Source organism: Erythrolamprus reginae, chromosome 1 (genome assembly GCF_031021105.1).
Source record: "Erythrolamprus reginae isolate rEryReg1 chromosome 1, rEryReg1.hap1, whole genome shotgun sequence".
NCBI lineage: Eukaryota > Metazoa > Chordata > Lepidosauria > Squamata > Dipsadidae > Erythrolamprus > Erythrolamprus reginae.
Window position 1 is genome coordinate 227,667,632 of NC_091950.1, and position 144,179 is coordinate 227,811,810.

The 144,179-nt window shown below is 41.4% G+C and overlaps 1 protein-coding gene and 1 long non-coding RNA gene across 4 annotated transcripts; one reads left to right on the forward strand and one right to left on the reverse strand.

The window, feature by feature from the left end:
• Positions 1-253: 253 nt before the first annotated feature.
• Positions 254-5,909, reverse strand: LOC139160270 (uncharacterized). Its single transcript, XR_011557910.1, has 2 exons — positions 5,864-5,909; positions 254-2,757 (listed from the first exon to the last, which is right to left on the reverse strand). It is a non-coding gene; the product is annotated as an uncharacterized lncRNA (long non-coding RNA).
• A 113-nt stretch (positions 5,910-6,022) lies between these two features.
• On the forward strand, positions 6,023-62,859 carry TNFRSF21 (TNF receptor superfamily member 21). Of its 3 annotated transcripts, none has more exons than XM_070732407.1 (6): positions 6,025-6,550; positions 21,239-21,881; positions 23,260-23,757; positions 33,859-34,124; positions 58,078-58,297; positions 60,993-61,127. In XM_070732407.1, exons 1-6 carry the CDS (start codon positions 6,482-6,484, stop codon positions 61,031-61,033), a joined length of 1,737 nt encoding a protein of 578 aa, XP_070588508.1. In that variant the 5' UTR covers positions 6,025-6,481; the 3' UTR covers positions 61,034-61,127. The 3 variants fall into 3 exon arrangements, with proteins under 3 accessions (XP_070588509.1, XP_070588508.1, XP_070588507.1); XM_070732406.1 differs by having other exon boundaries at positions 6,026-6,550; positions 60,988-62,859; XM_070732408.1 differs by lacking the exons at positions 58,078-58,297; positions 60,993-61,127 and adding an exon at positions 44,603-44,791 and having other exon boundaries at positions 6,023-6,550.
• The last annotated feature ends 81,320 nt before the right edge of the window (positions 62,860-144,179 follow it).

Genomic DNA, 144,179 nt, shown 5'->3' on the forward strand with positions numbered 1-144,179 from the left:
TCGGGCCATTTTCAGGCTGTGTCTTATGGCACTTTAAAGTTGTTTTTCAGTTAGTTTTCAGGCCGTTTTTGGCCTGAAAACTAAGCCCTAAGGCAGTAGGAAAAGCAAGTAGGATGCTTGGCTGCATAGCTAGAGGTATAATGCGGATGCCACAAAGTCCCTGTGGGGAACAGGGTCTTCAGAGGGACTAAGGGCAACCCAGACGGGTGGGGTCACTCATGAAACCAAATCCTAGAAAGAAAACCTGGACACATTTCTCTCCGGGTGAAATGACACAGTTTTGGGCCGTGCACTTCCTTTTATTGGGGGGAATATGCAAATTGGGTAAGGTTATACGTATATGTCAAGTGGTATACAACATCCAATAACATAACTCTAAGATATGACACAACTTCCAAGTCCTTCCTATCTACATATGGCACGTAACTAGCTTCTACTGAACAAATGTCTCTTATGGCCAATTTCCTGGGCTCTTTGTTGTGAATATGGTTATCTCCTGTTTACCACAAAGCAAGGTCTTTTATTGCTGTTTTTGTCCGGTGTGCCCCAGGAAATGTAAACATGCATCCTTTTATCACAGTTCTCATCCTGCTGGCACATTCTTGTTATTCGAGGAGAGCTGCCTTTAACTGCTTTATGGCCAGTCACTTCCAAGCAGATTTCACCAGAAATGCAGACTCACTTTGTGACCTACGTGCAATCCTGTTCCTGGCTAATGGAATAAAAGTGTATAAGACAGTTATGTTAGAAGTCCAGATATTGAATCCTATCCTAACATGATATGGCAGCCACAGTATAACAAGCAGGAAGAGGGAGATTGTGATCCCACTGTATAGAGCGCTGGTGAGACCACATTTGGGATACTGCGTTCAGTTCTGGAGACCTCATCTACAAAAAGATATTGACAAAATTGAATGGGTCCAAAGACGGGCTACAAGAATGGTGGAAGGTCTTAAGCATAAAATGTATCAGGAAAGACTTAATGAACTCAATCTGTATAGTCTGGAGGACAGAAGGAAAAGGGGGGACCTGATCGAAACATTTAAATATGTTAAAGGGTTAAATAAGGTTCAGGAGGGAAGTGTTTTTAATAGGAAAGTGAACACAAGAACAAGGGGACACAATCTGAAGTTAGTTGGGGGAAAGATCAAAAGCAACATGAGAAAATATTATTTTACTGAAAGATTAGTAGATCCTTGGAACAAACTTCCAGCAGACGTGGTTGGTAAATCCACAGTAACTGAATTTAAACATGCCTGGGATAAACATAGATCCATCCTAAGATAAAATACAAAAAATATTATAAGGGCAGACGAGATGGACCATGAGGTCTTTTTCTGCCACCAGTCTTCTATGTTTCTATGTTTCTAAAAATGGCTTGAAATGGCTTGAAAATGGCTCAAAACAGCCTGAAAACAGCTCCCCAAATGGCTTGAAAATAGCCCCAAAAGAGCCTGGAAATGGCTTGGAAAATGGCCTGCAAGTAGCCAGAAAACAGTTATGTGTGTGGTGGCCAGTTGTCCACTTCCAATACTGTGGTGTGCACAAAGACCAGCTGTCCAGCATGTGGACTGGCCAACTTGTCTTCAGGTTTCTGGCGCCCCGGTGTGCACACATCCACATGCATATACATGCATTCTTGTTTGGGCACACAAATTGAAAAGGTTCACCACCACTGGTCTAGCCAATAATAGCCATATTACAGAGTAGCATGCAAAGTAATTATTTTAGACTAGAGAAAGAGATGAACATTCAGAGTCCTTTCGCTAACTATTGCCATATGTAATGATCCAGTAGTCAGTAGATATATAGTTGGAGAAAACCAACACATCCAACATGAAAGATGTAATGAACAGTTTTGGCTCAATAAGGAGAACTCTTATTTGATTTGTTCCTCCACCCACCTACCCCCTAAAAAAATTGTTCCCAATATTTTAAAAACCATAATACCATGTACACCATATGAAAAATGCTGATTACAGGAATCAGTTCCCTTTTGTGGTAAAGTTATAAGACCAAGCAATGTCCTTGAAGAATTTAGCAGACAGGTCTAGTTGGAAAAAGGAACAGAGTTTGAAAAAAGCAGTAGTCCCTTGCACAATACTCTGTACAGTAGTCAGCAATTTTAGCAGCAACAGAGAATAAAACTGGTATTAAAGTGTAAGGATGACACTTTCCCGACTAAGATTGGGCAAATGCTAAAGAACTCTTCTCCTTTGCATTACTATTTGCTTGCTTGGATCTTCGCAAAACAGGAACAGATTTTGCAAGAAGTTATCTGCATAAGATCATCTAGTTAGGCCATGAATTTTTCCTAGCACATTCCTTCTATTACCCAAAATAATAATATATTCTTTTTTTATTTTTAACTTATTAAAAGTTATTGCCAACAATAGAAAATCAGTATCATAATATATAAAAATGTTTCATGCTAAAACACTGAAGACAGGCATAGTCGAGAGTGTTGAGGGAATTATTTGTTTAGCAGAGTGATGGCATTTGGGAAAATCCTGTTCTTGTGTCTAGTTGTTCTGGTGTGAGTTTAATCCAAGGAATAATATGGGAAGACCATTTTAGAATTGCGATATCATCTTTTAGTTGACTATCTTGTTCAGGAGGAAGAGGAAGCATCCATCTTTCTAAATGCAAAAAATAAAGCCTGTGACAACTTGATGTTTGTTCAAAATGGTGTGAAGATTTTAGCCATTAACTAGACAACCTGTGACCTGGGCCATCTTTTCAGAGATATTTCCATACCTAAATAGAGAAACAGAAAGACCATGGGCTGATGGTTATTGTTTTGATTTTAAAAATAAAGAAAAAAACCTCTATCATTTTATTTAAAAAAGAAAGATATAAATGTAAATGCTTTTTGTTTCACAAAATATGCTTTTGATAAGAATATTATTTCCTTGACTTAGAGTGATAGTTAACCATGCTGGAACACCAGTTTCTCCAGATAAAGCAGCATAATTTCCATGGTTTTCCTTTGCAGTATGAAAGTAAAGCACGGCTATATTAGAAACTGTGTCCACTAAAGAGGGTATTCTTCATCTCCTGATCAATTGATCTTAATTTTTGGAATCATGACAAGGTCATTTTTGAATGAATCAATGTTTATCTTTGTTACAATAACATTCTTGTGGAGTTTTCCCACTATCACCTGCGTTCCATTGCAAGCCTTGGAAGAACCAAGTTACTCATTAAAATAATGGGAGAGCCTATCTTCAATTCAGTTTATGTGCTGATAATCCAGAGACTTCAGTTAAGGAATCGTGTTGGGAAATGAGTAGTGCTAGCTCCTTCACTGACAGCATTGAAGAAACACTATTCTTTCATCACTCCTTGAAGCATCTAAACTACTTGGAACTGAATACTGGTGAGAGAGAGGTTTCCTGAAGATGGGCTCCAGCACAAGTCCAAAAGTTTGGAAGACTTAAACTCTGGATTGGATCCTACAACATTATCTTGGGACACATATATTTGTCTTTATTTGTGAGTACTGGAACAGCCACAACATCTCCAAATTTCATTTCCCCCCCCAAGGAGTGATTAGTTCTGGGTCTTAGATACATTTTGTAAGTTAGCTTATTTAGTTCAAAAAATGTTTTTGTCATGACGAGAGTTTCATAGTATATACAGATGGAAATCAGTTTCACTGCCTAGTATGCAGTTTTGGTTTCTTTTGAGTGGTGGTAGAAGGATGATTAGAGAATAAGCTCTGAATGGTTCCCCAACTGTGGGTAAATATGAAATTATCAGGGGTTTTTTATTTTTATAATTTTTATGATGATGAAAATATTAAAGAGTTAAATTCTGATTTCCTAACCCAGTGTAAAATGAGGACCATTTTCCATTCTGAAAAATGATTGCGAACCCCAAAGCTCTTTGGGTTAGGAAATATGTATTTATTGATATTCACTCTGTTAGAAAAATTGCATAAATATTTTGCATTTTTTAATTTAAAAAAAAATTAAACCCCCCAAAAATTTACCCTTAGACTATCCACTGTTGACCTCTCCCGATTCCTAAGAGGTCGTAAGGGGTGTGCATAAGTGCACCAGTATGCCTTCTATCCTTGTTCTAATGTTTCTCTCTTACTAGTATCACGTATATAAATATTGTTATATCTTTGTATACCACCAATATGCACTTGACAAAACAAATAAGTAAAAATAAAAATAAAATTCTAAAATATTGTAGTTAACACTACTGATCTGCTGAAAGGGTTTTGGAGAGCCCCAGACCACTTTGAGAACCACTACTAAAAGCTCCCTTTTTACAACCCGGCAATTCCTGAATTCAGGGTAAAGTTGGGGTGATTGAATTGATCTGAGTGCTTACTGAACAGATGCCCATCCTGACATCATTCACAGCAGATATTTTTTCTTAGTGCCCTAGGAGATAAACATCTGCTGACACCTGAACTCTCAACTTTCCAAGTGGGAAAAAGTCAGGGGAGGGCTACTGCCTGGATGGGGGGGGAAGGGGGGGAGAATGCAGTGGGGTAGAGAAAATGGAGCTCCACCCCAGAACACCCAATTTGCACTGAAAGATGTTGAAAGAAAATGCAGGGCATCCTGCATAAGCTACGGGCACAGTGTGGTAGTAAAAATTTTAGTAGCCCTTCAGTGAAAAAAGTGTTTTCATGGATTAGGCCACCATACCACTCACAGTTTGAGAACCACTACTTTAACCTTTATTTTGCTGAAAAAGCTACAATTGGCTGAGTCACACAATATTAAAAGCCAAATGCGCTAACACTACAGTTCAATGCAAGATATAGACTAGAGTCTAAACTAACAGATCTTTCATTTGGTTCCTAAAGATGTTTTTTATTAATAATGAGAAGGGGTCCACATGAATTAGGTGAATAGGTCCCTATCTTGACATTCACATTGGGATTGCCCAATGTGGCACAATGGTAGATGAAACATGTTAATATGGTATATGCTTCTATGAGTGGGGGCAGTTCAGCTACAACACCTATATAAGGAAATTTGCACATGCATCTTTCCCTGTATATATATCTTTATTATATGTCATATCTGTGCATTTTCATTGCATGGGAGAGGATGATTATAGACCTTTCTTCCTCAATCATGTGAAATCCCTTTGCACAATTAAGATATATAGGGTAATGCAAAGGAGCAATTTTCATTAGTATTTATTTATTTATTTGCGTTTATTTATTTATTTGTATGCCACCCAACTCCCAAGGGACTCTTTATATATAATTTATTTATATTATTATTATTATTATTATTATTATTATTATTAATTATTATAATCATTATGAGAACAGAATTCAAGGAAACAAAAACTTATTGAAGTAGATAACATATACGGTAATCTGATTTTCTCTCTTTCTTATTGGGGGGAGGGAGGAAAAGAGGAGATAGAGACAGACAGAGGACTGTCCATGGTTCTGGAACAACCCTGGGCTCTATCTAGAATCATTCAGTTGTGATTAACTCCAGCCCGCTCACTCCAAGGAAAATGGAAAGCGTAGTCTAACAAAGGAGCCTCCAACTTTGGCAACTTTAAGCCTGCCGGACTTCAACTCCCAAAATTTCCTAGCCAGCTTTGCTGGGAGTTGAAGCCCGCGAGGCTTAAAATCGCCAAAATTGGGGACCTCTGGTTGGTTTTGCGGCCCAAAATTAAGAGGACGTCCCATTCTCACCATACACAAACTGATTTATAGTCTCCCCCAAATCTAATACACCTGGGAGAGCCCGGGTGCCCGATTCCTGTTTCTTGTCAGAATCGAGCTAAATCGCACCTGACCCAAGGCCCCTTTTGGGGGACGAGTTCGGTCACTAACGAGATTCTTAAGTCTGGAAAAGGAGACGGAGTACATTACCCTCCTTATAGTAGTTCCGACTCCGACGGAAGGTTTTTGAGCTGAGCTGGACGGGGCGGGCCAGTCTTTCTGAAAAGATGAGGTCACAAAAGGAGGCCCCGCCTCTCCTCCTCGGCCCATGTGCGCTGTCGCCGCCTCTCTTCCCGCCCACCGGCTGCTTTGGGCGAAAGGTTTTCCCCGCCCTTCTGGCCAGTCGAGAGAGGCTGGGGGGAGCGAGGTAGGTGGGAGTCGGATCTCCCCATCGCTCCCCATCGCTATGGGAAGCCGGCCGCTTCTCCTGCTGAGCCCAGTCCTCTCCCGGTGGCTTTCGGCTCCTCCCGCCGAGGAGCTGCAAGGCTGGCCCCGGAGCCCCGCGCGGCCAGCGTTCCCTCGTGCCCGGCGGGCTCCCCTTTCCTAAACCCCCGCCAGCCCCCACCTTCCCTTCCCGCCTTGCCCTCCTTCCCCGAGGCGTCCCTTGCCCATCATCCCCTGCCGGGCAATGGGGCAGCGGGGCTGCTAGATGGGCAGCTCTTCCGGCGAGGGTGGGCAAAGCGCGCCCTTCTCAGCTGTCGGCCTCCATGGCTTCGTAACGGCCTTCGCCCGCGCAGAAAGCATCCTTCCTCGCACCCAGCGCCGGCCATGGGGGCTTCCGCCGCCGCCTTCCGCAAGGCCCCCCGAGGAGCCGCGTGGGTCTCCAGCCTTCTCCTGGTGAGTCACCGCGGCAAGGATGCGGGCGAGGGAGAAAGGGGAGAAGCCGGCGCCTCGGGCGCTTCCCTCTTGCGGTAGAGGGGTAGGTGGTTTGTGGGGAGCGGGGGAGGGAAGGAGCCGGCTAGCGAGTCCCTCCGCAATGCTGTGGCTCGGGAAGGTGCGCCCCGGAGCCACCCGACCGTCGTTTGACTCGAGCGTGCCGGGCTCCGGAAAGGAAACGCGCAGGCTCTCCCCTGGTATACGGAGAAGCCAGCCGCCTTGAGCCTTCCGTCCGGACCTGAGGCCACTCAAGTCACAACCTGCCTATATGATCGGGAGTGGTTGGGTGTTTCTTTCTTTTTTCTTTTGGCGGTTAACCTCAAGTGGCCTTCAAAAACTAGCAATAGCAGTAGCATTTAGACTTATATACCGCTTCACAGTGCTTTGCAGCCCTTTGCAGAGTAAGCATATTGCCCCCAACAATCTGGGTCCTCATTTTACCCTCCTTGGAAGGATGGAAGGCTGAGTCAACAAGAGAGCGATCATTTATCCAAGGGGAAAGCCTCACCAAGCCGGCTTGCCCATCCCCACATGTTCGGAAGCTAGGGAAAGGCATTGGGTTGGCCCTGGGCTGGGCTTCCTTCCAAAGTCTGTGGGCGAAAATACCTCCAGGATCTCATTCCTGCCAAAGGACTCCTGCCACCAGACCGGTGGGGAGAGATGTTTCAATTTGCTAAGTCACGGACCAGTGGCACTGCAGCAGGAAACCTATGAATCACCCCATTCCCAACTGGGAACCGCTCACCTCTTCCCTCAGGCTGCCGGGTGGGGGGTGGGGGCACTCTTATTTACCTAGGATAAACAGTGTCTCCTTTTTCTGGCAGATAGAGAGAAGTTTACATAGGCTGCCTTTATACCTTTACGGAAAATATCCCCATCCCTGGGTTAGAGAGAGATGGCTAATGTGAGAACTGGAAGAAGAGAGGAAGATTGTCATAGAAGAGTTCTGAGCTCTTGGATGTCAAATATGGGAGCCTCTTAGGCATCTTTGACCCAAACTGTAGTCCCAAACCAGAGATTACGTAGTGCTTTCCACATATAATGATTATAACAATGGCTTTGCAAATGCTCTCTTCAGGTGTGTCTTGGGGCATACACCCAAAGAGAAAAAGAGTGAAGAGCTGAGGTTATGAAAGGAATGGTTCTGCTACAGCCAGTGTTGCTTTGTTGCCATCAGGAGATGGGGTGTACATGTGCGTTATTGTTCAGTTTTTGGCCTATTATAGGGATGGGGGATTAAGGGACTAAGTTGCTGTTTAATTCCTGTTTGGTTCCAATGTTGCCTTTCATTTAAAAATTTTGCTGTACCAATATACTGCTTTTCTTGATTTTATTTATTACATTTATATTTGCAGTTTTCAAAGAAGGCAAAAATGTAATTTGACTGTTTCCCAGTTTCATTCTTGAGCAATCTCTGAAATTGATTATTGCAAGACATATAATTGACTTTCATGGCTGTAAGAATTTGCTGTCGTGAGGAATATTAAGTGAAAATCCACACTAGTACAAAAACGCCATATAGAAATCACAGATATTTACCTGCAATTTTATATCCATCATCTTTAAGACACTGTGCGGCTATGCTAATGATCTTGTTCAGATCTCTCGGTTTACTCCCTGATGCAAGATACTATGTTGCCTTCAGTTTCTGATCTTGCATTTCATAATAACATTGAGTTAATTTAAATTGAAGTGTGACACTCTTCCAGAGTGTTACAAAACATTTGTTAAAGTCTTATTTAGCCTTTTTTTATCAGCATTGATACTGTTGCAACATCTGGCACATAGGAAATTGTTTTTTTTTATTTACCAGGCTCCTTAGATGCCGTTTAGAACCTGGGCATTTTGTTGTCTGCCAGATGCAGGGATGCTTTCCCAGTACTGGTCTAAAATGTCAACATTTCTTTCAAACATTATGCAAAGCCGTAATGAGTTCTTTAGGAGGAGAGATGCAGTTTAGCAAATTCATTTATTATTTTTTGTAAACGATCAGTTTGCTTTCTTGATAGGATTCTTATAGAACACTTGTGGCTGGAGAGAGACATTTTTTGAATAGCAGGCAGAAAAACCCAGTTCAAAATATGGGAAAGGCCTGGGCAGATTTAAGTATATAGATAAAATATAATTGATCAACAAAGAGTAACAAAGATGATTAGGGAACTGGAGGCTAAAACATAGGAAGAATGGTTGCAGGAACTGGGCATGGCTAATTTAATGAATAGAAGGACCAGGGCAGACATGATAGCAGTGTTCCAATATCTCAGGGGTGGCCACAAAAAAGGAAACAATCTATTCTCCAGAGCACTTGAGGATAGAACAAGAAATAAAGGGTCAAAACTAAACAAGGAGAGAAATAACTTAGAACAAAGGAAAAATTTCCTGACAGAACGATTAACCAGTGGAACAGCTTGCTTCCAGAAGTTGTGAATACTCCAACACTGGAAGTTTTTAAGAAGATGCCGGATAACGATTTGTCTGAAGTAGTGTAGTGTTTCCTGCCTAAACAGGGGATTGGACTAGAAGATCTCCAAGGTCCCTTCCAACTCTGTTGATGTTGTTGTGGTGGTGGTGGTGAGCTGGATAATTTCATTGCTTAGCATGCATTAGTTTCATCTTTATGTCATAGTCAAAATCACAATTTTGTAGAAAATTCAGAAGAGGTTCTGAAACCACAACCAAGGCTTTACAAGTCATAATGAGATTTTGCAACTCGAAGCTGAAACAAAAGTGGACACACCAGATTATAGATTAACAAAATGTTTCAGCCTGGTTCATACACAAGGATTGTTCAGAGTTAATAATGACATAATGGAAGAAAAGAGTAGGATCTTTTGATTCATTTCTCGTATCTGAACAATGGTAAAGTGATTGTCATGTTGCTTGTAGGAGAACTATATTATTAAGGTGATAATGACATGTTTCTCCTCTTCTGTGTTGTCAAAATGGGAATTTTTCTACTGGACCTCAGGAGATTCACAGGGGTTAGTACAGTTCCATAGCTGCTTGGATGCGAACTGTACTGTTGCTATGGTGCTGTACATTCAGCATTTTTTCAAGGACAACACGAAGTTTGTTTTTCATTTGGAAGCCTTGTGAATTTGATTCCCTTTATAACAGCTGAATTTGGCTAGCATTTGGGGTTTGGTGCAGTATTAATCTTTTGAGATTATTTTAATAGGTAAGGGTGCTTCAGCAACATTAATTGAAAGCTTAATTCTTGCTTCTTCAAGGAGTGATTAGTGCTTTGAGAATAATGATTTTTTAAAAATGATAATAATTCAGTTAAATGGAGTCCACCTTCTTTTGTAAACATGATTGCTGTGGGTTCCAGCAAGGCCGCTCAGTTTGGGCTAATTTTGATCCAGGTTAGATTATTAAATTACCAGGAGTAGGGTTAGGATTCACTTACTGCCTTTTATAAATAAGATTTTTTTACATGCTAATACATCCTTCCATAGGCTTTACTCTCTGTAGTCAGAATTACACTTGAATTTTCTGTTACGTCTTGCAGATGTTTTATAATATAAGTAACATTCATTTAGTGACCATAATTAGATCTGGCCACTTGGTTGTTAAGTGAAGTTCTCACTAAATGAAATCATGACTATATATTATTTTACTTTAAGTTTCCTTTGCTGTACAGATCTTAGGATTGTAAATGTGAGAATTGTGTCATAGTTGTTTTTTCATCACTGTCATAATTGCCAACAGTCACAAAATTGGGCAGTTCTAAATAAGGCCTACCTATACTTCACTGTTTCTTTCAATCTGTATCCATTAGAAAGATAACTTTTTAATGCCTGCATCACTTGAAACACAATAACAGAATTGGAAGGGACCTTATAGGTCATCTAGACCAACCTTCTGCCCAAGCAGGAGACCCTACACTATTTCTGACAGTTGGTGGTCCAGCCTCTTCTTGAAAGCCTACAGTGATAAAGCATCCACAACTTCTGAAGACAAGCTGTTCTGTGGGTTGATTGTTCTGACTGTCAAAAAATCTCTTACAAATGAAGGCAAAAATAAAGAAAATATCTCCCTATTTCTAGGTTGAATCTCCCCTTGGTCAGTTTCCATCCATTGTTCTTTATCTGGCCTTCGGGTCCTTGGAATATAGGTTGTCCCCCCTCCTCTCTGTGACAGCCCCTCAAATATTGGGACACTGCTATCATGTTTCCTCTTGTCCTTCTCTTCACTAGACTAGCCATGCCCAGTTCCTATAATCTTTATTCATGTTTTAGCCTCCAGTCCCTTAATCATCCTGGTTGTTCTCTATATTCTTTCTAGAGTCCCAACATCTTTTTTATAGTGCGGTGATGAAAACTGGATGCATTATTCTAGGTGTGGTATTACTAAGGCTTTATACAGTGGTATTAGTACCTCACTTACTCTTGATTGAATCCCTCTATTAATGCAGTTTATGATTGCGATGATTTTTGGCTGCCACTGCACACCACTGGCTCATATTTAATTGATTGTCCACTAGGATTCCAAGATCCCACTCACAATTACTGCTATTAAGCCAGATCTCACCTAATCTATAAATGTACTTTTTGGTACACGGGTCTGTGTACTCATGTACAATTGATGAAAGAGTGTCAATTGAACATTCTACTTAGACTTTGAAGATAAAACTTCTAATCAGACACATGGAAAAGCAACTGATTATTAGCCTGAAAACTGTAGCTTATAACCAGAATGAACAACCTAGAAATCTGATCTGCAAGGAGAGGGGCCCTGATATCTGCTATTTCTCTAGTTATGGTTCATTTTTTATAAAATTTGGATGACAGCCATTTCACACCATAATACATACACCCCAAGGGAGTAATTAAATTACAGAAAATAACTTTCAAGAAAAATTGTGCTGCAATTATACATTTATATGCATGCATAACAGCATCAACCATTGATTTTTCAATAGAAGGTAAGTGGATGAACTAGTTAAGACAGTGTTAAATATTCAAAGAGACAGACCTGGTACTCAGTACTCATCAACTGGTCCCTGTGAATTGAAGTGCCCTGCAAGAATGCTAAACTAAACAATCACCTCTGAATATAACACACCATATACCATACTTTTCGGAGTATAAGAGGCACTGGAATATAAGACACACCTTAGTTTTTGGGGAGGGAAATAGGGAAAAGAATCTGCTTACCAGATATTCATCTGGCTAGTATCCTTAATCTGGTCAGCTTCAGCACATTATTTTATCCCCTGGTTAAGGACTTAAAAAAAATATTCTGAGAGTGTAACAGTGAAAGAGCTTGCAAGCCAGAAAGAGCTGGGAACATCATTAGCACTTGGAAAGAAATAGTCTGAGCAAGTAAACCAATGGAAAACCCCCCGCAAAGGCTTAGGGCTTGGAAAACATTCTTCTTTGCAGAGAGTAACAATGAAAGAGCTTGCAAGCTGTAAGAGCTGGGAACATCGTTAGCACCTGGTTAGGGCTGGAAATAAACTTATAAGAGCAAGTTAGAGTAATGAAAAAAAACCCTGCAAAGACCTAGGGCTTGGAAAACATTCTTCACAGATAGTAACAATGAAAGCGCTTAGGTACATTATTAGCATCTGGTTAGATCTGGAAAGAAATATCTGGAGCAAGTAAAGCAATGAAAAAAAAACCCTACAAAGACAGGGTTTGGAATACATTCTTGGCAGAGAGTAACAATGAAAGAACTTGCAAACCGATAAAAGCTGGGAACATTATTAGCACCTGGTTAGGGCTGGAAAGAAACATTTGGAGCAAATAGAGAATGAAAAAAAAAGCAAAGACAGGGTTTGGAAAACATTCTTTGCAGAAAGTAACAATGAAAGAGCTGGCAAGCTGGGAAGAGCTGGGAACATTGTTAGCATCTGGTTAGGGCTGGAAAGAAACTTACTCAGAGCAATTTAGAGTAATGAAATGCAAAGACTTAGGGCTTGGAAAACATTCTTCGCAGAGAGAAACAATGAAAGAGCCTGTAAGGTAAGAGCTGGGAAGATCGTTAGCAGCTAGTTAGGGCTGGGGGGTGGAGAAGCTACATTCAAAGTATAAGATGCACCCAAATTATCAGCCTCCTTTAGGGAGGAAAAGGGTGCGTCTTATACACTGAAAAATATGGTATATTTTTAATACTAACACAAGGCTAATAGTTTCATTCAGATTTGAACTTCTGAGACTCCCATTGAATTAATCTATTGCCCCAGTAGTAAAGGGGCCAGCTGCCCTTAATTTTCATTCATATGCATTGACTGTTGACCTAGTTATTAGTTAGCAATTCATCTATCCAACTAGTTTTCACCTCTCTTTTGTCTTTAATGTCTTTACCGTCCTGCTTTAATAACTTACCACTGATACATTGCTTTTTAAAAAACAAAGTAGCTTATTTTGAGCTATTTCAAGGGCTTTCTTAAAAAGGAAAGGAGCAGTTAGTGCTTTGGGTCATATGTAAGCAACCCAAGTAGTATTAGCAAATATTAAGCTTTCTGAAAACTTAAGCAGCATTAATAGATATTCACTGATATTAAAGCTTATTTTTCATGACAGTTTCAAGTGTCAAAAATGTTAAATGTTAAGATATTAATAGTTGGAAAATATTGATATCTTCAGTCTTTTGCATGTTACTAATGCCTGAGAATAATATAAAAAGTATTTCATTAAAATTAATTTATTAACCATTGTTTATTTATTTTGTATGTGTACTGTTTCTATTTTTTATATTGTCAATGATGGGATTTTTTTTAAAGAAATATTGTTACCATGTGATCTAGTCAATCATGGTCTTTGTTCTTATAGTGAGGAGTTGATTTGGACTGGCTTTGTTCATGCTTTAAGTTAATGATTGATTTTAACTTAATGTGCAAATTTATTTCACGAAATAAACTTAATTTCACATTTTGCCAACAAATGTAATGCGAAGGCATGATTTGTTGGTTAAAAATCCTAGCTTGTTATGCCTGAGTCATGACAAACTGATTTGCTCAACAGATATTTGTCAAAGTAGTTTTTGGCACTGCATAGTGTGCAAATACTGCCATTGTATGCTAAGCCATTGTTTTAATTATGCTTTGATGAACATGCCAATCCTACAGATACAAAGATTAATGATTGCCTGGTTGTATAATTCCTACTTTGTTTTTCCTCTGTCTTAACCAATTGTTTGTCTTGAGTTGCTACAGATTGATTAGAAAGTTAAGTAGGATACAGAAGAAACCAGGAATACACCAAAAAATGATAGTTGTTCACACATCATGCTCTTCTTTACTTACAATATATAAGCCAACAACCGGTCATAATTATTAAAAGAAATAAACCATAATGTGTGCATATTTGTATATCATGCTTTCACCATAAGCAAACTATATTGTCCTTAAAACAAGGTGGAGTGTCCTCATTTAGCAACTGCCTCAGACAGTGACCATTTATAATTGCAAAGAAACAGTAACTTTGAGACCAATCCTCCCATTTATGACCTTTGCAGGTCTGCAAAGCAAAGGAAAGTTGAAATAAGATCCTGTTATTGTTTGACTTAGCAACTGGTTTGTTTAATGACTGAATCGAGGATACCAGCAGTGGTTGCTAAATGACATGTATGTATGTACGTATAAATCCAGTAGATTTTTGTTGTTGTTCTTCCTATACCCAGTAAGCAGACATTTATTGTATTGATTGATCAATATTGACTGATATCACCCCAAAGAAAAGGAAAAAGAGAGAGGGAGAGAGAGAAAGAGAGAAACCAACTCCCTACAAGTTGAGTGAAATGCATAGTTTGCAATTTTGAACATATATATTTCTAGCATACCAACCAGTGGGAATATCTCGTTGGGGATAGACCAAACAGCTGCTCTCTAACAAAGTTTGTAACTGAGCCAGAGTTTTTGGGTGGACCTGGTATTTGGGATTAGAAAGGATTCTATAGATGGAAGTATACAATCTCATACAATCAGAAAAACAACAATTTGTTAGCAGATCTTGCTATTGCAAAAATAAGAGGCAGTTGAAACTGGCCTTTTCTCTATAGCAGTGGTTCCCAAACTTGGCAACTTTTAAGAGTTGTGGACTTCAACTCCCAGAATTCTCCATCCAGCAAAGCATAGCATAACATAGCTGGCTGGAGAATTCTGGGAGTTGAAGTCCACAAGTATTAAAGTTGCCAAGTTTGGGAACCACTGCACTATAGGATGAGAAAGAACATTTGAATATTGATCAGGTCAATTTAAAAACAATGCAGAGCTGGCTGGGAGCTATATTAAACCATTTTCATGTCAATCACATAGAAACATAGAAACATAGAAGTCTGACGGCAGAAAAAGACCCCATGGTCCATCTAGTCTGCCCTTATACTATTTTCTGTATTTTATCTTAGGATGGATATATGTTTATCCCAGGCATGTTTAAATTCAGTTACTGTGGATTTATCTACCACGTCTGCTGGAAGTTTGTTCCAAGGATCTACTACTCTTTCAGTAAAATAATATTTTCTCATGTTGCTTTTGATCTTTCCCCCAACTAACCTCAGATTGTGTCCCCTTGTTCTTGTGTTCACTTTCCTATTAAAAACACTTCCCTCCTGGACCTTATTTAACCCTTTAATATATTTAAATGTTTCGATCATGTCCCCCCTTTTCCTTCTGTCCTCCAGACTATACAGATTGAGTTCATTAAGTCTTTCCTGATACGTTTTATACTTAAGACCTTCCACCATTCTTGTAGCCCGTCTTTGGACCCGTTCAATTTTGTCAATATCTTTTTGTAGGTGAGGTCTCCAGAACTGAACACAGTATTCCAAATGTGGTCTCACCAGCATTCTATATAGCGGGATCATAATCTCCCTCTTCCTGCTTGTTATACCTCTAGCTATGCAGCCAAGCATCCTACTTGCTTTCCCTACTGCCTGACTGCACTGTTCACCCATTTTGAGACTGTCAGAAATCACTACGCCTAAATCCTTTTCTTTTGAAGTATTTGCTAACACAGAACTGCCAATACAATAGTCAGATTGAGGATTCCTTTTCCCCAAGTGCATTATTTTACATTTGGAAACATTAAACTGCAGTTTCCATTGCTTTGACCATTTATCTAGTAAAGCTAAATCATTTACCATATTGCCGACACCTCCAGGAATATCAACCCTATTGCACACTTTAGAGTCATCGGCAAATAGGCAAACCTTCCCTACCAGACCTTCCCCTATGTCACTCACAAACATATTAAAAAGAATAGGACCCAGAACAGACCCTTGTGGCACACCGCTTGTAACCTGACTCTGCTCAGAATACTCGCCATTCACAACAACCCTCTGGTGTCTATGCTTCAGCCAGCTGCAAATCCATTGAACTATCCAGGGATTAAGTCCAATCTTCACTAATTTATCTATCAGCTCTTTATGTGGAACCGTATCAAAGGCTTTGCTGAAGTCCAGGTAGGCAATATCCACGGCACCACCTTCATCCAACACCTTTGTGACATAGTCAAAGAAATCAATGAGATTAGTCTGACATGATTTGCCTTCAGTAAAGCCATGCTGATTTGGGTCCAATAATTTATTGTTTTTTAGGTGCTGATTTATCCTCTTTTTCAGTAGAGTCTCCATCATTTTAACGACAACTGATGTCAAGCTAACTGGCCTGTAGTTACCAGCTTCTTCTCTACTGCCCTTCTTGTGGATAGGCACAACACTTGCCATTCTCCAATCCTCAGGAACATCTCCTGTTAACAAGGATTGGTTAAACAAATCAGTCAGGGTGGTAGCAATGACAGATCTGAGTTCTTTAAGAACTCTGGGGTGGATGCCATCTGGACCCATTGCCTTATTTATCTTTAATCGTTCAAGTTCTTCTAAGACATCGGCTTCTAAGATCACTGGAGCTGAATCCGTACAGTTGGAGGCAATGCTATATCCCTCTATAGTATTATTTTGTAAGGTGTCTTTTGAGAACACTGAACAGAAGTAGCTATTGAAATGGTCAGCGATCTCCTTATTCCCATTAATGCATGTATTTTTCCCGGTACTAAGCTTTGTGATGCCGCAGTTTTTCTTCTTCTTATCACTAATATATCTGAAGAAGGTTTTATCCCCCTTCTTTAGAGATTTGGCAATTTCTTCCTCTTTTGAGGCTTTAGCAGCATATATTATCTGTTTCGCCTCCTTCTGTCTCATTTTATACACCTCCCTATCAGCTATACTTCCAGACTCTTTATACCTCCTATAGGCAGCCTTTTTTTCATTGACTATAGTCCTTACATCATTGCTAAACCATAGCGGTTTCTTCTTCCTTTTACCTTTAGTTATTTGTCTTACATACAGTCCAGTGGCTTTTAAGATGGCCTTTTTAAATACAGTCCACTGGGTGCTCGCTCCTGCCATTTTATCCCTCCCCTTTAATTCATTATCTAAATATTCCCCCATTGCATTAAAATTTGTTTTTCTGAAATCCAATACTTTGGTTGCATTATAGGATTGCTCACAATGAGTTTTTACATCAAACCACAAACATAGATGGTCACTGCAACCTAAATTTTCTCCCACCTTGACATCTGAAACCCAATTCCCATTCGTAAAAACTAAATCTAGAATATTCTCCCCTCTAGTTGGTGTCTTAACCAGCTGTGCCAGAGCTGCTCCTGTAAAGGCCTCTACTATATTCTTACTTTTGCATGTAAGGGCACTGGGGATATTCCAGTCAACATCAGGCATGTTGAAATCACCCATAACCACAATACAGTGAACCCTCGATCATCGCGAGGGTTCCGTTCCAGGACCCCACGCGATGATCGATATTTAGCGAAGTAGCGGTGCGGAAGTAAAAACACCATCTGGCGTGCGCAGATGGTGTTTTTGCTTCCACTGCCGCCCGCCCTTCGCCCGCCCACCCCGTTGCTCGCGCCTGGGGTGCGCGCGCGTTTGGGGACTCCCTAGATCCGCTCCCCAGCTGGGGAGCGGATCTAGGGAGTCCCCAAACGCGCGCGCTTTCCCCAGCAACGCGCGCGGGGTGGGGACTCCCTATATCCGCTCCCCAGCTGGGGAGCGGATCTAGGGAGTCCCCACCCCGCGCGCGTTGCTGGGGAAAGCGCGCGCGTTTGGGGACTCCCTATATCCGCTCCCCAGCTGGGGAGCGGATCTAGGGAGTCCCCAAACGCGCGCGCGTTGCTGGGGAAAGCGCGCGCGTTTGGGGACTCCCTATATCCGCTCCCCAGCTGGGGAGCGGATCTAGGGAGTCCCCAAACGCGCGCGCTTTCCCCAGCAACGCGCGCGGGGTGGGGACTCCCTATATCCGCTCCCCAGCTGGGGAGCGGATCTAGGGAGTCCCCACCGCGCGCGCGTTGCTGGGGAAAGCGCGCGCGTTGCTGGGGAAAGCGCGCGCGTTTGGGGACTCCCTAGATCCGCTCCCCAGCTGGGGAGCGGATCTAGGGAGTCCCCACCGCGCGCGCGTTGCTGGGGAAAGCGTGCGCGTTTGGGGACTCCCTAGATCCGCTCCCCAGCTGGGGAGCGGATCTAGGGAGTCCCCACCCCACGCGCGTTGCTGGGGAAAGCGCGCGCGTTTGGGGACTCCCTATATCCGCTCCCCAGCTGGGGAGCGGATCTAGGGAGTCCCCACCGCGCGCGCGTTGCTGGGGAAAGCGTGCGCGTTTGGGGACTCCCTAGATCCGCTCCCCAGCTGGGGAGCGGATCTAGGGAGTCCCCACCCCACGCGCGTTGCTGGGGAAAGCGCGCGCGTTTGGGGACTCCCTATATCCGCTCCCCAGCTGGGGAGCGGATCTAGGGAGTCCCCACCCCGCGCGCGTTGCTGGGGAAAGCGCGCGCGTTTGGGGACTCCCTAGATCCGCTCCCCAGCTGGGGAGCGGATCTAGGGAGTCCCCAAACGCGCGCGCGTTGCTGGGGAAAGCGCGCGCGTTTGGGGACTCCCTAGATCCGCTCCCCAGCTGGGGAGCGGATCTAGGGAGTCCCCAAACGCGCGCGCTTTCCCCAGCTGGCGCCGCCGCTGGGGTCTTACGGGGGCAAGAGGGGGAAGACCCAGGGAAGCCTCTGCCCGGCGGGGAAACTCCACCATCTATGCATGCGTGGAAGGGCACGCATGCGCAGATGGTGGAGTTTACTTCCTGGTTGAAAACTCGCGAAATAGCCCTTTCGCGATACTTGAACACGCGAAACTCGAGGGTTCACTGTATCTCCCTTTACTGCCATTTGGGTAATTTCATCCACCATCTTGTTGTCATATTCCTCAGATTGCCCTGGAGGCCTATAGATCACCCCAATTCTAATGACAGAACCGTCTTTATTTTGCATGCAAATCCAGAGGGTCTCTAGATCTTGACATGTATTTTGAATTAGTATTGTTTTTAGAGTTTCTTTAACATAAATGGCTACTCCACCTCCCCTTCTCTCTATTCTATCCTTCCTATACAGTGTATATCCTGGTATGGATATTTCCCATTCATTAGAATCCTTAAACCATGTCTCAGTTATGGCAACCAGGTCCAAATTATCTCTAGATATTATGGCCATTAATTCACAGAGCTTGTTGCTCAAGCTTCGAGCATTCGTGCACATTACACGAAGAACATTATTTTCATTATTAGTTTGCCCCTTATCATCAACAACTACATCTATTTTATTTGCAGCTCCCTTTTCATAAGCTTCCAAAAACTGCTTTATCCTCATTGGTCGGGGACAGAAATCACCCACATCAGTTACATCTCTGTCCCCTTTACCTAGTTTAAATGCCTGTCCAAAAAAGTTCTGAATTCCTCACCGAGTACCTGGGTACCTCTGTATGATGGATGCAAACCATCCCTCTTAAACAACTCCCTATTAGACCACCTACTGACATCATGACTTACATAGCCAAAACCTTCAGCTTTACACCACTGCTTTAACCACACATTAAACTCTATGATACACGTTGTTTTATCCTCTTGGCCACAAACCGATAACACCTCTGAGAAAGTCACTGAATCTGCTATTTTACCCAGCTCCACACTTAGACATTGAATATCTCTTTTTACTACATTGACATTTCTCTGGGACAAATCATTTGTGCCAAGATGCACCACCACATCAATGTTATTACCTTTACTCACAGCCTTGACAATGTTTGTAATCCTCCTCCTGTCCCTGCTGGCAGTGGCCCCTGGGAGACACCTCAGCACCTTCACCACGTCCTTACTCTGTCCCAAATCAACACCTCTAACAGTCGAATCACCCACAAGAAAATGTGTCCTCTTTATATTTCTACTAACTGCACTTGATGGTTTGGTGACATTTACAACAACTTCCCCTTTGAATATCCCCTCATTCTCTGCCTGAGGGGCCTTGCTAATATCTCCAACATCCTTACTATTTAAATCCGCAAGAACAGTATAGGAATTCGATAAAGAGAGACCAAAATTACTATGTTTTTGCTCAACTGCACGCAATCTTCCTGAACCGACAGTTGTCCACACAGCCCTCCTCCTCGGGTGGCGCTGTGGAAGTGGAGGCTGGACACATGGCTGCATTACAGCACGTGGCTGGGACAATCTTTCCACTTCTGACTGCAAGCTACAAACTAAGGACTGCAATCTAGAGATCTCGCCATCTAACCTAGATGTCCTAATGCAAAGAGGGCAGTACCCCAAGTTCCACAAGGTACTACGGAAGACAACAGCCAAACAAGTGTTACACTGCACCAAGCCAGTCATCTTAACAATGTATTGAAATACAAGTACTTAGCAATAAAATCCACAACCCCTATTGCTACCAAACTTTGCTGATTTTGGTTTATAGTTATATGATTCGCGCGCCGTTAGGCGCGCGGGCCACTACCTTCCTCTCCTTCTCTGTGATCTGAAGTGCAAATTAAAATGGCTTTTTCCTGTTTTTATCCTTCCCTTTGTCTGTTCCAGCCAGTTAAATCTCCCCCTTCACAGTCTGCTATTGCAATTCCTTTCTCAAAAAGTCAAATAGGTGAGTTGAGGACTTAAAAAGAGAAATAAACTGGTCATCCACTCTACATCAAGCTTTCTTGTTTTTACTGAAGTGTACTCGTCTGTTGTCAATAGTGGGTGGTAGTTTTGTAAAGGGGTCAAATGGAGATGAGCTATCTGGGCTGCCAGTTACGTTCTGAATCTGATCTGATCTAAGACTGACCATTTTGAAACCTGACACTTCTTAGACACTTCTAAGAAATGTCCCTTCCTATATCATCTGCTTTGTGAGAAGGGTTGAGGGTTCTGTCATCTCTCTCTCTCTCTCTCTCTCTCTCTCTCTCTCTCTCTCTCTCTCTCTCTCTCTCTCTCTCTCTCTCTGTGTGTGTATGTGTGTATGTGTGTGTGTATGTATGTATGTATGTATGTATGTATGTATGTATGTATGAAACTAATGAATCTGTAAACTATTATAATGCGTTTTATGAAAGTGAATATATGTATCTGATTTCACCACTGAAATTCAACCCACATTTTAATTGAGTTTACCATCACTTGCTGAGATCAAGAGAAAGGCAAAAAGACTTCCAAGAATCCAAGAAATAAGTGTTCATAAGAAGGCAAATAGCTTCTGCAAAGCCACAGATTTGAGTATGTATTTGGATTATACTTACTCAGTAAGTCAGTAAAGCTGAAACCATTTGCTGTAATTTGCCTTGCAAAATGTACTTGACTTCCATTTGTATATGTATTTCAGGGATTTGTGTTCCTGGGCACTGTGGATGCTCAGTTCGAGTTGTCATCTGAACAGAACACCATCAGTACATACACTCATCATGACCGTGCCAGTAATACACGTCTGATTTGCCACAAGTGTCCTGCAGGAACATATGTATCTAAGCACTGTACTGTGACGACCTTAAGAGAATGCAGCTCTTGTGCTAATGGGACCTTCACAATGCATGAAAATGGTAAAGAAGAATGCCACCCATGTAGAAAGCCCTGTGAGCAGCCAATGATTGAGAAGACACCTTGCACTGATCAGACTGATCGTGAATGCTCTTGCCCACCTGGCAAATTTTTACATGGAGACACTTGTATCCCATATAAAGTATGCCCCATTGGATGGGGCTTAAGGAGAAAAGGAACGGAAACCGAAGACATCAGGTGCAAACCATGCCCTCGTGGCACTTTCTCTGCTGTGCCTTCTAGTGTGCTGAAATGCAAATCCTTTACTAACTGTACACAACTAAACATGGAATTGATAAAACCAGGGACAAAAATGACAGACAACATCTGTGGATTTCAATCAATTTCCCAGAATGTAGCTGGGCTTTTGTCTAGTCTAGGAGAAGATGAAAAGCACTACAAAGTTTCTTCTGCTACATTTCTTACCAAAGGTAGGTGTAAAAGCATTGGGAAGCATTCTCTGCTGGAACATGAAAAATAATGTGATGATTAGGAAACTTTATTTTGAAGTAATAAGCTGGTAATGCTCTAATCTGGAGTTCCCTTCTCTTCCTCTAAAAGATGCCTGTTAGGCTTCTACTTTACCTTAGGTTAGATTCCCACAATTTGTTTATTTAGACACTCTGTATGGCTGCCCACTCACTCTCCGTGATCCTGGGTGTCATGTTTTCTTTAGCACCAAAAAGTTGTAATATTGCACACGGCTAACTTAACAATGTCCTTGTTTATCAGTGCAAATTCAATTGTAGTCGTAAGTCGAGGCCTACCTGTAATAAGATACCCCTGGGGGATTGTATCTCTTGAAAAGTGTCTGCTTGGCCAATGGTTTTCCAAATCAACCCACATTTTCTCCCTGATGCCTTTCCGTTCTGTATCCACAATTTCACAAAAAACCCAGCTCTTCAATAGTTACGCCCTAATTCAGCTTCAGCATAATTCCTCTAGTGAGTACAGCACATTATGGCAGCAATTATTTGACCAGGATGTGGGTAATGGGGAGATGGAAGGGTCAACTATGCTGTAGGGAGCGAGAGAGATGTAAAGGCATTTTAAATTGCATCCCTTTATCAACCTGATACAGAATTGTATTTCTTAAATTTGATAGATCTTACGTAGATATGTACAAGAATGCATAGTTAGATACCAAGTGAGATTTTTTTCCAACAATTAAACTGATTAATTTGTATAGTGTTATGTCCTTTTGCTTAATTGTTTAAAATATTGTATGTAATAAATAGTAACACTTGCATCCTAGCCCACTACTTTTACTAAACCTTTCATTGTTAGTATTTTGAAATTATAGCATTAAACTTGGCTTAAAATCAGCATCTATTGCAAAATGTTTTCATGAATTGAGGATTTGCAACCTAAGAACTGTGCTCAGCAACTATATTTTGCATGGCTTTCATACACTCTTTGTGGCTATTTTACACATCGGAGTAAACAATCTGATGCCTTCCAGATGTTTGAGATTTCATCAGCTATCAGCATTTTTCTTCCTTATGGGATTGTGGGATGTGGAGTCCCCACCAAATAGGGAGGATACTTCATTATATACTCTTGGGCCACTTTTACTTCTTTCTAAATTAAGTGCTGCTAGAGGTCATTCTTGGTCAGAGCTGTATTAATAGCTCCTAGCAGACTTTTCCAACAAAGGCTTTCCAGACAGGCTGGATTTTAGCTCTTGAAGTTCTCAGTCTTTTAGGTCACATTGATTTCTAAACCTTATTGGTAGCATCAACCATGAAAAGACTGGCTGATAGGGTCTATGATTGCAGATTCATTTTTAATATTGTATGTGTTTTTTAGGTGTGAATGCTTCCTCTTCCAACTTCACCAACACTCTTCCCCCAAGCACATATGCTGACATGATGGAGCCAACAGACACTTACAATGAAACCTCTAAGAATGAGACTGTGGCAGCTTTGAACTCTTCTTCTAAGTCTGTAAATCACCAGCAGCTATATTACCACAAACACACCCCTTCCAATCTTAACTTACAGCCAGCACTGGAGATGAGTGGCAACGTGAAATCCAGCATTCCATATAAACCCCCTAAAAGAGGGTCCCCGAGACAGGCTATGCACAAGCATTTTGATATCAATGAACATTTGCCATGGATGATTGTCCTGCTACTGCTGCTTGTGCTTGTGGTTATTGTTGTTTGCAGTGTCCGCAAAAGTTCACGAACTCTAAAAAAAGGACCAAGGCAAGATCCCAGTTCAATTGTGGAAAAGTCTGTTTTAAAGAAATCTTCTACCCCAACCCAACATCGGGAGAAATGGATCTACTATTGCAATGGGCATGGTGAGTAGTTGTAGTTCTATAAACAGAAATACATTCACAGCTAAAATAGAGGTTTAAAACTCTCAACCCTCTTAGCTTCTTAAAAATAACTTTATTCTGACAGGCCATCTTTTTCATATTTATTTATTTATTTATTCCATTTATATGCTGCCCATCTCGCAGAGCAACTCTGGGCACCTTACAAAATAGTGAACTGTTTTGTAAGGTAAACTAACATGGAATGGAATGTTTTATATTCATGACAGAGATCATAACAGATACCCAGTATTCTGCACCAAACACAAAGTGCCTCTTCAAAGTTTCCCGAACTATATAACATATATGACTTTGCAAATAGGCAGACTGCAGCAATCATTTATGGAAATAAATGCTGCAAGGAATTATGTTGGTATGTAGCTATTTATCAATTTTCTATGATGTTCAATAACTTAGGTCTACTGTACTGGATGTCCTCACAGTTATGTATTGTGGGCCTGATTATATACTAGTCTCCATAGGTGTTTATCCAGAGGGTGAGTAGCATCATTAGGAAGGGATAGAAGATTTCAGTGGATCTTCCTTCTATCCCAGGCAGCAGATCCTCTTATGCTGCCTTAATGAGAGATCACAGTTTCCCAAGCAACTTACTACAGCACTAAAGCTGTTTCTCTCAATAGGTTTTCCTGTCTATCTGATACATAGAGGTGACATTTAAAGGAAAGTGGTCCCCTTAAAGCAGCACCTCTGTATGTGCCTCCTGCTATGTGTTTTTGTCTATTTTAATTATCATAATTTGCATTCAGGTTGACATTTGTCATCTATCTTCAGAAAATGCAACCGTAGGGATCCTCAACATTGTGATAAAGATAAACTAAAACCTTTTATAGGGGCCAGTTCTTTTTTACTATATGCAATATTTTTTATCTAAAAGCCATTCCCCCTAATTTTGTTTCATTTTCAATAAACAGTTTAGAACAACAGCAGGGAACTTTTTCCAATTAGGGAAATAAAGTTAAGCAGGAGTCCACCTTCCAAAGATGAAGTGCTATTTTTGGTGAAAGTATTTTTGCATAAAAGGTAACAACCAAGCACAACTTGAATTGTTGACAGTGTGATCAAAAGTGCTTTTTGAACTGGTGGACTGTATGCAGCTGATGGATTTTCCATCTGAAAATAAATTACAGTGGAACCCCGACATAAGAGCTGCTCGACTTAAGAGCTACTCGAGATAAGAGCTGGGAGAGGAGAGACATTTTTGTTCGTCTCCCGAGCTCAAATCCGCGAGAAGAGCCGGGCTGGCTTACTTTCCTTCCTTCCCGCGCTGATGCAGAGCCACTCGAACAAAGCGTCGCGCCCCTCTGATGCTTTCGGCGGCTTCCGAAGCAACGCTGGGCTCTTTTGCCGCCAAAAGCGTCAGGGGGGCGTGACGCTTTGTTTGAGTGGCTCTGCATCAGCGCGGGAAGGAAGGAAAGTAAGCCAGCCCGGCTCTTCTCGGCTCGTATCCTGGCACTTGGTGAGTGGAGAGGCGGTCGCCTCCCCTGCCGCCCCACTCTGGGGGTCCTTGGCTTCTGCTGGGTGTGGGGGGATCCGAACGCTGTTTTGAATTTCACATTCCGAGTGGCCCAAACACCAAAGGCGAACTTCCGCGCCTCAGGAGTTAGCTCGCAAACGGCGCGGCTGTTTTAAAACGTCGCTGCCGGCCTGGGGGGGAGAGGGAGAGGGGGGAGAGAAAGAGAGAGGGAGAGAGAGAAAGAGAGAGGGAAAAGGGGGGAGAGGGGGGAGAGAAAGAGAGAGGGATAGAAAGAGAGAGAGAGTGAGAGATGCTCAGTGAGCCTTTCTTTGAAGTTGCCTTTCTTTCTTTCTTTCTTTCTCTCTTTCTTTTTCTCTCTTGCTCTCTTGCTCTTTCATTCTTTTTTCTTTCTCTTTCTTTCTTTCTTTCTTTCTTTCTCTTGCTTTCTTTCTTTCTCTTGCTTTCTCTCCTTCCTTCCCTCCTTCCATTTCTTTCATTCTCCCTCTCTATTTTTATTTCTCTTTCATTTTCTTTCTTTCTCTCTTGCTTGCTTTCTTTCTTGCTCTTTTTCTTTCTCTCTTTTACCTTCCCTTCCTCTATTTCTTGCTTTCCTTTTCCTTCCTCCCTTCTTTCCTCCCTCTACAGGATTGGGTGGCAGTGAAGTTACTCTCCCCTTTCATAAGTTTCCTTGCTTCCTTCCTCTGTTCCTGTCCCTTCACCCTTTCTTTCTTCCTTTCTTTCTTCCTTCCTTTCTTTCTTTCCTTCCTTCCTTTCCTCCCTCCATTTCTTGCTTTCCTTTTCCCTCCTCCCTTCTTTCCTCCCTCTACAGGATTGGGTGGCAGTGAAGTTAAATAAATAACTACAGTTTAATGAATAAAAATAAAAGTTTGCCATGTTGATTGTTTTGGGTAAAAAGAGGAAGGGAAGGAAAGCTCTCAGCTTATCATCTTATTAATAAAGTTACATTTATTCTTGCAATGTCTTTTTGCATAATTTAGACTAACTTTGTGAGTTTTTTGAGGGCTGGAACCAATTAAAATTATTTACATTAATTCCTATGGGGAAAAGTCATTCGAGATAAGAGCTGCTCGACTTAAGAGCGCAGGTCCGGAACGAATTAAACTCGTATCTCGAGGTACCACTGTACCTGAAAGGGAATCTGAGTCATTTCTACAGAGCCTAAGAATTCTTCCCCTCAGCTCAGACTATTGTTATAGTAGTGAAATTCTTGTCAGAAAACAGAATTTGTAAATGTAAGTTCTGTTTTGCAATTTAAATCTATTCTATGATTTTTAAAAAAATATTTTTATTGATTTTTTCAAATATAAACACAGACACAACATAAAACAGGTGCTTTGTGATTAGTGCCCACCACCAGACAAACATCCACACCCCACCATCAAATCGGGGGTGTTTCTTGTATAAACCATTTTAACTCAAGAGCAAAATATCTATTTACATATTATAAAGTGATTCCAGTTTGTTTCTGGTAGCTTGGTCTCGGATTCTACTCACCATATATTGTCTTACCTTGTCCCATCGTCCTATCAGTTGTTGCAAATCAGTCTCATTAACCAAATTCATCCTTTTATCCATAATCTAAAATTGAATGTGATCCACCATGTAAATCTATTCTATGCTGATGCTTTTCATGATCTCATAGAATCTTGGATCAATTACAGCCTAAATCTGTTCTGCCCTCCTGTTGACAATTCATGATCTCAAGGACACTGGCCAAGTACCTCATTTATACTTGGATCAATTTAAGCATCAGCCTGTTCCTCTCTCCTACCATTTCATAGGCTCTTTAAAGCATGTTATTAAGAAACAATAAATCTTTTAGATTCATTTTTTTACACTGCCATTCTGCTTCAGATGATCTTAGGTTCAGCTCAGTTCATAATTCAGTTCAAGCATTTTATTTGCTTGCATTTTTCCCATCTTCTCATCATTTTTAAATTTGTTCTTTCCTTCCAGAGCATCTTTTATGCTACCTATAGCAACATGTTTATTTAAACTGAATCTGTTCTCACAGTTGTTTTTAACAATAACATAAATTTGAGACAGTGGGGACCTAATGTCACAAGACCTTGCTCCTCCTATTTTAAGAAATTTGAATATGTATTTTAAGGAAAATGTATTTCACAAAGATACTCCTGATGTATAGTGAACCTTCGCACAGTGGACTTCCCTTGTGTTTTATGGTTTCTCTAGATTCTGTATATTCTGAGGTTCACATGTTTGGAAACCACAAGTGACCCCAAGTGGTCAATTTTCAATTTAGTCAAATGCTTATTATTCATAAATCTCATACCTTTGAGGTTGAACATTTGCTCTCCTGTTTAGGGAAATGGGGGTTGTATGAAGTGAGAAAATCTGTTATCAGATATCCCTAAGAGTCTGCTACTTTAAATTGCTTTTTAATATAGCCTTCCTGGCATTTATTTCTAGCTATCTCAATCCTGCCTGTAAGCTTCTGGCTCAGGCTGTGTTTGCCAGACGCGGCTCTTGGCATCAGAGCCTTGGTAGATCACAGGGAGCAACTTGCTTCTTGCCTCTATCCTACCATGTAGCTTTCTTGGGATCTGTGGTGACCACACTCCTGATATTGATTGTGTAAATGTACATAGTTTATTAATGTGTAATTGTTATTCTGTCACTTTATTTTAATATGTATTGATAGTGTTCTGAACTACGAGAATGGAAAGAAAACACAACCGGGTTAGCACTTTACACTTGGGAAATTATTGTTGATGAGGAGGTGTGAAGAAAAGAGAAACCTGTTTTTCTTCCTGAGCTGAAGAAAGAAATTCTTTAGCATAATTAGTTTCTGTCCACGACAAGCAGGATTTCATAATGATTATCCTAAACAAGGCGCTTCAGTGAAAGAAAACAGATAAATGTAAAATTTAGGATTAAGGATTATTTGTGTGTCTGAAGATTCTATTCCTTTCATATTCAATTATCAGGAAAAAAGAAAGAAAATGAACTATTCCTATGTGCATACTCTTTTCATGTCCAATTCTCAGAGACTGGACTAGTCCATGCAGTTTTCTTGAAAAGGTCTTTCAAAAATGGTTTGCCATTGTCTCCTCCTGAGGACTAAGAAAAAGTGACTGGCCCATGGTCACCTAGCTGGTTTTATGCCAAAGGGGAAAAGACTAGAACTCCTTGTCTCTCCCAGTTTTTAGCCTGATGACTTAACCACTACACTAAAATGCTGACCTTAAACACATATACTTTAAACAGTAAAATTTATAATCTATCTTTCCTTTTGGCTTAAAGAGGAAGGTAGCTGAGCCGAAGTGGTGCAGTGGTTAGAGTGCAATTCTGCAGGCTATTTCAGCTGACTGTTAGCTGCAGTTCGGCAGTTCAAATCTTACCAGCTCAAGGTTGATTCAGCCTTCCATCCTTCCAAGGTGGGTAAAATGGGAACCCAGATTGTTGGCAATATGCTGACTGTGTAAATAGCTTAGAAAGGGCTGTAAAAGTACTATGAAGCAGTATATAAGTGCTATTGCTAAAGTTAAAACCTTCCTAGGTACTATTTAGGTGACTATTTTTATGGCTTGCAATGTCAGCTGCAAATAATCTTTCAATTTCAAGCTATTTTTAATAAAATATGTGAAGCTTTCTAACATTCTGTAAGTAAATGAGAAAGAACAAAAACCACCAGTCTTTACCAATATGAGTACAGTGATACCTCATTTTACGAACTTAATTGGTTCCGGGAGGAGGTTCGTAAGGTGAAAAGTTCATAAGACAAAACAATGTTTCCCATAGAAAACAATGTCAAACCGATTAATGCGTGCAAGCAAAAAACATATATCGCAAAAACGGCGCTCTGCTGGGTGCCGCCGCCCAGCTGTCAGCTTTTGAAACAGCTGGGCACTTCTCAGCGTTCTCCTGAACGCCGAACCCAAAAAGTTCAGCAAAAGTTCAGGTTCGGGAGGCTGCCAAGAAGCGCTGCCGCCCAGCTGTCACTTTCCAAAACAGCTGTGGGGCTTCTCGGCATTCTCCCGAATGCCAAACCCAGAAGTTCAGCAAAAGTTTGGGTTCGGCGTTTGGGTTCGGGAGAATGCCAAGAAGCGCCGCTGCCCAGCTGTCACTTTCACAGAAGAGCCACAGAGCTGTCGGACGGTCGGGAGGCTCAAACGGAAGTGGGGAATCCCAATAGGGAAATCCATGGGCGGAGCTTTGATGTCATGAAGACGTCCTTCCTGGAGTCCACGTTTCGGCTGGCCAGGAAGGACATCTCTGTGATGTCAAAGCTCCGCTCATGGAATTCCCTATTGGGGTTCCCCACCTTCATTTGAGCCTCCTGACCGTCCGACAGCTCCGCGGCTCTTCTGCGAAGGTGACAGCCAGGCGGTGGTGCTTCTTGGCGTTCGCAGTGGCGGGTTCATAAGGCGAAAAAAGTTCGTAAGAAGAGACAAAAAATTTCTGAACCCCGGGTTCATATCTCGAAAAGTTCGTATGACGAGGGGTTCGTATCACAAGGTACTACTGTATTTTTCTTTGGAGTCAGTTCAAGGTCGCACAAATTGAAAAAAATATATATCCACAACCTTTTAAAAGGTTGATTTCTCACTGTACTGCATGGAATTGGACTAGATGACCTATAACTCTAATTTTAAAAATCCCATTGAATAAGATAATCTGACAGCTTTTTAGGTAGATGTTGGCTACCAAAGTAATCTAGGCTAGTCCAAATAATTGCTGGATGACAATAAAGCTGTGGTTCTCAACCTTTCTAATGTTATGACCCCTTAATATAGTTCCTCATGTTGTGGTAACCCCCAAACATATGTCTAGTGCCAATTCTCCCAACAGAGCCTTAACTGATTGGCAGGAAGGTCAGGACACTCCTCACTGTAAACACCTGATTGGTTGGATTGTAAGAATATGTTCCCGGATACCATAATATAAGGTTTAGTTCCTAATACCCAGGGGAAATTTGTCTTTTCCCGTGGTCTTGGGCAACCCCTGTGAAACAGTCATTTGACCACCAAAGAGGTCTGGACCCCCAGGTTGAGAACCATTGCAATAAAGTGTGAGATTTTTCTGACTCTCTTCACTGCCATGTAGTGATTATCTGGATATCTCTCACCCAGATAAAGTTTCCCTAAGATTGATTCACACAATAATGGTCTTCAACTGAGTACAGGGATTAATGGATTTTATTTTGCTTTATGTTTGCCTTTGAGTCAACTTGGCAACTGCCTGTGTGAGTCTCTGTAGTTTTTCTGGCAAAATTTAGAAGTTGTTTGCCATTGCCTCCTTCCTAGGGCTGAGAGAGAGTGACTGGGCCAAGGTCAGTCTGCTGGATTTGAGTATAACGTGGAGCTAAATATCACAGTTAATCTTTTCTAGATTTGCATCCTAATCACTACAACAAACTGGCTCTTTAATAGGAAAATGAAAAATGGACAGCTTGTTTGTTTTCATAGAAATTTTAGGATACGATTTCAAAATCTTTTCTGTAGAATAGTCATTATGTAACTCTAATGGCAGATGATGAATGTAATTTTAATTTTAATTTTTTTATTATCTTGTCTGGAATTGAGGGTTTATTCAATTCAGTCTTAGAGTTCTATGGACATACAGAAGTTAAGATTCCTTTCTACTAATGAAACTAAAAGAGGTATAAATAGCATATTTTTCAGAGTATAAGATGCACCTTTTTCTTCCTTAAATGAGGCTGAAAATTCAGGTGCATCTTATACTCTGAATGTAACTTTTTTCCAAAGCTTCTCCCCCCCCCCAATGCTAGTTAGGTGCTAATGATCTTCCCAGCTCTTGCAGGTTTTCTAATTGTTACTCTTTGCAAAAAATGTTTTCCAAGCCCTAAGACTTTGCAGGGTTTTTTTCATTGCTCTAACTTGATCCAAATGTTTCTTTCCACCCCTAACCAGTTGCTAATGATGTTCCCTGATCTTACCCACTTGCAAACTCTTTCATTTTTACTTTCTGTCAAGAATGTTTTCCAAAACCTGTCTTTGTAGTTTTTTATCGTTCTACTTCCCCAAATATTTCTTTCCAGCCCTAACCAGGTGCTAATAATGTTCCCAGCTCTTACCTGCTTGCAAGCTCTTTCATTGTTACTCTTTCTGAATAAGTTTTCTTTAAAGCCCTAACCAGGGAATAAAATAATGTGCTGAAGCTGAACAAACTAAGGACTCTAGCCAGATGAATATCTGGTAAGGAGATTCTTTTCCTCCCCAAAAACCAAGGTGTGTCTTATACTCCGGTGCATCTTATACTCTGAAAAATACCATAATAGCAAAGTCTATGTGGAAGTAACAGATAATGCTAAAGAAGTAGAATTTTTATTCATTTCTCCCTAACTTCTTCAGACAACTCTGGTGATCTAAAGGAAAAATTGGTCCAGAGAACAAAACAATGCTATAAAATAGACTCAGAAGAGAAGTAAAAAACAAAACAAAATCCCCGAAGAAGGAAATGGCAAACCTTATCCATATTGCTGCCAATAAAAAATATTTACATGTCCATCAAGTAATTAAGCTTTGAGTTCAACTTGGGTGAGGCTTGACTTTATGTTAAGAAGAAATCTGTTCCACTGAGGCCATTCAACTAGTGGAAAAACTTTGCTTGGGTACAACAACTCTGTTAGTATCCATTGCTTCCACCATTATTTTCTTATTTGTTATCATAAGCAGTTTCTTCTTGGCACAATGAAGCATTACTGGTTGTTTTACATGATAAAATATAACAATGAAGCAGATCATTTTAATCTGCTTTTGATTAAGGAAGATAATGTGCAAAATCCACAAAATTTGTTCAGCAACAGATATGACTTTTTGAAACCAGACTGCTTAAAATTTGACTTTGACATTGCTATAATTTAAAATAAATCTGCATGAATTTTGAAGATTGGTTGCTGAACCACACTGCCATTTTTAAATTTAATACAATTGTATTACAACATTTTAATCTCAGCTTTCTATGTTCTGTGATGTGAATAGCCTCCTTCTAAAAATAAATTTGTTGAATTTGTTACAGTCTAAATAACAGCTCTGTAATTTAGGTTGGGCCCAAGGGAGGATTGATTGAGATTTTTTGTCTAATCATTCAGGAATTTGAATATCTTCATCTTACTCCATCATATTTGTTTTCATTGCTTTCATTTGACTTATTGTTAGATTCTGGGATAGAACTAAATTATTTCACTTTTATATTTATTTATTTATTTTATTCGATTTTTTTTTTAAAAAAATGCCACCATTCTCCTTACACTCAGGGCGGCTTACAACATGTTAGCAATAACAGTTTTTAACAGGGTCAGAAGATTGCCCCCACAATCCGTGCCCTTGGAAGGATGGCCACAATCCACCTTGGAAGGATGGAAGGCTGAGTCAACCTTGAGCTAGTGATGAGATTTGAACTGCTGACCTGCAGATCTACAATCAGCTTTAGTGGCCTGCAGTACTGCATTCTACCAGCTGCACCACCTTGGCTCATGATCAAGCTCCTTGGCTTGTTGAGAGGTGGTTTTTTTTAATGCTAGCATTACCAGACATTTATCCAAAGAACTCAAAACTGTTTCTTGAAAATACTCTGAAATCTTTAAGTAATGTAGAATTCATCGGATAGATTATTGGGCAATTTGATACTTCACTTTTAACTTGCATGAAATAAGCTGCTTTTATGTGCACAGGCATTTTTTTCTTTCAAAAATCTATTCTTTGATATAGTTTATTTGTTCATATTAGTATTTTCCAGGTATTAGAATAAATTAAGTATGTAAATTTATTTACAAATAAATGAAAACATCTTTCTTCTCAACTAGAACCAGTGATGGGCCCTACAGGTGGGATCGGTGATCCATTAGCAGTTTTTTTATGAGTTCCAGAGCCCGGCCCGGCTGTGCGCGCACCCAACATGTACGTGCATGCCTCTACATGATATTTTGCTTCTGTGCATGCGCCAAAAGCGAAATCTCACACGAGGACAGTTATGCGGGTGAGATTTCAACAATATTTGCCCTCTTTTTGCTCCTGCTCATGTGCAGAAGCAAAAAAGGCAAAAGTTGCTGAAATCTCACCCGCGCAAGCATCCTTACGTGAGATATCATTTCAGGGGCATGCACAGAATTGAAATCTCACATGGGAGTGTGCACATATGTGTCTGGTGTGTGCACGACCACGCCAGCCTCAGGATCCCGTACTGGTAGGAAAAAATAAGTGGAATCCTTCACTGACTAGAACGTATTTTATGAATATATGTAATGCAGATGTAACCTTCAAAATCATGATAGTTGAATGAGGATTTCCAGAGAAGTGAAACCATAATTAAAATTGCTTTGGAAATAACTCTCAAGTTCCATTTTTAAAAATTGCCTTGGAAATTTATCGTCTGTATTCATTGTATCAAGACTACCACATTGCATGCATTTTTAGACAAATAACTATACTGGTGTGGAGGAGGGGAGAAACTAAAAGTGTCAGTGAAATTTCAAATTCAAAGCAATATTAATATGTAGTTTGCAAAAAAAAATGAAACAAACAGCCCTATTGTGAGGTAAAGAGAACTTTTTGATAAGCTTGTATTCAATATTTTTGCACCTTACCTGAAATTCTTCTCTTAAACAGGTATTGATATTCTGAAATTGGTAGCCGCCCAACTTGGAAGCCAGTGGAAAGATATCTACCAGTTCCTGTGCAATGCTAGTGAGCGAGAGGTGGCAGCTTTTGCCAATGGGTATTCTGCAGATCACGAAAGGGCTTATGCTGCTTTACAGCACTGGACTATCCGGGGTTCTGAAGCTAGCCTTGCCCAGCTGATCAGTGCTCTACGCCAGCACAGACGCACAGATGTGGTAGAGAAGATCAGGGGATTGATGGAAGATGCAACACAGGTAATATCTATATTACTAGCTACGTGCATTAATATTCAATGCCAATGTAGATGTGGGGGTACAGAACAGTCTTTTGTAGCACAATTGTGGTTCCTCTGCTGGTGTGATCCCTTTTCTCTTATTAAAGAATAAATGTGGGGGGACAGCAACACAGATATTTGCTGGCAATGATTGTTTTTCTTGAAAACAAGCAATCGTCTTCTCCAAACATCTTAGTACTGACTCCAGGTCAGCCAAAGTGGAATAATCTCAAGAAGTGGAAAGGCAACACTGTAGGTTTTTTTTTTAAGGCAACAAGGCTTCCTTCTCTCAGTTTTCCAACTTTTGTGTCAACGTTCTGTATTCAGAATGTGAAATGGGTAGGCCTGAAATAATCCCAGCAGTCATCGGTGGAACCTTAGTGCATTTAAGCAGCAGGTTAAATGCTCTGGAAATCACTGGCAAGGCAAAGGTTAAGTGGGGCTTCCTCGTATTTAGTGCTCTTCCCCAATTTATGAAGGTATGCTTATAGCACATTTTACTTATTTTTCTGCAATTCAGTAGGAGAGTCAGACATTGCCTAACCTGATGCATTCAACAAGTGCTTTCCAATTGCACTACTTGATTTATTATCTTTTTTGTTGATATATAAAGTGAGCTTTTTTGGGTGTTTTAAAACTTACTATATTCAAGAGTTTCTGTTTACTGAAAAATTACTGTTACTAAGGAGTTGGCTATTATGGAACTGTTCGATCATTTGTCCAAATGATGGAGGCATCAACTTTTTTTCAATACTGTGGCAAAGTTTTAATTTCTTTTCCTCTTTCCTTTTTCTTCCTCTTTTCTCTGTATCAGAACAGTTTGATGCTTTCCTTTATCATTGTATGTTATTTGAAATTTGTTTTAGAAGAGCTTAAAAGTGTAGGCTTTTCAGCTGTAACCTTATCACCATCTACACACTAAGAATGGTTTATAATTCCTTGTTTTAAATAATGAAAGGCTTTGCCTCACCATGTTATGCACTGTAAACGTATTTCTAGGCTCATGCAAATGATGCAAAATACTGTAGATTCTGTGCATTAAAAGTAGATAAAAGTGCCTAGGTTTAATTGAGGACTACAGCAGGTCCTATCACAAGCATTCATAAAATAGCCATCACATATACTACCAATACTAGTAATGATTGTATCATATTATATATTCATGTAGACTTTGGCACTCTCCAGAATTTAGCAGGTTATAATCACAACTTGTACATTCATCACCAAAGCATTGCAAATTCCTAATTGTTTTACTTACCTTAAGTATTATCAGTATGTGAGCAATGTGAACTTTGTAGAAGTCAGAGGACTAAAATAAGACAAATGTTCAACTTCTCATGTAACAAGCAAAATCAGGAAAGAAAATCTGCAAAATAAATTACACTCATTGCAGAATTCAAGCCACTTTGATACCAAGCTAAAAGGAGAATGCAAGATTTGACAGATACAGCATTAACTTTTCTAGTGACAATAATAGAGGGAGCACCTTTTTGCCCCATAAAGAAATAATACTGACTATGGATGTGATGTTTTGATAGGAATCTATCTCACTTTACACTAATGGATCTGTGTTGGTGAGAATAAGTATCCCAGAAAACCTGGGTTGCTAGAGAATCATAGCTAACATTTCAATTCTCATAGTTTGATAGTGTTTAAAAACAAATGAGCTTTAAGCTTCTTTTACAGTAGCAATGGATTATGATAATCATTCCCTGACTGAGCTCTCATATTTTGCTTTCAGTAGCTGTACAGTCAGCATGTAGAAGTCACTGATTTCAATGTTACTGAACTTCTGAAAACTCATGCTGAACAAAGGCAACACTAAAGGAAGACATGTGACTGTCTGATATTTTGCAGTTACAGTATTCCCTTCTTGGCAAGCAATAAGATATCAAAGATGAAAACAAGGCACTTTCATCTCTAAAATAAACACTCTTAATCAGGACAGTTTACAAATACTTCAAATACTAAATACTAAAACTGTAACATGAACAATAATTTTGGTGAAAGCACAAACCTTTACATGGAAATGAATGAAAGAACAGTCTGTAAGTATTACAGTGCCAAAAATATTATCAGAATGCTCGTGATATCTTATTGCTTGCCAATTCAACTGTCCAAAATGAGACACATTAATTACATTCTTAACAGCTAAAAAGATGGATAATTAACTATTTGGTACTGAAATACAGATGTATTATGAGATCCTGACAAAATATTTCATTATATTCCATCATGTTGTTGGGCTATTTATTCATGTTACACCTAGGAAGAAAAGGGATCTAGCCATTTTTGAGCACTAGCCCAACACCTCCTTTTGATCATAATCTTGATATCCAAATTCTGCAAACTAATAGGGAATCATGCAACTTTATATATTTATCCATATTAATGGAAACATTCAATATTCTCCATTCAGATGATCTATGATCATAATATGTTTTTGCTTTTGTTTGATTTAAATACTCAACATGTCCTTTCAACTGATTTTTTTTAAAGAAATGTTCATGGTAGAAACAAATGAAATAGAAATTTTAAAAAAAAGAGTAATTCAAGATGATAGATTCAGCACAATTTCTTGGCTTTAAAAAATAGAACTTTATTGAAAGGAGGTATTAGTGAAAATACAGTACAAGTTACTGTTGAAATCATGGTTGAGTCAATTCTACCTTGTATTCTACCATACCCCTTCCTGTTGAACTGCTACAGTTCAATAGTATATCTCTGCCACCACCCTTGCAGCCGTCAAACACCAGAACTAGATGAGAACTTGAATGTTACCAGACTTACAAAAAAAAGGTCTCATATTTTGCTCAAAGAGCCAAGACCTGACAAAGAAACTTTCAGAAAAGCAGTTCTTAGTTGAGATAATTTTGTAATCTCATAGTTTATTTTCAGACCAAATCAGGAACTAGACTAACCACAGAAGTCATTAAAGATCCACATATATCAAATGTAATTTTAATTATATCCACAGAGAGGGAAGAACCAGAGACAACTCAAACCGAGGTAAAGAGCCTGAACTCTTACAGCACTGGTCAGTGGTTATGGCCAGCATTGAGAAGACCACCTTACCACTGTATCCTGAGGCTCAGATATTGACAGTGGCTGACACCAAAGACACTGAACAACAATATATTAGGACTTCTCCCTGAACATTGAAACCTTTTCCCCAGAATTTCACCTTTTAGAACTGGTGCTGTAGTGCTGACCTGATGGACAATTGACTTTAATGATTTCCTATATTTTTAGCACTTTATAACCTTAGCACTTTAAAATTTTACTAAGTTTTTTAATAATAATAATAATTTTATGACCTTAAGAGTAATTCAGTGCAATTTGGTATTCCAATTTTAGACTAATTTGCTGTTTTTTATTAATTATTAATAGTATTTTATACAGAGTTTTTTAGTTATTAATATTTTAGCTAATTATTGGAAGGGGGACTTAATTTATTGGAGTGGCTGTGATAAGATGTATGAAATGAATGATGATTATGGGTGGGCTGGGTGGGATTTTGGTAGGGATGAAACAAATGATAATGGTATGAATGATTTGATTAGCCTACCTGACACTGGAGAGGCAGGAGGGGAGGGGGCACCGATATCTGAGGTGGCAGAGGGTCGGAATATCCCGGTCTTGCTGGGGAGAGGCAGATATGGCGGGGGCCACAGAGCTAGCTATTATTGCTTAATAACGATCCCTTGTTCCGGCTCTGTGATCCCAATCCTGGGCACTGGTGATGAGTGTAATTCTGGCCCTGGGCTCAGGCTGCTGCTACTCAATGCCAGGTCGGTGGTAAATAAAGCTCTCCTCATCCGGGATCTGATCCTGGATGAGGAGGCCGACCTGGCATGTGTTACTGAAACCTGCCTCCCAGCTGCGTGTCACAAGCCCTGCCTGTGCTACTTGAGGAGGTAGCCGGGTTGGCGGTGGGGTTCCCCAGACTTATTGTCTTGGGGGACTTTAACCTGCCATTGCTCGGTGAAACCTCTGGATTGGTACAGGAGTTCATGGCCACCATGACAGCCATGGACCTGACCCAAGTAGTACAGGGTCCGACTCACGAGGGGGGCATGCACACGACATGGTATTCCTCTCTGAGCAACTGAGTAATGGTCTGAGACTAAGGGGCTTAGAAGTGTTGCCTTTGTCATGGTCGGACCATTTTCTACTGCGGCTTGACTTCCTGGCTCCAATCCTTCCCCGCAGGGAGGCGGAACCGATTAAGCTGTTCCGCCCCAGACGCCTGATGGACCCAGATGGCTTTCAGAAGGCGCTTGGGGTTATTCCAGATACACTCGTACACAGTTCGGCAGAGTCTCTTGCTGAGGCCTGGAACAAGGCTGCAGTGGAGGCTCTTGACCGGATTGCGCCGTTGCGACCTGTCCGCGGCACTAGACCCCGTAGAGCTCCATGGTTCAACGAGGAGCTCCGGGAGTTGAAATGCCAGAAGAGACGTCTAGAGAAGCGATGGAGGAAGAGTAAGTCCGAATCCGATCGAACACTTGTAAGAGCACATGTTAAGACTTACAAAGTGGCGCTCAAGGCGGCAAGATGCGCGTATCATGCCGCCTTGATTGCATCAGCGGAATCCCGCCCAGCCGCTCTGTTTAGGGTGACCCGCTCCCTTCTTAATCAGGGGTGAGCTGGGGAGCCCTTGCAGAGTAGTGCCGAGGATTTTAACACGTTTTTCGCTGATAAAATCGCTCGGATCTGAGCGGACCTCGACTCCAATTGGAATACAGAGTCGACTGACAACGAGTCAGTCGAGGTAACTGGGGCACGTACTTGTCCACCTGTCTGGGAAGAGTTTGATCTGGTGACACCTGATGAAGTGGACAAGGCCATTGAACCTGTGAGTTCCACCACCTGTTTACTGGATCCGTGTCCCTCCTGGCTGGTTTCGGCCAGCAGGGAGGTGACACGGAGCTGGGTCCAGGAGATTGTCAACGCTTCTTTGGGGAGGGGGTCCTTCCCGGATCCCTACAAGGAGGCACTTGTGCGCCCCCTCCTCAAGAAGCCTTCCCTGGACTCAGCCATTCTCAACAACTATCGACCAGTCTCCAACCTTCCCTTTATGGGGAAGGTTGTTGAGAAGGTGGTGGCGCTCCAGCTCCAGCGGTCCTTGGAAGAAGCCGATTATCTAGGTCCTCAACAGTCAGGATTCAGGCCCGGCTACAGCACGGAAACTGCTCTGGTTGCGCTGATGGATGATCTCTGGCGGGCCCAGGACAGGGGCTTATCCTCTGTCCTGGTGCTTCTTGACCTCTCAGCGGCTTTCGATACCATCGACCATGGTATCCTTCTGCACCGGCTGGAGGGGTTGGGAGTGGGAGGCACTGTTCTTCAGTGGTTCTCCTCCTACCTCTCTGGTCGGTCACAGTCGGTGTTAGTGGGGGGTCAGAGGTCAACCTCTAGGTTATTCCCTTGTGGGGTGCCTCAGGGGTCCTCTCCCCCCTACTATTTAATATCTACATGAAACCGCTGGGTGAGATCATCCAAGGACATGGGGTGAGGTATCATCAATATGCAGATGATACCCAGCTTTACATCTCCACCCCTTGTCCAGTCAGCGAAGCAGTGGAAGTGATGTGCCGGTGCCTGGAGGCTGTTGGGGTCTGGATGGGTGTCAACAGACTCAAACTCAACCCGGATAAGACGGAGTGGCTGTGGGTTTTGCCTCCCAAGGACAATTCCATCTGTCCGTCCATCACCCTGGGGGGGGGGAATCACTAACCCCCTCAGAGACGGTTCGCAACTTGGGCGTCCTCCTCGATCCACAGCTCACATTAGAGAAACATCTTTCAGCTGTGGTGAGGGGGGCGTTTGCCCAGGTTCGCCTGGTGCACCAGTTGCGGCCCTATTTGGACCGGGAGTCACTGCTCACAGTCACTCATGCCCTCATCACCTCGAGGCTCGACTACTGTAATGCTCTCTACATGGGGCTACCTTTGAAAAGTGTTCGGAAACCTCAGATTGTGCAGAATGCAGCTGCGAGAGCTATCATGGGCTTTCCTAAATATGCCCATGTTACAACAACACTCCGCAGTCTGCATTGGTTGCCGATCAGTTTCCGGTCACAATTCAAAGTGTTGGTTATGACCTATAAAGCCCTTCATGGCACCGGACCAGAATATCTCCGGGACCGCCTTCTGCCGCACGAATCCCAGCGACCAGTTAGGTCCCACAGAGTTGGCCTTCTCCGGGTCCCGTCAACTAAACAATGTCGTTTGGCGGGACCCAGGGGAAGAGCCTTCTCTGTGGCGGCCCCGACCCTTTGGAACCAACTCCCCCCAGATATCAGAGTTGCCCCCACCCTCCTAGCCTTTTGGAAGCTCCTTAAAACCCACCTCTGTCATCAGGCATGGGGGAATTGACATTTTCCCTCCCCCTAGGCTTATAAAATTTATGTATGGTATGCTAGTATGTATGGCTGGTTTCTAAACTGGGGTTTTTTGTTTTTGTTTTTTTAAATTAACTTAAATATTAGATTTGTTTACATTGTATTATTATTGCTGTGAGCCGCCCCGAGTCTGCGGAGAGGGGCGGCATACAAATCTGATTAAATAAATAAATAAATAAATAAAAATAATTATACAATAGCACTAATTAGCCTGAAAAAATATTGTTCCTTTAAAAAAGAGACATTTAAGAATTTAATGAGCAAGCTTTCTCTTACTGCAGTTGCTTAGAAATTCTACTTCCCTGTTTATCCAGGAAGAATGAAATAATGTTTTAAACCTGTCCCCCTGAGGAATATTTGTCCAATAATAGTCCAGCAGTTTCTTATTTGGTTCATCTGGAAGAGAACAGAAATCCTAGCAATTCTTATATTTCCATTACATTGGGGTGGGAATGAAGAAGCAGCATATAGTGTCCACACACACACACACACACACACACCTTGTCAAAGATTCCTATGTGTGGGTTGTTAAGTATAAGACAAAATGTCAATGAAAAATTTGGAAATAATAAAAACAATCTAAAGATTAATTGATTCATGGAAATTGGGAGCAATCTTTGATATGACTGGGCTCTACTGTATTTTTTTTTTTTTTTGCAAATAACAAGTTTACTAAAGTCAAAGACTACAAGGTAGGATTCTCATATATGATGCATTGTTATACAGTAATATTTCTTCCAACAGTATGTGCAGAAAAGGCTGACAAAATTCTGACAAATACTATTTTTGTTTGAATGGTAAAAAGAAATAACATTTGCAGCGGAAGCGGAGTAACAACGCGGACACAGAGCTGGATTTTAAAATTGGGTCATTTTTATTAATTAAATAAACTTATTTAATTCAAAACTAAAATGGGACCCGCAGAAGTCAACTAAGAACATTTGGGATGGAAATGACATCACAACAACTTCCTGGGCAACTTTGGGCGTAGCTCCATGCTGATCCAGGTGAAGGGGACCACGCCTTCACCTGTATCCCAGCCATGCAACGCATGTTGGAGGTCTCGCTGTCCAATCCCTGAAAGGCGATTGAAATGGGTGAGACCCAGAGGCAACCTCTCCCCAATTGCTCAGGCCGGTTTAAAAGCCACCATGAGCCCTTGGAGCGAGGATGCCAATCATCCCCAAAGATGCCCAATGGAGAACACGCAGTTGCTAGCACCTCCCAATTTCCGCCCCTAACCTGCCAACCCAATGACCAATTTGAACTAATCCATAACGAGACACCCTCTAACTAACCATCCAGTACTGCAGTGTGGAATAGGTGAAAAAATGGTCTCAGGTAAAGTGTAGAGACTGCCAAAAATTCCTATTCGGCCCTCTAAGGCCGACCCCAGTAGCCCCCTAAAGATAGGGAGGGCAGGCGGGCGGGTGTTTGCCTGCTCGTTGCCAGGGGCGAAAAGGAAGCCCGGAGCCTGTGCAGCCCTTTATAAAGGGCTGGCAGGCCATGCCCCTGGCGACGTCATCGGCATGTGCCGATGCCGGGTCTGGCCGGGATCTCGCGAAATATCGCGAGAGCCTGGCCAGCAAGATGGCGGCTACACCAGGGGCCGCATTTCCCCAGCACAGCTGCAAATCCCGCCGGTGGTAAGTCGCCGGCTTGGCATTCTTGTACATTGTAAGAAGTATTTTATAGCTTAATCTCCCTTAATCTCCTTTGCAGTTGATTTGATGTCTGGGATAAAAATTGTTAGGTCAGATGATAACAATTGCCATTCTCAAGTATTTGTCTGGGCACTAGAATTGGCTGATTTTTGTCCCTCAGACAATAGCGTTTGTTTTTTGGTCATGCTTAGCATCTAAATAGCAGGCATTTCAGTGTTTCACAATAGAACAATCGTTCCCCAAAGTCTTCTGATGCCTACATAGTCTCTTTGCTAGGTTAAACCAACTGTGGAATAATAAAAAAAGGAAGTGACTCACAAATACTATGATCAGGATTTGCTGAGGCAGCAGCTGGGTCTTGAGGTCTAACCATAGTGAACCAAAACATTTATCTGTGAATCTGCTCTGTGTTACGTACTTCATTGGAGCTGTTCGTATGATATGGTGCCTTATCCTGAAAATGAATTATTAAGAAATTCTTCCAGTAATCCTAGTTATATTAGCTAATATTTGTTCATAGATATATTTGGAATGTCTATTGCTCTCAGTGCAGTGATGTCCTTAAATCTCCCCATTTATATTTCCTGAGAAAAAATGAGTACTAAATATAGTCAGTTTTGGTTGCATTATGTTCTTAATTCCAGTTTTTGTTCATATTCTATCACAACATTCTGGAATACTGTGAACCATACTTTCTATTGTGTAGAAAGAAATTTGGACAATCTACTGCTTGCTTAACAAAGTAGTGTAAAAAAGCCAAAGGAAATATAAATTATTTTGTGGGATAGCATAATTTCATCATTTTATAAGAAGTACTAAAGGATTGGATGGGCCCTTTAACTCACCTCCTTTTGAGAGGTATTTTCATTTATTGGTTAGAAATTTGTAGTTTTTACATAGCTACACTTTCCTCTTTCCAGCAAAGCTACGGTAATTGGGTATTATGCTAGAAAATAAAGGAATTAGGTCACTAATCTCTACAGTAAACTGTCTTTAAAGCCTTACCAATCTCTTTCCACCCCATCATAATAATTTCAGTAGAATACTGATAGTTCTGTTCCATGATTTCATTACCTTCTAGCTGCCCAGGAAAAGTCACCTTTGGTTGGAACCTGCTCCATCTACTCATTGTCTAAGTAAAGATATTCAGAATTTATTGCAAATACAGTATTTCTTTACCAATATTTCTCGAAGATAAGTGATATCCAATGCATGTTTGTCCTCATCATGCAAAATGCTTTTTGGAAATAAGTACAATATAAAGCATTGTCCCTAGCTGTGTCTTTTGAAGTTCTTAAAAGCCATTTATGATCACAGCTGCCAGAATTATCACATAGTTTTCAGACATTTTAAGGGGAAATAAACAAGAACATTGTTTTGGCATAGTTTTAAAACACATTTATAGAATGGAACACACTAGGTAGAACCCTGCCACAAAGCTCTGCCTGTTTTGTATTTTACCCAATGTAGTGTAGTCTTGAAGTCTCCAAAGAAATATTAAGTACAGACCCCTGACCGCAAAAGATCAGCTTATCCCAGCCTTATCATTTGTTCTGAAATATCAATTTGGGGGATTAATTTCAGTAAATTAATTTACTTTTAAATTAATTTAAAAAAATTAAATTAATTGAATTAAAATGGACAAGTTTGTTCTATTGGTTATGGTGCCAGATTAGAAAGCAGGAAAATACACACAGAGAGAGAGACACCCACACATACATACGAATCTTGAAAGGAAGCTGATAAAAATGACTAAAATTCTTTGAAATCTTAGTTGTGCACTCTGCTATGTGAATGCGTGTGAGTCATTCATGTTCACAGAGGAGAGTCTTGTTACAACTTCTGTAAATAAATCTGCTCCGGCTGAGCAAAATGACTATTATGCTTATTCCAAAAGTTCAAGTAATAGCATATTGACCTTATTTTATTTTACATCCAGCAATTTCCCACATCTTGCTCATCAACTGAATATATAACCTTTACAGTCTAAATGGCTGAAATGGGAATCTGACAGGACCACACATTGCCATTTTGCCCTGCTTTGGGCTGAAATATGGATTTGGGGGAATTTTAAGTGATGAAAGTTGATAGTTTGCTCCTTAACCTTTCCAAAGTGGGCATGATTGACTGGTGGGAGAAGGTCTGGGAAATAAAATAGTGCTTTAAGGTTCTGTCAAAAACAGAAAAAAATGTACTACAGTGTTTAATCCGATCTACTCAGGAGTAGCAATGGGGTTCTGAAGGATGTTGGAGTTGAATATGGTGGCAGGTGGCTCCCATTATGCCATCGTTTTTAAAATTTAAGTCAGAATACCAAATTGGCTATTATTATTACTTGCATTTTCCCAATGATGATTCTCTCTCATTTCTCCCCCACTTTTGTTTTAGAACACAGGCAATACACTACAAAATGTGGCATTGGGTCCAAGGTACCTGCAGGAAAGAACATTGTAGAAACTGAATTTCCCTTTTTCCTGCTTTATCTACCACATTCAAGCAAGGGTCCTAAAATGTTTACCCTGTAATCAGGGAATTAATAAATGAGTGGGTTTTAACACAACTGGGGAAAGCAAGAATGTCTAAATATCGGTTTGAGATACTTAATTTTTGCCTTATTTGGAATGTGTCTGAGACTTTGAGGCAATGACAGAAAGGGAAAGAGAATTGGACATCAAAGTCATTTCTTAAGGACTATACCTTCATGTTTCTCTAGATCCAGCTTCAACATCTTCCAATGTCTGCGGCCACAAATGAAGTAAATATATCCTTGTTGATTTGACTCCTGGTGACTAAATCTATGCAGTTTTCTTGGTACAGCTACAGAATGGTTTGCTTCTCTGAAATATAGTTTTGGTTTCTCAGTTTTGCCAACAGTCCTGGAATTGTTCTGACCTAGGCTTCAAGCACAACAACTGTCCCAAAGAACCTCTTTTTTATTTAAACAGCTGTAAATTCCCAGCCATAATGAGTCCCAACTGTTAATTAGTCTGACAGTAGTCTTTCGGAAGAAGGCAAATAAGCATGAACCTGTATCTTTCTTGACACTTTCTTGACACTCACAAAGACCTAATTACCAAGGAGCTTTGCAAGGCCAAACAGAAACATGGAATTGGAACTGAAATTGCTGAGATACAAAGTGAACCAAGTTGCTTCTTGCAATGAGCACATCCATTTGCTCCACTTTTATAGCTTATGGGAGGAGCTAATCTGGGTGGATTGCCATTACTGCCACTACTGGTGCACTGCGTGTATAGCTTCAGTTCTCTTGCGTGTGCTATACATGCACGTCCCAGCATGTTTTTGCTTATTCACATGAGAGAGAAATTTCGGCAATTTTTTTTTTGTTTCCATGCATGCACAGAAGCAAAAATATGGAAAAAATATGGTGGCGCCCATAGGATTGTTACCATAGCAGCAGAATGCGAATTGTGCAATCTGGCAGCCGCTACTGGTATGCCATCCCATCCCACTATTGGGGCTAATCATTTCCAAGCCTTACTCCTGAGTAGTCCTTCTCCTCCGTAACACTTCTTGCCTTCTGGCAGCTCTGAGCATGCACACATTGGGAACAGACTCCCCCTGTTCCTCTGCCTCACTCATGTCAGCCTCTGGAGACCCTGGAGTCAGCTCAGACCTCCCAGATGGCCTTGGCTGGATCTCTGCTTCTGGCATCAAGCCTTCTTCAGATTCAAGGTCTGGCCCAAGTTCTTCCCGAGCCTCTCACTGTCCAACTCTGCTGCCAGCTCCGCAGGCCGCTTGCGAACCACAACACAAATTCCCAGGTAGTTCACCATCCCAAACAAGTAACTTCAGCTTCTGAGTTCAGACAAGGTCAGCTAGCTGAGTTTGGCTGATCCAAATAAAGCAGTATATATGACATAGATATGAAAAAATACAGCTTCTTTTTGGAGCATATACTTTCAGGTTAGGGTTGTACTTTAGTATGACAAATTGTGCTGATTTTCAAATGTACCTCTACTGCAATATAGGTTGAAGCAGAATCAGTTTTCTAAAAAACTATCATCATTGGCAGTAGTCTAAGTGTATGTCAGAAAAAATAAAAAGGCAAATATTATTTAAATCCAATACTTTTTCTTCCAAAATAAATTTGTAAATAAGGATGAGAAACAAAGGGGTGTAATCCAAAACATGACAAACAGCGTGCAGATGGACTTTGCAACCTTATCTGTACTTAGTAGTACAGGTAAGCAGTTCAGTAGAAAGAACTTCAGACAATTCATAAAGACCTGGTCTTAATGATTTTGCAAATAAAGGAAAGCTGACTGTTTGCTTATTTTGCTTGCAAAATTCTGTAACCTCATCTCCATTTTCCCTAGCTTAAACTTGATTAATGAAATTCCAAATTAATATTGCTTCCTCAGTTAATAGTTGCAGCTGACTTTCTTCCCCTTAAAAATGAACTATGTAGGATTAGAAAATATATGTATATACCTAGTTACATTATATTTATTTTAAAAAATAATTTGAGTTTGTAGTAGGTCAGAGTTGAATGGAAATTGATATTTCAGAATTCACATTAGCAATCTTTAAAACCAAAGAGAAGAGAGCTGCAGAATTCTAGAAAAAGACATTTTTGTCTTAAGGACATTCTGAGAGGGTCTCCATGATAATTTCAGTTTAAAATGTTCAAGTAAACGTGCTTATTCTTGACAGTAATTAGAGCTTTGTTATTCAACTGAGTTATTTCAGAATATCCATTTTTTCTTAAATCTGAATAAAACATACTAGATCAGATTCCTTTCAATCGAAGAAACTGCAATATTTACTTCAAAATCCATATCATTGACCCTAGGAGTCCAGAGATTTACAATTTTTTACAATTATTTCATGGGCAAAGGCATTATAGTAACTCCCTGTTATTCTGGAATTACTAGAAGTGGCAGAATAAAAAATTCAAAAATATGTCAAACTGCTCTTTTTATTTTTTTAAAAATATTTATTTATTTATTCAACTTCTATGCCACCCAATCCAGTAGGACTCACGGCCACTTACAACAATACAAATACAATTACAAAATAAAAAGAAGTTAAATATCAGTAATAAACTATAAAACCCCCAATTATAAAACCCATGCTAAAACTATAAACCTCCATTATAAAACACAGAAATTCCATCCATCAGACAACATACATACCAATCAAACATAACTTGGCTGTGCCAGATGTAAATATTTATGGCCCCCAGGCCTGTTGGCAAAGCCAGGTCTTAACTGCCTTTCGAAAGGCCAGTAGAGTGGGAGCAGTACGGACATCAGGGCAGCTACAGAGAAAGCCCTTCCCCACGGTCCCGCCAACCTACATTGCTTAGTCAATGGGATCCAGAGAAGGCCGACTGTGCGATCTTATTGGTCTCTGGAAGGTATGTGGCAGGAGGCTTTTATGAGTATAAGTGTTGGAGTATGAGTGTTCATAAAGTTATGATTGTGTATATTCTGATACACAGAAAGGGATCTTGTTCAGAGCTTCTGGAAATCTTCATTGCTTTCTTTCTGTCTCAGGGCTACTAGATCCTGCTGTTTGTCTTCCTCTTAGCTCACAGTTATTAACCTCATTTTCCTCTGCTACTATTGCTTTATGTACCAAAATATATTGCATATTTCTTAGATGTAATTTTGTAGAATCATCTTTTTGAGGAAAACATATTCAGATGAAGACAAAATTCTAGACTATATTTGTGATTCTCATCCTGTTTATTGTAAATTTAAAGACTAGTCTATTTTTACCCATAATGGAGATATTTTTAAATGTTAGGAACCACTCTTTATATTCTTCAGATTTTAGGATTCATTGGATACTTGAAGATCATGCCATTAAGTCCATTCTGTTTTCCATTGGTCTTTAAAAACAAGCCACAGAGTGGGTTGGACTTGGACGTGGTAGGATTAACAGAATATCAGAATAATGGAGTTGGGAGAAACCTTGGAAGTCTTCTAATACAACCCTCTGCTCAGGCAAGAAACACTATACCCATGACGGCAAACCTCTGGCATGCTTGCCACAGGTGACATATCAGAGGGCATGTGAGACATTGCCCTATATCAGCTCTAGCATGCAGGTGCATGCTGGCTACCAGATGTTTGGCCTTGGGGAAGGCCATTTTGCTCTCTGGACACTGCAGGGAAGCTTACCTAAAACCCTGGAGTGCAAAAAATTGCCCAACGCAAACCGGAAGTTTGGAAAAATGGACTTCTGGTTTGTGCATTGGGCTATTTCTTGCACTACAGAGGGTTCAGGGAAGCTTCGTGAAACCCAGGAGTGCAAAAAACGGATAAACTGGAAGTTTGGAAAACACACTTCCAGTTTTCCTGTTGGGCTGTTTTTCGCACTTCGGGGCTTCAGGACCCTTTCCTGAACCCTCTGGAGTACAAAAAAAGAGCACAATGGGCAAACGAGCAATCTATTTTTCCGAACTGCCAGTTTGACTATTTGTCCTTTTTTTCACCACCCCAGGTTTCATGGAAGCCTGTGCGCATGTGTATGGGAAGTGTGTGTGCATGTGTGTGGGGGAGGGAAGGGTTGTAGACATGTGCATGCATGCTAGCACACCCACACCCACCCTTTTGGCACACGAACAAAAAAAGATTCGCCATCACTGTCCTATACAATTTCAGACAAATGGTTGTCCAATCTCTTCTTTAAAACTTCCAGTGTTGGAGCATTCACAACTTTTGGAAGAAAGTTGCTCAACTAGTTAATTGTTTAACTGCAAAAAATTTGCTTCTCTCCTTGATTGGTTTCAATCTGTTGCTTCTTGTCCTATCTTCAGGTGCTTTGGAGAATAGCTAGGCTCCCTGAGATACTGGAACACTAGTATCATGTGGTCTCCCCCCAGTCTTTCCAAATTCTAGCAACCATTCTTTATATGTTTTAGCCTCCAGTACCCTAACAATCTTCGTTGCTCTTCTCTGCACTCTTTCTGGAGTTTCAGTATCTCTTTTACATCATGGTGATCAAACTGAATGCAGTATTCCAAGTGAGGCCTTACCAAGGCATTATAGTGTGATATTAACACTTAACGTGATCTTGATTCTATTTCTTTTGTCAATGCAGCCTTGAAGTGTGTTGATTTATTTGGCAGCTGCAGCACACTGCTGGCTCTGTCAACTAGGACTCCGAGATCCCTCTCACAGTTACTACTATTGAGCCAGGTACCACCTATGATGGCGAACCTATGGCATGCGTGCCAGAGGTGGCATGCGGAGCTATATCTGCTGGCACCCAAACTGTTGCCCTAACTCAGTTCCAACATGCATGTATGCACTAGCTAGGTGATTTTCGGCTCACACAGAGTCTCTGGGAGAGCATTTTTTGCCTCTAGAGAGCCTCTGGGAGTGCTGGGGATGGCATTTTCACTCTCCCCAGGCTACAAAAAGGCTTTGGAGGCCGGGAAGGATAACAAATGGGCTTACAGCACCCACCTGAAGTCAGGAAACAGGGGAGCGGGGGAGTGTTGTGTATGTATGTGCGGGGTTGTATCTGCAAAGACGGGGCACAGATGGACTTGAATTATAGGTGTGGGCACGCTCATGCACACAATAGCATGTACAATAGCACAAACATACTTTTGTCACCCGAGGAAAAAAGGGTTCGCCATCACTGACCTATACTATACCTGTACATTTGGCTTTTCTTGCCTATAAATGTAGAACCTTACTTTCCCCCCCATTCTGTTAAATCACGCCCAATGTCCAAGTCTGTCAGGTTTTTGCAAAGATGTTAATGTGATTGGTAATTAATTAAATAAAATTTGGAATTAAAGTGAGATTGTGCTTCTGGATTCATTGATTTTTTTTTAAGTAAATGATAATACTTGTTAGTCTTTAGATAAGAAATGTAGTTTTGCATCCTGGACACTAGAAAGTAGTAAACTAGGTTTGTTTGAGATTTAATTAAAATCTTCTCTATTCTTAGTAGAAAATGAAGTAATACAGAAAATTAAGTGAAGGGACCATATCTGTGACCTTTTACTTACAAAATAGGTGCTCTCAAGATAAGCTATATTTTTTGGTTTAAAAACCTGGGGGAATGGGTTGAATTAACATCACATTTTCTTACTGAATCCAGATTTCTGCACAATCCTAAATATTTTGCTATCTATTGTGTCCCACAGTGCAGACATAAATATTAGCAAGCTCTGTTTTATTGCTTTCAAGCAGCAAGTATCATGCTGCAGTGAGATCTATTGCATCTCCATTAGGCTGACATAGTTATCTGTAAACAAAAACTGCCCACTTGTTCAGGTATTCATTCTAAAAATGGATTAAATCATACTTTGATATTCTTTTAATAAGTCACAATTCTGACATTATAAAGAACTGTAAATCTGTTCGAAATTGTAACCCTTTAATCTTCCCCCCTATATGTTGACAGGTAAACAGCCTGTTCCCATGACAATAGCAACAGCAATAGCAATAGCATTTAGACTAATATACCACTTCATAGTGCTTTTACAGCCCTCTCTAAGCAGTTTACATAATCAGTCTATTGTCCCCAACAATCTGGGTCCTCATTTTACCCACCTCGGAAGGATGGAAGGATGAGTCAATCTTGAGTTGGTGGCAAGATTTGAACTGCTGAACTACAGCTAGCAGTTAGCTGAAGTAGCCTGCAGTGCTGCACTCTAACTACTGCGCCACTCCGGACAAATCAGAAGCATAAGAAAACCCCTTGTAGACCAGACTAAAGACCTAACAAATCCATAATGGTCAGCATGAAATGAAATGAGTGCAGCAACGTTTTCCCACTGCAACTGAGAGGCATAATGGTTTGAAAGATCAATTTGATACCAGGATTTCAGCACATATAAGTATCTTCCCAGCTCTGCTTATATTTCCTGAGTTATCACTCTCATGACACACATTTTGAAGATTCAGATACAGTAAAGCTGTTACTGTAATATCATTTCGGGGTGCTGGATAGGCTGCACCTTCTATCTGTCTCCCTCCTCTTCTATTCAGGAGCAGATATTTAGGTTCCATGACCCATATAGAAAAATGTAACCACCAAGACACCAAAATAAATGTTTGTGTTGAAGTATCATGAAAGGTAGAGGTGTGGGCAGGATCCAGTGGTCTCATCAAAAATTGCATCACAGTGCATTATGACACTACTTTTGTCCCCTCTTGATCTGTATCCCACAGGTGCCATCAAATAGTAGTGTTTTTGAGAGCATTATTTTAATTATAATATTTCAGTTTCCCAAGCCATCACTATTGACTGTGTTGTTTTCCTTCTGGTGAGTACTGAACATATATGTTGAATTTTGTACGTTCCAAAAATAATCTCTCTAAATTGGCTAAATGATTAAGTTAGAACTAGTTCTTATTGTATTATTATTTTGAGTTTAATTATAAATTAGTGGTCTTTCCTACAATCACTAAAGGAATTGCGGTCTTTCTTGCAACTGCTAAAGGTTGTGAGGCTCCTCAAGAAGTCTCCCCTGGACCCAGCTCTATTGAACAACTATCATCCTGTCTCCAACCTGTCCTTCAAGGATAAGGTTGTCAAGATAGTGATGGCGTTCCAACTCCTGCGGTCCTTGGAAGAAATACATTATTTAGACCCATTTCAATATGGCTTCAGACCCGGCTACAGCACAGAAACTGCTTTGGCCATGCTGATGGCTCTGGTGTGACCAGGGTAGGGAGCATTCCTCTATCCTGGTGCTTCTTGACCTCTCAGTGGTGTTTGATACCATTGACCATGGTAACCTTCTGCGACGGCTGGAGGGGCTGGGAGTGGGAGGCACAATTTTATGGTGGTTCTCCTCTTATCTCTCTGGCCAGTCACAGTTGGTGTTAGTGGGAGGACAGAGGTTGACCTCTCAGCCCCTCCTCTATGGGGTGCCACAAGGGTCAGTCCTCTCTCCTCTCCTGTTCAATATCTACATGAAACCACTGAGTGAGATCATCCGACAACACGGGGTGAAGTGCCAGCAGTACGCTGATGACACTCTGCTGTACATTTCCACCCTGTGTCTATTCAATGAAGCGGTTGATGTGATATGCTGGTGCCTTGAAGCCATGATGGGAGTCAATAGGCTCAAGCTCAACTCAAACAAGACTGAATGGCTGACTCTACCATCTGTCTGTCTTTGATGATGGCGGGGGAGAAATAACCCCCTCAGATATGGCTTATAACTTGGGCATCCTCCTAGATCCACAGCTGAGGCTAGATCAACATCTCTCAGCTATAGCTAGAGGGCCTTTGCACAAGCTCGACTTGTACACCAGTTGCAACCCTACCTAGACCAGGATGTTCTTCGTACAGTCACTCATGCCCTCATCACCTCATGCCTTGACTATTGCAACATGCTCTATATGGGTCTACCCTTGAAAAGCGTTTGGAAACTCCAGCTGGTTCAAAATGCAGTCGCACAAGCCATAGTGGGTGCACCCATTATTATTCCAACTTTATGCGGACTGCATTGGTTGCCAGTTGACCTCCGAGCGCAATTCAAGGTGTTGGTTATCATCTTTAAAGCCCTACATGGCTTAGGACCAGACTATTTATGGAATTGTTTCTACCTCATACATCTCTAGGACCAATAATGGCCCACAGAGTTGGCCTTCTCCAGGTCCCATCCGCCAAATAATGTCAATTGGTGGAATCTCAGGGTACCCAGGCCTTCTCTGTGTTGGTTCCAATGCTTTGGAACTAACTGCTTCCAGAGAGGTGTATTATCTCCACCCCACCGGTCCTCTGGAAAGCCATCAAAACTGGCTTTTTCGGTGGGCATGAGACCATAAATGAATGAGAGCATGTAAGGCTTTTTAGGGTTATAATGTATTTTATACTGTTTTATTGTATTTATTGTTCCTATCCATTCTATATTGCTGGTATTTATTGTCATTACTGTAAGTCACCCAGAGTCCAATTGGAGTTGGGCGGCAGATGACTCAGATAGATAGATAGATAGATAGATAGATAGATAGATAGATAGATAGATAGATAGATAGATAGGTAGATATGGTGCATTTGATAGAAGAGCTGAAATAACTGTTACGACCCTTACTATTTAAATGTACAGTGATCCCTCGGTTAGCGCGGGGGTTACGTTCCAAGACCTCCCGCGCTAACCGATTTCCGCGTTATACTGGATGCGGAAGTAAAAACACCATCTGCGCATGCGCGCCCTTTGTTCCATGGCCGCACATGCGCAGAAGGTGGAGCGACGCAAGTTCGGAGGCTGGCAATGCAATGGTGATTTTTCCGGGCTCCTCGCCGCTACCCACAGGGCAGCGCTGGCGGCAATGGCAATGGCAACCCTCCCTCCTTCCCTTCTCTCCCTCCCTCCTTCCCTCCTTCCTTCCTCTCACCGGCTTTCTTGGGGCAGCGCTGGCGGCAATGGCAATGGCAACCCTCCCTCCTTCCCTTCTCTCCCTCCCTCCTTCCTTCCCTCCTTCCCTTCTCTCCCTCCCTCCTTCCCTCCTTCCTTCCTCTCACCAATCAGCAATCAGTATGACGTCATCGGGCGGGAAAAACCGTGGTGTAGGAAAAAAAACGCGGACTTATTTTTTAATTAATATTTTTTGAAAAACCGCGTTGCAGCGTTTCGCGCTAATCGAGAACGCGCAAATCGAGGGATCACTGTACTTTCAAAATATTATATTTGATATTATTTCTCCTACATTACTTAATCAACTTTCAACTTTTAGAGATATCAGTAGGGACAATATTGAGGGCCTTCAAAGTTATAATCTAAAGCAGCTAGCAGTTGCTAGATAGCCTATTCCTACGTTAGTGTTTTAGGGAGACAGAAGTTGTCTTATAGAGAAATAGTTAAAATGCAAAATCATTTTTTATTCTTGACAATGTTACTTTGGGAACCTTTGCTTTCTGTTGAAACTAATGTAAAATGATAACCACATCAAATGCATACATGATCACTTGGTTATCTTCTGTTGCAACTTCTTGTGTTTTATTGGAGGCAGCTGTACATTAGCTCTGGTATTCAGAATTAGTTGGGGTTTTTTATAGTTGTTTTCAAGGGAAGAGCCGCCAGTGTGCATCTATGGGTCCTGGGAACTCTTTATACAAAACTGGCAATGATTTAGCATAAATTGCTGTCTAGAAGGGACAACAACAGTTAGCTGGGGTAGTTTGTGTGAGTTCATGGAAAGGTTTTATTAGTACTAATGGGAGTTAATTGCTTCTAAGTAATACTATCTGTTTTCCTTTCTGTCCCTGCCCTTCCTCTTCTGGCCTCCCATGACCTCATCCAGCTTCCCCCTACCTCCACCCTTTGTCCTGCCTCCATCTTCGCCTTCATCTGATACCCATCTTCAGTTTTCCTGTACAGAATGTTTGTTGTTTTCTGGGTGGAAGAAGATGTTGATACTTCAGAATTGCTGCAGCTATATTTCTCTGCCCTGGGAAAAAAGAGCCTGATTTTCAAACCGAATAGCTTTTCTTTCTTTGTTTTTTTCAAAAAAAGATGCAACCCAGCTTGCTTAAGCTAGCAGGAATTGTTTCTCTTTATCAATAAAATTGTTGCTGATTATGAAACCTTTATTACTTTTAAATTTATCTCTGGGTTTTCAGTTTGGGTTTAGAATTTTGATTTATATTGTCATGTGATGATGGATTTATTTTTGCATGCTTATGGTATGCAAAACATCACAGATGATTCTGAGTTTAAATGTCTTTTTTGCCTTCACTTGTCAGGATTGCCACAGCTAAGAATGTTGTATTGATCAAGAGAAGAATCAGAATCAGAATAGAGCTGAAAAAGGGACCTTGGAGGTCTTGTAGTCCAGCCCCCTGCTCAAGCAGTAGAGCTTATACCATTTCAGACAAGTGACTATCCAGTCTCCTCTTTAAAATCTCCATTGATGAAGCACCCACAACTTTTCAAGGCAGGCTGTTCCACTGGCTAATTGTGCTGTTTAGGAAGTTTCTCTTTAATTCCAAGTCGCTTCTCTCCTTGATTAGTTTCCATCCATTGTTTCTTGTCCTGCCCTCTCGTGTTGTGATGGTGAACCTATGGCACGGGTGCCACATGCGGCACATGTAGCCATATCGGAGGGCACTCAAGACTTTTGCCTTGTGTCAGCTCCGGCGCACATGCACACACTGGCTATCTGATTTTCAACCTTGGGAAAGGACGTTTTGCACCCCAAATACTTCAGGGAAGCTTTCTGAAGCCCTGGAGTGCAAAAAAAGCACAATGGGCAAACCGGAAGTGCATTTTCCAAACTTCCAATTTGCCCATTGTGCTGGTTTTGGCACTCCAGAGCTTTAGAAAACTTTCCTGACCCCTCCAGAGTGCACAAAAAACAGGACAACGGCAAACCAGAAATGTGTTTTCCCGAACTTGTGGTTTTCCCGTTTGGACATTTTTTTCACGTACCAGGCTTTAGTAAGGCCTGTGCAAATGCACTGGGGGCAGGGGGGAACACGTGTGTGTGTGCGCATGCGTGGGGGTGAGGGAAGAGGGCACTTGCACGCATGCTAGCACACCCATGTACCCCCTTTTGGCACGGGAACCAAAAAAGGTTTGCCATCACTGCTCTAGTGCTTTGGAAAATAAACTGACCCCCTCCTCTTTGTGGTAGCTTCTCAGATACTGGAATACTGCTATCATGTCACCCCCTAGTCCTTCTCTACTTTGGATTAGCCAAACCCAATTCTTGCAACCGTTCTTTGTATGTTTGGGGAAAGGACACTCCCTATTTAGTACTACCAAAGATCTAAGATCCTTTCCCCAAAGTCCCTCTGAGTACCTGTCTACACATAGATCTCTCTGTAAAATGGGGACGAGAGAAGGCTAGATCTAGTTAGGTCTGTTCTTTAAAGAGTGATACGCACAGGAAAATTACAGTGAGAATAGATGGAACGCTTCAAAACTAACATCAATATATTATACTAGTGAAACAAGGGAGGGGCCTTCCCTTGGCAAGATCTCCCCTGCCGTGACAAGTGAAGGAGGCTATACAATACTGTATCATTGTCACCAGAATGGATGGTAGAAAAGCAGAGTAGTAAATATGCATCAGTTATGAAGAACTGCTCAAAGGGTAAAGAAAACAAGAATAAGTCCCTTTGGCCCAGATCACTCATTGTGGTCATCTGCAGATAGGTAAGAGTTTTAAACAAGACAAATCCTTTCAGTCTAAAGTTCATTCCCTCTCCACATTTTATTATATTTGTAAACCAAGCTACTATTGTCTCATGCAAGAACAAAAGGTGCACAAGCATCCACCCCCAAAAGGACATGATGTGGTTATCAAACATCCCAGTTCAAACAGTTATTGTGTAATAAATCAGTTGTTGTTTCCCTCTTTTTGCATGTGGGAGATGCATGTGCTCGGTTGAGTTCATTTGAGTTTTCAGACATTCTTATATGAATGCTGCTTTGTGCAAATTGTGAATTGAATTAGATGGATGAAAGCTCTGTGTTTGTGTGAGATTTTGCCTGTGTGTGCCTGTGTGCCCTTGCTCTCCTGAACCCTTGTCTCTCTTGCTTTCCCCTCCCATCCTGCTGAAAACAAGGCACAGAGTGAATCAGCATCCTACTCTGAGGATCACAGGGTGATTGTTGGTTTAATAGCACTGAGAAATTTGGCCCATAGGAACAGAAGGTTCCAAAGAGATTGTTGGATCTAAACAACCTTTGAAGCCCCAGGAATAGCAAATCAATCTCAGCTCATATTTGGTTCCTCATTACCCCTGTCTTCTCACTCTACATATATAAAACTTGGCATTCTTTGACAGATAATGCCTTTCAAAACTCTGGTGAACAATTACATTAAATATTTGTTTGAGAGTGGATTTTTGAATGCCAGCGATTGTGCTGCTTCAGAGTGCTCTTTCAATGATGTACTAGAATTCCATTGTCCTTTTGTTATTGTCTTCGGAGAGGGGCGGCATACAAATCTAATAAATTATTATTATTATTATTATTATTATTATTATTATTATTATTGTTGTTGTTGTTGTTGTTGTTGTTATTCCTGTTATTCATGAGTTGGCTTATATTGTGAGGGGTCTATAGGTATTTTCTCTGTCCTTTTTATGACCTGTACAGTATACAAGTCCTCAGTGGAAGTCTGGCTGGCAATTGTTTTTTCTGCAGTCCTATCTATTTATTGAAGTCTGTCCTGTTTAGTTACTGTATTAAACCAGACAGCTATAGAAAAGCAAATATTGGTCCAGATCAAAAGTCTCTTATTTGTCCAGACAAAAGCATTCTGCTTCATTTGTGGTAACATACTTGCTACGGTGATCCCATAAATTGGATATGAAAGCAGTAACTTTTTCAGCAATTGGCAAAGAGAGGCCTATTGCCTCCAGTACTAGATGCCATAACCAGCAGCCTGGTTTATTTGTTAAAGTAATATTCCTCTTCTTCGTTGGAGGTCATGAGAGTTTCCATTTGAAATGGGTTGGGTTGAAAATGACTAGTCAGAATCACCCAGGGGATTTCCATAGCTACAGGAAGATCTCCACAGTCCCAACAACTTAACCACTACATTACACTGTCTTTCCTTATCTAACTATGAATTTATTTACTCTCCCTTCCAAGTTTTCCAAGCAGTGTCTATCACTACATTGTTTAGGAATCAATTTCAAATGTTTATAGCATGATTTTTGAAGCAGTACTTTTCTTCATCTGTCCATAATTTTAATTTCATAATTTTAAACCATTCAGCTTTACTGTTTTCAGACCTGTTTGTTGGAATAGTGAAGAGATAAATTTCTTGGCCTGGCAAAACCATCCTGTTGTTATCTTCATTCTTTTCTGAAGGGACTTCTATGTCCTAATGAAAGTGAATTGGTCCAATTTGTCCCAGAACACTAGTATGTAATTTTTTTTTTCATATTATGTCTCCCTATTGCAGCTTGAAGCTGACAAGTTGATTCTCCCAGTAAATTCTGGACCACTCAGCCCTGCTCCCAGCCCAAATCCAAAATCAGAGACAACTTTAATTCCTGTGGAACCATCTCCCTTGGAAAAGAACAAGTGCTTCTTTGTGGATGAATCTGAACCTCTTCTTCGCTGTGATTCCACCTCCAGCGGTTCTTCTGCTCTTAGCCGAACAGGCTCTTTTATTACCAAAGGTACTAATATCTGCTAGTCTGGAACCTCAGTTGTTCAGAGGGCCATTGTTTAATTTCATTCAGAATCAGATGTAAAATGGGACATATTCAGATGGGACATATTCAGAATGCAGACTTCAGGTTTGTCCTGCAAACATAATTCAAAAATATAGACTGCACATATTTAGAAATTAATTTGGGCTTAAAACTGTATGATGCCCAAGTCTGCTTGGTATCATTTATACAAATAAGATTTTGTATATTTGGTCACAATATAAAAAGACATTGAGACTCTAGAAAAAGTGCAGAGAAGAGCAACAAAGATGACTGGGGACTGAAGGCTAAAACATATGAAGAACAGTTGCAGGAATTGGGTATGGCTAGTCTAGTGAAAATAAGGACTAGGGGAGATGATAGCTGTCTTCCAATATCTAAGGGGCTGTTGCAAAGAAGACTGGTCAGCCTACTCTCCATATGACCTAAAGGCAGGATTATAAACAGTGGATGGAAACTAATCAAGGAGAGAACCAATCTAGAACTAAGAAAAAATTACGGAAATATTCACCACACTCTTAGAAGTAGATGAAGAAGGGCTCAGAAACCATATCGATGAACTGTACTGGGTTCAAACAAAATAGGCCAGACGCCTTAAATTACTGAGAGAGGTGCATATTAGATTTACAAAGAAAACCGTCCGAGATGAAATATACAAAAGCACAAGAGGCGAACCCCTAATATATGAAGGGAAGGAAATAATAATATTAAAGAAAATCCCGAAAAGAATAAGGGATGCGCAAGTGCCCACACCCATAATTCAATGCCTGGGGAGTGTGGAGTCCCTCTAGAGGCCAGAAACTGCCTGTTTCCCAACTTCTGGTGGGCCCAGTAGGCTCGTGTTTCACCTCCCGGAGGCTTTCTGGAAGCCAAAAATGTCCTCCCAGAGCCTCTGTGAGAGCCAAAAATCAGCTGGCCAGCATACACATGCACATTGGAGCTGAGCTAGGGCAATGGCTCATGTGCCAGTAGATATGGCTCTGTGTGCTGCCTGTGGCACCCATGCCATAGGTTCGCCATCCCTGGTATACGGTCTCCTGCTTGAACAAGGAATTGGACCTCAAAGAAGACCTCCAAGATCCCTTGCAACTGTTGTTCTGTATTTCCATGGCTTCTTCAACAATCCCTTATTTAAAATCTTGGTTTAGTATTATACATGGTCCTGATTTAACAATGGTAATTGGGACCAGAAAGTCCATCACTAAGAGATATAGTTGCAAAATGTGACATACATGACCATGTAGTCAGCAACTACAGTTGTCCCAGTTGCTGTCATATATCCCATGTGCCTGCAGCATCTCCCATGTTCATGTCATTGCCTTTTGTAACTTCCTACTGGCTCACCCATTGATTTTGCTTGTCAGATACCAGTAGTGAAGACCACAAAGTTCACCAGTAGTGATCACATAACTGTGTGACATTGCGACTGTCGTAACTGCAAACTGGTTGCTTAGCGTTCGAATTGTGATCATCCAACTAAGAGGACACTACGAGGGCTGCAACTTCAAGGAACAATCATAAAACAGTGCCATTGTAATTTTGAATGATTCTGGATGAGCGGTTATTCAAAAAGGAGTGCCTGCATGCTCTTGCCATTGTGCTCTTATTTTCAAATTATACTGATCACTCTTAGGTCATTTAAGGAAATCAGTTGCATCTGAGACTTCTGAACTCAACTCTTCTATTATAGTACAACTGGTTCTTTCTGTCTTAAACTATACTAGAAGAAGAAATGGGGGCTGTTACTCCTGATTTGGCAACCATACATGCACTGTGTGAACATAATCATCATTCACATTGTGTCATATTGTGCTTGGATCACAGTGGGTATTTCTAAATTGTCTCTGGGCAACAGACTGACAGCCCAAATAGTAAAAGAGTAAACTGCAGTTTATTCTATGACAAAAGTAAGACCGCAGAGTAAAAAAGAACAGCTTTTGAATATTGAGGAAAGGATATTTCAGTGACCCAGATTCTCTCATTTCATTGGCCCATATTTAGGCTTTCTTCTGTTAGACAGTTGGGAAACACAGGAGCTTATGAGTCTTGATGAATTGAGAGCCATTGATCTACTCTCCCTATGATTCTCAAGGCTCAAGGTTGACTTAGCCTTCCATCCTTCTGAGGTGGGTAAAATGAGGACCCAGATTCTTGGGGGAAATATGCTGGCTCTGTAAACTGCTTAGAGAGGGCTATAAAGCACTGTGAAGCAGTATATAAGTCTAAGTGCTATTGCTATTACTATTTTGGGCAGCTTGCAAAAATGTCACAAAAATAATAATCCTACTAAAAGCAATAGAAATAAATATATAAAATGCTATAAAAGACAAGGATAAAGATTTTATGCTGAAGAAGGTGGGTAGGTGGGAGGTGTTGTTCAATCCTGCTGGCAGTTTTTTCCATAATGCAGATCCTGCCATGGAGAAACTTGTGTTAATTATTGATGTTTTGTGGCAGGACCTGTCTCCAAAGTCTCCCATTGATGGTCTTAGACTGTGGCTTGGATTATGGAAACAGGCCAGTCTGAACTCAGCATCTGAGCCAGAAAGCTGCACTGAAATGACTGCCAAGCCTAGTGAATAATGATAACACAGCCTGGGCCAGTTCAATGCTTGCGAGTCTGTGATTAACGGCCACTTTATCTTCTCTTTTGTTAGAAAAGAAAGACACGGTGCTGCGCCAGGTGCGCCTGGACCCTTGTGACCTGCAGCCCATCTTTGATGACATGCTTCACCTTCTAAACCCTGAAGAACTGCATGCTATTGATGAGATTCCACAGGCAGAGGACAAGCTGGATAGGCTTTTTGAAATTGCCGGGGTCAAGAGCCAGGAAGCGAGCCAGACTCTACTGGATTCAGTTTATAGCCACCTGCCTGATCTGCTTTAGACGTGGGCCACCAGAGGTCCTTTGCACCTACACAGTGGCTGCTGCTTGTATGCGCTTGACACATGTTAAAGATAAGACATGGGCAGGATATTTTGTAGAAGTCGTGGCCAGTATTTTCCTCTTTATGTTTTCTTTCTTTTTTCTTTCTTTTTTCCTTTTTGTCTTCTGAGAGTAAGTTTGCTCTCATGTTTATGGTTTGAATTAAAAGATGTTGTTTTCCCTTCTTCTCTTCATAGTTCCCTCTAAGCTGAGCAGTGAGCAATCGCTCACTTAAAAATCATCATCAACTCAGAGTTTTCCAAACCTGCCCAGAAGCCGAGAGGGAAAGAGTGAGAGGGAAGGAGAGAGAGAGGAAGAGAGGAAGAGAGAGAAACAGATAGAAAAAAGAGAGGAAGGAAAAGAGAAAGAAAAAGAATGGGAGTAAGGAAGAGAGAAAGAAAATCAAAATCTAGTGTGAAACTAGCTCAACTATTTAAGTGGCATTTTGATATTGATAGAGTTGCCCTATTATGAGCTCACTGTTATAGACACACAGTACAGTATTTTATTTTGAAATTCTCTGAGGCAAAACAGGGTGGGTTTTTATTTGTTTGTTTGTTTGTTTGTTTGTTTATTATTTCTGTGCCTCCCAGTCCCGAAGGGACTGCCGCTCAGACACTATACTTTTCTGCCCCCCCCCCAAAAAAAATTAGAGGGAACACTGCTTCTCTTACAACATTTTAACTTTTCATTCAAAGCTGTAATTGTAGCCACTTAAAAACTATGGATTATACATTCATAATTTACTTATTGATTTGGACTTGCATTTTAATGCTTTTAACTTTTCAGGAGCCTTTTTTTTAATTTTTCTTTATATTCCAGTTTGATTTTTCTTGCTCTCTCATTATAGATACTTTGAATTCTTCTTCTCTGCTCTTTTCATGGTTAGATAGACCTGCTTTTCCTCAAGATGACTTTAAGAAAAACTACTGCTGAATGATGCACATTCCCCAATATTTTACTAGCACAGCTATTTATTGTATGGTTTTCACGTGGACAAACAGATAACAATAAGTGACTTGTGCTTTTCTGGAACTAGAATGCAGAAACATTTCAACGGTAACTTCTTCAACCTTCCAGACATTGAGACCTTGGTCTGCAGCTGAATGTAATTCTGTTTGCTTGACTTAAGGGAGAGATGTTGCCTTGTCCCTCCTTGTAGGATCTCAGCAGGCTTGATCACTTGGGAGTAGCACCTGGAGCTGGACTCTGGAAAGTAAAGGAGAACCCTGGTGGTGCCACATTTCTCATTCTATAAGATTTATTGATATGTGCTTCAAAATTGTCCTTTTGTGGGTTTTTATACAGATGTGGCCAATAAGTATATTTCAAGGACTTCATGTGGTCTTTGAAATTCTTCCCCATCCCCACTTCACTTTTTATTAAAAATGCTGCATTGTGAAAAATCCTGCCTCTGCTATATTTGCATCTACTGTGCTCCAGGAATAAATTGATCTACAATCATGCTTATTTAGGAGACATATTGCAAGGGACAACATGATGAGAGGCGATGGAAGGAGAATATATTTTTTGAGGGATGGGGGAAGACTGTTGCCTTCTAGTGTACTAATTTATTAATAAATGCTAGGTGTTTGCTATGTGATAATGTTTCTGTTTATCCTCCGTAACTAGTTGGGGACTTTAAAAGCAGCTCTTGCTGTCAGGCAGGGGTTTAAATGAAATCATACTCTGAGCTCAAGTACATGTGGTTCGTGTAAGAAAAGAGCAACTATGAAGATGGGGATGATGATCATGGACTATCAAATCTGATGCACCAGTTTGATGTGGTTAAAGCATCAGGCAAAAACTGTGAGGCCATGAATTTTAGCCTTGCCTTGGGCACAGAGGTGGCTGGGGTGACCTGGCCTGACATTCTTCCATCCCTTGGAAGAAGATAAGGCCAAGCCCACTTCTAGAATCTTGCCAAGAAAACTCCAGGGACTAATCCATGAAGTTGCCAGGAGTCAACACTCACTTAAAAGCACCCTTCCACCACCAGCACAAAAGAAACAACCAAAAACCCACCCACAACCCAAAGAGAAAATAATGGAAGGCCCATACAGCTACTTGCCTTGAGTCACTCCTTTAGACATACTGGCTGCCCTGCAGAGCTTTCCTGGTATGTTATTGCACTTTCAGGATGGATTCTTCATATGAACTTAACACAGACATTCAAGTAGTTCAGGTGTGTTTTTTTTAAACGAACACATTTTAAATGAGCACATGTGGTCTTTTGCATTTGCTTCAATGTGCAGTTTATATGACTTCACAGAGGAGGGGAATTGCAAATTCGTTTACCATGTGTTGTAACCCTCTGTATTTGGCACAAAGGGCAGTCAGTACAGTTGGTAGGCATGCAGTTGAATAGTCTCAGCTCTGTGGCCTGTAGCTAAGTAACAATGATTAAGGGACAATGTTCTTGGCATACTCTGTTGGCATTCAGGGCTTTTGGGTAGAAAACATAACTTTTACTGCTTCTTGTAAAATAATAGCATTCCTTGAGTCATCCAGACATACAACTTACGGTAATCAGGTTTTAAATCTCTTCTGGTAGAGCCGGGCATGCAGCTTAGGGTTGCAAGTTGTTTTATTGCTTGGAGGATTAGAGTCTGTCTTGCACCTTGCGTAATGCTTATTCTGCCCACTTGGCTGAGGCGGTCTTTCAGCAACTTCTCAGACTCAACCCTTTGAATGGGGTTCTCAGAAGTAAGGGAGCTGTAGTTAATCTACCTCTGATGTAGACTCATTAGGGTGAGTCTTAAGTCATCAGAGGAGATTAGTGAGACCTTTACTGCTAAAAGCTGCACAGCACTAAAGTTACAAAGCCAAAATATTTGGAGCTTGTGGGTTGTCTGTGGGTTCTCACATAGCAGCTGTCTGTAACTCCTAAAAGCAACTGCAGAAGGATCCTAGGGAGGAAATGGTAAAATGTCTCTTCTGTATGAAACAACTTTTTGCTTTCAGATCCAAATTGCTGCACTGCTTTGAGACTTTATAATCTCAATCTTTTTTGTTCCTAGGGTTGTCCTGTAACCTGTATGAAATTCAGTCTATTGGCAGGAGGGCCTGTTTGATTGTATTCCTGTTCTATTCACTGAAAAGTTAATCAGGCTTTTTGCAATTTGAATCTTCATCTAATTGATAGGCAGCTAAAAGAAGAAGGTGCCAGTTAGAGTGATCAGAAATTACGACCTAATCTTTAGAAACCATCAAAGGGATGAGCATATTCCTTCTGGGAAATAAATTTTACTAACACTTGAAAACTGTTCACTCTTTTTTATAAATTCATTCATTCTCAAATTCATTTAAGGTAGGCAAGACACTGCCAAGTTAATTTAAAGGCTAAAAACCTAAGAATAGACTCTAGTGCAGTGATGGCAAATCTTTTTTGCTCGAGTGCCAAAAAGGCACACATGTACGTGGTAGCCCACACCCATAATACAATGCCCTCCCCCCACGCATCCATGCACAACCCACTCCCTGCACTGCCCACACCTCTACACATGCACATAGGCCTCACTGAAGCCTCTGGACTTAATAGTAGGCTAATTGGGCCATTTTTTGCCCTCCCCAGGCTCTCTGAAGCCTCCAGAGCCTGTGGATGACAAAAATGGGCCCAACAGGCCTACCAGAAGTTTGGAAATGTTGGGTCCATTTTTTGCCCTCCCCAGGCTCTCCGAAGCCTCCAGAGCCTGTGGATGACAAAAAATGTGCCCAACAGGCCTACCAGAAGTTTGGAAATGTTGGGTCCATTTTTCACCATCCACAGGCTCCAGAGGCTTTACTGAAGCCTGTGGAGGGAGAAAACTCCTTCACCTGCCCTCCAGAAGGCTGAAAATCAGCTGGCCAGTGCGCACATGTGTACTGGAGCTCACAAAGGACAACACCTCATTTGCCCTCAGATATGGCTCCGTGTGCCACCTGTGGCATGCGTGCCATAGGATCATCATCACAGCCCTAGTGTGTTAAGTCAGAAGTTGGGATGGAAAAATGGGAGAATGCTCCTTTAAAACTGCATATCACTTTAAAAACACTATTTACAGTAGTTCCTCTTGCAATGTGAAAATTCATATTAGGTAAGAATGGCTGCTTGACATTTCTGCAAAGATCAAGTAACAGCAATGAGACTAAGCGTCCAAGAATGTTGACCTTTATTCCGGAAATGTTTCCCCATTTGAGTTGGGCACACAATTAGCTGTCCTTGAATTTTACATGGTGATGTCACTGTAGTTACCTTTTACAGATTCCCTCTTGCCCTCATTTCCTCTAGGTGTTCTAGCTGCTTGCCTTTAACAGTAAAGTTCAAGACATTGATAAAAGAAGCAGCAATCAGCTACGAATATTATTATTTATATTATTAGAAAAGCATTGGGGGGAAATGAAAGAGACAGAGAAATGGAAGAGAGAGAGAAAAAAGACTACTAATTCCTGGTTTGCTTGCAGAAATCACATGAATGTTCCTAAAGTGACTACAACAGCTGAGTTTTGTGTGGGTTTTGGTATCTGAACAGAAAGGAAGTTGTGATCATTTTAAAACAATCTACTTGGTTGTATAGAAACTACAACTGCAGAATTCACTGCATTTTGGAAACAGGGCTGAATTCCCCATAGCTTGCAGCCCAGCGATGATGAACCTTTTAGAGACCAAGTGCCCAAACTGCGACCCAAAACACACTAATTTATCACAAAGTGCCAACACAGCAATTTAATCTGAATACTGTACTAAGGTTTTAGTTTAGAAAAAAAACAATTCATACATCAACATCTTTTGTCTTGAAAGAAAACCACAATTACACACTTTTCAATGATTCAAATAACTTTTTATTGAAAGGAGAAACTTTGCATTTGGCATACTTTTGAACTTGGGAAATTCAGGGCTTCTGCGTTATAGGTGAGTTGTATGTAAGATAATGCAGCGAACCCCAGACTTTTAGAAACAAGCTATGAACAGTTTTAATTCAGGCTTTGCAGATAACTTTCAGAACGGGCTTATGAACAGGTGAGGAAAACCAAGTTACTGATCAGGAAGGTATTTCAGCTAACCAATAACTGGGACCCCTCCGCATAACCCTATTGAATAACACAAGAGCCAAGTCAGACCCATGCAGAGTTGGTGGGGGAAGAAGAGTCATTTCACTGCATCACTCTTCCCTCACCCCCCCCCCCAAAAAAAACCCAGAGGGGAAATGGAGCATTCACCTTCTTTCTCTCAAAGCTTTGGGTGCATCCTGGCTGCTCCCAAGGGTTGCAAGCAGTGGCATGGAGGAGGAAAGCCCAGGTATGCTCTTCCCAATTCACTGGCCAAATTGCTCCCACTGGTTTCTGCAGGAAAGCCTCACCACCCAATTGTTTTGAAAGTGAAATGGTAGCCTCAAGGTGACCTTCTACTTGAATCTTTCGGATGCTGCTTCCCTCATTTGCCAAATTCAAACCCTCACCTGGAAAGTAGTTCCCTCCCCCAATGCCCCACCTCTATTGTAAGGTTCCGCTTTTAAGGAGGAAGGGAGGAAGTTTTCCTTGTAACCCTGGCCGAGGAGTCTGGCATCGAGAGCTTGTTTTCTTGGTCTTGAGGGAAGGCAAGGGAAATAGTCTAGGGGCTAACATGCCCACAGAGAGCTCTGTGCTGCCTCTGGCATATGTGCCATAGATTCGCCATCACTGCCCTATATCGTTCTGGAGAAATGGCTGTCTAATCTCTTCTTGAAAACCTCCAGTGCTGGAGAACCCATAATTACTGGAGGCAAGCCGTTCCATTGACCAATTTGTTTTCACTGTCAGGAAATTTCTGTTTAGTTCTAGTTCCTTTATATTGTTAGGCACAAGAATTTGTGACAGGGCATGCCTGAATTTGTTTATGCCAGATAGGAATTAACAAAATGTACATGTAATTTGGACATTTATATATCAGCTGCGAGACAGAATATGATTTCTCATGAGATCTTTTCTCCTACAAAAAGTTATCTTTGTGATGGTCTCAGACTACAGCATTTATTGATGGAGATAAAGATTAAAATATTTCACAGGCTCCATAGCAAATAACTCAAATTATTTGAAGTATGACTATAATTAAAGTAGAGTAAAACTTGCCAGATTAAAGCTATCCTTGGGAGAAACAGAATCTCCTGTGGGGGGAAGTGAATACAGCCCATTAAAGCAGGGGTTTGCAAACTGGGCAATGTAAGACTTATGAACTTCAATTCCCAGAATCCTCTAGCATGGCTGGCTGGGAAATTGAAGTCCACAAGTTTTAAAGTTACTAAGTTTGCAGACGCCTGCTCTAAACTACTGTGTAATTTCAGGTAATTGGAAATTTTGTTTAAGATCCAGATCTCAATGAAAATCCACACTAGGATGCAGCAAAGTTAACGATTTTCAATCAACATCTATGTCTATTTTCTAGATTTCTAAGCAGAGGGCAATGACCTGATCTAAAGCAATATTTTTTTTAAAAAAATAACTTAATTTGTCCAACATATGTTGGATAGCTTATATTTCATGTTAATAGATGTTCATTGGCAATACACTTATAGATTTAAATAAATTACTTTCCAATTGTGGGAGATGAATACCAATATTCTATCTTCCAAACAATGCAATTTCTATTGTGTTGCTCATCTGGCACTAAAGCTATCCATTCTTTTGGGTGCTGCTTAGTTTTCTCAAAGGGTTTGCATTGTTAATTTATGAAAATTCTTTGCCATCTGTGTTTATAGTCTGTGTTCACTGAAACCATTTATGAAAGGAAGTTTGTATATGGTACTTACTGATAAAAAGCTGGTAGAAGTTTAAGGAGTGACACCATAGCTTGAGCCTAATCACTCACTAGCTTTTGAGAATCAAATGGAATGAAGTGATTTCCCTGCTTCTGTGTTTTGCACCATAGAGATTATACTTACAATTTTTCAAGCAGGCTATCAGCATGTGCCTCAATAGAATGTTTTGCATTGTCTCATAAATAGAATGACTTAAAATACTGGTTCTTTGTTCTTAGATATGTTGACTACTCCTGAAAGAGAGTGGCTCTGCAACCTTTGCTCTATATAAGGGGAAAGCCTGGGACACACTTATTCCAGATTTGATTGTCTGCATCTCAAGGGCACCTGCTACACGTATGTCAACACTAAATTGCAGTGTCCCGACAGTCAGCAATATTAGATCTCTGCCTTGTCCTGTAGAGTCTGCCTACACACTGATTTCTCTTGGAGGAGTTGGCAGGTCGAAGTGTTCCAAAAGCATCAGACTGCACTCTGTCTGAAATAGAAAAGGGCAGATTTGCCTTTTGTAGCAGGGACATTAAAACAATTTTAACCATGAGTTTAGTCCTCAATAGCTAGGCACTCTTGTAAAAAACACCCATTCTTCTTAAGAACCTAGCAAAGGCATATTTTTTAAAATAAAAAAAATGGAGATTAATTGGCAACAGTTAACTGTATCTCTTCTTATTCCTAATGTTATCTAGATCAGGACAAGTCAATGCAGTTGACTCAGGCTATTGACAAAATATTTGGAATACTGCAATCGAGCATGAGTCATTTGGCTGCTGCTGTCTCAAAATGATAAATACATTCATGCTTCATACTTAGAGATGGCAAAAATGCATTAGGAATATGTCAGGTTTGTAAAAAGATTTGAGGACATGCCTCAGACCTTGCACAAGGACAGAAGGAATGCTAGAGAGGATTGTTCAACTCTTCAGTAGTAACTTCTCGTTCTGGTAAGTGGTTAAAAAGTTTTTTTTAAAGTTCAAGCACTGAACAGGCCCGTAAATCAAATATTTCCTTTAGAGTAGCCATCTTGTGTTCTGCTAATCAAATGTCAAGGATGTGTTTTACAATCGATAAGTGTAATAAAGTTGACAGATGTTTCTGAATGTGACAATGAAAATAACCAAAGAGTAGCATAGTACTTATCTGAAGAAAATATTTTTAACAAAAAATTATAATAATAAAAAAGACATTAGAAATGAGGAAGGTCCATAAATTTAGGCTATGGCTCAGCTCTGAACTTGATGGAAGACATCTCCTTCCCATCACTCATCTCACTAGCTAATCAGGGAAACCTCTGTTTCCATGATTTGCTCATGAAGACCTACAATCTCGAGAACAGATTATTTGATTTCACATTTCCTCCTTAAGTACCATATTTTTCAGAATATAAGATGCACCGGAGTGTAAGTCGCACCTTAGTTTTGGGGAAGGAAAACAAGGAAAAAAGGCCTCTGCCTCCCAGCAAGCAGCATAGATCAGTGATGGTGAATCTTTTTACCTCAGGTGCCGAAAGCGCATGCACGTGTGCTATCGCGCCTGCACAAGTGCCCATACCCATAGTTCAATGCCTGGGGAAGGCGAAAACAAAGGCCCCCAGGAGGCTGGAAATGGCCCACTTTCCACCTTCCAGCCCATTTTGTACCCTCCCCAGGCTCCAGAAGCTTTCCCAGAGCCTGAGGAGGTAAAAAAAAACCTTCACCATCCCCCCAGAGGCCCCCTGGAAGCCGGAAATGCATTCCCAGAGCCTCTGTGCGAGCCAAAAATCAGCTGGCTGATGCACACTTGCATGCTAGAGCTGATCTAGGGCAACGACTCATGTGCCAGCAGATATGGCTCCATGTGCCACCTGTGGCACATGTGCCATAGGTTTTCCATCACTGGCATAGATGATATACACCAGTGATGGTGAACCTTTTTTTCCTCATGTGCCAAAAGAGCATGGGCATGTGCGATCAGGCATGTGCAAGTACCCACACCCATATTTTAATGCATGGGAAGAGTGAAAACAGCTTCCCCTGCCCACCGGAGGCCCTCTGGAGGTCAGAAAAGGCCTCTTTCCCAACTTCTAGTGGGCCTAGTAGGCTCATGTTTCACTCTCCCCAGGCTCCAAAGGCTTCCCTGGAGCCAGTGGAGGGTAAAAATACCCTCCGACATCCCCCTGGATGCTCTCTGGAAGCCAAAAACACCTTCCTAGAGCTTCTGTGAGATCAAAAAAAGTCAGCTGGTTGGCACACACATGCACGTTGGAGCTGAGCTGGGGCAACAACTTGCGTGCCAGCAGATATGGCTCCACGTGCCACCTGTGGCACCCATGCCATAGGTTCGCCATTACTGATATACACTATTTGTGTATTTCTATGCGTGTATGTCTGACCAATAGAAGTAGCAAAGAATTGGAGAAATGTACATTATAGCAGTATATTAATCCCAGAAAGTTTTCTTAAATGTAACTCCTCCCAATTATTTAAATAGATCTACTCCAAACATGACTAAGTCAGGACTTAGCTGCCTTATCTTTATACTAACAGGACACTGTTACACTTCAGACTATATTTGTACAGAGCTGTTAAAATTGATGAATAAAATGATTATTCTCTGCTTTTTACAAGAAGATACAATAGCAGTGGGTCTCTTCAGATCAAGCATTTATTTTAAAAAGCTTCTTCATTTTGTTAAGTTGTCTAGAAGAATGATAAAGCAATCTTTTTTAAAAAAATTGAACATTCTGCAGACATTTATAGTTATTGACTTATTTCCTAGCATCCAGATTCAGCAAATGATTAGCACAAAAAAATAAAATTCTGCCTCTGCTTCTCCCTCCCAATTTGCCTCCTTGCAGCTTTAGTTTCACTTTCATTTTAGCACTTCGGGTGCCTGCAGCTTTAATCAGCTGGGGATTGGGAAGCTGATAATCAGTAGCTTGGCTTAACAGGCTCTGTGCTGTTTGCTGCAAATAGCTGGGAGGCAGAGGCCAAAGGGTGGGAGTTGCTGGGTGGGTAGGGCTACATTCTGTGTATAAGACACACTCAAGTTTTCGCCTTCTTTTGGGGGATAAAAAGGTGCATTTTATACTCTGAAAAATACGTTAGATAAGAGTAACTGAAGATGAAAGAACCTGTGACACTGTCTCCCTTTGAAGATGATTAAACTGGCACTTTCTCCACTGGAAGAAAACCAAGTCGGAATCAAGCAACCGCACTTTCTCCAGGCTTTAATGCAAACTTGAAATAAACTAATGCTTTCAATAGTTTACTGATTAACATTAATGCAGTTACATTTTTTATCCAGTGTCATAATAAAGGCTGGAAAAAGACAAGCTACTTTAAAGAATAAGAATGCCTTAAAATGATTAAGAAGTCCCTTACATCCCAAACAGCCTAACACCCTTTCACTAATGTATACATTAAAGTGAGTATGTTGTTTTTCTGATTTCTGCATACAATGTGTGTGGGAAATGGTGCACCTGTTTCAGTAAGTGAGATAATTAAGCAATGACTTGTTTCCCGTTCAAGTGGAAGAGCTGTTTGCTTTCAAAAACAAAAGAGAGCTGATGTGCTTGCTGGAGGGGGGGGAAAGCATTTCTTTCAAATCATTTTTTATGGCTGCACAGTTCAATAGTCTAATAGTCATCTATATAAACTGGAACATAAATTGGAACAAAATTTGGCACAGTTAACTGCCAAAAATTAGCAGATAAATGAATCCAAGCACCTAAGGTTTTAGATGTTATGGCAAGTGTTTATGCTCAAATTTTGGAATATCGTTCAGTGAGTTTACAATTCAAGCTTCCCTTTGATTTGTCAATGTATTTATAATTAATGTAAGGTGACAGGGCTTGAGAGAGTACAGGATTCCCAGCCTAAACTTCCTACTAAGGCCTCCATGGAGGGTACTGGACAGCTGGGTTTCTTTCACTTGCTTTCTTTCTTCATTTCCTAACACACAGCTGAATTTCAAAGAAACCCAACCTTGTTTTGCTCCAGTTTTAAACAGCCTTTTGTGAGCTACAGCTTGTTACCTCATTTCCTATTTTCCAACACTAGTGATTAGGTGTTTGTCACAAAACAAGTCTGTTTGTTGTTATAAGTAGCATATCTGATTAAAAGAGTGTTAAACCATGGGTGTCAAACTCGTGGCATCACATTGTCATCATGGGATGTTTCGTGATGTTTTTCTCATTCGTGGACCTTGGGTGGGTGTGGCCTACACGTGATGCATCTGGCCTGTGGGCTGCCACCTTGACACCCCTCAGTTAAATCATAATTCTCTTTTTTAAATAATAAAAATCCCCTCTTCATCACCATTTTTTAAAGACGAAAAGCCTCAAAAATTGAGGAATGTTCCTCAAATGTAGCTAACACATTCCCACATTGGCAACTTGAGATTTCTGGGAGTTGAAGTCCAGATATCTTCAAGTTGCCATGGTTGGGAAACACTGTACTATACTGTGATAGATTTATGGTATTTCAGGCAAGACCAAACCAGAGAATTCATAAATATTTCACATACCAAACTGGACATTTTATTGTGTTCCAATTTATCTTTCTATCTAATAGGACCTCAAGATACTAGTTGGTAGACACATGTTCATAGTAACTGAGGAGAATGGAAGATGGAAGCCAATATCTATCTAGCTATATATACAGTATTTAGTTTAGACTGCATTTTTATCTATTCCAAGAACTTTGGGGAAAATGCCTCTGAAGTTCTTTGCAGAGCATTTGTTTGCATCTAAATAAATTTGTGTCATTTTCAGCCCAACCATTTAATTGGTCTCCATAACTACAGATAAGCTTTCTAGAAGAATGTACTTGATTAATATGCCAGGTTCATAAACTGAAATTCAAGCATGTACACTATGGAATGCCTGGATTAATGGATGAATCATAGTTGGTCCACTAAATCCACAAACATCTGCTTTCTGATGAACTGGCCTTCTGCTTTTCAAACATTAAATGTATAACAAGATTATTTTTTTCTAAAGACAGCTGCAATTTGAATAAAACAGACCAGAAAACTAAGGAATATTACAGCAGTCCAAAATGTTTATGGGCGAGAAATAATCAGTAGTATAATTAGAAACAGCATCAATTCAAAAGAATTGAAAGAAAAACAATTTAAAAAGAAAACATTATATCTTGGAAGAATTATGTATTCCTATTCATCTAATTAGATGAATAGGGATAATTCTTCCAAGATATAAATAAGGTGTATTAAAGGCACTATATTCCACAGTTCCATAATCCGTGACTTACTACAAGTTTCTTGCAAGTAGTTTCATGCATCAAGGATCAGCAGATTGTGATTCCATGCAACAAATAAAAGCAGTAAGATTTTAAAAATTAGACAGATGGACAGACAGATGATAGATAGAGTTGGAGAAATGTACATGACATCATAAACTAGGTCTTGTTTTGACAAAGTTAGTAAGGATCGCCACTAAGCCAAGAAAAAATGCCCTACTTTGAACTCACAAGATACTTTTAAGGCTCATGTAAAATATTTATTGTGGACAAATGTCAATTTTATTTAAGCTGTGGCTTAATATAATTTATGGATCCCTTGACTCTGCAAAACAGCTGCTACATACAGTACCTTGCAACTTGCCATGAGTATTGCTCATCTATCTTCTAGCCTGCTAGAATCCTTCATTAATACCCCACAAGGCCAGCCATGTATACTGCAGAATCTCTAAGAATTATGGTCGGGAGTCATCTAATCCAAACAATGGTCAGAAGTATTTAATCAAGGAATACTGTACTAGCAAATTGAATAGATAGAAACAGTGAAACATTTATTTTACTGGTTTCCTAACTCTTATTTTTGTCCTTATGGTCCAAAGGGCTACCTCTAGGAATGAAGCTGGGCTTTTTCCTCTTTGGCCATTTAGACTGTGTCCTAATTTTGGAGTCTGCCAGTAATGCTAATATTTGTCAAGGCTGTTTTGCATGTGAAGCCTTATAATTACTACTAGCTGCTTGCTAGTAAAAAGCTGTTTGAAGAAATGAGACACACAACTGCCCGATTGAGGAAGAAACTGTTTTGCTTTCCATAAACAAGACAGTACTTGGAAAGTGAAAACTCTCGTTTGTGGAACCTAGCAGGTGCCAAGTAATAAGGTTGCTTTCATCTGCCAACAAGTTTTTTCCAGGGTTGTTGCTCCACAAAATCCTTTTTGTTTGCTTCACCTGGAGACAGCCCAACCAAGTTATCCAAAATAAGTTTGTGCTGACACATCAATGAGAATTTGAAGTAAAGATGGTTGATGGTTCAGTATTCTTTGTTCATGTTCAATTATGGGATGTGAGATTCTGTGGACCAAAACCTGACATTTATTATATAAACATAGAAACATAGAAGATTGACGGCAGAAAAAGACCTCATGGTCCATCTAGTCTGTCCTTATACTATTTCCTGTATTTTATCTTAGGATGAATATATGTTTATCCCAGGCATGTTTAAATTCAGTTACTGTGGATTTTGATCTTTCCCCCAACTAACCTCAGATTGTGTCCCCTTGTTCTTGTGTTCACTTTCCTATTAAAAACACTTCCCTCCTGAGCCTTATTTAACCCTTTAACATATTTAAATGTTTCGATCATGTCCCCCCTTTTCCTTCTGTCCTCCAGACTATACAGATTGAGTTCATTACGTCTTTCCTGATAGGTTTTATGCTTAAGACCTTCCACCATTCTTGTAGCTTGTCTTTGGACCCGTTCAATTTTGTCAATATTTTTTTGTAGGTGAGGTCTCCAGAACTGAACACAGTATTCCAAATGTGGTTTCACTAGTGCTCTATATAGCGGGATCACAATCTCTCTCTTCCTGCTTGTTATACCTCTAACTATGCAGCCAAGCATTCTACTTGCTTTTCCTACCACCTGACCACACTGTTCACCCATTTTGAGACTGTCAGAAATCACTACCCCTAAATCCTTCCCTTCTGAAGATTTTGCTAACACAGAACTGCCAATACAATACTCAGATTGAGGATTCCTTTTCCCCAAGTGCATTATTTTACATTTGGAAACATTAAACTGCAGTTTCTATTGCTTTGACCATTTATCTAGCTAAACCATTTGCCATATTACAGACGCCTCCAGGTATATCAACCCTATTGCACACTCCTTATTCCCATCAATGTATGTATTATTCCCGGTACTAAGCTTCATGATGCTGCAGTTTTTCTTCTTCCTATCACTAATATATCTGAAGAAGGTTTTATCCCTCTTCTTTACAGATTTGGCAATTTCTTCCTCTTTTGAGGCTTTAGCAGCATATATTATTTGTGTTGCCTCTTTCTGTCTCATTTTATACACCTCTCTGTCAGCTATACTTCCAGACTCTTTATACCTCCTATAGGCAGCCTTTTTTTCATTGACTATAGCCCTTACATCATTGCTAAACCATAGCAGTTTCTTCTTTCTTTTATATTTTAAGTATTAGTTATATATACGGATACTAGGGAAGTACAAAGCTGGTACATAGCTGAAGGGATTAGATATTGTAGCCTAGAGGTTAATTCTCTGCCTTAAAGGCAAAGGCTGCAAGTTCAAATCCCAGTGAGGGTATGGCTAGCTGATGAGACCAGAGCAAGGCTGAAATAGATCTATCCTTGTCTCCCTTAATTTTCAAATTCAGCAAAACATGTTACACATACAAAATATAGTGTGTCAGCTATGAATAAATTAATTAACTGCCTTGGAAATGGCCCTGGGTTGGGCTGAGAGGCAAAAGGAAGCATTAAGCTCCGCTCGTAATTGGGTATACCAGGGTGATTTGATAGAAAAAACATATAACACTTCCTTGGTAGAAAGCTGAAGGGATTAGATACTGTAGCCTAGAGGTTAATTCTCTGCCTTACAAGGCAAAGGCTCCAAGTTCAAATCCTAGTGAGGGTATGGCTAACTTATGAGGCCAGAACAAGGCCAAAATAGATCTATCCTAGTCTCCCTTATTTTTCAAATTCAGCAAAACATGTTACACACACACACACACACACACACACATCATGTTATATCATAGAACAGTGATTTTCAACCTTTTTTGAGCCGTGGCACATTTTTTACATTTACAAAATCCTTTGTAATGCCATGTGATGTATTGTATATCACCCTCTGCAGGGACCCCTTATAAAAAGAAAAAGGTCAAATATCTATATAGAATTCTATTCTATTCTTATCATTTTTATTTATAGTCAGAATCAGAAATGAACATCTTCACATTCTGACGTGAGTGCAGGATTTAAACTAGATACTTTGTGCATTTCTTCTGAAATCAATTCCTCTTCAGTTAGGCTTCAACTTATGTTAATTGTATACATTTGACAGGACCTTCGTTATAGTGGATATTAGAAAGAGAAAAACGAGTCCTCGGAGAGGGGCGGCATACAAATCCAATAAATAAATAAATAAACTTTTGAAAGTTCATTTATTTCTTTTCCCCACTCAACATAAGCACATAGGAAATGTTTACCATAAGACATTAAGCTATTATTGGTATTCACAGACAAAAATATTTGTAATATTGACAATACAGTATATATACTTTTACATCTACATTTTTTGTATTTGGTTAGTTAGTTTCTAAAACTACCCACTAACCAAATTCATCTCAGCTTATAGAAGGTTTAAAACAGGTACAAATTAATTAAATAATAATGTGAAAACAACAGCAACGTATCACAATGAATAGGTTCATCAACTCTGTCCTTGCGCAAAAATGTAGGTTTTTAATTCTATCTGAAAGGTCAACAGGATCAAGACTGTGTGACCTCTCAGGGAATGCTTTTCCAAAAAAAACCCAGACAAAAGCAGACATCCTAGGTCCCATGAGATGACATTGCTTTGTAGAAGGGATATGGGGCAGGCAGTCCCATCCAATCTTATATACTGTAGATACTGACACTTTTTAAAGTAGTTGGGGCATGTCATTTCTTGGCACTCAAGGTAAATTTTGTCTGTTGGAATGTGATTGGGTCACACTGATCACTACAGCAACCTGACCATAAAGTACAGGGGGGGAGATATACTGGTATGTGCCAATCATTTGCTGTATTACAAGTCTGGCCTTTACTGTCTGGGTTAATTATTGACCTGGCTATTAATGGCATGAAAAAGGAACTGCCAGAAATGGTTTCCTAAACACCTGGCAAGTCATTCAGATCATTCCCTCAATGATTTTTTTTGATTTGTTTAATCAAGCAGGGCTGGCCTATTTTAAGGTTGCAAACTCATCAAAAGCTACTACAGCTTTAAGACTTCAGACGATTTCTGAGCAGATGTGCAGTTCATCAGGGTTTGGTTTCTTTTCTCTTTAATCAGGCAGGGATTGATTTCAAGAGCTCAGTCTATTTTGTAACCTGAATCCTAGAACAAATTATCCCTCCTCAACATTTTAAACTCCATCAGGAACATCTCATGATAATTTGAGATATTGTCCTGTGCAACACCCCCCTTCCTTTTCTAATCCTGTTGAAAATTTTGTTGGCTTTGCTGTTGAGAAAGGAGACAAGGATGACACTCAGCTCTTTTTAAAGACAGCAAGGCAGCTGCTAATCCACATCAGACTCTTCTCTGTCCATTTCTCTGTGGAGCAGAGTGATGGCATCTGGACCAGATTTTCAGCATAACAAAGCAATCACTAGAGATTTCACTAGCAGGTCATCTACTCTTACTTACTCTCAACTGCTAGTTAAGATGATGCCACCTATTTATCTCGGTCTCTTCTCATTGCACTGAGGCCAAGGGGTATTTGTTTGTTTGTTTGTTTGTTTGTTTGTTTGTTTGTTTGCTTGCTTGCTTGCTTGCTTGCTTGCTTGCTTGCTTGCTTGCTTATTTATTTATTTATTTATTTATTTATTTATTTATTTATTTATTTATTAGATTTCTATGCCGCCCCTCTCCGCAGGCTCGGGGCGGCTCACAACAGAATACAACAATTCATGACAAATCTAAATTATAGTTTAAAATATTTAAAAACCCCATTTACTAAGCAAACATACACACAAACATACCATGCACAAATTGTATATGCCCGGGGGAGATGTCTCAGTTCCCCCATGCCTGATGACAAAGGGTTTTTTTAAGGAGCTTACGAAAGGCAAGGAGAGTAGGGGCAGTTCTAGTATATACAGTAATATGTTTTGCTGCCAGATCCAAAAACACATCACTCTCCCTACCAATAGAAATGGACTAAACTGGTCAATGAATCTATTGTGACTGTCCTGCATCCTTAACCTACTCGAGGCTTACAGAAGAGAGGTGGGCCAAGTTATTTGGAACCAAAAATTTTGGAGGAAGAATGTGTGCTAGTGGTACAACATAAGGTTTATCTGTAAAAGGTCCTATGGTTGAAATTCTCACTATCTTCTTATAAGATTATTGGAAAATTTCTAAAATCCCATAAGATCACTGCCAATTCTAGATAACAATACTGGCCTACAGACAGGGGTGGGCTGCTGCCCGGACTGGGGGGAGGGGGAAACACAGTGGGGTAGCGAAAATGGAGCTCCACCCCAGAACACCCAATTTGTACTGAAAGATGTTGAAAGAAAATGCAGGGTGTCCTGCATTACCGCCGGTGGTCTTTATCCCCCAGCGCATTTTGCAGGAGGCACCGGGGGACACGGAGACCAGCGGCAGCAGCCATGTTTGGTTGTGGCCAAGATCTCGCGAGGCTTCACGAGATCTCGGCCAAATAATCAGACCAGAGTGGTCTGATATGACGTAGTCCGGGCGGAACCTGCCGGCCCTATAAAAGGGCGGGCAGGCTTGGAATCGTCCTTTTCGTCCGGACTACGTGCCGCAGACACTCAGCTGGGTGTCTGCTGCTGCGAGCGGCCATTTTGAGGGTGCCTCGTGGCTGGCCGCCATTTTAGGAGCCTCATCGGAGGCTTTCGGCGTTGGGTCGGGCAAGAAGCCTTCCTTCTCTCCCCCATTAAGTCCTCTTCGGGACCAAAGAGGACCCTCGTCCTTCGCTTTCAGTGGGAGAGGTTGGGGGGGTCTTTGATTGCCCCAGGGGGTGTTGTTTCCCCGATAGCCTCAGTTTTGATGAGGCCTTTTGGGGGGTGTTATATTTGGCCCTAGTTTCTCCTCGGGACCGAGGAGGGCCTTTTCCCCCCTTACTTCCCCTCACTGAAGCAGTCGCAGTCCCAAAGGGGGTATTTGTTGGGCGGGGGAGATGCCCTGTAGGCCCTTGGTTCCTGGGGGCCTGGCAGTTTGGGGCGCTGTTTCTCCTCGGGATCGAGGAGTGGATTTTGCCCGGCTGTTCTTTCCCTTAAGGGGGTTATTGCTGACAGTGGCCCTTTGGGGACCGGGGTGTGTGGTCCAGGGCATAATTTGGTCTTGGCCTTTTGGGCTTTGGACCATTTGGATTTAGTTTTATCACTCCATAACTAAATAAATAAATACATAATAAATAAATACATAAATAAATACAGAATTAAATAAATAAATAAATAAATAAATAATAATAATACTCTTATGAGGCAAAAGGCCTCGGCTCCACTGGCCAAGCCCGTGGCACGGCCACGAAGGGCAGTTAGGCCCTCGGCCCGGGCTCGGGCCAGCATGGGTGACTCTCAGAGTGGAGCCCCGAGGGGGGTAGGAGGTCAGGTTGTTGAAAATAACATGTCCGTTCTTTCTTGGGCCAGGGTCATCGAAAGACTGGACGAACTGGAATGCTGGCGGTCTGGGTCCGGCCCAGGAGGTGCCTCCACATCAGTACCCGCCGCCCTCGGCAGAGCTCCGGATGAAACAGCGGCCCAGGTCGGGCAGATGGCCCAGGCCGGGCAGATGGCGGTGTTCCCGGGCCCCGTAGGAGCGGGGCCTCCGTGGATGGCTTCTACCCCTTTGGGGGCAGGTGAGATCGCACCACACCTAGCATCCTCACCGCTCCTCCCTCTGCCCGGACAGGCCATTGTTCCACCGGGTTTTGGGAGTGGGGTCAACTTTCTAGGTACACCTGTGGGCACCTGTAGCCAGGTATGGACCCCACCAGCTCCGGATGCGATTGCTCAGGCCCCTGTGACGGCTTTTCCGTCGGGGCCCGGGGCATCAGGGGCGGGGGTCACTACAGCTTGGGACCCTTTTGCCAGTATTAGGGCGGGGGCCATCCCATGGGGGCTGCCAGCTACCCCCCTAGGTTTTCTCCCTCCTTAACAGGGAGGTCCCCAAAAAAGATAAGGAAGGGAAGGCACCAGTAGAGAAGCCTAAAAAGACGAAAGTCAGTAAGTGTTATGTATTAGCTGTTAATATAAGAAATTGTTCCTGGTTAAAATATGACAATTGTTGTTAAGCAGAACTCAGTAGAAGTGCTGTAAATGTTACCTGTTGCTGATTGGCTGTTGTATTCTGGCGCCAAGAATAAGGAGCTGTCAGCCGCCGCTGTTGCTGGGCGAGTTCATATAAATAGCGCGGCTCCCGGTCTTACGCGCCTCCTGTCAGTGAAAGTACGGCTGAGAGAAAGTGTTACAGCCGCTTGTTATCACCTGTAGAAAATAAAGAATAATTCACTGGAACCGTGTATTGGCATCTATTACAGTAAGTGCTTCAGCTCTTGGCTGTATGCTTATCTGACTTACGCCACCATAGTGCTTCAGAGGCAGCCTGCTAGGGCTGCCTCGATGCTTAAATATATAGATCTGATAGCCCATGCTCATTTTGAGTACAAGGGCTCAATTTGGGGGCACTATGACAAGGCTTTTAGGATGCTGGTGGCATTCGATCCCACTCTCCCCTGGGACATGTCTGGAAAAGAGGGTTGTGATCGCACAGATAGTGGGCACTTTATGGAAGAGGAGTCTCCAGCGTCCACCCCGGCTAAGGCCACCACGGGGGGTGCGGCAAAGGCAGCCACTCCCCCATGCCATGAATTTTCTGCAAAGGGGGCTTGTTTTCGCCCCTTTTGCAAGTTCAGGCATGTTTGTGGGAACTGCGGGGGTACCCACGCCGTGTCAGTGTGTCCCAGGCACAAAAAGGGGAAGGACAAGAAGGGAGGGGGTCAGGCTAAACAACCTCCACCCGCTGGGGGAAAAGGGGCCCAGCCCAATTAAGCTTCCAGTGCTCAGGGATTGGCTGAAGAATTATCACCCTCGCTTGAGAGCGGCTGCTCTCCTGCAGGGTTTCTCTGAGGGATTTAGGATCCCTTATGTGGGGATAAGGAAACCCTTCAGGTCCAACAACCTCAAGTCGGTTGTAGGACATGAAGACATCGTTAGGGCAAAAATACAAAAGGAGGTGGCCGAGTGCAGGGTTCTGGGTCCTTTTCCAGAGCCGCCCTCCCCAACTCTAAGGGTTTCCCCTTTAGGTGTGGTCCCCAAAAAGGCGAGTGGTGAATTTAGGTTAATTCACCACCTGTCTTTTCCAAAAAAGGAATCAGTGAATGATTTCATTCCTGATGAACTTTGTTCAGTCCGGTACACATCTTTTGATGCGGCCGTGGCCATGGTTAGGAAGTGTGGGGTTGGAGCCCTTATGGGTAAATGCGACATTAAGTCGGCATTCCGGCTCCTCCCCATACACCCAGACGACTTCGAGCTCTTGGGATTCCACTTCGAAGGTGGTTTTTATGTGGACAGAGCATTGCCAATGGGTTGCTCTGTCTCATGCTCTCTTTTTGAGAGCTTTAGCACCTTCTTGGAGTGTGCGCTCAAGAGGCGTAGTGGTCTGGGGTCGGTCGTTCACTACCTTGACAATTTCTTGTTGGCGGGGCCCGCACGTTCAGAGCAATGTTTTGCTTTAATGCGGAACTTCGAAGCCCTTTGTGCTCAATTGGGGGTGCCTTTAGCCCCCGAGATGACCGAGGGCCCTGCTACCAAGATTACCTTTCTCGGTATTGAATTGGACTCTGAGGAGCAATCTTCTAGATTGCCCCTAGACAAATTAGTTAAGATACGGGGTAAGCTTGATTTATTGTTAGGCTGCCGGAAGGTCACCCTTCGGCAGCTACAAGAATTAGCGGGGCTTCTTAATTTTGCCTGCCGGGTCATTGTTCCCGGCCGGGCTTTTTCCCGGAGGTTGTACAACGCGATGAAGGGGCTGCGCTTGCCCCATCATCATACCCGCCTATGCACTGGGGTCAGGGATGACCTACGTGTATGGCGGGAATTTTTAGATCAGTTTAATGGGTTGTCATTTTGGAGGCACGAGCTTCTCTTGGAAGCTGAGTTGCAGTTATGCTCAGATGCTGCGGGGACCTGTGGTTTCGGGGTAATATTAGGCGACCAGTGGTGTCGTTCCACTTGGCCTCCGGAATGGAGGGCCTCTCCCTTGGTCAAGGACTTGACCTTTTAGAGCTCTTTCCCTTGATAGTGGCCTTAGAGCTTTGGGGGGAGCAGTTTAGGGACAAAACCGTGCACTTTTGGTGTGACAACCTGGCTGTAGTCTACGTTGTGAATGCCCTGTCCTCCAAGAGCGACAGGGTCATGCGGCTTGTCCGACATTTTGTGCACAGGTCATTGTGCTTAAACGCCTTATTTTTGGCTCGACATGTCCCCGGGTTAGATAACGGGATTGCTGACGCCTTGTCCTGTAGTCAGTTGTCCAGGTTTCGGACTCTGGCTCCGTGGGCCCGCGCATCACCAGAGGCTTTTCCCAAACACCTTTGGAGCCTGGGTGGGCTCCCGAGCAGTGGAGAGCAGAAGCCTGCAGGGCCATCGCCCGCTCAGTGTCACCAGGCACTCTGAGGGCTTACCAGCATGCAGGTAAGGAGTTTGGGAATTTCAGGCAGGATAGAGGTTACACCCATAGTTGGCCTGCCCCGGTAGAACACCTGATGGAATTTTGTGTCCAGCTTAGGCAGAGTGGCCTTTCAGTTAGGACAATTAGGTCCAAATTGGCCGGTCTCGCCTTTCTGTCCAAGGCGGCGGGGGGGGGGGGGTTATGGACCTTTCTGGTGACTTCCGCAGTCGGAAGATGCTGGAAGGCTGGGTGAGGGAGCGTCAGGGGACCCCGTTGGATAGTCGCCAGGCTCTGACGGTGCAGCAGCTGTCGCTTATTAATCAAGCTTTGGACAGTCTGTGTGCCTTTCTGTACGATGCCCGTCTCTTTAGGGCAGCGACTTGTGTCATGTTTTTTGGGGCCCTGCGGGTCAGCGAGGCTATGGCCTCCTCGCAGGCTGACAAGTCACTCCATGCCTTCCAGTTCACTGATCTAGAGTTCAGGGACGGGGGTGTCTCCCTTTTGGTGAGACAGTCCAAGATGGATCAGTTGCATAGAGGGGTTAGGATAGAGCTTAGTGCGGCCGCCGATCAGTCTGTGTGCCTGGTGGCTGCTCTTCATCACTTCTGTAGCATGAGAGGATCAGGGCAGGGGTACCTTTTTAAACACCAGGACGGTACCCCTCTGACCCACTATCAATTCTGGGTTTTAGTGTCCAGGGCTATGGTCAAGATAGGTATTGATCCCGCCAGCTATGCAACACACTTGTTCCGTATCGGCGCCGCCACTAGCACGGCACTTTCAGGTTTCCCGGCCCAGCGGATTCGGGAGATCGGCCACTGGCGGTCAGCAGCCTATTTGGGTTATGTACGGCCTGCTGAGGGTCTAGGACAGGGTCTTAGGCTAGGTAACCTCTCTGTGTCCTCTTCCAGGTAGCCCCGCCAGTATGAGACTGATGGCGTTGCTTTGTGGCCACAGCATGATATTTTGGGCCGGCCGCTCAGCAGCAAGAACTGCCGTGGGGACCCAGCTGTCTTTGGGCCGATGGGTCAACGTCATCTGGATGGGGAGAAGAGGCATGCGGTGTGAAGGTCTTCTGCCGCTTCTACTGGGAGGGCGGCATCCCATTGCTGCGCCCAGGTGGCTGGTCTTGCACCTCAGTGGCAATGACCTGTGCATGCTTGGAGGTCTGCCCTTGATCTGCCAGGCTCGCGAGGACCTGTGGTGGCTTCACACTGTGTGTCCCACCACGCAAGTGGTGTGGTCTGAGATTCTCCTGAGGATCACTTGGAGGGACGCCATTTCCCATAGGGCCATTCACCGGGTTAGACGGAGAGTTAATAAGGCCCTGGGTAAGGTAGTCAGAGAGTTAGGTGGGGTTGTAGTGGCCCATCCCCACATCACCATAGATCAGCCATGGCTTTACCGGGCTGATGGTGTTCACCTGTCAGAACAAGGGAACACCATCTTTTTACAGGACCTGCAGCGGTCACTGCACGAGCTGGTGCAGTTAGAGGGGGTAGTCGGGGGGCCAAGATAGAGATATGACCCCCACTCCATGGCAGATTAGGGGCGGAAAACTGGGTGGTGGTTTAGCAACTGCGTGTTCTCCGTTGGGCATCTTTGGGGATGATTGAGAGGTTCTCTCCAAAGGCTTGTGGTTTTGATGACCTGAGCAGTTGTGGGGAACCTGTCTTTGGGTCCCGCCCATTTAATTCCCCTTGTCGGGGTTAGCCAGCGGGACCTCCCACATGCAAGTGCATGGCAAGGTCTCAGGTGAGGGAGTGGTCCCTCACCTGGATTAGCATGGAGCTACGTCCATAAGTTGCCCCAGAAGTTTATTCTACGTCATTTTCTGCCCCGAAAGCAATTGTTTGACCCTGCGGGTCCTTGTTAGGGTCATAAGTTAATTATGCTAATTATGCTAATTTATTTAAATAAATTATGCTAATTTATTTTAATAAAAATGACCCAGTTTTAAATCCAGCTCTTGTGTCCGTGTCTTTACTCCGCCTCTCTTGCATAAGCCATGCCTACAGTGTGGTAGTAAATATTTTGGTAGCCCTTCACTGCCTACAATGAATTATGCATCCTGGGATACACAATTACCTTATTTATCGACAAAAAGGTAAGGCTCTGTGTGGGCACACATATATCAACTTCACAATCCAAACAAAAACCATGAGTTGCACAAAAAGCGAAAGAAAGATACATGTTCAGCATTACAAGACAAGATAGAAAAACTTGCACATTGATTAGAGAACAAACGAAAGCATATGATATCATCAAGAGAGTAAAGGAATTGAAATGGAAATTGGCTGATCACATAGCAAGAAGAACTGATGGCAGGTGGACCAAGACAGTCATATCCCATTTGATAAAAAGTGTTCATGGAAAATGGATTGACGTTATCAGTGAGTATTGTGGGCCCAATTGGCAAAGGAAAACCAGGATCTTATTGGTTAGAAATATGCAGAACAGGCCTTCATCCTTTATATATTTTACACAGACTGCAGGGGTTGTTTCAAAACCTATATACCATATTTTTCAGTTTGTAAGATACATCCCCCCCCCCCCCCAAAGTAGGTGGAAATGTCTGTGCATCTTATAGAGTTAATGTTGTTGAAGCCCTGCCTACCTGCTGGCCTCCACCCTTCGGTTTCTTCCTCCCAATAATTTACCTTCTTGCAGCAAATGGTCAGCTTCAGCATAGCCTGATTTAGCATGAGCAGCTGATTGGTGGTTGGATCTCCCTCCTGGAATACCATCTATCAGTTGTTCCAGGCTGTAGGGATCATGCCCATCGCTGCCCATCGCTGCCCATCACTGCCATTGCCACCCATTGCCGCTGCTGCCTATTACTACCTCACCACACCCCTCTTTTAGCCTCTGTACGTCCCATTTTCAACTTCTGCGTACCCTGTTTTCGGCCTCCATGTGCCCCATTTTTGGCCAATTCTATATGGAAGGGATTGCTGCTTCTGCCACCTATCCCTGCCATCTGGAATGGGCACATGGAGGATGAAAATAGGACACATGGAGACGGCAACAGGTGACACAGGCGATCAGTGGCAACAGCAGTGATGGATGGTGGTGATTCCTGCAGCCTGGAGTAACTGATAAGTGGTATTCTAGGAGGCAGGTCCACCCATGTCTCATAGTCCGGAGCATTTTATCATCTGAAAAATAGGGTAAAAGACAAATGTGACATCTGAGTATTTCAAAACACACACAGAGAGAGAGAGAGGTTTTGAAATACTGAAATCTCCTTTTTTGTCTTTTCTGGTTTAATAACAAGCGGTTATTTGGCTAAATGAGCTAAAATCACACCTCAAACACTTTGATGTAGTTTCTGGGTAAACAACCAAATTCTTTTGACTTGTGTCCATCCCCCTCTAGTGTCTGATGCTGAAACAGCAAAAAGAGGAGGAAAGACAACGGGCAAAGGGTTTAGCTGGTTGCATTTTGCAGTTCTAACAACAATGTAAAGTAATTCTACCAACCTTATACATAACCTAATGTTCTAATGTGATTTTTGAAAGTATTTCATTGTAACTGCAATTCATTTCTTGTTATTCTTTGAATTACTTGGAATTCATTTCAACTACGTTTCGCAAAACCAGGGGTGGGCTGCTGCCTGGATGGGGTGGAATGCAGTGGGGTAGCAAAAATGGAGCTCCACCCCAGAGCACTCAATTTGCACTGAAAGATGTTGAAAGAAAATGTAGGGCGTCCTGTATAAGCCATGACCACAGTGTGCTAGTAAAAAATTTGGAAGCCCTTCACTGGGCAGAACTAACGTCAACTGCAAGAATTATCCTAATTCCAAAGAGACTACGAAGAGATATGACCACATGGGGGTTCTGAAAGGCAACCTCTGGACCACATTCAAGAAATGAGGCAGAACTAGGACAACCTAAACCGTACACATTCTTAACCAGAAATTGAATACAAATACAGACATATGAATGTTGTGCCGATACTGCTTTTTCTCTGTCACATTGGCTGATGAAGAAAGTTATCTCCCATCCCATTCCTAGAAAAATGAAATATTTTAGAAAATATTAAAAAAGCAGAATAATATATTTCCCTGGATAAGAAAAGGCGAATCATGCTCTTGGAAAGCAGCCCCCACCTTTGTTAATAGCCCTCAAAAGACTGGGCCATCTTATCTACAAGACAAAAGGCCTTCAGCCCCAGGATGATAGGATTAGTCCTCACTCAAGATCCAAACCAGGACAAAGCCATTAAGCCATAATAGGAATTGTCCAATACACTTTCAGAACACAATCATCTTCATTACATCATCACCCAGCAAGATGCAATCAAGCCTGGGACCCAGACAGCCTACAAGGTTAGCTGGACCCCTGCATATTGTTGAAAGGCGCCCTGAGTCTCAAGGGATTGGGTGGCATAGAAGTCAAATGAATGAATGAATGAATGAATGAATGAATGAATGAATGAATGAATGAGTGAGTGAGTGAGTGAGTGAGTGAGTGAATGAATGAATGGTGTATATATATAAATTATATATATAGTACAGTGGTACCTCTATTTAAGAATGCCTCTACTTAAGAACTTTTCTAGATAAGAACTGGGTGTTCAAGATTTTTTTTGCCTCTTCTCAACCATTTTCCACTTAAGAACCCGAGCCCGGAAAAATTTCCCAGGAAATTTGAGAGCGGCACGAAGGCCTGGCCAGTTTCCTGCCATTCCCCCTTTAATCCGGCCCATCTCGGGCTTTTCTGGGCTACCAGAGGAGTCTTTCGGTGTTGCTTAAGGAGGCTTTGGTAGTCCAGAGCAAACAAAGCATTTTCCTTTCTCTGGGCGCTTGGAGAGGGAATAAATCTCTGGCAGCGCCCAGAGAAAAGAAATGCTCCCTTCGCTCTGGGCAGCCAAGGAGTCACTACAGCAAAGGAAAGGCACTGGCTACAAAGCAAGCAAGCGAGAGGAGAGGCGAGCCCTTCAGCATGGGAAGGAAGAAGCAGCAAGTAGCAGCAGCAGCAGCCAGTGTATGGGAGGCAGTGTATGGGTGGCAGCCTCGCTCCAGGTGTATTGGAGGTGCGTGCTCTAAGCAATGACAGCATTTGAAAAGAGAGGTGGATTTTTCAAAAGTATAAACATAAATAATTAATTAAATCATCCCCTCCCCACCCCGTTCCCCACAACAATCTCTAACTGCACAGTCTTATGCTAACTCCCACCAGCATAAGAATTTATATCTAGACCTATGTACATAAAGGGGTAAGTAACTAGAGTGTATTCACATTCCTTAGTTTTGAAGTTCCTTTGAAAAGAATCTGGTTTAAATGGAGCATAAAAGAAGCAGAGCAACACAGTTTTCAAGGTAAAATAAATGATTAAATGAATAAAAAGCCAACAGGTCTGCTACTTTGCTTCACTCTAAAATTTCTGCTGCCATCTAATGGCTGCCTAGATCTTTCTCATGCCAGATATTGACAAGCAAACCATTTACTAAAATGAATAAACCAACTTGCACCAGTAGGTGGTAGCCATGTAATAGACATAAACTATTATTTGACCTCAAATTGAACAAATTCTGGGTTTAGTAGTTGCTGGTTAGCTAGTAATGGGATAGGATGCTGTCAATTTTGATGAGTAACATAGTGAATGGATTGTGGAAGAGAATCATAATTTCTGCTTTGAACCATTGCCCTGCTTCTTACTATGGCAGTCTTTCATTTCATTTAACTGTTGGGGAACATTTGGTCCCCAATCTTTTTGGCACTAGGGATCAATTTTGTTAAAGACAATTTTTCTAGTAAGGGGAGAGAGAGGGAATGTTTTTGATTCTGTTCACTTGCCTACCACTCGCCTCCAGCTGTAAAGCCCAGGGGTTAGGGTTCTCTGATTTAACCCCTATCCCACCCACTCCATTTGGGGTGCTTTCCAACAAATTAAAGTATTCCTGGTGGTACTGGATCTCTGTTCTATTTGAGAAAAATAAGTGTTGCAAGGCCTGAGATAGGACATGTTTCATACTGCAGTAACTCAGCACATGCTTTGAGCACAAGACATTGGATGCTCCTCATAAATACTGCAGCATTATCAGGGATAGAGATGGAAAAAGATTAGAGCATTCACTGTGCCATCACAGAGATATATGTAGGGCACTCTGCCAGACATTTTTGTCCAAACTCTTGCATTATTTTCAATTCCTGCCTCACATTTTTTATTATATAGATTTCATAGAACTCCAAAATCATGTGACATATATCCCCCAACACTTGCCTGTTGGTGATTACAATTTTTTTTGTTAGTTGCAAAGTCATGTCCCACCCATTGCGATCCCATGGACAACATTCCTCCAGGCCTTCTTGTCTTCTACCATCTTCTGGAGTCCATTTAAGCTCATGCCTATTGCTTCAGTGACTCCAGCCAGCCACCTCATTCTCTGACATCCCCATCTTCTTTTGTCCTCAATTGTTGCCAACTCTTCTCCAGTGAGTCCTTCCTTCTAATTGAGTTTCATCTTCATGATCTGGCCTTCTAAAGAGCATTCATTCATTCATTCATTCATTCATTCATTCATTCATTCATTCATTTAGATTTCTATGCCGCCCAACCCCGAAGGACTCAGGGTGGCTTACAATAACAATATGAATACAAAAACAATAAAAAGAAGTCAAATATACAATCTAAAACTATAAAACCCTGACTAAAATCCCGGAATTAAACAATCAAGACCATACCATTTGGCCATGATAGTTGTTAATTCATGGCCCTCAAGCCATGAAGGGGGAGATGACAGGTCTTCATGGCCTTATGGAAGACCAGTAGGGTGGGAGCAGTATGGACATCGGGGGGGGGAGTTGATTCCATAGAGCCGGGGTGGCAACATAGAAGGACCTCCCCCAGGGCCCCACCAAACTCCATTGCTTAGTTGACGGGATCTGGAGGAGACCAACTCTGTGTACTCTTATTGGTCTCTGGGAGGTATGTAGCAAGAGACAGCCCTGTAAATAGTTTGATCCTGAGCCATATAGGGCTTTATAGTTAATAACCAACATTTTGAATTGTGCCCGGAGACTAAAAGGAAGCAAGTGCAGCTCGCGGAGCTTGTGCGGCTGCATTCTGGATTATTTGCATTCTCCGAACACTCTTCAAAGGTAGCCCCACATAGAGTATGTTGCAATAATGAAGACGGGAGGTGATGAGGGCCCAAGTGATTGTGCATAGAGCCTCCTGGTCCAGATAGGGCCATAACTGGTAAACCAGGTGAACCTGAGCAAAGGTCCCCCTGGCCACAGCCGAGATATGGTTGTTAAGGCTCAACCAAGAGGACACCCAAGTTGCGGACACTATTTGAGGGGGTCAATGTTTCTCCTCTCAGAACAATGGATGGACAGATCAAGTAGTCCTTAGGAAGAAATGCCCACAGCCACTCGGTCTTGTCTGGGTTGAGCTTGAGCCTGTTGGCCCCCATCCAGACCCTTTACAGCTTCCAGGCACATCACACCCACCATTTCACTGAATTGGCATGGGGTGGAGATGTATAACTGGGTATCATCAGTGTAGTGATGATATCTCATCCCATGCCATTGGATGATCTCACCCAGCGGCTTCATATGAATAGTAGGGGGAGATGACAGAATCCTGCAGCACCCCACAAAGGAGAGGCTGAGGGGTGGACCTCTGCCCCCCACTAACACCGACTGGGAGCGACGAGAGAGATAGGAGGAGAACCACCGTAAAATGGTACCTCCCCTCCCAGTCCCTCTAGCCGTTGCAGAAGGATACCATGATCTATGGTATTGAAGGCTGCTGAGAGTTTAAGTTTTAAGTTTAAGTTTAAGTTTAATCAGATTTGTATGCCGCCCCTCTCCGCAGACTCGGGGCGGCTCACAGCAACAGCAATACAAGACAAATCCAATATTAAATTAATTTTAAGAACACCACAAGTTAAAAACCAATCATACACACTAGCATACCATACACAAATTTTATAAGCCTAGGGGGAAGGAACATGTCAATTCCCCCATGCCTGACGACAGAGGTGGGTTTTAAGGAGCTTACGAAAGGCTAGGAGGGTGGGGGCAACTCTGATATCTGGGGGGAGTTGATTCCAAAGGGTCGGGGCCGCCACAGAGAAGGCTCTTCCCCTGGGTCCCGCCAAACGACATTGTTTAGTTGACGGGACCCGGAGAAGGCCAACTCTGTGGGACCTAACTGGTCGCTGGGATTCGTGCGGCAGAAGGCGGTCCCGGAGATATTCTGGTCCGGTGCCATGAAGGGCTTTATAGGTCATAACCAACACTTGTGACCGGAAACTGATCGGCAACCAATGCAGACTGCGGAGTGTTGGTGTGACATGGGCAAATTTAGGAAAGCCCATGATAGCTCTCGCAGCTGCATTCTGCACGATCTGAAGTTTCCGAACACTCTTCAAAGGTAGCCCCATGTAGAGAGCGTTACAGTAGTCGAGCCTTGAGGTGATGAGGGCATGAGTGACTGTGAGCAGTGACTCCCGGTCCAAATAGGGCCGCAACTGGTGCACCAGACGAACCTGGGCAAACGCCCCCCTCGCCACAGCTGAAAGATGTTTCTCTAATGTGAGCTGTGGATCGAGGAGGACGCCCAAGTTGCGGACCCTCTCTGAGGGGGTTAGTGACTCCCCCCCAGGGTGATGGATGGACAGGTGGAGATGTAAAGCTGGGTATCATCTGCATACTGATGATACCTCACCCCATGTCCTTGGATGATCTCACCCAGCGGTTTCATGTAGATATTAAATAGTAGGGGGGAGAGGACCGACCCCTGAGGCACCCCACAAGGGAGTAACCTAGAGGTCGACCTCTGACCCCCCACTAACACCGACTGCGACCGGCCAGAGAGGTAGGAAGAGAACCACTGAAGGACAGTGCCTCCCACTCCCAACCCCTCCAGCCGGTGCAGAAGGATACCATGGTCAATGGTATCGAAAGCCGCTGAGAGGTCAAGAAGCACCAGGACAGAGGATAAACCCCTGTCCCGGGCCCGCCAGAGATCATCCATCAGCGCGACCAAAGCAGTTTCCGTGCTGTAGCCGGGCCTGAATCCTGACTGCTGAGGACCTAGATAATCGGCTTCTTCCAAGGACCGCTGGAGCTGGAGCGCCACCACCTTCTCAACAACCTTCCCCATAAAGGGAAGGTTGGAGACTGGTCGATAGTTGTTGAGAATGGCTGGGTCCAGGGAAGGCTTCTTGAGGAGGGGGCGCACAAGTGCCTCCTTGTAGGGATCCGGGAAGGACCCCCTCCCCAAAGAAGCGTTGACAATCTCCTGGACCCAGCTCCGTGTCACCTCCCTGCTGGCCGAAACCAGCCAGGAGGGACACGGATCCAGTAAACAGGTGGCGGAACTCACAGCTCCAATGGCCTTGTCCACTTCATCAGGTGTCACCAGATCAAACTCTTCCCAGACAGGTGGACAAGTACGTGCCCCAGTCACCTCAACTGACTCGTTGTCAGTCGACTCTGTATTCCAATTGGAGTCGAGGTCCGCTCGGATCCGAGCGATTTTATCAGCGAAAAACGTGTTAAAATCCTCGGCACTACTCTGCAAGGGTTCCCCAACTCCCCCCTGATTAAGAAGGGAGCGGGTCACCCTAAACAGAGCGGCCGGGCGGGATTCCGCTGATGCAATCAAGGCGGAATGATACGCGCATCTTGCCACCTTGAGCGCCACTTTGTAAGTCTTAACATGTGCTCTTACAAGTGTTCGATCGCATTCGGACTTACTCTTCCTCCATCGCTTCTCTAGATGTCTCTTCTGGCGTTTCAACTCCCGGAGCTCCTCGTTGAACCATGGAGCTCTACGGGGTCTAGTGCCGCGGACAGGTCGCAACGGCGCAATTCGATCAAGAGCCTCCGCTGCAGCCTTGTTCCAGGCCTCAGCCAGAGATTCTGCCGAACTGTGTACGAGTGTATCTGGAATAACCCCAAGCGCCTTCTGAAAGCCCTCTGGATCCATCAGGCGTCTGGGGAGGAACAGCTTAATCGGTTCCGCCTCCCTGCAGGGAAGGATTGGAGCCAGGAAGTCAAGCCGCAGTAGAAAATGGTCTGACCATGACACAGGCAACACTTCTAAGCCTCTTAGTCTCAGACCATTACTCAGTTGCTCAGAGAGGAATACCATGTCGGGTGCATGCCCCCCCTCATGAGTCGGACACTGTACTACTTGGGTCAGGTCCATGGCTGTCATGGTGGCCATGAACTCCTGTGCCAGTCCAGAGGTTTCACCGAGCGACGGCAGGTTAAAGTCCCCCAAGACAATAAGTCTGGGGAACCCCACCGCCAACCCGGCTACCTCCTCGAGTAGCACAGGCAGGGCTTGTGACACGCAGCTGGGAGGCAGGTACGTGAGAAACAAGCCCACCTGGACCCCTAAGTCCAACTTCACCAGGAGGGACTCGCAGCCCGCAATCTCTGGAGCAACGAGTCTACGCAAGCCAAGGCTCTCCCTGGCTATAATAGCCACTCCTCCCCCCCCTTCCCTGGGGTCGAGGCTGATGCCATATCTGAAACCCGGCTGGGCAAATTTCAGAGAGAGGGACTCCTCCCTCTGGGCCCAGCCAGGTTTCAGTAACACATGCCAGGTCGGCCTCCTCATCCAGGATCAGATCCCGGATGAGGAGAGCTTTATTTACCACCGACCTGGCATTGAGTAGCAGCAGCTTGAGCCCAGGGCCAGAATTACACTCATCACCAGCACCCAGGATTGGGTTCACAGAGCCGGAACAAAGGATCGTTATTACGCAACGATCTCTTGTTCCCCTGGAACGGCTAGCTCTGTGTCCCCCGCCATATCTGCCTCTCCCCAGCAGGACTGGAATATTCCGACCCTCTACCACCTCAGACATCGGTGCCCCCTCCCCTCCTGCCTCTCCTGTGTCAGGTAGGCTAATCAAATCATTCATACCATTTATTTCATCCATACCAAAGTTCCACCCAGCCCACCCATAACAATCATTCATTTCAGACATGTCATCATACCCACCCCAATAATTCATTAGTTTAAAACCCCTTCTAAAAAATTAGCTAAAATATTAATTATTAAAAATTCAATATAGATTCAATTAAAAAACAATATAAAAATCAATTACACTAAAATAGGATACTAATTAACACTATGTTATTCTCAAGATCTTAATAGAATAACATATAATTATTAAAAATCGTTAAAGTTATAAAGTGCTAAGTTGTAGAGTGCAAAAAATATAGGAAATAATTAAGATGATATTCCATCAGGTCAACAACACAGCACCAGTTCTAAAGAGTGAGTTCTGGAGAGAAAAGTTCAATGACCAAGGAGAAGTCCAAGTATATGGAGGTCAAGGAGCATCAGGATAGAGGAATGCCCCCTATCCCGGGCCCACCAGATATCATCCATCAATGTGACCAAGGTGGTTTCCATGCTGTGACCAGTCCTGAAACCAGACTGAAAGGAGTCCAGATAATCAGCTTCATCCAAGGACTGCTGGAGCTGGAGGGCCACCACCTTCTCAACAACCTTATCCAGAAAGGGCAGGTTGGAGACTGGCCTATATTTCTTCAATTCGCTTGGATCCAGGGATGGTTTCTTGAGGAGGGGTCACACAACCACTTCCTTCAATAGTTGCAGAAACGACCCTCACTCAAGGAAGCATTAATCAATGCCTGGATCCAGCTGTGTGTCACCTCCTGACTGGCTGAAACCAGCCGCGAGGGGCATGGGTCCAATAAACAGGTTGAGGAACTCACAGCTCCCATGGCCTTGTCCACTTCCTCAGGGGTTACCAGATGATGGAACTAAGATCTGACCCTGTCACCTGGGTCTGAATTGCCTAATTGGAGTCCAGGTCATTCTGAATCTGGGCAACTTTATTTGCAAGAAATTGAACAAATTCCTCAGCTCTACCGTGCAAGGGTTCCACCACTTCCACCTTATTCATGAGGGAGTGGGTCACCCTAAACAGGGCGGCTGCGTGAGAATCTGTAGATGCCTTATCTTGCCCTGCTCTTCATTCCAGAGGGCTGTGCATCCCCACCACCAATCCTTCGTACAAACTGCTTGCCCCCTTTCCGCAAAGGCAGAATCCCCCTATAGGGTTATCCAAAGAGGAGATGGGAATGTTAGAAAAGGCAGAATCCCCCTATAGGGTTATCCAAAGAGGAGATGGGAATGTTGGCTATGGGGCTTTGGGCTCCAAAGCAACCCACTGGCTTCCCATATGGCCACTTGCCTCTCTCTTTGACCACCAGCACCACTCTCAGAACTTGGTTTGTGGAGTCTGCGGCCCAGGAGAAGGAGGCTCAGCTGCAGTGCAACTTTCCACTGTCAAAGAAACAGAGTGAGCGGGGCAAAAGCTGCTGTCAGACAGCAGGATGGCAGCCCCCATACAGGGAGAGGGCCAGGCCCAGCTGTGTCACCATGGAGCTTTTCCTTCGGCCTGGGTGGTGGCACTTACCCAAGGCAGGTCAGTATCGGTAGCTCTTCATCTTGGCGAAAATCAGATTGCTCTACTTGTAGTCGCCCAGCTGGCCAGAGTGGGACATAGCACTGGTGGAGAGGCTGATGAAACTCCCACCGAGGCTGTCCTGGCCATGTGATCGCTGTGGCTCCCCAGCAGCAGGTGCACAAGGACTGCTTTGCCCACCTTCACTGCCTCTGTGTGCTGCATGTAGAAGGGACTGCTGCCGCTCATGCCACCCTCCCTTCCCATTTGGTTGCAGGCATCTGCCTGTCTGAAGCAAACTCCTGAAGGAACCCCACCACCATTTCACAAAATGAAAATGAATGGAAGTGGGGTTGTTTCTGGAGGTTCTGATTCTTCCTATTCTATTGTTTTCTTCAATTTGAAATGTCTGTACCTTTGATGGAGCCATATCAGAGGGCATGTGAGGCGTTGCCCTATCTCAGCTCCAGCATGCTAGCCAGCTGATTTTTGGCTTTGGGGAAGGCTGTTCTGCCCTCCAGAGGCTTCAGAGAAGCTTGTCTGAAGCCCTGGAGTGCAAAAAATAGCCCAACAGGCAAACTGGAAGTTCAGAAAACAAAATTCCAGTTTCCTGTTGTGCTCTTTTTTGCATTCTGGAGGCTTCAAGGAAGCTTCCTGGAGCCCTGGAGTGCAAAAAACAGCCAAACAGGAAAACTGAAAGTTTGAAAAACTAACTTCCGGTTTCCCTGTTGTGCCGTTTTTTGCACTCTGGAGGCTTCAGGGAAGCTTTCTGAGGCCCCGGAGTGCAAAAAACAGCCGAACAGGCAAACCAGAAGTTCAGAAAACAGACTTCTGGTTTGCTGTTGTGCTGTTTTTCACACTGCGGGGCTTCAGGAAGCTTCTCTGAAGGCTCCAGAGTGTGAAAAAGAGCACAAGGGGCAAACTAGAAGTCTGTTTTTCTGAACTTCTGGTTTGCCCATTTTGCTGTTTTTTCACTGTCCCGGGTTTCCGTGAGCCCTGTGCGCATGTGCGGGAACAGGGAGGATTGTGTGCATGCACAGGGAGTGTATGAGGGGATGCGCATGCGAGGGGAGGGAATAGGTGTGGGCACATGCACATGTGCTAGCATATGCACACACACTCTCTTGACACACAAACCAAAAAAGGTTCGGAATCACTGTTCTATACTATACTATTTATTTAATAACTTTGCAGGGGCCACCTGTGATTGGTATTGGTATTCATTTACACTGTACTGCCAAGTTCTGCTAATGTGATATAAATGCACACTGAAGTGGTGAGAAGAAAGTTTGAGAGCCAATTTGGTCTAACGATGAAGGCTCCAGGCGAAAAATAAGGAACTGTGTGTGTCTCTCTCCCCCACCCCTTTGGCATGAAAACTGGCTGGGTGACTTTGGGCCACTCACTCTCTCAACTCAAATCACCTCATAGAGTTGCAGGAATAATAAGAAGAGTAATAGTAAGGGGTATTCAATATATCTCAGTTATTTATAAAAGTAATAAAAGAAGGATAAAAGAAGTTCCAGTGTTATCTAAATCTAAGAAGGAAGTAGACTCACCCACCTTTTACAGAAGTAAAACACTCAGAAAAAATTAATTAATTGATCTCAGATTGAGAAGGAATGTGGCTGAAACATGACTAATACAAATAACAAGGGTTCCCCCCCCCCCTGTATTCCAGCTGTGATGATTGCACAAATGACGTGAGAACATCACTGATTTTTTTTTCTTTTAAATATCGATTCCCTTAATTGCAATAGAGATTTTGATAGATTTTTTTCCCCCAGAGGGCAACACAAGACAACTATGACCGGAGAAGGTTTGGATTAACACCTGATTTAGAATGATGTATGGAAGTTTATTAAAGTTTATTAAGTTTATAAATATTGATTAAGATAAATATTCTGAATAGAATAGAATTCTTTATTGACCAAGTGTGATTGGATAAACAAGTAATTTGTCTTTGGTGCATATTCTCTCAGTGTACCTAAAAAGACAAAATACGTTCATCAAGAATCCTAAGGTACAACAGTTAATGATAATCATAGAGTACAAATAAGCAATCAAATCATACTGGGAAACAATATAAATCGTAAGGATAAAAACAATGACATTACAGTCATACAGTCATAAGTGAGAGGAGATGGGTGACAGGGACAATGAGAAGATTAATAGTAATAGTAATGCAGACAGTAAATAGTTGAATTTACTTAATTTAATTTAATTTATTCAAATTTATTTGTCCAATACACAAAGAAAGTTATAGAGGATATATTTGTAGTAAAATATATCAGAGAAAGAATAGAAGAGAAGATAAAAGGAATAAAATATGTCAATGAAAGAATAGAAGAAAAGATAGAAAAAATATAAGAATAGAAAGATATAGGAGATATAGGAGAGCAATAGGACAGGGGACAGAAGGCACGCTAGTGCACATGCACGCCCCTTATAGTCCTCTTAGGAATCTGGAGAGGTCAACCATGTATAGTCTAAGGGTAAAATGTTGGGGGTTAGGGGAAGTTCCACACTTCGACAATTTGATTACTAAAGTCGTATTTTTTACAGTCAAGTTTGCAGCGGTTAATATTAAGTTTGAATCTGTTGTGTGCTCTTGTGATGTTGTGGTTGAAGCTGAAGTAGTAGCCGACAGGCAGGATGTTGCAGCATATAATCTTATGGGCAATACTAACTAAAAAGACGCTTAGACCTGGGTGAAACCAACCTATACAGTGGAACCCCGACATAAGAGCTGCTCTACTTAAGAGCAACTCGAGATAAGAGCTGGGAGGGGAGAGATATTTGTGTTCTACTTACAAGCCCAAATTCGAGATACAAGCGCCAAGGAGCTGTCTCCTGAAGCCAAACGCTAACTTCCGCGTTCGGCTTCAGGAGACAGCTGCGAAGCGGCGCGCGTGTTTTAAAAGGTTGCAGCCGGCCTGGGGGGCTCGGGGGGGGGGGCTTGCAGCTTTCTTTCTTGCTCTTTTTCTTTCTCTCTTTTACCTTCCCTTCCTCTATTTCTTCTTTTCTTTCTCCTTCCCACCTTCTTCCCTCCCTCTCTCCCTTCACTCATTCCTCTCTTACTCTCCCCTTTCATAAGTTTCCTTGCTTCCTTCCTCTGTTCCTGTCCCTTCCCCCTTTCTTTCTTTCTTTCTTTCTTGCTCTTTTTCTTTCTCTCTTTTACCTTCCCTTCCTCTATTTCTTCTTTTCTTTCTCCTTCCCACCTTCTTCCCTCCCTCCCTTCACTCATTCCTCTCTTACTCTCCCCTTTCATAAGTTTCCTTGCTTCCTTCCTCTGTTCCTGTCCCTTCCCCCTTTCTTTCTTTCTTTCTTTCTTTCTTTCTTTCTTTCTTGCTCTTTTTCTTTCTCTCTTTTACCTTCCATTCCTCTATTTCTTCTTTTCTTTCTCCTTCCCACCTTCTTCCCTCCCTCCCTTCACTCATTCCTCTCTTACTCTCCCCTTTCATAAGTTTCCTTGCTTCCTTCCTCTGTTCCTGTCCCTTCCCCCTTTCTTTCTTTCTTTCTTTCTTTCTTTCTTTCTTGCTTGCTTGCTTGCTTGCTTGCTTGCTCTTTTTCTTTCTCTCTTTTACCTTCCCTTCCTCTATTTCTTCTTTTCTTTCTCCTTCCCACCTTCTTCCCTCCCTCCCTCCCTTCACTCATTCCTCTCTTACTCTCCCCTTTCATAAGTTTCCTTGCTTCCTTCCTCTGTTCCTGTCCCTTCCCTCTTTCCTTCCTTCCTTCCCACCCTCCGTCCATTCATTCACCCATTCCTCTCTTGATCGCTTAAAGCCGGTCCCTGGTGCAAAAAGGGTTGGGGACCTCTGTCCTACAGGATTGGGTGGCAGAGAAGTTGAACATATGTAAATTTAAAAGTTTAAGAAAGTTTACAAGTTAAGTGAAAGAAACTTCATTATTCATTTATATGTACGTGTACATTTCTTCATTAAAAACTTGTCTTTCTGCATAATTTAGACTAACTTTGTGAGTTTTTTGAGGGCTGGAACCAATTAAAATTATTTACATTAATTCCTATGGGGAAAAGTCGTTCGAGATAAGAGCTGCTCGACTTAAGAGCCCAGGTCCGGAACGAATTAAACTCGTATCTCGAGGTACCACTGTACATCGACTATTGCACTGAATGCATCAAATCCAGGACCCACAACCCTCCCTTCATCTCTCAACCTAACATCCATCACCAACCACCCTACTTCTTCCAACCGATCACCTCACATCATCAAATTGACTCCAACCAACCAGCACTACAACAACAAAAACAAAATGCCATCCCTAACACCACAAACAAAGACTAGGAAAGCACGCCCCTTACTACCTTTAACCAACCCAAATCCTACTCCCAACACAAAAACAAATGCAAATTATTAAATACTAGAAGTGTAGTCAATAAGATGTCAGAATTCCTCCTCCTTCTTGACTCCTTAGTCTTTGATATCATCTTTGTTTGTGAAACATGGCTCATTATTACAACAAGGAACTATCTTGTCTCTCGCTCTGACTGTGAATCCCGCAGAGGAGGTAGAGTAGCTATATTCTACAAAAAATCTCTCAACCTAAAAATCATCAAAGTTACGCAGGATCTATTACTCCCTGAAACTATTGTCTGTGATCTATCCCTAAATACCACAATTTGCTTCTTACTCTGCTACAGAGCTCCGGACTATGACATCGCACATGCAAACAAATTATCTGAACTACTAACGTGGGCTACCCACTGTCCACACCCCACCATCTTCCTTGGAGACCTCAACCTACCACGCATAAACTGGACATTGAATGAATGTAGCATTGAACCTATCTACTCTACTATATATAACACCGTCACCAATCTGGGACTTGACCAACTGGTAACTAACAATACTAGAGCAGATAACTGTCTGGATCTTATCTTCTGCAACAGCCAAAGCGCAATATATGGCTTACAAACAATAGAACCATTCTCCAACAGTGACCACAACATGATAAACTTCAGTCTCAACCTAAGCCACACTAAGATCCATCCTAATAATGTGACACAGAAATTTAACTTCAAAAAAGCGAACTATGAACTCATTGATGCCCATCTCTCAACATTAAACTGGCAAACTTTATTCTCTAACTGCAACTCTGTGGATGACCTCTACAACACATTCTTGCTCGAGATGAAAATAATCATCAGACTTTATGTACCATTAACAACTACCTCAATCAAAAAAAATATCCTCCCCATTTCAATAAGAAAATTACAAACAAAAAAACCCCACCTCTGGTGCAAAAACAAAAAAGGACAAGTAGCAAACTTCAAAAGCCGTTATAAAATCATATGCAACCACATAAAAGCAGAATGTCTCAACTACCACATTTGAAAATGTCCAAAAATACTTCACCAGGAGAGCCCTTAACTCCTCCACACGAAACAGAATACCCTACGAATCAAGACTTACAATCCTGGATCTTTTAACCTTAGAACTACAATGCCTCAAACACGATCTAAGTATTGCCCACAAGATTATACGATGCAACGCCCTGCCTGTTAATGATTACTTCAGCTTCAACCGTAACAACACAAGAGCACACAACAGATTCAAGCTTAATATTAACCACGCCAAACTTGACTATAAAAAGTATGACTTTAGCAATCGAGTTGTTGAAGCATGGAACTCACTACCGGACTCCGTAGTATCATGCCCTAATCCCCAACACTTTACCCTTAGACTATCTACGGTTGACCTCACCAGGTTCCTAAGAGGTCAGCAAGGGGTGTACATAAGTGCACCAGAGTGTCTATCGTCCCCTGTCCTATAGTCTCTCCTATATCTTCTCTTCTATCTCTTCTATCCGTCATCTATCTATTATATCTCTTTTATCTCTTATATTTTCTGCTATTCTCTCTAGTTATATTTTACTCCTATATTTCTCTTCTATACTCTCTTTGATACATTCTACTCGTATATATCCTCTATAACCTTCATTGTGCATTATTGTGTATTGGACAAAACAAACAAACAAACAAATAAATAAATAAAATACTTCGATCATGTTTAAGGCGTCGTAGTTCTAAGCTTTGTCGACCCAGGATTGAAAGTCTAGTCTCGTAGGGTATTCTGGTTCGAGTGGAGGAGTGAAGGGCTCTTCTGTTGATGTATCTTTGGACATTTTCGAGGGTGTTAATGTCTGAGATGTGGTATGGGTTCCAAACAGATGAGCCTCCCAATCCCTTAGGACTCAGGGCAGCTTACAACAATAGAAACAATTTAGTAGTACAATAATAAAAAAGAAGTCAAACATAACAATAATTATAAAACACCAATTATAGCAGTTTGACAATTTTGAGGGAATTATTTGTTTAGCAGAGTGATAGGGCTTGGGGAAAAATGTTCTTGTGTCTAGTTGTTTTGGTATGCAATGAAGAACACTGCCATTTATGAATTAACAATGGTTTAAACAAATGATGCCTTACTGCAGTTTATAACTCCATTGAAGATCTAGGTTTGTTCTTCCCCTTCTACCAATCTGGTTACTTTTAAAAAAAACACCTAACCCCTAAAGGAAAAAAAACTCCCATCCCTCTGTGCATATGAAATTAAGCATGTAGTTTTATATACAATTAAACTTTTTTAAAAATAATACATTTTATTAGAAAAAGTAAATTCATGTACAATATAGGTAACAAACAAAAATACAAATACACACAGAACTTTAAAACCTAGAGAGATACCTTTCTCTCTCTTATTTTATATATTATCCCTTATATAAGTTTACATAATTTGCAGATTTTCATATCGGTATTTTTCATACTATTCCAGTTTAACTCTATTTCTTTGAATTGTTAGAAATTACACTTGCGTTTTTGTGACAATTCTACTATATCTCTTCAGCCAATGGACATTTTGTTATCATTAGGATGCTACAGATTTCACAGTACCATACTTTATAACAAACTAGAGCAAGTTGTTCTTGGATTTTTTTTTAAATAGACAAAATATTCATTTCTTATTTATTACATTCTGATGGCTGTTCTGGACTGTTTGCAGTACATTTTTGTTGTGAGCCTTTGGGTTAGACTGCCCCCCCCTATCAAGCATTTTTCTTGCAAGTACAGGATCTACTCTTTTTTGTTTTTCAAATCAAACAGAGTGTTGATCAAATGGTTGTGACAGGAATTGACCTACCAGTCTGTCAATAGATAAAGAATACAAACTTATCAGAACAGGGACAACCAAACAAAGAATGCAGAGAAAGCAAATAGATCATGCATTTATGGCTCCATGTGAATGATCTTAGTGATCAAATATTTTTTATTTGTGGTTTTACATGTTGCATCCAAGATTGTAGGTTATGTCAACTTCTCTGGAACATAGTTTGTCCTTTCGTTCCTTGATGGTGTTGGCAAGCTTCAGACATTATAAGACATATATAATCTTCCTTTTACTGATAGCCATAAAAGAAATTATGTCTTTATTTAGAGTTTGATAGTTATAGTATGCCTGAAAAATGTATAAGTGGAAAAAGATCAAGAACATAATGCAGTAAAATTGGAAGGTTTTTGTCATCCTTTTTGTCTCATAAGTATGTGTGGAATTTGTCTCCAACTCACTTTGGGTTTATTAGCCAATATTATAAAATGTTTAAAAAGAAAGAGACAAGACAGGCTGAAATTACATATTGATATATGCCAGACATATGATTACATTTTACTAAATCAAGGCACAATCTTCCAATTTGTCTGTGCCAGAAAATAAAATGTTCGGAAAGACAATTTCAAGAAAAAACTCACTGCCATAGAATGAAAGGAATACAATACTTTAAAAACATCTTTCTTAAGTAGAGCTTTGAGGACACCCCATAACAGTTTCTTTGGGTGTGGGAGGGGTTTCTGCTATGGCATGGTTAAGTCCCATGTTCAATAGAAATTGAAGAAGTAGAAATTCAACAGATATGAACTATGCACTTTCTAGCACTTTCTCTGTATTACAGAAATATCTATTGTCCCGGAAGCAGAGTAAAGACGCTGAGACAGTATATGGATTTTAATATAAGGTCACTTTATTAAATTAGCATAAATTTAAATAACGTCAATTTAAATAACGTCAATTCAACTGTAAACAAAGGACCTGCAGAGGCCAAAAACTAATGGGGCAGAAATTCCTATCAAAACCTCCCTAGGCAACTATTGGGCATAACTCCTTGCTGAACCAGGTGAAGGTAGCCACCTTCACCTGGATTCGAGCCATCCCATAAGCATGTGGGAGGAGCTCACCCTCCAATCCTCGAGGGAAATTGGATCCTGTGAGTCCCATGGGCACCCTCTCTCCAATCCCTGAAGTTGTACCAACCTATAGTTCATGGAGAGAGGCGGTCCATCATCTTTTGAAAAGATGCCCAAAAGGAGAATGTGCAGTTGCTCCTACTGCCCATTTCCACCCCTAATCTGCAAACCCAGTGACCAGAGGGAAGCCAAATTAATCGAATGATATCTACATAGCGCCGCACCCCCTAACCAGTCCATCCTTACCGTCAGTGTGGAATAGGTGAAAAAACGGCCACGCCCGTAGGAGACACCGCAAAAAATTCCTATTCAGCCCAGAAGCGACCCCTTCCAGGCACACTGCATGATAGAGGAGATCGGGTGGGTGTTTGGTTCTTCAGGATGCCCAAGGGAAAGGAGGAGGTCTGCTTCGGACCACCCTTAAATAGGGTGGTCTAGGACCTTCCTCCAAGGCCCAGGAGGCAGTGTACCATAAGCGTATGGGAGGAGCTCACCCTCCAACCCCTGAGGGAAATTGGATCCTGTGAGTCCCATGGGCACCCTCTCTCCAATCCCCGAAGTTGTACCAACCTATAGTTCATGGAGAGAGGCGGTCCATCATCTTTTGAAAAGATGCCCAAAAGGGGAATGCGCAGTTGCTCCTACTGCCCATTTCAGTCCCTAACCTGCCACGGAGCGGGGGTTAGATCTCTATCTAGGCCCCCCGACTCCCCCTTCCTCCTGCACTAATTCCTGGAGGCACCTCTGCAGGTCCCGAATGAAAATGGCATTCCCCTCATCTGAGAGGTGAATGCCATTGGTTCGGTCGAGCCAGGGCTTAGAAAACTTTATAAGGGGATGTTTAACTACATAACCCCCCAGTTCCCTCACCGCCTTGCCTATAGCCTGGTTTACTCGTAACCTGGCTTTGTTAACGGCCCTAGATGAGAGTGCATTACACCAGACAAGTCTGGGCAGGATTTCGGACCACACAATTGCTTGTCTGGACAGGAGGCAGACATGGCCTGGAGGTCATTGCGGGCCTGGCAGATCACTGCCACACCCTTCAGGATTCCATGGTCATTGCCCCCAAGGTGGATCACCAGCCACCTGGGGGCTCGCCTGGAACGGCATTGGCCAAAAACCAGAGGGAGGAGCCCTTCCCAACATAGGCCTCTGTGGCATAGCCAGGTAATGTCAGTCCACAGGCCCAGGGACAGCTGCGATCTGAAAGCCGACCTTGCAGCATATCTTCCAGCCCAGAAGACAAAGCTGTGACCACAGAGCCTCACCGCAGTCCTAGAAGCAGAACTGGCTGGAAAACAAAAGAAAAGTTAAACATGGCCGGTGAGGTGGGCACCCTGGTCGGGAGCCCTTACATAAGACCAAAAAACCCAACAGGTGACCACCAACTGCCGATAGAATGATTCTCTGATCCTCAAAACCAGATGCTGCAGCCGCAGTGGCGGCGCCGATCCGGAAAGAGTGCATACCAAAAACTGATGGGCCCAAACCTATCTCTGCTTATTGTTGGGTGTTGGTGCTAAAGTGATTAGTGATCCCCGGCCATGTTGGTCAGTTTTGGACCAGCGTAAGTGAAGGGAAACACCTGTCTTGCTAAACTGCACATCGTTCCACTGCAATGCGCATACTCTCTGGTAAGCAACCTGGGTACTCGGGGCCAAGGACAGCCCTATGGCCCAGTCTACTCCATATCTCCAAGGCTCAGTAGTGCTGCCAGGCTCCATAACCACTGGGGAATGTCGTCTAGAAGGTGCCGTACCCTGAGTGCCAGTGCCCAGAACCTGGCCAACTGTCCATGGGATAGAGCGTCAGCAGCACCATTTTCTAAGCCAGGAACGTGGCGTGCTGAAAACAGGGCATTAAGAGCCAAGGCCCTGCTCACAAAGAAGCGGACCAGGCACCTCACCCACTCGCTCTTTGATGATGGGAATTAATCACATGGACAATGGCCAGGTTGTCACACCAGAAGTGGACGGTCCGGTTGGCGAACTCCTCCCCCCACAATTCTATGGCTACGACTAGTGGGGAAAATTCCCAAAAACGTAAGGTTCTTGCAGATTCCGGCAACTGCCCAATCTTTAGGCCAGGGGGAGTGACACCATCTGTTGCCAAGTATCACCCTAAATGTTAGGGAACCCATGGCCTCAGAATGTAGTTGCAGGTCAGCCTCAAGAAGAAGCTCCTGCCTCCAAAAAGAGACACCATTAAAATGGTTTAAAAAGGTCTTTTTTAATTCTATTTTTTATAGAATTAAATAGAATAACAAAAAAATTCATATGGCAAGATAAAAAACCTAGAATAAAACAATTTTATATCTTCTAATGCGCATTAGAAGATATAAAAGAGCGAGAAGGTCTTGCCTGTCCAAATTGGAAGTTATATTACCAAGCTGCAACCTTGACTTGGACCAAAGAATGGCTCACTCTACAAAATAGAAGACTATTGAATTTAGAAGGCCATGATTTAATGTTAGGATGGCATGCTTTTATATGGTATGAAAAGTATAAAACGCATTCTTATTTTAAGAGACATATTATTAGAAAGGCACTTATGGATGTTTGGAATGATGTAAAAAAAAGATGATTTTTTAGTTATGTCTGAATGGATATCTCCTATTGAAGCCATAACCTCTCCAAATTTACTACAAGGGGATAAGATTTGGAAATATAAAGATTTAGTAGACAATCAGTGGAATTTAAAAACAAAACAGGACTTTTTGGATCCAGGTCTGGCAATAGACTGGTGGCAATACAGTGGAACCCCGACATAAGAGCTGCTCGACTTAAGAGCTACTCGAGATAAGAGCTGGGAGAGGAGAGACATTTTTTTATTTTATTTTATTTATTACTTGGATTTGTATGCCGCCCCTCTCTGCGATACGAGCCGAGAAGAGCCGGGCTGGCTTACTTTCCTTCCTTCCCGCGCTGATGCAGAGCCACTCGAACAAAGCGTCGCGCCCCTCTGATGCTTTCAGCGGCTTCCGAAGTGACGCTGGGCTCTTTTGCCGCCAAAAGCGTCAGGGGGGTGTGACGCTTTGTTCGAGTGGCTCTGCATCAGCGCGGGAAGGAAGGAAAGTAAGCCAGCCCGGCTCTTCTCGGCTCGTATCCTGGCACTTGGTGAGTGGAGAGGCGGTCGCCTCCCCTGCCGCCCCACTCTGGGGGTCCTTGGCTTCTGCTGGGGGTGGGGGGATCCGAACGCTGTTTTGAATTTCACATTCCGAGTGGCCCAAACGCCAAAGGCGAACTTCCGCACCTCAGGAGTTAGCTCGCAAACGGCGCGGCTGTTTTAAAACATCGCTGCCGGCCTGGGGGGGGAGAGGGAAAGGGGGAGAGGGGGGAGAGAAAGAGAGAGGGAGAGAGAGAAAGAGAGAGGGAAAGGGGGGGAGAGGGGGGAGAGAAAGAGAGAGGGATAGAAAGAGAGAGAGAGTGAGAGATGCTCAGTGAGCCTTTCTTTGAAGTTGCCTTTCTTTCTTTCTTTCTTTCTTTCTCTATCTCTTTCTTTTTCTCTCTTGCTCTCTTGCTCTTTCATTCTTTTTTCTTTCTCTTTCTTTCTTTCTTTCTCTTTCTTTCTTTCTTTCTTTCTCTTTCTTTCTTTCTTTCTCTTGCTTTCTCTCCTTCCTTCCCTCCTTCCATTTCTTTCATTCTCCCTCTCTATTTTTATTTCTTTCATTTTCTTTCTTTCTCTCTTGCTTGCTTTCTTTCTTGCTCTTTTTCTTTCTCTCTTTTACCTTCCCTTCCTCTATTTCTTGCTTTCCTTTTCCTTCCTCCCTTCTTTCCTCCCTCTACAGGATTGGGTGGCAGTGAAGTTACTCTCCCCTTTCATAAGTTTCCTTGCTTCCTCCCTCTGTTCCTGTCCCTTCACCCTTTCTTTCTTCCTTTCTTTCTTCCTTCCTTTCTTTCTTTCCTTCCTTCCTTTCCTCCCTCCATTTCTTGCTTTCCTTTTCCTTCCTCCCTTCTTTCCTCCCTCTACAGGATTGGGTGGCAGTGAAGTTGAATAAATAACTACAGTTTAATGAATAAAAATAAAAGTTTGCCATGTTGATTGTTTTGGGTAAAAAGAGGAAGGGAAGGAAAGCTCTCAGCTTATCATCTTATTAATAAGTAAAGTTACATTTATTCTTGCAATGTCTTTTTGCATAATTTAGACTAACTTTGTGAGTTTTTTGAGGGCTGGAACCAATTAAAATTATTTACATTAATTCCTATGGGGAAAAGTCGTTCGAGATAAGAGCTGCTCGACTTAAGAGCGCAGGTCCGGAACGAATTAAACTCGTATCTCGAGGTACCACTGTATACACAAATCAAGTCAAGATTTCATAAAGACAAAACAATATACAGTGGTACCTCATCATACGAACTTAATTGGTTCCAGGAGGAGGTTTGTAAGGTGAAAAGTTCGTAAGATGAAACAATGTTTCCCATAGGAATCAATGTAAAAGCAAATAATGTGTGCAAATCCTTCAGGAAAATCTCAAACTTTAGAAGGGAGGCGAACAGAGGGCAGGGAGGAGCAGCTAAAGGGGGCGGGGGGAAGAAGCAAGGCTAGGGTAAAGGGTGAGTGGGAAGGAAGAAAGGCAAGGGAGCGCCCCTCCCTTTTCTTTTTTCAAAAGACACAGTTTCAGTGCCTTTGCAAGCATGCAAAATCTTTACTCCTCCAAGCTGCCCCTCCCTTTTCTTTCTTAAAAAGACACCGTTTCAGTGCTTTTGCAAGCATGCAAAAATCTTTACTCCTCCAAGCTGCCCCTCCCTTTTCTTTCTTCAAAAAAAGGGGGGAAAGAAACCCCTTCATCCCAGCAGCAGCTGCTTGGGTTTGTAAGGTGAAAAGAGTTCGGAAGAAGAGGCAAAAATATCTGGTTCGTATCTTGAAAAGTTCGTTAGAAGAGGCGTTCATAAGATGAGGTACCACTTATATACTTAGAAAGGATAATAACATACTAGGTAAATTATTAACAACAGACCAAAGAAAACTGATAGGAAAAACATATAAAATTTTAATTAATTGTAAAAATATAGAATGGATATTAAAGGACAACATGATTAGTTGGTGCAGGAATTTAAATAAAGAGATAGACTTAAATACCTGGGAAAAGGTATGGACGTATAACTGGAAAATAACAAAGTCAACTGCTTTTAAAGAAAATCAGATCAAGATGTTTTATAGATGGCACTTACCACCAAGTAGAATTTCAAAAATGTTTCAAACTAATTCGCCCAATTACTGGAAATGTAAAACAGAAATAGGTACTTATTATCATAGTTGGTGGACGTGCCCAAAAGCAAAAGAATATTGGAATTTAATAGAAAAATGGTTGAGAGAGATAACACAACTAGAAATTAAGAAAACACCAGAATTTTTTTTATTAGGCATATCAAATAACAAATACAAAAAAGCTATATACTATTTAACAGTTCATATATTAGTAGCAGCTAGGATAGCCTACGCACAAAAATGGAAAGACACTGAGATTCCAAAAGAAACAGATATCCTTAAGAAGATTCTAGACTGCTGAGTTAGATATGATGATGAGACGGTTAAATAACCAAGAAGAATCAGAATTTTATGATATTTGGCAGAAAGTATATACTTGGTGGGAAACAAGGAAAAAGAGATAAGTGTGTTGTTATATTATTTGCATATTTGAATTTAGTATTAGAATTGTATAAGATGGTAATTACTAGTATAAATATAAAAAAAATTGTTCCTTTTTCTTCTCTTAAAACTTTTCTCTCTTTTACATATATTTTTACAAACTTTGATATAAATTTAGATTCATTATATTAAAATTGACATTTTTATCTTATATACCTATATGTATGTTATAAACATTTTTTTTTCATTATTATGACAATGACTTCTACTTTGAGCGGAGCAACTGTAGCTCCATTAAATGTTGTATGTTTTGTTTGTTATGTTTGTTATTTTGAAAAATCAATAAAATATTTTTTTAATGGTTTAAAAAGGTCTTTCAGGTGCGCAATTCATCCCTGGTGTCAGCCTTAAGACGCACCCGGTGGTGGGGCAAGTGCAGGCCCTGCATCGAAGTGTAAAGTCTTTGCTAAAAGGCCCTGCCAAGTGCAACCACTCGGCATGCAAAATTGAGAAGCCCTGTAATCTCTTGGAGTTACTGTAAAGTCCTTTCTTGGGAGAGGGGATGAGGAAAAGGGGCCAAGGAGCTTGCCCTCATCAACTTCATTCCTAATTTTTGCCCTAACTAGCTCTTCCTTCCCCAGGACCGATGTAAGGTTCTGCGAAAGGAGGGCCTTCCATGGACCCTGATAAGGTATCCTGAATCCTTCTTGGAAAGCTCAAAGGATGGCGGCTGTGCGATTGCATGGGTGGTATCCCTCGAGTAGCTTGGTCAGCCGGTCAAGCTTGACCGGGTTGGGGCCCTTTTGTTTGAGCTTCAGCCGGTTTTGATTAATCAGATGTATCTTGATTGTTCCCATTCCTGCCTGGGCGGGAGCAGGCATGTGTAGCATGTATGCCGCCACATTTGCCATAGGCGTGGCGATACCTACAGGAAGAACGGGAGCAGGACCCTTTGGCACTGAATTCGTAACAAACTTGGGTGGATGGAACACCCTGCCCCACACTCGTGCGGGGAGTAGAAGGCTCACCGTCTTCCATCAGGTGACCACTGTCGGTCCGTTGCCCGTTACCTGACTGTTGGGTGGCATGGAACCACAAGTCAGGCACCGCTCTGTCCCATGGGAGGGTTTTATCAAAAGCCACCCTCATCCTAAAGAACTCATCGTAATGCTGCCATGCATCACCCTTCACTTCGAAATGGGCCATGGCAATCAGATCAATGTATTTGAGAAGTGTTGCCGCCCTAGCTGGTTCCTTTTGTACGATCACTGTCGCATAAGTCAGAAAGGCATAAAGCCAGGAACTAAAGCAGCATTTCACTTTCACCTTCTTGACCCGATCAGTTCATGCCTCCTCCTCTCTTTCTTTCTCGGGTATCTCCTGCTTAAGTAGGGTGTATAAATCTACATAATCACCCCACCAAATCTTCTCCCGTATTGTGAGATGTAGATGATACCCTAGGGGGTGTGTGGCAAACCCCAAGGAATAGTGCCCAACTGGACCGCCGCCAGGGGGTCAGATACGGTGGCTATACTGGATTGAGACACCCCAGGTGCTGCCATAACAGCTGGTGAGTTAAACAGCCGTGTACCCTGGCCCCAGTGGACAGTGCTTCTGCCCCGGTGACTCCTAGCAAGCAGAAGGTAATGGCGGATACTTCCAGGGACCCAGGTACTGTGGGAAGACCTTGGGTGGAGACGGATCCTCCCGCAACCCTTGAAAAGGTAGGGAGTGTGCTCGGTTGTGCCACCCCAGTAGTGTGCATATCTAGCACAAAGGTAGACTCAAAATGTATATGTGTTTTGGGTGCAGTATATGATGGAAAGAAAGACCAATGATATCATATTTGGGGTAAAATAACTATTATCAGCCAATCAGGGAAAGAGACAGTGGCATCAGATCTTCTCTAATGAAGACTTTAAAGATATAATTATATATGTGTCTTTATTTTTGTCAGTGATCCATCTAAAGAAACTGGAGCAAGGGAATGTGACTGGACATCAAGATAACCATTCCACAGTTTAACTTACTATTTTGGCTGCTTTTCATTCTGCACAATAGTCACCTTCAAATAAGCTATGATATCTCCAGATAATTGCTCTCCAGTGTTTAGTTGTTTAGTCTTTTTGTAAACATATCTAATATGAGTTTAACAGAGCAGTTTTGTAATGTCTTGTTTGAATTTGAGGCGTGGGAAATTCCTTAAACAAGGCAGAGCTTCCTTTGATTGTTAAGCACAAAGGAACACACTGAAACCAAACTAAAATTCCTCTCTCTTTAACCCATTCATCCAGTTTGAAAGGATAGATTCTCAGATCATTGCTTGTGACACATACATACTGTACATACTGCCATTATTGAACTCTCACACTGACTGATATTTATAAACATAATTGCAACATATTTTTTTTCATTGGGTGAGCATAATTAGGCCATATCTTACATTTATATAATAGTAAGTCAGTAATTTTGAATTCATAAATAAAATCTATGATATTAGAAGACTAATTTAATCAAGACTAAATTAGAAGACATTTAATCAAGGTCTTTTTGTTCATCTGAATTAGTACATCATTTTATACAATGGCTATTACTAATAAAGCACAAGATTTTAAATTTTGTGTGTTTTATGTTGCGCGTTACATGCCATCTGTAGTAATAGTATTATTTGAAGAACTGCATGTGATCTGCTTTAACTGGTTAATATTTCATTAGCGAAATCAAATCAATCTTTATTACAGCCAAAGACCAAAATAAACAGGATGTGATACAAAAAATTTAAAAGCATAAACATATGCTTTAAAGGCAAAACATATGCATAAGAGAAAAATTAAAATAAAATTACATAAAAAGCTAAAAGATATCAATTTTTTTAAAAAAATCTAAAAGGAGAGGTAAAGCAATAAAATATATGTAAAATAAAATACCCTGCAATAACAGTCTATGTCAGAGTTGCCAAACTCCCACGCAAGGGCTGGATGTGTCATGTGCTAACCTAAGAGGGAAAAGTCCCAATATGTCACATGACGTCACTGTGACAACATGAGTTTGTCACCCCAATTTGGTGCTCCTTAAGACTAATTTGTAGCACAGGTATCTGATGTATTTTAAGTGCTGCTGCACAGAACCAAGCAACACTCTATGGTATAGCAGGGTTGGTATCTAAGAAGCGTAGAAATGTCCTATGTGCCCTGATATTTATGCAATAATAGTGAAGTGTGGGTAATACGAATGACTGTCTTATAGGCACTAGAGAAGCACATGTTCCATTGTTTCTACATGTCCAGAAATGCAGGGACCGTGTCCCTCTGCCAGCTAATCCTGCTATATCGGCCTTCAAGAACCACTGAGGGGAGATCATGACATCATGCCAAAGTAAAGTCCTTCCATGATTAGGCACTTTAAGATTTGTTAGGTAGGCCATAAGGGAGGGAGAGTATCTATTGTGTTTCATTGCAATCATGTGGATGAGAAGGAGTAATTTAAATAATCAATTCCAACTATCTCCTCAATGTGAGAATCCACATTAAAACTTCCCAGAGGCATAGTGTCCTAACTTGTGTTTGGACACATCGAATGAAGTGACCACCTCCTGGATATTTGGTTTCACTGTTTAAACATTCTTACTGTTAGGATTACATTCCATCAGAACCTCTTTCCTGTAAATCTGTATCCTGCACTGAGATCAAAGAAAACAGGAGCTGACCTTATTCTTTGTGGCATTTTTCAGTCATTTGACTATGCTGTCATGCCCTCCTTGTTGTCATTTCTCAAGGTTCAACATCCTGCGTGGGGGCACTATCAGTCAGTGATTAAAGATGCTGTGCTTGAGATCTGAGTGTTGCATGAAGGGGGGACTTTCCATTATTTGCCCCAGCTCCTGCCCACACAGCAATTCAAAAACATGCAAGTAGTTAAATTGGTGCCACTTCGGTGGGAAGGTGTTCTGTATGCCATGGTGCATTACTTGTGCCAACCACATGACCTCAGAAATATCTTCAGACAATTCTGGCTCCTTCCACTAGGAAACAGAGATAAGCATTGCTCTCCCGGGAAATATGAACACAGACTGATAATCTATTAATATGATAGAGGTGCTGATAAGGATTAGAGATTAGACAGAATTATGTAACTGTGTATGTTGATATTATGTTATCAAGGTATATGCATTGCTGTATGTATTGATATGGAGTTAATTTTTAAAAAAAAACATTTTAAAAAAGCACTGCTCTCCTGGCCTTGGACACAACTGGACAGGATAAATTTTACCTTTTCAACATTCTGCATTCCATCAAACTCTTTTTATAGGACAACCTTTAATCCTCTGACCACTCTTGTACTCCAGTTTCTCTGAACCCTTCCTAAATTGTGGTGTATACAATTGTTTTGCTGTTGCATGTTTCTTTACTCATGTTTAAATTAATTGCTATCCAAGTTGCAATAAATTGTTGCCTCTCACAGGGACTAGCTTATTGAACTAGCTTATGTTTTTCACAAGGCCCCAAATTAAACTATAAAGAGTTGAACAAAATAATTTAATAAATAATATTTGAAGCTGTTGGCATATATGACAATCATTCAACCATTGGTAATTATAATGAACAATTTGCAGGCTGAGCCAGAAATCTTAAACAGTCAACAGCCCATGTCGCACATTCAGCTAAATGATAAAAGGATTAAAAAGAGCATATGCAAGAAAAGGTGAGGGATGCATGGAGTGACGTTTTTTGTGCCAGAGCAAAGAAGGTAAGAGCTCTTTGGAATAACATAAATACAGGTGTGAAAAGATAAGAAAGGACATAGAAATGGAGAATGTAAAAAGTGAAGGTTGTACTTTGGGGACAAACAATTTCTGGTTTGAGGAGAGAATATGAATAGGGGGAAAATGGTGTGTCTTGGAAGCTGCTTTAGCCTCTTCTGGATCACAAATGGAATTGGGGGGGGGCAAGTTAAGCATGATCAGGTGAGGACCACTTTCTTTCTTTGAAAAATTTAAAAAGTTAAAATCAAACTACACTAGATTTTCACTTCAGACTTTAGAGAAGTCAAATTCAGATGAGGAGTTCTTTACTTTACTTCTTTATCATTCAAGCAGAAACTCTCTGACCCATGGTTTCACTTAAACATTGATATTTATTGGATATATTTTAATTAATTCAACAACCAAAGTTACTGGGATTACAAAGCCATTTAAAAGACAATGAACAAATCCTTACTAAAAACATCACCAAGACACTTCCTTAAACAGTCATAAGTAAATAACATAGGACACTTCTAATTCAAATGAAAATATACTTAAAGTGAACTACTCCTTTCCAATGCAACTTTTTAAAAATGTTTTCATATTTTACTTTTAAGTGCATGAGACAAAACAAATGCTTAGCCGGGGGAAAAAATCTCAGCAAGAGGAAGGGTTGTTTTTTTCTTTTCTTTTGTTAATAACAATAAATACAACTCTTGTTTTAGGGCAAACGTAGATGTGAGACCAAGTTCCATTAACTCCATTTATTTCTCTATTTTGAATAGGCTACTATCAGAAGCAGAAGTATGACCCTTTCATTTCATATATTGCCATTTGTTAGCTAAAATGTCTCCACTGCCAGCAGCTGTTAAAACAACTCTTGAATGATTGAATCCATATTAAGCTTTGTTTGCATTGGTGTGCAAATGAATTTCCTTGGGATTTTCTCAGGCAGGGCAAAGTTTCCTTTGATTGTTAAAAAAAAAAAGCAATCTTGAAATATTTGTAAAGATTTTGCCTCAGCTTGCTTCAATTGTCATAACAATGGCCTTCACTGGAATATCATTCTTCCTTCTGCTTTTCCTCTTTTAAAGGTTGGTTGTTTTAAAGAAAAGAACAGCAGAAGCTCTGGTTCAGTGTCCCACAACATTTTTTCTTCCCTTGTGATCTGCATCATCCAACATCATTCGAAGAATAATTCAGGAGACTATTTTCAGTAGGATATTAAATCAGCATTAAGGACCCAGATTCCTATTATCTCTTCAAACAAAGTACAGTATATGCCCAACTTAAACACATTTCTTTAGAAAACTAAAGATTGATTAGAGAGTTAAAGAGATCTGAAGTTTGATTTATAACATCTGGGGTGATTTTTTGAGTACGGATTCGGAAAGGATTCACTTGTTGAGAGATTGTGATTTTTGCACAATAATAAAGCATGGCACGTCCATATGTTACCACTAAAACTACTATACTGATCATTATTAATCATTTGATTTGTTTGGCCTAAAATGTAGTAACCTACCAATAAATGAGAATGATGCATCTTTGTGGAGTACAGATTTCCATATCTCCTCTAAGATGTATACCTAGATCTGTGTATTTCAAATGTATGACAAAAATGGGCATGGGCAAAGTGAAGAAGAGAATATGATTATGTATGGGTTCTGTATCTTTCACTGCATTAGAGTCATACATCTGAGTGGTGCATCAGGTCACCATGTGATTTGGCCCTATTTATGTCATTTTTTCAGGTCATTATAAATAAAGGTGTGAAGCCTGAATTTGATTGGGGTGTGTGATTTTTTTTATTTATTTATTTTTTTTTGTATCCTTGGGCATTCTGGCATGCATTCAGCTTGACACCATTTGGGGCTAAAAGTGGGATGGAGCCTTCAGTCAAAACATCATTCCTAACTGATGAGTCAACCACATTCCAACATCTGGCTGACAGGAGGAGGAGGAGGAGGAGGAGGAGGAGGAATGTCGCTGTGCAATCATCTCCCATCCTGGTTGGACAATGTGACAGTTGTTTTGGAAACTTGAGAAAAATGAAACTTATATTGGGGTGAAAAGGCAGGGGACTTTAGTACTGGCTTTTCACCAGTAGCACCAAGGTGGTGTATCTAAATAAATTTGTTCTTTGAGGAAAACAATACCTGAGAGTTCGATTTATAATATGCAATACTTGGAGCCTGACAGAAGGACAGTCATTAAGCAAATCCTGTTTACCCTATGGGTGTTTTTGCTGGAACTTTAAAGCAAACATCAGAAACTATTTAAAAATGTTGACAATTGCAATTGTGTGACCATAGGATATTGCAAATGGTGAGCTGTTTGCCAAGCACCCAATATGTGAACACATGACCACACAGGTGTGTATACAGACCTTGAAAACCAGTGAGAAGTACCTTTTGTGGTTCCATCATTACTTCAAATGTTCACTAAGCAGCCAGTCATAAATCAAGGACTATCTTTATATTTGCTGCATCTTTATATTTTTTTCTCTCCCCCTTTCCTTTTTCATTCTGTATTAGCTTGTGTTTGTTTTTATGTTATTTTTAAACATAAACATAAAATAATCCTGCAATGCCCACCATTATTGTTTAATGTTCTCCTGATGATAATCTTCAGGGCACTGACATTCACCAATGTAAGAGAGGCCTTTAGCTCCTTATACATTATGTTGCTTGGGAAATTCCCAGAGTATTAACATATGTTATTCTTGGTGTCAGTTTGGTTGACCAATGACTCCTGAGAAAGATAACAATGGAATTATTTCCAGTTTTACACAACCTGCATAACAATAGACCGGTGGAGTTCACACACTTTGTAAAACTTTTTATATTTTCTTCCAGCCTGGTGATCATCAATAACTTTGGGTTTTTTTAGATCATCAAATATCTCCTTTCTTTGAGTCATGACACACTTCCATATATCTGTTAGTGAAAATCAGATTTTGGTAGCGAAAAACCAGAGCACTGTTCTTTAAATAAGATAGGACTTTCCACACGCATGCCTGATTAACATCCCATCCCATTAGGAAATATCTAATTTCCCCTTCAGGTTAACTCAGTGATTTTCAACCTTTTTTGAGCCGCGGCACATTTTTCACATTTACAAAATCCTGGGGCACACCACCAACCAAAATGACACCCTAAGATACTCTCCTCTCTTTTTCCATCCCTGTCTCCTCCCCACCCTTGTGTGTGTGTGTGTATGTGTGTATACACACTCTTGAACCATTTCCAAAAACAGGTGAGAGCTGGGGGGTTTTCTCTCTTATTCTTTGGGTGCTTTTAATCATATGCTTTAAATCAAGAGTCACTTCTCTCTCTCTTTTGTTTCTCTCTCTTTCCTCTCATTCTCTGTCTCAATCATTTTCTCATTTCTCTTTTTTCCTCCCCTTTTTGCTCATTTCTCTCTCTCTCTCCCTTCCTCTCCTTTTCTCTCTCTCTCTTGCTTTCTTTCTCTCTCTCTTGCCTTCTCTCACTCTCTCTCACTCTCTTTCTCTCTCTCTTTCTCACTCACTCTCTCAACAAAAAGTTGCGAGACTGGAACCTGAGCTTCCTTCTTCGCGGCACACCTGACCATGTCTTGCGGCACACTAGTGTGCCACGGCACACTGGTTGAAAAACACTGGGTTAACTGATCCTAGTGATTCACATACATACATGTGGCTTTGCATCATTTTCTTCAAAAAAAGACAATGTATGATGTTTTTCGGGATGCAGTGACTCAGTGGTTGAGCTTGTTGATCAGAAGGTCGGCAGTTCAGCAGTTGAAATCCCTAGTGTCACATAATGGAGTGAGGTCCTATTACTTGTTCCAGCTTCTGCCAACCTATCAGTTCAAAAGCACATTAAAAATGCAAGCAGAAAAATACAGTAGGAAACACTGTAGTTGGGAAGGAAACAGCATTCTGTGCACCTTCGGCATTTAATCATGCTGGCCACATGACCATGGAGACATCTTTGGACAGCACTGGCTCTTTGGCTTAGAAATGGATATGAGCACCATCCTTAGAGTCGGAAATTACTAGCACGCATATGTGGGGGAACCTTTACCTTATAATGTTTTTGACTAATTTCTTTATATGGGTACTCTTTTTTTCTGATTTCAATACTTGTGTGGAGAACAGATTTTTGGGTCATCTTTATGCAGGAATTTTAAACATTCAAAATACAGTATTTCATAAACTTTTAAGCAATACTGTGCTTAAAAGGGAAGTTCTGATGCCTACAATATTTCAACTGTACTTCTGAAAAGCGAACCTTTCAATAGTTAAGCATCAACAGTGTAGGGATTGTGTAAGCCAAATATTAGCTATGCTCTAGGATATACACAGAAACAGTTATCTGAAATGGCATGGTGAAAATTTGCCCAGAGACAGTGACTCATAGAATAGCCATGAACTTTGGACAGAGTAAGAAAAATCCCTCAACAGCGCTCCTGGCACGAGATAAGACACTAACGGTGTGATTGGCTGGCAACTCAGCTACCGATAGGTGCATAAAGTGAGAAGTTAGTAGCCTATCATAAGCTGTAGATGATACCTTTTATAACCAATTAGAAGCTTAATAGAAATAGTCTATGAACAGTTATGTACTCAGAAGCCTTATTTTTGCATATAGAAATAACCTATGAAAAGTTGTGTATTCAAAAAGCCTTAATTTTAACCTATAGATTTGAAAACCTTATATTTGTAGCCTATAAGAAACGTATATTAGGAAAAATTAGACTTGTATTTAGCCAATAGAAAATTACTAGTTGAAAACCCTTCATTTGCATATGAAGGGTATAAAAGAAGCATATTTGTAACAATAAAGGTTTGTCACTTTACCCAGACCATTGACTCCGTGTTTCATTGGTAAGCACTAGTAATGGTTTCAGGATCGGGCCTCGTAAAGTGAACCATCACAGGGTTGTCGAGACCCCCGTCCAGCGGGGATCGCGTCTCGTCACAACAGTTGATGCGTTGCAGATATAATTTTAGATTCTATCATCATAATGCTTACATAATAGCTTAAACTTGTCTAAACTGGGATTTAGGATTTTTTAAAAGCTAGAATCTGTTACGTGTCAAACACTGCACACCATTTTGTACTTGGAAATGTGGTTGCTAGGTGTAACAGTGTTAATATTCCATTCAGGAAACTGTTTCAGCCTCCTCTACTAAATTCTTTAAATGTGGAACAGTAACACCTGCCTGCCTGACCTCTCTGGCAGGGCTGGTCAGGCTTGGTTGCATTGATGCCTTTTCAGCAACTTTCTGACAATAACAGGAAAAGGGCTTTTAGAAAAGTTTAATGAGCTGTATTAAACAGGAAATATCCTATCACTAGACTTTCTAGGACTTTACTGCTTTTCACTCAGCATTCAGTCATCATTCTCCGAAGCCTCATTCATTCTGAATATATGTTCTTCTGCAAGTGTCCTCCAGAGGGGCACATGCTTTCTCAGGGGAGTGACTTAGCACTTTTCCTGGGACACAGGTGTTGTCCTGCTCCTCTGCTATATTCTCAGAGTTTATGGAATTGAGGCACTGTCTTAATTCTGCCAAAGGAGAAGGCTGGAGTCCTTCTGAAATCTTTCTTTCCCCCATCTTACATCACTGTTCCAGAAGGTGGGCAAAGATACTGAAAGTAACTTTGGAAGTAGGGAGGGGTTATGAAGTTCTTTTAATTAGTATCATATTCACTGGCTGTATGCATTCAAAATGAAATTAATCTGAAGTTGTGTTTAATGTTGATGTTTGTTTAGCATAATTATCAAATATATGAATTATGCAGGTGGCAATAGGTGGAAACTTATAGGAGAAAAGTTGAAATATCTAGTCCTAAGTAAGTTCATGACAGAAATTATACAGGGCATTTTTCTATTCAATGTAAGTACTCTTCAAAATACAGGAGTTATATTTATTTCTTCTTCTTTTTCTCTTTTTAGTCTGTGTACATGCTGCAGGAATCTAAAATGGCTGCAAAAACATTCTGCATGAAAAGCTTGGAGAGAAAAGCTTGGAATAGGAATTATGTTATGCAGTCTAAGTCTCTCATCTGCTATTTCTATGATCTGTGAAATATTCCCTAAACATTTCTCTTCAAGTAATGTGGCATAAATGATATATCTAAGTACAATTTTCTGTTTAGCTTCCTATTGTACCAAAAATGTCTGCAGCAAGTAATTATTATATCCCATTATTTTCTATCAACAAATAGAACCACAACAAAATAAACTAAAAATAGGGGGGGTGGGTGTTGGATTGTATGTAAAGAATTACTACACCACTATATAAATACAAAATACTAGGGATGAAAGTCTTCTTGAAAGTATTTGGATGAATATCAAAGGAAAAAGAAATAACATTGCCACTACAGGCTACCCAACCAAGATGAGGAAATAGATGCACTTTTTGCTAAATTATTAGCTGAGGTGTGCACAAAATATACCACCCGAGGGACTTTAACTATCCTGACATCAACTGGAAGACAAAATCCATAGTGAGTGGAAGATTGAACAGGCTTCTCACATGTTTTGCCTACAATTTTTGTCGCCCCAAAGGTGGAGATGGGAACTAGAGGGCCAGCTACAGTATATTGCTTTTAATTCTCACCAACAGAGATTAAATGATAGAGGAGGTTGAAGTCATAGGTACTTTGAAGGAGAGTGACATGTAATATTGGAAATGTAGTCACAAGTAATAGAAATCAAACTAGTCTCTTAGAGACTTAAGAGAGCTGATTTCCACAAACTTAGAGCTTGGGAAAGATTCCATGGATGGAAATCCTAGATAGAAAAACAATTCAGAATGCATGGAAAACTAAAAAGTGAAATACTAAGGGCCTAAACAAAATATTACAGAGAAATTAAAATAAAGGATACCAGGCAAGATGTCAACCACCCAGTTGGCAGCAAAATAAACTTCTGGGACATTATTTTACCAAGGGTATAACTTTACTAAAATATCTATACAGGCACAGAAGAAGCAAAGCTAGCTCTGATGTTTTTGTGCAAAAAAACCAGAACACACAGCATTTGGGCCACCTATTATCCATTGTCCACCAATCCTACAAGTTCTTTTTTTATTTTGGGGAAACAGTCTGCCCCCTTGTGAGGTTCCCATTGCACTACCTTGAAGTATCCAGATCTTCTCAGGCTGTAAACAGCTCATGTAAATCCCTCATCTCTCTCCCAGCTCCCAATACATTCCAAGCATTCTTATTCCCTACCTTTCTTTCTGTTGTCAAGTTGCAAGTAGAGGTGTGTTGTGAATCAGGCTTGACACAAGAGTTATCCGACAAACTGAGGGACAAGGAAAACAAATATAAAAATGGAAAACAAAATGCAGCAAATAGCCCTAGTCTCTAGAGATGGAGTAGGAAAGTTAAGGATCACAATGAACTAATACTTGCAACATCAACAAAAATCAATATTTAAGGAACAAGAAAAAAGTCATTGAAATGATAGGTGGGAGAAGATGACAATAAAATATTGAGCAGCAGGAAGAAAGCAGAGTTGCTTAATTCCTTCCTTGTACCTGTCTGTACGCAAAAGGAAAAAAAAATAGTCCAACTTATTAAAAGCAACATAGTGGAAGACAGAAAAGGAGTGTAAGTCAAAATAGGTAAGAAATTGGTTAAAAAAAATCTACACCTTTCCATTTTAGATTAATTCAAATCACAGGACTAATTGGTTTACATCCCAGGGTACTAGAGGACTTGGCAGATGTGATTGGGGAACCACTGAACAAAACCTTTCAAAGATCCTGGAGCACTGGGGAAATGTCAGAGGACTAGAAAAGAGCTGATGTGATTCCAATATTTAAATAGGGGGGAATGGATCTTGATATCAATATCTGCAAAGTCCTTGGAAAGATAATCAAGCACCAGATTTGTGAGCATCTAGAAATGAGCAAAATGATCACTAGAAGGCAGCATGAGTTTGTTAAAAATAGATCATGCCAGATAAATCTTATTGTCCCCCTTTTATTCTTTATTTCTATTTTTTTACTGTTTTGTGTGACAAGGAGCCTTTTTTTAAAATAGTGGATCAGGAAATGCTGTGGATATAGTTATTTGGACTTCAATAAGGCACTTGACAAAGTAGATTGCACCTATTTTGAACATTGTGGGATAAATAGTATCATCAGATGGATTCTCAGTAGCTGGCCAATCACACTTGGCCTGTGATCCTTAATGGAACTACATCTACATAGAGCAGAGGTCTCAAACCTGGGCCACTTTAAGACTTGTGGACTTCAACCCCCAGAATTCCTCAGCCAGCTTTGCTGAGGTGAGGTGAGGTGTTGAGCTTTGCTGGCTGAGGAATTCTGGGAGTTGAAGTCCACAAGTCTTAAAGTGGCCCATGTTTGAGACCCCTGACATAGAGGGAAGTGGGGTGTCTCAAGGCCCTGACTTGGGTTTAGTACTCTTCAACATTTTCATAAATGATCTAGGTAAAGAGAAAGAAGGGGAAGTAATCTAATTTGCAGCTAACACCCAATTGGAGACAATTGTTATCATTTTGTAAGATAGACTCTAAGGTTCAGTATGATCTTGACAGACTTGAGCATTGTGCCCTATCCAACAACCACAATTCAGTGGTCAGAAAAGCACTTAGGCAAGAAAACCAAATGCATAGCTACAGAGTAGGTGACACCTGGCTCAATAGTAGTAATTGTGAGAGGGTTCATGATATCACTTAAATATGAGCCAGCAATGTGCAACAGCTGCTAACAATAACAACAACAATGCACTCCTAGGCTGCATCAACAGAGGGATGGCATCAAGATCACAAGAATGTCCAGTCAACAAAGCAGGGGAAGTGATGTGCCGGTGCCTGGAGGCTGTTGGGGTCTGGATGGGTGTCAACAGACTCAAACTCAACCCTGATAAGACGGAGTGGCTGTGGGTTCTGCCTCCTAAGGACAATTCCATCTGTCTGTCCATAACCCTGGGGGGGGAATTATTGACCCCCTCAGAGAGGGTCCACAACTTGGGCGTACTCCTCGATCCACAGCTCACATTAGAGAAACATCTTTCAGCTGTGGCGAGGGGGGCGTTTGCCCAGGTTCGCCTGGTGCACCAGTTGCGGCCCTATCTGGACCGGGACTCACTGCTCACAGTCAGTCATGCCCTCATCACCTCGAGGTTCGACTACTGTAATGCTCTCTACATGGGGCTACCTTTGAAAAGTGTTCGGAAACTTCAGATCATGCAGAATGCAGCTGCGAGAGCAATCATGGGCTTCCCAAGGTATGCCCATGTTACACCAACACTCCGCAGTCTGCATTGGTTGCCGATCAATTTCCGGTCACAATTCAAAGTGTTGGTTATGACCTATAAAGCCCTTCATGGCATCTGACCAGAATATCTCCGGGACTGCCTTCTGCCACACGAATCCCAGCTACCGGTTAGGTCCCACAGAGTTGGCCTTCTCCGGGTCCCGTCGACTAAGCAATGTCATTTGGTGGGACCCAGGAGAAGAGCCTTCTCTATGGTGGCCCCGACACTCTGGAACCAGCTCCCCCCAGATATCAGAGTTGCCCCCACCCTCCTTGCCTTTTGCAAGCTCCTTAAAACCCACCTCTGTCATCACGAATGGGGGAATTGAAATTTCCCTTCCCCCTAGGCTTATAGAATTTATACATGGTATGCTTGTATGTATGAGTGGTTCTTTAAATTGGGGTTTTTTAGATTATTTTTAATATTAGATTTGTTTACATTGTCTTTTTTATTGTTGTTAGCCGCCCCGAGCCTTCGGAGAGGGGTAGCATACAAATCTAATAAATGAATGAATGAATGAATGAATGAATGAATGAATGAATGAATAAATAAATAAATAAATAAATAAATAAATAAGAAGTGACAGTACTGCTCTATACTGACTATACTGCATCCAGGTCTGGTTGCTATGATGCAAAAAGATGCTGAGATCCTAGATAAAATGGAGAGAAGAGCAAGAAGATGAACTGTATAATGAATGATTAAAGAAACTCACATAATGAAGATGAGGATTAGAAGGGAAATGATAGTTATCAATCTAGTATTTATTTATTTATTTAACATTTATTTATCTACCTATCTGTTTGTTTGTATTTTCAAGCATGTATAAGGTAACAATTTGACTACCCAACTTGATCAGAGTAGATCAATAGATGCAATCTATATAGACTTTTGCAAAGCCTTTGATTCATTAGTTCGTGACACACTTCTTCTGAAACTAAAATCCTATGGCATCTCTGGACCTCTGCATGATTGGATTTCAGTGTTCCTGTCCAACAGACAACAAGTGGTCAAAATAGGTAATGCCATATCTAATCCTTCTCCAGTTAACAGTGGCGTTCCCACAAGGCAGTGTTTTAGGACCTACTCTCATTATACTCTACATATATGATCTTTATGACAATATCACAAGCAATTGTGTTCTCTTTGCTGATGATGTTAAACTATTTAATACCTCTGACAATACTTCTACCCTTCAAAAGGACCTTGACCGTGTAGCTGAAGGTCTAACAACTGGCCACTTCAAATCTCTACCAACAAATGCTCTGTCCTACACATTGGTAAAAAGAATCTGAATACTAAATACATACTTGGTAAAACTGAACTCACAGAGGACACTCAGTCAAAGACCTTGGAGTACTCATTTCCAATGACCTAAGTGCTAAAGCCCACTGTAAAAGCATTGACAAAAAGTATTAAGAATTGTAAACCTAATCTTATGTAACTTCTTCTCTAGAAACACTGATTTATTAACCAGAGCATACAAAACATTTGTCAGACCTATTCTAGAATACAGCCCACCTATGTGGAATCCACACTGCATATCAGATATTAATGCAATTGAAGGAGTCCAGAAATACTTCACAAGAAGAGTGCTTCACGCCTCCTCACGTAACAAATTACCCTACTCCTCCAGACTTCAAATATTACATCTAGAAAATTTACAACTACGTCGTCTCCGAACTGACTTAACTGTTGTCATACATCATAATGTACTCCCTATCAGTGACTACTTCACCTTTAACAACAACAACACAAGAGCACATAATAGATACAAACTGAATGTAAATCGCTCCAAACTTGACTGCAAAAAATATGATTTCAGCAATAGAGTAGTCACCGCCTGGCACTCATTACCTGACTCTGTTGTTGCTTCCCCCAACCCCAAAATCTTCAACCTTATCTACAATTGACCTCTCCCCTTTTCTAAGAGGCGTGCATAAGTGCATTTTTGTGCCTACTGTCCCTGTCCTACTGTCTTATTATCCTTTCTATTACTACAATTCTACTTATATTATGTTATGTTATGTTAATATGTACTATAATACTATACTTGTTTGACAAATAAATAAATAAATACAAATAAAACAACATATATAAGAATAAACATGATTATGATTACAGGAAATGAATATGAATAAGTAGGACAAGGATGGTAGGCACTTATGCATGCCCCTTATAGACCTCTTAGGAATGGGGTAATGTTAACAGTAGACAGTCTAAAGTTAAAGTAATGGGGGTTTGGAGAGGTTTACCTTAAGTTTGTGTCCATTGTGTGCTCATATATTGTTGGCTGAAGTTGAAGGGAGAATCAGAGACCAGAAGCAATGAATAAAAGCTTGTTAACAAAAGGCCCCACTTGGAATTAAAGAAAACTTACTGACAGTAAGAACAATTAACCAGGGAAACAGCTTTCCTCTCTATCACTGGAAGTCTTCAAGAAAAAAATTATCCATAATGCAGTAAAGTTCCCTGTCTTGAGCAGGAGTTTGAACTAGAAGACCTCCAAGCTTCCTTCCATCCCTATGATTCTATTATTCAAAACCTTCAGGGCCAAAAGTTATTTTGTGAAATACAAGGAAGTTTTTTAAAAAGTGACAGATACTTTTTATCTTGGTAGTCAAACATGGTGAAAATGGATGAAGGAGATTAAAGCTGAAAACCATGCCCAACACACCCAAGATCAAGTGGTATGATGACTGCACAAAAATTTGTACATTTAATCATTTTATCTATGCTGGATTTATAATTTAGTCTTGTAATCTAGTTTTTTTTAAAAATGTTTGAAATGTTGGACCCTGTAAATCTCGGTTTGAGCCTCAAGCACATTTTGTTTCTTTTGTTTCTTGCTGAATGACCCTTTAAAATTACCAGTGATTTGTTATTTAGGCACCAAAAATATTTCCCTGTCTCTCAGTTCTGTCTCTCATAATGTTCTGTGCACATGAGTGCATTATGTTGGTTTTCAAAAATCATATGTTGACATGTGTTTACCACAACATTTAAGCTAGTAAATGCATGAATTCTGTGCAAAATGAGCTAAATCCTTAACCTATAAATAGGCTGGATCTGTGAAGGTTATTATTTTAAGTAGCCTATTTGGAATTTTATTGTCATGTAGGTTTTAAGTTTGTATGCAATTCAGAGTCTCTGCTATGAGGTTAAATAAATAAACAAAATGTAAGCTGCATATATGAAATACACAATTAGCTGATGCTGTTTTGCTTACAGTGACCCATTGGTGACTCTTTTCTCTACCCAAGCAGGATATACGTCAATGTTTCTTTTCAGCTTCTAAATCTTTATCATGACAAGCTGGCACTTCAGGTCTTAATAATTCTTACTGTTTTTCACTACATAGCTTTATCTCAAAGGGTCTCATTCTCACAAACTCTCCTATTAAAGATTGTTTGGGTTAGGCTTTTGTTTTATAAAGGTCACCCTAAACTGTATGGCTGGAAACACCAATTACTTGTGAGACATGTTGTTGCTGTTACACAGGCATTTTGTAAAGAAATATTATCTAAACAATGAAAGAGCACAGATTTTCTAAGGAGATATTCAGGAGGGGGTGGGGGAAAACTCTCTGGATCCATGAGCTCATTAGGAAACCTGAAAAGTTCTTATAGATATCACTACAAAATGGCTACCATAGAATCATTGTATTCATACAGTAGTCCACTGAGAATGCAATTAAGGCTTCAGAAAGAAAATCAAATGTTTAGCATAACCGAATCCTGCACTTGCCATTATTAAAGTACCCACTTTTGAATGTGATGGTACTCTAAAATAAATCCTTTCCTTACGTAATATTATTTTACTGAAAGAATAGTAGATGCTTGGAACAAACTTCCAGCAGACGTGGTTGGTAAATCCACAGTAACTGAATTTAAACATGCCTGGGATAAAAATATATCTATACTAAGATAAAATACAGGAAATAGTAAAAGGGCAGACTAGATGGACTGTGAGTTCTTTTTCTGCCGTCAGTCTTCTATGTTTCTATGTTTCTATCCCTCATCTACAATTCAAGACAATGGCTCCCCACACAGAAACTTATATTTATATTCCATTCATTTCATCTCAACAATCATATTTAGAAACAAATACAACTGTGCTGCCTTGCTATGAAAACTATGGCTCCCATGGACAGCCTTTCTCCAATTCTCCAGGTTTATAAACAGTTGCTTGTCCCCTTTGTCTTCTAATTTTAAAAGCAATTTCTCTGGAAAGAAAGCCTACTGCTCTCCTTCCCTTTTCTTGCCATCATTGTGAACTTCTCTGGATAGACTTGGATCAAAAGAAATATTCTGGGTTGAAAAGAGATGATTAGTGGTTGGAAATCAGAGTCTGCCTCTCAAGTATTAGAAAACAAAGTGATAAAGTCAGAAAGGGCAAGGGCTTCTCCCCTGATGAGGAGGGTGCTGAGGGAGATGCTAGGGGTGCCTGTGTAGGCTGGTCATGGCAGGTCAGACAAAGCAAACAGAGAAATTGCTCTGGAATTTTCAGGACAAGATACAACTTTGCAAGATGGGGAGCAGCAAATCAGTGCATCATTGGCCAGGGTGTTCATTGAAGGCTGGCTAAAGCCATGTTGCTCCTGAAGGCAGCAAACTCTTACTAAGGGTATACATTATATATTGGGGATAGTATATATACTGTCCCATGTTTTTTAGAGAGCTTGGACAGAAAGTCCCACAAATATTTTCCTTTCTTTTGCTGAAAACATCAGTAAGAATGCATATGTGATCTTTTTGTGGCACCATAGTACAGGCACCCATCTTATTCTACCTACTCAGCAAGCTGGCTGTGCAACCCTAGTAAAGCATCTGTCCTCCAGTTATGGATTTGCAAAAATGTGGTATTAAAAGGGAGGAATCAAGCAAAATACTGCAAAGTACCTTAAGAAGGAGAAAGGTGACATTTTACTCTTCTGCTTCCCATCTGACCGTTACAAATGTTCAGACTGAACATTTAAACATATCAATGGAAATGGCCTGCAACCAGAATTGCAAGATTCTTCCGATTTTACCATTATGAAATAAGAATGTGTTGCTAGAGAATTGTTTTTCTTCAAGCACGTGGTGGAAGTACAGTAATTGTCTCACCATAATAATTCTTGATACTTAATTTCCCCTTACAATCAGAGATGATTCCTCAAAATTAAGTTCCATTAGCCGCAATACCACCTCAGAAAGTATGCTCAGGATTGCTGCTTTCAGCAACTATAGTTCAGGAACTGAAATAATTCCAATGGACTCCTGGGATTACAAAAATAGTGACCTTTTCATACTTTCCTGAATTAGTTTCCTCCTGGCTACCAGCATCCTGTAACTTAATTACTTTTAGTTCCTCACAGTTTCCTTCTGAGTCCTTTACATAATTTATTTCTGCACATCCAGAGAACTGGAAATAAAAAAATATTTTAAAATGAATAAATCAAGTCCCTGTTGCCAGGCTTTCTGCTTAGACCTCTAATGGGAAAAAGTGCCTTTGGGCTATTTAGATTGATACATGAAGGTCACTCTCTTCTTAATAATTAAAAGCATTTCTACTGTCATGACCTCATACAAGCATGATTGTCTAGAATCGTTCCATGTTTTTACCATAGACAGTAAGAATGATAATCTACATAATAATGGCCAGCAATTATCTTGTGTTAGTGATTGCTGAATTTTTATGAAAATAAATTCCAGAGACGTTCGGACAAAGAAAACAGAAAAGTTTTATTCTCTTTGATTATTAAAAACATTTTTGGCCAAAAGCGGGTGACTCCACTCGCAGGAAGGACACCATACAAAAGCGAGAAGAGGATTAATATACCCTGATTACAGAGAACCCCTCCCATTCCCCATCAGGTTTTCTGACAAGGTAGGTGACAAACTACAAAAGCATTCCTTTATATCGTGATACATTTTTTTAATATATGCTATGAATTTTACTGAGTTTAATGAAAACAAAAATTATCTTCAAAAGGAGGCAGCGTTCAACATTATTAGCTGGTACTAATGATTCGTTTCTTCTTCAAGGTTATAATACAGCTTCAACATATTTTCACAACACCTCAGCATATCCTTATTGACTTAAATTCCATCTCAATTTAACATACAGATACAAACAATTTAGCTTATAAAAACAAAACTTAAACTATTTTAAATTCTGCTTTCAATTCCTTCATTTCTTTTCTTTATTCAGGACATAAAATCTTTTAAGATTTTGTTTTAATCTCCAGCAATTTGTTCTCTTCTTGTCCGTTCTCCAATAATTCCAATTCATTTTCAATCTCTTTTACCATTATAGATTTAATTGACTGTAACATCTTCAATAGAATTCTGGATAATATCCTTAATTAGAGGAATAAGACAAGATAACAACCTTAGTCTGATCAAAATCATACCCATCATAAATGTGGCTTGTTTCCAATTTCTAAATATTCCTCCTAAAAACCCATTTTCCAGAATTCCAGTCTACTTTTGAACCAAGACATGAATTCTCCTTCTTAAATCAACCGTTAAATCTGCCACCACCTTTCCCACTTGATTAGTCTGTAAACAACAATTTATAAGATTAAATTTTCCACATACTCCCCCTTCTAATGCTTGTAAATAATCAAGAGCCAATCTATATTGATAAACAGCAGTTCTTAGCTTATCCCGTTTAGCTGCAATTGTGTTTAAAGCAAAATCAATTCTATTTTCAGCTATCCCCATCACCGCTTGCATCCCCAATTTTGGCCCATGTTACTGGATCATAGTAAGCGATAATTCTCTCCGAAGGCCATTCATCACCATCTTTTATATTGTCTCCAGGTATCATAAATCGCTGCTCCTAGCTTTTGCTCATTGGTTAAAGGGTATAAAAAGAAAGAAGGTTTAATCCAAGCAATCATACAAGTTCCACTCCAATTAGGAGGTAAATTTCTCATATCCCCATATAGTCTAGTTTTCATTAAATACATTTCGAAGAACCCCCTAAAGGTTATGACTAACGTGCTTAATAAAATTATCTTCAGATTCCCAATGTTCATTTTCCCAACATCCCAAACAACAAATTTCTTTCCCTTTGGGGGAATTTTGTTTATAGCATTCTTTTCCAATCAAATTTGTGATTAATATCCATTTTCTCTATGAATATAAGTGTGTAGTCCTTTTTATAATATTACCTTGTCGCGTTCAATTATTGAAAGTTTCACCATTTGCTTTCAATGGTCTCCATGACTAGGCTTCCCCCACATTCATTTCTCCTCACACAAAACAACTAGTCACCCCTAATGTTCTGGCCACGTTCTTTGCAAACTCAAAAAGATAAATTTATTGCTTTTTAAGTCGTATCTGTTGCCATCTATTCCAAATCCATAAAATACAATTTTATTAACATTAGCTATTTTCCATTTTTAATTTAACAACATTGCCAAACCCCCTTATGAATATTTTTTTTAATGTTGGGATATTCGGTCTCATCATTTTGCAACTTTGTTTACAGGGTTTTCCTTGTAGATGCACCTCCAAAATCCTGCATGCATCAGATTCTAATTGTATTTCTGACCATGCATTAACTTGTAATGCCTTGGTGCTATTAATATATCTTAACCACTCATCTTCTTCTTTGTCCCCTTTAGCTGCATAAATGGTGATGCTGAATTCTGCTGGCTTGTGGAGATTGAAACACCATGTTTTATTTTTCTCATTTATATACATCGTATTTCTTTTCATATATGCAAGTTCCATATTTCTTTGTTCCCGAAGGATTTATATTAGTGTGTTCAATTTTCTATTCCTATAGGGCAGCGTTTCCAAACCGGTGTGCCGCGGCACACTAGTGTGCCGCGAGACACGGGCAAGTGTGCCGCGAAGCTCCTAGAGAAGCTCCAGCTGGGCGGGGCGCTGCCGGTGCCTCGGACCTGGAGCTCCCACTCGCAGCTGTCCCCTGGCTCCTGCTTCCGGGACAAACCTGCTTGGCCCCAAAGAAGGAAGGCAGGAAAAAGGAGAGCTTAATTCTTCTGCGTAAGGAGCTGGTTTTGGAGTTTGGGGTGGGGAGCGATGAAAGTGCGGAGGCCGGCTCCGCGGCTGCCCCCACCCCCAGTGCCTCCTCTCCCCTCGCGCCCCTGGCTTCTCGCCGCTGACGCCCGCCCGCCCGATCTGCCCCTTTCTCCAGCTCCTCCCGCAGTGGTGGCTCCAACGGCGGAGAAAACCTTCTCACAGCGGAGGTCGGAGAAGGTTCTTTGGAACGTTGGGGGTGCGTGCGTGCGTGCGCGCGCGCCCTATCCCCCAGCCAGCCTACCCGGAAAAAGCTTTGCCAGCCTCCGCAGAGAAGAAGGGAAGAGAGAGAACAAGAGAGAGAAAGAAAGGAAGAGAGAGAAAGAGATAGCAAGAGAGACAGAATGAGAGAGAGAAGAGAAAGAAAGAAAGAGACAGCAAGAGGGGGGAAGGAGGAAGAGAGAAAGAGCAAAAGAGAGAGGAAGGAAGGAAGAAAGAAAGAGATAGCAAGAGAGACAGAATGAGAGAGAGAGAGAGAAAGAAAGAGACAGCAAGAGGGGGGAAGGAGGGAGAGAGAAAGAGAGCAAAAGAGAGAGGAAGGAAGGAAGAAAGAAAGAAAGAGATAGCAAGAGAGACAGAATGAGAGAGAGAGAGAGAAAGAAAGAAAGAGACAGCAAGAGGGGGGAAGGAGGGAGAAAGAGAGCAAAGAGAGAGGAAGGAAGAGAGAAAGAAAGAGAGAGAGAAAGAGACAGCAAGAGAGACAGAATGAGAGAGAGAGAGAAAGAGAAAGAAAGAAAGAAAGAGACAGCAAGAGGGGGGAAGGAGGGAGAGAGAAAGAGCAAAAGAGAGAGGAAGGAAGGAAGAGAGAAAGAAAGAGATAGCAATAGAGACAGAATGAGAGAGAGAAAGAAAGGAAAGAAAGAAAGAAACAGTATAGGGGGGAAGGAGGGAGAGAGAAAGAGCAAAAGAGAGAGGAAGGAAGGGAGAAACAAAGGGATGGAGAGAGAGAGAAAGAGGAAGGGAGAGAAAGAGGGAGGGAGAGAGAAATAGAGCGAAGGGGAGGAAGAGATATTTTTTTGTCCAAACTTTTTTGCGCCCACCCCCACCCCCCGCTCAATGTTCCCCAGGATTCTGAAAATGTGAATAATGTGCCGCGGCTCAAAAAAGGTTGGGAAACACTGCTATAGGGACTCTATTAATGCATTGATCACACGTGGCATTAGATGCTCTAGATATGTAACTTGCCCTTTTTCTTCTTTGTAAGTGTGTGTGCCTTATTGATTTCACCATTTTAGGGTCCAGAGTTCACCGACCCTTTCATCCCATGGGCAAATCTGAATATACTTGTTCTCCACACCTAATATTGAACAAACATTCCTGAGTGGATGCAGTTTTATTCCACTTTCCACACATAGCTCTCTTTTGCGACTCAGCACTTATTTTACATGATGACCCTCCTGCTCCAATTAACATATAACACCCATATTCTCGAAATCTTCCCCAAAGATCACCCCAATGACATGAATGTGTTTCGTCTTCAGGCCATTCAGTTACTATTTCATCAAATATATGAGTACATCTTTCTCTGGGCTCCCATCCCATCTCACCTGTCTACCTTTAGCATTTATGCAAATCCGATAACCTTCTACTTCTCCCATTATTAACCCTAGCCACATTAGAATCAGTATTACCCATCCTTCATTTCTTTTCTTGTGGTACCCGGGCATCCAGGCTGAAAAGGAGAAAAACAAGCATTTTATTTTCTAGTTATCCGCAGCTTCAAGGGTCTGACAGGTTAGCTTGTCCACCACGTATTGGGAGCACTGTTTTTCTTCATATGGGTCTAATGGGTCCAGTCTCACTCTGCAATAGTATTATTAATGAAACGGACCTTCACAAACAGGTTGCAGCTTCTCAATTTTCCACCTCTTTATCAGGATCCAACCTCCAACTTCAATATGATGTACCTTAAAACCTCAATAAGGGTATTTGCAATGACAAGCTACTGGATCTGTAAAACTCAAAAGATTTAGACATTAACTGCAAATATTTAATCAATCCCTTTTCTATGGTAGGCCAAGTATCTTCTTCTATTTCCTCCCCCTTAAACAGGCATACCAAGCATAATTTCATAATGATTCAGCCCTGTGTCCCTATGGCTGAATTCTAATTCTCAACCAAGCTGTAGGTAATCTTTTAATCCATTTTATTCCCGTCTCCATGCATATCTTCGTTAATCAATGTTTGATTTTGTTGTCCATAGTTTCATTTTTTCCCAGAACTGGCATGGTATCAAGGACTGTATGTCCCAATAAATTCCCAAATGTCCTCCTAATTCCTTATGCAATTTAAAGTATTTTCCCTGGTCTGAATCAATTCTCTGCACCAATCCATATCTGAGAATGACTTGTTCTAACAAAAACCTAATTACAGTTCTAGCAGTTTAACAAATCTCTGAGCCCCACCACCACCACCTGTGGCATTTCTGTAAAATCAATTTGCAGCCCCAGAGATCTTCCTCCCCTTTGAGTTTGCCTCACATGATTATGATTCAAGCATTTATTAACAAACCATACATTTGTTTACTATTTGTTGGGCCGTGGTTTACACTTTGATCCTTGAAAAATAATAATAATAATAATTTATTAGACTTGTATGCCGCCCCTCTCCGAAAACTTGGGGCGGTTCACAACAACAATAAAACAATACAGAAACAAATCTAATAATTAAAACTGTAGCTAGAACCCATTATCTTAAAAACAATCGATACTACACAATCATACCCACTCATAACTTTAATGGGGATACATTAGTTGCCCCATGCCTGGCAACATAGATAGATCTTCAGGATCTTGCGAAAGGCGAGGAGAGTGGGAGCAGTTTGAATCTCCAGGGGGAGTTGATTCCAGAGGACTGGGGCTACCACAGAGAAGGCTCTTCCCCTAGGCCCCGCCAGATGACATTGTTTGGTCGACGGGACCTGGAGAAAGCCAACTCTGTGGGATCTAATTCTCAACACAGCATCAATCACGCCCTGAGTTCCCCAATGACTTCCCTCATGCAATCTTTCCATTCTTCTTCTTCTTCTGAGATATGGTTAATTCAATATCTGCCTCCCATCTGTAAAATACCACTTCCCATTTTCCCCTTCTTGACCCCCTAATTGTGTAAGTTTCTCCTTTTCTTTTTCAGTGAAAATTGGTCAGGCTTTTCAGGTTCTTCCACTTCAGGTACCAAAATTAAAAGTTTTTCTTCTTGTTTCTCTAATCTTATTAATTGGGCCTCTGGATTAACTAATCTGTTTCCTTTAACATCTTCTTCGTGTATTACTGCAGTCCTTAAAGGCCCACGCAAAACATTTAACACTTAGTTCATTCCCCTTGACTAATAACATATCCTTTCCTTTCCAAAAATTTTCTAAAGGTATGTACTACTCCAAAAGCATATTTTAAGTTTGTGTAAGTATTCACAATCTTTCCTTTACTTAATCCCAAAGCTCTATTGCTTTCGCTGACCAATGTTTTAGTAATTTGTTTCTCTCAATTACTGACCAAACTCTCCTCCTAGCCATTCAATCTTTCTCCGTCTACACCTGAGAGGATCCGTCTACGTATAATTTTTTTTCCCTTCTCCCAGCGCTGCATTTTATAAATCTGGCCGGATTTTGGTTCCAAGTTTTATTTTATTTTATTTTATTTTATTTATTTATTTATTTATTTATTTATTTACTTATTTATTTATTTGTCAAACAATTATAGGGTGGTAATTTGTACATATAAAACATTAGACAAGTAATGATAAAAAGTAGACAATAGGATGGTGCGCTTATGTATGCCCCTTACAGACCTCTTAGAAAGGGGGAGAGGTCAATTGTAGATAGTCTAAGGTTAAAGGTTTTGGGTTAGGAGTAGAAACCACAGAATCAGGTAGTGCATTCCAGGCATGGATTACTCTGTTGCAGAAGTCGTATTTTTTGCAGTCAAGTTTGGAGCGGTTGACATTTAGTTTAAATCGATTTCGTGCTCGTGTGTTGTTGCAGTTGAAGGTGAAGCAGTCGTTAACAGGTAGGACATTTTGGTATATGATTTTATGAACTATAATTAAGTCAGAGCGGAGACAATGGAGTTGTAAGTTGTCTAAACCAAGAATTTCAAGTCTGGTGGAGTAAGGTATTTTGTTGTGAGAAGAGGAATGAAGGACTCTTCTTGTGAAATATTTCTGGACTCTCTCAATTGTGTTGATGTCAGATATGCAATGTGGGTACCATACAGGTGAGCTGTATTCTAGGATTGGTCTGACAAATGTTTTGTAAGCTCTTGTTCTACCAACTCTTTGTGGTCTAGCAACATGCCTTCATATTTTAAAGGTTCCGAATCTGTGAGCTAGTATTCCACTTTTTGCTTTAACAAATTTCCAATTTGGTGATGGCTACTGACTATTAAAGCACTACTTGCATAATTTTCTGCTCTTTTCAACCAAATCTGCTACTGCAGTGATGGCCTGAAGGCATTTAGGTCATCCCTTACTAACAATGTCCAATAATTCCAGCAGGTAAAATTCACAAACAGGTTTCTTCTGCTCACACCACTTTTGGGTAAGCTGTTCCTTCAGATATATTTTTACAAACAGGTAAAAAAAATCACAGTCTACACAGTATACTAAAATTAATTATAAAATTAATCTCCTTGAATCCCTTTTTGTTTTAGAGCGTGTTTGTTCAAGGATTCCTTTTAATTTTTCAAGTGTAATACGCCTCCTCCCCTAACTAATTATGTGCCCTAAATATTTCGCTTCTCTTTCAACCAATTGCAATTTATTTTTCCCCCACCCTCAACCCCTTTGGGGCTGAAAGTTTCAATTTTAGGGAAGCACTGTTGATTCTAACAATTCCTCTTTGTACTAATTGGTTAATAATGGGTTGTAGTCCCTCCCTCTAGCAAAGTAGGGTACTGCTTTTGTCTTACTACTTCTTCAATTTGCAACTTTCTTCTATTCCCTATTGTTCCTCAGCTTCCTCTATTAATTTAAATATCACATCCTCCTCAGTGGAAAAATTGATAATAATACTCATTTGTACTATAACATCTCCTCCCATTATATTTATACCTGCATGATGTACATAAAAAACTACGTTTATTGTCCTTCCTTCATAAGTTAAGGGGAAGGCAAAGTTTGTTTAACTTTGAATAACTCCCCCCCCCCCCACTCCCGTGATTCTTTTTTTCTTCTCTTATTTTCATTTCGGGCTTCAAACAAAAAAAAAATGACCACTCTTTTTCATTTCCCACTTTCAAATTTATCAAGGACTTCCAATGAGTTAAATCCCAGACTTCCCTAATATATTTTTCTCAATTTCTTCCATCACTCACTTGCTTAACCTGTCTTTTTTGTGGACATTCTCATACAAAATGTCTCTTATTCCCACAATGAAAACATTATCTTGGGGCTTTGAAAATTCCCCTCCCCACCTGTTTGGAATGTAAGTTCCTTCAAAAACACTTCCTTCTCTGTAGTCAACCCCCCTTCCTCTCATTCCTCTTCCAAAGTCTCCTCTGCTTCTGGGAATGAATCTTCTTCCTTCAACTAGATTGGATGTTCCCTGCCCTTCTACTTCTTGGATCTTCTCTGATGGTCTGTTCCATGGTTTGGCTGGTTTCTCTTAAGTTGGCAGCCATCAGGTTGGTTTTTCTTTTAACTTGATTTTCTTCTCTTTTTACAACAACTTTCTGAATCTGGCAATTTTTCTTAAAATGCCCTGCTCTTCTCACCAAAGGCTTTTTGTTGAGGTTTCCACCCTCAAATTCTTGAAAAAAATCTTTAAAATCAGTGTCTCCTGCATACAAACAAAGCAAAAAAAAAATGTATTTCAAGTTCTTGCTCTGAAATATATCTAGATCAAACTTTAAAATCAATACTTTGCTTCCAATAAAATAATTCAGATTCAAATTCCATTCAAAGGAAAACAATTCTCATAGCTTAAAACATTCACAAATGCTTCAGAATCATTTCTTATTAATTAAACTTTTTAAACCTCAAAAGATCTTCAAAAAGGAAGCATATCAAATCAAAACATTAAAAAAAATTTATCAACAGCTTGCCCACTCCCCCGCCTTTCTTCTCAAGCAAGAGAAGGGAGGTGAGGAAAAAAGGAAAAAAAAGTTAAAAGCGAACAGCAGAACTGAAAAGGGAGGGCTGTCTCCCGCCCCCCCCGCCCCCCCCCCCCGCATTCTCCCTCAATGAAAAAGGATCCTTTGTTTTTCGAAAACTACACAGAAACGTAACACTTTTCTCTACTCATCATTCTCTCAACAAAATAGTTTTTAGTAAACAGCATACACCTCCTTCAAAGAATCAAAATACATTCACACCAACTCTTTTTCTACACTGCACTCAGACTGCAATTATTCCAGTGACCTTTTAATGAGCTCCATTTTACACACACACACACATATACACACACACATACACACACACACACACATATCTCATTAGTTTGCCAGCCGACAAACATATCACAATCAACAACCCAATTCCATTCAATTCTACACATTTTTATGTTAAATCACCTTTTTGTTACCACAGAACTCTTGACTTTTTGACTGGGCTATTTGCCCCTTCAACACTTTTACTTCCTTAAGAAAAAGTTTTAAAAACTCTTTCTCTTTGGTTCAGAGATTGATTCTCTTTCTTCTCTGATCGTAAATGTTCTTCTTTATGTTACTGGATCTGGCTGTAGGGTTCAATTCCCTTCCAGACAGAATTTTCTTCTTCTTTTTCAGGATCTGGCTGTAGGGTTCAATTCCCTTCCAGACACAATTTCTGTCAAAGGTCCCTCTTTTTCTCTTTGTTTCTGCAGACTCTTTTATTTCCCATTATTCTCTTTTCTCTTTGTCACTTGTGTTTAAGGCAGTTTCCCACTAGGTTTTGGGAGTCCTTTCAGTTTCCAAGCTCCCTAGCCTGTCCAAGGTGGTTTGCTGCTAGGAAACCTGGAGTCCTTTAGCCTCCAAGCAACTTAGCCTACAATTTCATTCCCACTAAGTGCTTGTAATATGAATCTACAAGTGACATAGCCCACCCATCCCCCCTTGCCCTGTGGACATTAATGGTGGTTCCCCACAAGGTATTAGTTTCCCATTTTCAAGCAACTTAGCCCACTTCCACTAAGGCCTGAAATTTTTAACATCCAAGTGATCTTGTCCACTTGTCCAATGACCGTCTTGCAAAGTGATCCCTCAGTGAAAAATGCCATAGCAAATTACAGGTACTTACACAAGATCTGTGCACAGAGTTTGCCCGGTTCTCAAAAGGGTCTTCATATTTCTCCTTTTTCTCTTTTTCTTTTTGTCACTTTGTCTTCTGTTTTCTGTTTCTTTGTCCTAATAATCTCATAGCCAATTTTACAGGCTCACTAGAGCCATCTGCTAATCTGTGGAGGTCTGTCCTCTGTCCAAAATGGGACAGGGTGCACCTGAGAACACTCTTTCCCCAAAAGCAGACAAGATGAAGATTCCCGGCCAACACACCAAACTGATTGCTGAATTTTTATGAAAATAAATTCCAGAGATGTTTGGACAAAGAGAACAGAAAAGTTTTATTCTCTTTGATTATTAAAAACTTTTTTGGCCAAAAGCGGGTGACTCCCCTCGCAGGAATGGCACCATGCAAAAGCGAGAAGCAGATTAATATACCCTGATTACAGAGAACCCCTCCCATTCCCCATCAACTTTTCTGATGAAGTGAGTGACAAACTACAAAAGCATTCTTTTCTATGGTGACACGTTCTTTTTATCTACGCTATGAATTTTACTGAGTTTAATGAAACAAAAGTTATCTTCAAAATGAGACAGCATTCAACATAGTTAGCTGGTACTAATGATTCATTTCTTCTTCAAGGTTATAACACAGCTGCAACATATTTTCATAACATCTCTACATATCCTTATTGACTTAAATTCCATCTCAATTTAACATACAGATACAAACAATTTAGCTTATAAAAACAAAACTTAAACTATTTTAAATTCTGCTTTCACTAGCATAAGAAATTTTTGTGTGAACATCCTATTTATAAGGTATCCTATTTATTTATTTATTTATTTATTATTTGGATTTGTATGCCGCCCCTCTCCGAAGACTCGAAATTTATTACTCATCAGAGAAAATGAATTGAATCTGTTGATCAGCTGGTAATGACTGATGTAATCTTCAAGTCTCCCAAAATAGCCATGCATTGGGGCTTCTGACCAAGAGCTTGCACCTATTTAAACCTGCCAACCAATTTTCAGGCACACCTTTGTTCTGACATTATATTACTAGAAACAATTTTCTTGCCATGTGTATGTTTTCTAATTGGCAATGTCAATTATTTTTGCAGTAGGTTTTCAAACTTCCCAAGTTTCATTGCTGCATTCATGGGGATCCTTTCTTGTTTTTCTCCTTAGCAAATTTTCCCCAATTTTTTAAAAAAGAATCAAAGATAAAGCAGGAAAATTGGAATGGATATAATTGGAAGATGACACTGTCTAGGGCTCCTCTCTCGAATTACACACCACAAAAAACCAACCCTCATCTGGAAATACATAAGAAAGAAAGGAAGTTTCCAAATAAAGGGTTATAATAGCTTCACAGATGTCACAAACTAAAATCTATGTTCTAAGTCATATCTCTTAATAGACTATTTAAGCATATTGCATCCAGGACTATTGCCTATTGTTTACTAATGAACAAAAACATTAGGAAATACAGTGGTACCTCTACTTAAGAACGCCTCTACTTACGAACTTTTCTAGATAAGAACCGGGTATTCAATATTTTTTTTGCCTCTTCTCAAGAACCATTTTCCACTTACAAACTCAAGCCTCCGAAACTGTAACTGGAAAAGGCAGGGAGAAGCCTCCGTGGGGCCTCTCTAGGAATCTCCTGGGAGGAAACAGTGCCAGAAAAGGTGGAGAGAAGCCTCTGTGGGGCCTCTCTAGGAATTTCCTGGGAGGAAACAGGGCCAGAAAAGATGGGGAGAAGCCTCCGTAGGGCCTCTCTAGGAATCTCCTGGGAGGAAACAGGGCCTCCACCAGTGTTCCCTCTAATTTTTTGGGGGGTGGGCGGAAAAGTATAGTGTCTGAGCGGCAGTCCCTTCGGGACTGGGCGGCACAGAAATAATAAATAAATAAACAAATAAACAAACAAACAAACAAAAAACCCACCCTGTTTTGCCTCAGAGAATTTCAAAATAAAATACTGTACTGTGTGTCTATAACAGTGAGCTCATAATAGGGCAACTCTATCAATATCAAAATGCCACTTAAATAGTTGAGCTAGTTTCAAACTAGATTTTTATTTTCTTTCTCTCTTCCTTACTCCCATTCTTTTTCTTTTTCTTTTCCTTCCTCTCTTTTTTCTATCTGTTTCTCTCTCTTCCTCTCTTCCTCTCTCTCTCCTTCCCTCTCACTCTTTCCCTCTCGGCTTCTGGGCAGGTTTGGAAAACTCTGAGTTGATGATGATTCTTAAGTGAGCGATTGCTCACTGCTCAGCTTAGAGGGAACTATGGCCTCCACCCTCCCTGTGGTTTCCCCAATCACACGCATTATTTGCTAAGGGATACGTATGGGAAAAATTGCTTCTTCTTACAAACTTTTCTACTTAAGAACCTGGTCACGGAAAGAATTAAGTTCGTAAGTAGAGGTACCACTGTATTTCACATTGGTACAAGTTTCTGTTAATGCAAATAAATGATTTCCAGTAATAATCAGGAAATGATTAAAAAATAGGAGATACATTTCTGTACTATTTTGAAATTTTGAAATAAGACATAGAAATGGAAAATATGTTACAATATAACAATAATGAGTATTACTTTGGGAGAAATAGTTAAACATATGGCAATAAAGAAAAATATAAAATATCAACTCATTAATATTATACCTCCCATCTCCTCATTGATATTATATCTCCCAGCAACCAATTAGGGTCCACAGGGTTGGCCTCCTCTGGGTCCCATCGATTAGACAGTGTCGGCTTGCTGGGCCACATGGGAGGGCCTTTTCTGTGGCGGCTCCGGATTTCTGGAACCAACTGCCCCAGGAAATTTGTACTGCTCCCACCCTCCTAGCCTTCTGGAAAGCCGTGAAGACCTGGCTTCATTGGCAGGCCTGGGGCTGTTGAGCAATACCATGTAGCTCCAGCCAAGAAGAAATGAATGGTTTTTATGGGGTTTTAAAAGGGGTTTTAATTGTTTTTTGTTGCTTTTAACTGTTCTATGCTGCCCAGAGTCCGGCATGAGTTGGCTAGCTTAGAAATCTAATAAATGAAATAAAATGAAATGAAATTTTATAAAAGGTTTATAATATGAGTTTCGATCAATGTCAGCTACAGCAGGAGCTGGACATGAAAAACTTACTTTGTTTATTTAGGCAGTGTCAAGTTATTTGGAATTTGTTGAGGAAAGAAAAGTGTTAGATAAGATCAAGGAAATAGCAGGGATAAGAAGGATTTCTCTTAAGCAATGAAGGTTGTCACACATGTTTATTTTGGCTTTGGCTGGAATTGCTCTGGAACTGATGTGCCTTGCAAATCAACTACTACACTATCCCTGACAGACTAGAAAAGCAAAGCTTTATTTAACAAAGGAAGAAACCACAAAACAGTAATTGCTGCTTTCCCTGGTATATTGTTTTCTGCTGTTTATTAACGTTGCCTGCTTCCCATAGTCTTTATGGCATTGGGCAGCCTTACACATTTGACTAATAAATAAAATAAAGAAGATGGAAGGGCAATAGATAAGTATTTATTTACAGAAGTCTAGCATGAATTTCTAAGATTATGAATATCATTATTATGATGTTATGAATTCTGCACAGTTACAATAGATAAAAATCTATTTTCTTTTTCAATCACCACAAAACAGATCGGAAAAGCCTAGAAAGACACTTTAGGGCAAACTGAATGCACAGTTTGGAAAATTATGTTGTTGAATATTCCATGCAGAAATGAGCATTTTGGCAGATATAAAGGAATACTTGTAGCACTTAGGGAATGCCCTTATGCCTATGATGAATTTGAAATCCTATGCCATGTTTACCTAAGGTCTAAATTCTATGCACAGCTGTGCTGTCAGTGAATTTGCTTTCTAATGACAAGACTGCCTGATTACTATAATACCTAGATATTTTTTGACAGTATCCTAAAACCACCTTTTTAATTAATGAGCTTTTTGCCTTAGGCCTACGGCAATGTTGCATCTGGATTTATCTATTAAACAGTTATAATGCTACTATATTTTTGGATTGTGTTCGGATTGTTTTAACTGGAGAAAATGGTTCATGGAAGAATAGCTACTCCTTACCCAGTCCTTCTTTTCATTAAACTAAACACACCCGGTTCCTACAAGCGTTCTTCATATGTTTTAGCCTCCATTCCCCAAATTGTATTGGTTGCTCTTCTGTGCACTCTTTCTAGAGTCTCAACATCCTTTTTACATTGTGGCGATCAAAACTGGATGCAGTATTCCAAGAGAACAATCTAATCACAAATTGTAGTCATTGTGTTTAATGGCCCTCACAGAAATCCATCAATTAAATGTGAAAGAGCTTATTTCCTTTGCTTGAACTTGTCTAATACATTCTTGTCAGTCCCAAGGCACATGTAGAAGACCGGCAGGAAAGGATATAACTCTTTCCTGATTTTTTTTTTACCTCAAAGAAACACTCATATTTGTGAACCTTGTTTTGTGACCTTAAGAAACTGCTGCACAGAAAGCCTCAAAATCTTATTTCCGGTTTGCTTGAAATGCAAATTAAGTTCCACTTATAAGCTTTGTTTCTGATTCAGATCACAGGTGTGTCTGTAGGTACTCTCTGCATACCACACAGTCTGGATGGTCCCAGGCCATTTCTTCCCTCCTCTTTTGTACGTCCACTGAATGAGAAAAAGAGAATGGAAATTAAATGTGAAATTCTAGCATTGCTGCATTTTTACTATTATTATTCTTATACAGTGATCCCTCATTTTTCGCAGGGGAGGCGTTCCAAGACCACCCGCAAAAAACAAAAACCCGCAAATTAGGATTTCCACTTTTAATCCCCCATACATTGTCCCTCACTTCCCACAGCAGTCACCTCCTGCACCCGGAATACCTGCAGCCACTCTCCTCCACACCTGTCAGCCCCATTGAGGTCACTGCCAAGTCCGAGCCTCCTTTTGCCTACCTAGCTGGGCCTCTCTTTTTGGCCTCTTGGCCATGGGCTCTTCCAACTCCTTGCCCAGCTGCTTCCCTAGGCTGCGGCGCTTCCGGAGCCCCATCTGGCTCTCCTTCCTACATCCTTAGTTCAGGTATCTCTGCTCCCTGCTGCCTTCAAGCCAAACTGATTTGACTGGCTGGCTTGTTGATGGCAGAGACAGTGGGAGAGGGAATGAGAGAAAGACGCATCGAGCTCTTTGACACCTTCTTCTCCAAATTGAACTTTGCACCATGGTTTAATTCTTCTGTGTCTTTCTTTCATCCCCTCTCCCTCCGTCTCTGCCATCAATAAACTGGCCAGCCAAATCAAGCCAGCTGGCCAGGAAGCAGCTGGGCAAGGAGTTGGAAGCGCGCATGGCCAAGAGGCAAAAAAATGAGGCCCAGCTAGGCGGGCAAAAGGAGGCTGAACTTGGCACTGACCTCGATGGGGCTGACAGGTGTGGAAGAGAGCGGCTGAAGGTATTCTGGGTGCAGGAGGTGACCGCTATGGACGGTCAAGGGAAAGGCTTGGGTGTGTGTGTGTGGAGGAAGATTTCACCATTTGCTCGCTGCCCCTTCCTTATCTCAGCATCGTAGGACGGCCATAGCAGCAGTGGTAGCAGCAGCAGCAGCATCTGCCACCCATGCTCACTTCTGGTTCCTTCAGCAACCCATGATGCACTGAAACCGTGGAAGGTGAACTGCGAAGTGGCGAGGGAATCACTGTATTTATATTCCATCACTATCTCTTACAGCTCCTGTTATGTATTAGATAATAATATTGGGAATTGTTCCTGGTTAGAATATGACACTTGTTGTTAAGCAGAACTCAGTAGAAGTACTGTAAATGTTTACCTGTTGCTGATTGGCTGTTGTATTCTGGCGCCAAGAATAAGGAGCTGTCAGCCGCCGCTGTTGCTGGGCGAGTTCATATAAATAGCGCGGCTCCCGGTCTTACGCGTCTTCTGTTAGTGAAAGTGCGGCTGAGAGAAAGTG

Excerpts from the sequence above, each read along its gene's own strand:
- TNFRSF21 (XM_070732406.1), top strand. The coding sequence starts at position 6,482 with ATGGGGGCTTCCGCCGCCGCCTTCCGCAAGGCCCCCCGAGGAGCCGCG. Across the intron at positions 21,882-23,259 it reads TGCTACATTTCTTACCAAAG|GTGTGAATGCTTCCTCTTCC; the intron begins GTAGGTGTAAAA and ends TGTGTTTTTTAG. Across the intron at positions 23,758-33,858 it reads CTACTATTGCAATGGGCATG|GTATTGATATTCTGAAATTG; the intron begins GTGAGTAGTTGT and ends TCTCTTAAACAG.